Source organism: Odocoileus virginianus, chromosome 22 (assembly GCF_023699985.2).
Source record: "Odocoileus virginianus isolate 20LAN1187 ecotype Illinois chromosome 22, Ovbor_1.2, whole genome shotgun sequence".
Taxonomy (NCBI): Eukaryota; Metazoa; Chordata; class Mammalia; order Artiodactyla; family Cervidae; genus Odocoileus; species Odocoileus virginianus.
Genome location: NC_069695.1, coordinates 33,090,806 through 33,212,245, shown reverse-complemented (window position 1 = coordinate 33,212,245; position 121,440 = coordinate 33,090,806). Strand labels below are relative to the sequence as shown.

At 40.4% G+C, this 121,440-nt stretch overlaps 1 protein-coding gene and 1 non-coding gene across 2 annotated transcripts; one reads left to right on the top strand and one right to left on the bottom strand.

Moving 5' to 3' along the window:
* The first annotated feature begins 9,996 nt into the window (after window positions 1–9,996).
* On the top strand, window positions 9,997–119,335 carry KLHL14 (kelch like family member 14). Its single transcript, XM_070452796.1, has 9 exons — window positions 9,997–10,085; window positions 10,365–11,348; window positions 41,234–41,355; window positions 94,981–95,070; window positions 101,736–101,814; window positions 111,299–111,489; window positions 111,570–111,728; window positions 114,848–115,005; window positions 117,216–119,335. The coding sequence occupies exons 2-9, from the start codon at window positions 10,408–10,410 to the stop codon at window positions 117,354–117,356; spliced, it is 1,881 nt and encodes a 626-aa protein (XP_070308897.1). The 5' UTR covers window positions 9,997–10,085; window positions 10,365–10,407; the 3' UTR covers window positions 117,357–119,335.
* On the bottom strand, window positions 71,410–71,481 carry TRNAC-GCA (transfer RNA cysteine (anticodon GCA)). Its single transcript has one exon. It is a non-coding gene; the product is annotated as a tRNA-Cys (tRNA).
* Window positions 119,336–121,440: the final 2,105 nt, after the last annotated feature.

Here is a 121,440-nt window from a genome sequence, read left to right as displayed (position 1 = left end):
GGAGAAGGAAATGGCAGCCCACTCCAGTGTCCTTGCCTGGAGAATCCCAGGGACGGGAGCCTGGTGGGCTGCCGTCTATGGGGTCACACAGAGTCGGACACGACTGAAGTGACTTAGCAGCAGCAGCAGGAGGGGCTCACGGAGAAGGCAATGGCACCCCACTCCAGTACTCTTGCCTGGAAAATCCCATGGATGGAGGAGCCTGGTAGGCTGCGGTCTATGGGGTCGCTAAGAGTCGGACATGACTGAGCAGCTTCACTTTCACTTACATGCATTGGAGAAGGAAATGGCAACCCACTCCAGTGTTCTTGCCTGGAGAATCCCAGGGACGGGAGCCTGGTGGGCTGCCGTCTATGGGGTCACACAGAGTCGGACACGACTGAAGCGACTTAGCAGCAGCAGCAGTACCTAATATGATTTCTAATGATACACTCAAAATACGTTCAATTTTTGACTTCTTGTTTTCATCTGACTACTTCTACAAAGATGATTGAGTAAATGCCTCTGACCCCAGGCCTTTGGGTAATTTTGAGGGGGTGAAGAATTTTTTTCTACTCCTATTATCTAAATCTTATTTCACAAGTCACTAGGAACATTCCCTATTGTTCTTTGGGGACCATTCACTCTAGTTATTTCCCCTCACTACAAACCTACACAGTAATTAAATACAGGAAATGCTATCTCTCTCCAAATATGAGAAAACTTAGACCTGGAGAAGAAAAGTGATTTGTCCAGAGTCACAGGTAACATCAAACACAGAAGCTGAAGTGCAGTAACATCCTCTCTCATCTCAGTCACTGGCATAAAAACCTATCACCAAAAAGCTACCTTTCAGAATCAGAAATATATTCTGCCACCAATCATAAATAGTGGAGGACAGAAGAGCTTGGCATGCAGCAGTCCATGGGGTCACAAAGAGCTGGACATACCTTAGTGACTGAACAAATAAAATTAGTGAATATCCTTAGTTTTTTAGAATCTCAATTACTCAAAACATGTATATGAAATGACAAACGTCCCCAAAGATAAAAGAATGATGACTTTGAAAACTATAGGTAAACTGTTACATAAAATATCTAAAATGAAAAGTCAAAAATAGTAGTTCTGTCATGAAAGCTTCTTGAATAGCATCATGAATCATTGCAATCATTGCCTGAGAAAAGTTGATCTTTTTCTACTCCTTCCTCCATCCAGTATTTGTGGAACACTAGACATACTATGCAGAAGAGAAAACATAAAAAAGAAAAATAAAGGAATAAAATTAAAAAGTCTGTAGCTACATATGTTGATTTTTTATTTAACAAACATTCACATGACACTATGTGTCTAAGTGAGCATTTTTACAAATATTTACAAAAAGTTAAGCATCATAAAACCCTAGAAGGGAAGTGCTACATAGATTATCCCCATTTTCAAGATAAGAAAACTGGGCAGAGGGAGGTTATTTGCCCAAAGTTGCACACATGGTAAGAGACAGAGCTAGGGTTCAAACGCAGGTGATTTGCTTCCAGAAACTAGGCTTAGGAAAATGGCATTTTCTTACAGGTAGGTGTTTTCCTACCTATATTTGCTGTACTGTGCCACGCTTAGTCACTCAGTCATGTCCGACTCTTTGTAACCCTATGGACTGTAGTCCACCAGGCTCCTTTGTCCATAGGGATTCTCCAGGCCAGAATTCTGGAGTGGGTAGCCTATCCCTTCTCCAGGGGATCTTCCTGATCCAGAAGTCGAACCAGGATCTGCCGCATTGCAGGCAGATTCTTTACTAGCTGAGTTACCAGGGCAGTCCCTACCTATGTCTAGTAGTTAGATATTTTCATGCAAGTAATGACTCTCTTCAAGTATTTAGAGCAATTTGTTGAGTGATGGTTGCCACAGGTGAAGGATTTGAGAGAAGCACTCACTAAGGTCACATCAAGCGCTTATCTGTGTGCTGAGAAAATTGTTTATTTCACAATATTATAAATATTCTATTAATATTTAGATAACAGATCAGTATAATCAAGAGATTGAGAGGCACCATTTCAGTTAAACGCTCAACACAGTCTTTAATTATGAAATACCTCCTTATTCTTTCTTCTGTTACCCTGATAAGTTTGAAAATTTACCTTTCATAGTCCATCAATATATTTATTGAATAACGACTATGGGCAAGATATAGAGCCATGCACCATGAGAGATTTTATCAGGCACTAGGCTATTTCTACCCTAGAAACTTATAATCTAGCTGAGATCATAAAATATGTTTTCCTAAATTAGCAACTAAGAATAAAAAGAAGTAAATAATAAATGTCAAAAGAATATTACAGATAACATGTATTATAAGGAAGTTGGGAGCCTGCTCCTTTCTGGTCCAGTAGTTCATTACACATACCCTTATTAGAGCAATTATCACATTGTAATTATTCACTTGCTATGAGTAATTTACCTGCCTATCTCCTCCATTAGATCATCAGCCCCTTGAGGGCAAGAATTCAGTTTTATTCATCATTGTATCTTCAATGTTTACCACATTGTCTGGTGTCTAATAAATACTTAACATATTGATGAATGAATGAATGCACGTAGGTCACAAGATGCAGGCACTTCTTTTGTGGCCAGGGGTTGCATAGAGTCGGATACGACTGACCGACTAACAAACTGGGCAACTGAGGGTAGCAGGTTGGTTCATCTCTGGAGTCAGATTGTGGGGTCTGAACTGTAGCACAACCTTTGAAATGTTCTGTGAGCCTGAAAACTTCACTGGATTTCTCTGCAATTCATTTTTTCATTGGTAAAATTGTGGTAATAGAACCTTTCTTTATCAGCTAATTTTGCTATGGAGTATATCACCCCCAAAACTAATGGCTTGAACAGCAGTCATTCATTAGCTCAGCGTTGTGTGGGTCAGTGATTCAGGTTATGTTAGTTCTTCCGTCTCAGCTGAGTTGGGTCATCAGGTCAGCTGGGAGTGGCTCCATCCATGTGGTATCTCATCAGCCATGGGCTAACCTGGGCTTTTGCACATGGCAGCTGCCAGGGTCCAGAGAGGGAGAGTTGAAATATACAAGGTCTCTAAATGGTACAGATGAACCTATTTACAGGGCAAATCGAGATGCAGATGTAGAGAATGGACTTGTTGACGTTGGGGGAAATGGGAGGGTGGGATGAACTGGGAGAGTAGCGTTGACATCTACTTAGTACCATGAGTGAAATAGATAGCTAATGGAAAGTTGCTGTGTCACAGGGAATTCAGCTCGGTGCTCTGTGATGACCTAGAAGGGTGGATGGGGGGTGGTGAGAGGGAGACTCAAGAGGGGTGCGATACATCTATACAGATGGCCGATTCACTTTGCTCTTCAGCAGAAACTAACACCAACACTGTAAAGCAATTATTCTCCAATTTTATATATATACACAAGGCCTCTTGAGGCTCAGATTTGCAGCTGGCACAAAGTCATTTCTGGCAGATTCTATTGGTTGAAGCAAGTCACAGGACCAGCTCACATTCAAAGGGTGGGGAAATAGACTCCACTCTTGATGGGAAGATCAGCCAAGCCACATTATTACAGGGTGTTTATACAGGGAAGGATGGAGATTGGGGCCAATCTTATAATCCACCATACTCTCCTAGGATTACCAAGAGAAGAAAACAAAACATCTAAAGGACTTAGACTAGACTAGTGTCCACCACACACAAGTAATAAGCTCAATGTGTGCATTTCTGCTTAGTCACTAAGTCGTGTTCGACTCTTTGCACCCCTTTGGACTCTAGCCTGCCAGGCTCCTCTGTCCATGGGATTTCCCAGGCAAGAATACTGGAGTGGGTTGCCATTTCCTCCTCCAGGGCATCTTCTTGACTCAGGGATCAAACCTGCATCTCCTGCACTGGCAGGCGGATTCTTTACCACTGAGCCACCAGGGAAGCCCCTAATAAGCTCAGTAAGTATTAGCTATTATTATTCTGATTGAGGTTGCCAAGAAAAGTTCCGCCTCAGACAGAAATCTGAGTTTAATCTTGAGAACTAGGCAGAATTTCTGTATGTAGAGAACCAAGGGCCTCCCAGGTGGACATGGGCTCAATCCCTGGGTCAGGAAGAGCCCCTGGAGAAGGAAATAGCAACCTACTCCAGTATTCTTGCCTGGAGAATCCCATGGACAGAGGAGACTGGAGGGCTTCAGTCCATAGGGTCACAGAGTTGGACACGACTGAAGCAACTTAGCATGCAAGGTCTCTTTTAAGGATACAACCTATGCATGGGCACTGTGGCTGAAAGAGGGTCATGTTCAGAAAACAGCTAATAGCAGGCTTCCCAGCAGTGCTAGAACTAGATTCTGGAGCTCAGGATGCTGGCCAAGGAGCCGGGTTTGACCTTGGGGTCATAGTAAACCATTGGCTTTTGACTAAGTGCTAGTCCCTAGCACTATTTCTTGTCTTTTATTGTTATTTCAGTTCTTGTTTTTCAATAAGCTTCTTGATGCTGATGGTTCTGTGACATCTCTGGCCACACCTACCAGAGATGTAAAACAAAACATGAGAAACCTAAGAGTTTTGTCTGGGTTTTGCCACTCCTTGACTTTGGGGAATCAAGAGGTCCTTCCCTCCTCAGTTTTATTACAAAATGGAATAGTATCTCTACTTGTCTTCCCATGGTGGCAGTCTGAAAGGTCAGGTCACAGGAAGGAGTATTGACTAACTGAAAAATACACCAGAGAGGCCAGACTTTGGTGTTTAAATAATTGGAAGATGACTCATACATCTTAAGCAAAAATGTCAAGAAGGAGAGCAAGTTTCAATGTGGACATCCCCTCCTGTTAGGCAGCAAAACCCTTCTTGATCTGCTCTGAAGAGAAACTTGAGTTCACCCAGTGAGGTGAAATGGCCCTAAGCAATATGAACCACAGAGTCACCGGGCTCCCTGCTACCCTAAAGGCTGACCAGCCTGCTCAGAGCTGGTAGTAGCTCTGGTTAGACTGCTCAGTGCCAGCAGGCTCAGCAGCTTTCCACTGTACATAGTTTAAATGCAGATTCACTGATGAATAAATTTGACAATTCTGTTGAAGTACGAAGACTGCTTGAATTAGATGACTACATGATCATATTTAATTTTTTTTGTAAGACAATTCTGGCTCCTCTTAAGCCATGTGGAATCCATCCCGCTGAGTGCTCTTGACTAGTCACGTCCTTCCTGCCATTTTAAAAACAATAGTGGCAGAGATGCAAGCTGCTGGTAGTGCTCAGCAGGACAGATCAAACACACAGATGCAATTTCTGTATGTTGAACAGTGAAGTAGGATAAAATTCAAATACTTACAATCGCTTAGTAGCTAGCATCTGATTGCTGCAAATTGAATCTCTCATAACGGGATTTATTGTAAATAGTGTCATATCATTTGTGAGTTCTGCAATAATTTCAGTCAAAGCCAGGGCAAGATATTGGATGTGTGTAATGTACACGATAGAAACATTAGTTTATATACAGATTGTGAACGGATTTTTTTATTATCAATATTCTTTTTTTAATTGCTTACAAAAGAGCCATAATTGTAATTTTTCTCTGAATTTAAAACATTCTCAAATAGTGTAACTTCAAAATCCAGAAGAAAGCAGCCTAACCACTTCAACAGCTGTTTAAGAATTGCAATCCCTAACCACCCCCTTTCCCTTCTACCCAAGTTGTTAAATAAGCATTGAAATTATAGGTAGTTAAAATTTTTGAAATGTGACTTTTCTATTGTTTGGAAATGGCAGAAGTCCTGGTAATCATAATTAGTGATCAATAATATATCCCACCAATAAATATATATATATACACATATATGTAGAAATTCAAAATTAAGATACTGCAAGGTCTAGAAAACATACCTTAATTTCTAATTCCCTTATGATAAAATGGAAAGATGCCAATAATTTAAGTGATCAATACTCTTAATTTGCCTTTGGGTTTAGTTCCAAATATGTCATTGGAAGCTCATAAAAGATCAACATCAAAACATAAAAATTGTACTTTTAGTGTCTGAGAGTTGGGTGACACTTCACACATTTGATAACTTTAATTGCTAATGAAACAGAACCCCCCAAAGGCACTAAATTACAGTTACACAGTCTTCCTATTCAAGATCTACTAAATAAGAGAAATTTTTAAAAAAAAGTAAGGCCAGAAGATTTGGATAATCTGTTCTCTTTTCTTTCCCTGCTCTAATAAAAAAAAAAAATCCTTTTCTATTATCTTATCATGTATTTGGGCTTTTTTTTATTATAAATATGACTATGAGAACACAGCATCTCAGCAAGATTGAATAAAGTAGTCTTGCTCTCAAACAACCTAGGATATTGATAAAGAAAGACCATTGTGAGGGATAAACGCTTGGGTTGGATCCTGCCTAGTCTATTTAAGAGTAAATATCCCATATGCATATTAATGTTGATCATTGTAAGTGGGAAACTCCTGATTTCTGAACCAAAGAATTTTCAGGTTTTCCCCTCCCTTAAGCAGGTGTCTTTCATCTTTTACCAATCAAAGGGGAAGGTTAAAAGGCAGGATTTCAGTAGTACCCTGATGTGTATTTTAATATGTTTACTAATCAGAGCACATATCAGTTAGAATGAATCATGTTCATATACTTAATAGCCAGCAAAACTCAATTTAACTCAGATCCAGCTTTCTTCCATGTTCATTTTCTTCAAGGGCATACCTACCTTCCTTTTCCGGCTTCTTCTTTTTTTTTTCCTTCCTTTCTTGGACACCTCCAGCCCCCATTGACAACCAAAATGCAGGGCTATAAATGTAAGGGCGCAATACATCATGAGATAAGTCTAAGAGAACACGTCCTCTACCAAAATGCACATGAATCTCTGGTACAGCTAAAATTCCAGAGTCATGCTGGGGTTCATTTTGCATGCTAAGCAGGGTCAAAAATGTGAGCTCTCTGTGATCGACCTTATATATCAGATGAGCTCCAAAGTTTAAAGGTTACATTTGTGAAATTGCAGCTGGCTCTCCTAGCACTTGATTCTAGCTCCTGCAAATCAAAGACTCCTAATTGAAAGGCAAATCTGACAATAGGATAATTTTCCAATTAAAAAAATAAAGTGACTTTTGAACCCTTCCTGCTGAAGAGCTGACAGAGAAGTTCCGAGATGGTTGTATAACCCGACAAAATGATGGAGAAAATATGTTTTCCAACAAGATCATAAAGCTTGAATAATGCAGGGAAGCAAATGTAAAGCGAAGAGCTGTCCTCTATTCTGTCTACGTCCCCCCACCCCCGCTGTACACTCAGCCACTCAGTTCTTAGGCAAGGACTCCTGACTTCCAAGTCAGACCCAAACCCCAAACACCAAGACACTATAAAGTGGCATCTTGGCAGACTTTGAGATCAGACGGTTTCTGCATTTCCCAGTGTAGGGGGGTGGGGGGTGCAGAGTGAAAGGGAAAAGCAGCAATGTAGAGAAATCTGGAAACAACAGCACATCTACAGACACAAAAAGTTTGCATATTGCACAGAGCGCTTGAAGATCATAAATCTATGCATGAGAAAGATGTAGTGGAAATTTTGGGGGGGATTAGAGTTTATTTTTGTCATCTCTGTGAGACAGCTACTCATTCATCCAGATCACAGCTAAGAAAAAAGCTGGTCACAGAAATTAGCAGTTTCAGCTCAGCAGCGAAGTCGCCAGCCTGTGAAGGCAGAGAGAAATTGACTAATTAGCAATGTGCAGTAAAACTTGACGGTTCTTTATAGAGAGAGAGAAGAGAGAGGGAGAAAGAGGGAGCCGGAGGGAGGGGGGCTCGCTTTTTCCCCTTCTTTCTTCCAAAGATGTTTGAAATCGCAGTCATTTACGCTCGACAATTTTTACAATAGCCTTGAGCCATAATTTTGCGAGTCTCTCCAGCATCCATCCCCCTGTATGGTCTCTCTCTACTGGCCAAGCACGACCGTTTCTCTCCCCAACCGTGGATTTCCTATTACTCTCGTTACGACTCACTGAGCCCCAGGCCCAAGGATAATGATGTGTTGTTTCTTGGTAGCATAATTTGTCACACGTACATTTTTTCTTCTTCTTCTCTTGCAGAAAGCTCTGCTCCCTCTCTCACTCTCCCTCTCTCTCCCTCTCTCTCTCCCTCTCTCTTTCTCTCTTTTCTCCCTCTCCTACATTTTCTTGCTGTTGCTAATTCATGGTGATCAAATGATGTACGACAAAATAAATTGTAAAGAGTGACTGCCTGGAGTTGGGAACCAGAAGGTGTTTCCCACCCCCTCCCAAGGAGAGAGCAAACCTTTAAAAAGGAAGGACAATTGATTTTTGGGGGGGAGCTTAAGTGAGCCTTGACTTTGCAGCTGGTTGAAAGCAGGTAAGTTTCTGGCCTTGTGTCTGCCTTGCGTGTATTTTGTTCTGTCTTTTGGGTTGTTGGCGAGGGGGAGGGCCGGGGAGGGAGTCTTTCAGAGGGGTGGGAGGGTGGCTGTGTGGCAAACGCTCATAAAGAATAAAACTCCAATTGCAAGAAATAAGCAGATGAGGGGGAAAGGCAAAGGAGGAGAGCAAGAAGGAAGGGAACAGGAAAAGATGGGGTGTGGGGGGGAGAGACAACGAAGCGGGGAGAGCGAGAAGGAGGTATGATCGGGTCCACTTCAAGGGAGAGACTCTGGGAGGTGTTTCAGAGAGCCTGCGCTTTGGGGGGCGCATCGTTGCTGGGGGGGGGGGGTGCTTCTGGGGGAGGGAGCTTGCGGGAGGTTAGGGTCCACCTGGAACGGGATGATAAAGTGAGTGGAGAGGAGCCCAGTCCGGTGGAAATAGGAAGCCGGCGATCCAGGACTGGCGCCAGGCAGGGCAGAGTGAGCCGCAGTGGAAGGGGCCGGTCCGGCGGGATCCCTCGGAGCCGGGCGGCGGCGGCGGCGGCAGCGGCGGGTCTCCCGGTCGCGCGGGCGGGATGTGGGCAGAGAGGGGCCCTTTCTGCTCAGCCCTAGAAGGTGCAATTACAGGTTAAGGACCCGGCGTATCGACTTCGCCTCGCCTCCCCCACCTCCTGCCCTCCTCCGCCGAGATGCGGGCGGCTCAGACTTTTTACAGAAGTAGTTTCAGGGCCGGGTGGGGGGGGGGGGGGCGGGGAGTGGGGGTGCCCGAGTGGGGGGCCGCCGGGGGCTGCACCCAGGGACTCAGAAGGAAGCGGCGGCTTCGGGCGGCGATGCTGGGTGGGAGGCAGAGACCCCGCCCCCCCCACCATCGGACAGCCCCCACCCCCTCCCCCAACACCTGCCAGTACACTTGAACTTCTCATAGTTCCAGGAGTTAAAGCCACTGCGCCTCGTGCCCGGGAGCGAGAACTGTCCACGCGAATCCCACCGGGCCTGCGGGCTCTGGCTCTTAATCCATCCCAGTGGTCCCACTTCCTCCCTTCTCATCTTCCTCGGGGCCGCCCAGCCGGAGAAGGGGGAGACACATGCCCGAACTTGCGCGCTTAAAAATGCGAGGGGGGTGGGGGGCAGATCTCGGGGGTGGGGGGCTGGAGGGATTCTCCTGACAGGTTTAAAGGCGTCTCTGAAAAATTAGCAAAACTGAGTGGGTGACGGGGAAAGCCAACAGTTTGCGAAAGCAGGGAAGCAGGCAGGGCCGGGGTGAGGGAAATGAGCTAGAATTGATAAGGACAGCTCCCGCCTCTGCCGAGTCCACTGAGCTGGTCCTCACCGCGCTCCGCTGCACTTTCCCGGGAGAAGAAAGGGCTTTATCTGCTTCCGCAGACGATTAGCCCGGGAGTTTCTCGGGGCAGCGCGGATAATCTAAGGGGTTCCCAGCGTTTGGAGGGCTAAGGATCGCCCCCCTTCCCGCACGCTTGTCGGGCCCCCTTGCCCACCCAGCCACCCCCAAAACTGGACCAACTGCGAATCGCGTAGCTGCGGGCGCCGAGGTGACCTGGAAGCTCCGTCGACGGTCGCCTCTGAGCTCTTGGGGGGCCTCCCCTGGGCTCCCCACGCCCCGGCCTCTCCCCGCCCCGGCCCGGCATGGACACGAGCCCACGAGGTGTCTCGGCCTCAGCCGCCACTTTGCCGTCGCTGCTGCCATCGCTGTCGCCGCCGAGAGCCGAGCCCGGGTGGTTTTAGGAAAAGTGAGGGACCAAGTGTCGGGGTCACGGAGAGAGGAGTAGCGGGGAGCCGAGCGGGCGCCCGGACGCCCAGACAGGGCCCCGGGGGGCGGGGGGGCGCTCACGGATCCAGCACCTTCAGACCTGCCTCTTAGGGTCGGGTCCGTCCGGAGACCTGAGCTGAGCACTGACCGTGGTTTTTTGCCCTCCCCTCCCCTCCACACCCTGCCCCACCCCGACCACACCCCACCCCCCTCCACCCCCCTGCTCACCTCCCTCCCATCCCCCACCCCTGTCTGCCAGGTCGGAGGCGGGTTTAAAGCCAGGTGCGCCGAGGCAGCTCGCCATGTCCAGATCCGGGGACCGGACCTCCACCTTCGACCCCAGCCACAGCGACAACCTGCTGCACGGCCTCAACCTGCTGTGGAGGAAGCAGCTGTTTTGCGACGTGACCCTGACGGCCCAGGGCCAGCAGTTCCACTGCCACAAGGCCGTGCTGGCCTCCTGTTCGCAGTACTTCCGATCGCTCTTCTCCAGTCACCCCCCTCTCGGGGGAGGGGTCGGCGGCCAGGACGGCCTGGGGGCCCCCAAGGACCCACCGCAGCAGCCGCCGCAGCAGCAGCCGCCGCCGCCGCCAGCGCAGGAGGAGCCCGGCACTCCATCCTCCTCCCCCGACGACAAGCTGCTGACCAGTCCCCGGGCCATCAACAACCTGGTGCTCCAGGGCTGCTCGTCCATCGGGCTGCGCCTGGTGCTGGAGTACCTCTACACGGCCAACGTGACCCTCTCCCTGGACACGGTGGAGGAGGTGCTGTCGGTCAGCAAGATTTTGCACATCCCCCAGGTCACCAAGCTTTGTGTGCAGTTCCTCAACGACCAGATCTCGGTGCAGAACTACAAGCAGGTGTGCAAGATCGCCGCGCTGCACGGCCTGGAGGAGACCAAGAAGCTGGCCAACAAGTACCTGGTGGAGGATGTGCTGCTGCTCAACTTCGAGGAGATGCGCGCCCTGCTGGATTCGCTGCCGCCCCCCGTGGAGTCGGAGCTGGCGCTCTTCCAGATGTCCGTGCTCTGGCTGGAGCACGACCGCGAGACCCGCATGCAGTACGCGCCCGACCTCATGAAGCGCCTCCGCTTCGCGCTCATCCCGGCCCCCGAGCTGGTGGAGCGGGTCCAGTCGGTGGATTTCATGCGCACCGACCCGGTCTGCCAGAAGCTGCTGCTGGACGCCATGAACTACCACCTGATGCCCTTCAGGCAGCACTGCAGGCAGAGCCTGGCCAGCAGGTATGAGACAACAAAGGTGGGGGGTGGGGGGGGTGCGATGGGGGTGGGGGGAGCCCGGGAGGCCGGAGGGAGGGGAGGGGGCAGAGAGGAGGAGGGAGAGGGGTGTGCTGAACAGGAGGCTCCTGCAGGCTGAAAACAACTGAAAACAAACAATTCAGACTGTGTGTGTTGGGGGGGGGGGGGGGGGTTTGATTTCAGAGTCCCTGAAAGGTCAACGGGAAACTGGCCTCCGTGCATCCCAGAAAGTCCACGTTCTCAGTATCCGCAGAGAGGAAGATGGACTCCTGGGCTGAAATTGACAGGCAGGTGGGACCAAAGGTCCGGGCCGTTGGAAGTACAGCTTGGGAAGTCTTCCTACCCAGTCCTCCCTCTACGTCTCAAAATAGGCTTGGCTTAAGGAAAAGGATCCTGTGATAAGTACCCCCGCCCACTCCACCCCTTTCCTGCTTCGGGCGAGCAGAAGTGCCAGGGGATAACTCCAGAAGAAAAGCTTTTCATTCATTCCAACAACTCAAGTTATTTTGTTTGTTTGTTTGGGGGTTGCTCCCCTTGGAGGTTAGAGGTCTAAAAGGCTTTGTCTTTTAGGGTCAGTGTTGGAAAGTCTGGCATCACCCAGACAAACTTTTCAGTCTTGGAAAAAGGGAGACCTTATCCTTTTCACTTTTAAAGGAGAGCCAAGCAAGAGGTTTCAGGGAGGCAGGGTGAATCCTGCCTAAGTAGCTCCAGTGTCAAAGGGGAGCACAGTTGCAAACTGAGGAGTGGTTCATCTAGCTGCAGTTAGGTCTGTGCGCCTGCTCTGAAGTCACAAAGGAGTTGGAGAATTGTTGTTGTTTTTGCTATTTGGAATGTGTCCCTGTGGTACTCAAAGTAGGATTTCCTGTCCAAGGGGAGAGAGAAAAACAATGCCTTTTTAAAATGCTGCTGAGATTAAAAAAAAAAAAAAGACTATAGGAATTGATAATTCTGTTTTATTGGCTCCAATTTTAAAACCCTTTTTAATGAGCCCTCGCAGAGGGTTGCTTTCTCTTTTTAGAAAAGAAGTAGTGTCTTCTTCTCAGTTTCTCAGGATAAAACATCACGAATCCAGATGCTAGGTATCCCAGTCTCATCCACCAAGTGTTGTGTTAGAAAGTACATGGTTTAACTCAGAAGGATGTCTGGAAAATGGGGTCCGCTTTCTGCACCCTGATAGAATTAAAGGTTTCTTTTTTCCATCATGATGTTTCTACCAGACCTGGGTAACTGAAGTTTAGGAAAGTGGAAGACATTCTCTACAGTTGTTTAGGGAGCACTGGTGGCCATGTGAGGCCCATGGGAGGCATGGGAAATCTTGAACTTAGAAATCTTGTAAGTTGATTTTTCTACTGTTGGTAAGAAATGAATTAATAACTTGTAGCTTTGCAAGATAACACTAGCAAGACAATAACACAAGAATCCAAACTCTTATGCTTGAATAGTGAATACAGAAGTCCAAATGACAACTAGGACTTGAAATGTATTTTTATTTTGTAAGAGTTCCCATTTGTCTAAAGATCAGGTTGGTAAATTTAATGTGATGGGCAAATGTCACCATACCAAGGAACATTGGTGATCAATATTCTGTTATTTAACTTTTATGACTTTTAAACAACTTACAGGTATATATAATTTAGCATATATCTTACATATTCAGTTATAGTCCTGAACACACATGTATTCATATGTTTTAAAATGTACTATCTAGTGTAAACTCAGAAACCCAGAAGGAAAATAAAATTAAGATTTAACCTGTCCTAAGAGTAACGGGGCGAAATGAGAATTATACATTTGATCCAATAAATAAGCCTAAAGTCCTCAATGCACTTTCACCTGATAAATATGTCCTAGGTTTCAATGTTAGAAGAGTTGACTTTCAAAATGAAAAATACATTTCTCACCTTAGTCTGGATTCAGCACGCCAGCTGGGGCCTTCTGGCTCTGTCGTGGTGGATGGCTGAGATACCAGGCTGCCTGGCTCCGTGACCACACGGTCCAGCTTCACTGGGCCATATCATTTGAAGGCTATGTAGTGCCGTCTGACCACTGAATGCTTACAAGTGTCACGGATGCTGCAAGAATCTGATACTTCCGCAGTAGGAAGGAGACTGTATTTTCCTTAAAAAGCAGATCTGGAAAACAGTTCATGTGAACCTATTGTTGATCTCAAAGTAATATAATTTTAGACTTTGTTCCATTATTAGTAACCATAGCATTTTAATTTGGGCGACTAATTACGTTATTCTGATTTTAATTCACAGAAAGAATGCAAGAATAATCACCAAGACTTAGCTTTAATGTAGACAAAAATGCTGTAAGTTGCAACCAATAGTATGATATGAGCCCATTTATTATAGTGTCAGCATAATATAAAAATGTTCTCTCAGCTTTACATGTAGTTTAACAGAGGGATAGATGTGTTAAACAATTATTTTTGAAATTGCATCTGTTTTATTGAAGACAATGGGATGGAAGGGCATTGTATTTATTACTTTTTATCCACCTGTAGTTTCTAAAGTCTAAATATGAAAGAGCTCCTCAAATTCAGAGGAGTTGAAAAATTAAAACTGGCCAGTCTATTGGAATAAGTTCAAAATTCAAGCAAATAGAATAACTTCAAAGGAATTTACTTGTTTAAGAGTACATGTTTTCTATAGAATGCAGGAATATTAATATAATAATTATATATTTTAAAAAAAATTTTAAATTGAGTAATTTGGAATTTTTTAAGTCTAAAAAATAAAGCAGGCCAAGCATAGAGACTTTATAAATACGCAAATTAATTTAATTTTGTCTTAGTTGTTAGTTTTTCTTATTATGCCATTTATACTTAGATTCTATCTTATTTTAGCAAACTGAGCACTGAGGATATTAAAAAATAAGAGACTTATTATCTTATATCCAAATATATACATAACTAATTTAAAATCGCAGGACATGATTGGACAAAAATTAAAATATTTTGAAATCTTACTCCTTAGTTTTTTTAATTTTGCTTTAATGAAAGAAATGGGACACAGAAGTTTTTGGAAAAGTTTCTAGAATAGCTATTATTAAAGGCTTCTAAAGCACAAAAATTTAATAAAGTGGCATAACTTGCAACATTTAGTGCATTAAAAAGTAAATATCAAAAACTTAGAGTGCAAGTTCAATGCGAGAAACCCCAAAAAGTTTTTTATTTGTATTTTTTAAGTTGTTATGCATAATTTAGTAATTGTTCCAAGTAAATCAAATTGGACTGGATCTCTTACATTTTCATTGCACCTCCCACAGTGTAACAGTTAAATAAACATTTACTGAAAGTTGAAGGAATGGAAATTATAAAATAAGAAAGCCTCAGTATTACATTTTCTCAATATGTTCTTTAATCTTGACTCCTATTGCATATAGCAAAAATTAATTGAACTTTCTCCAGGAAAACACCTGTAACAGAAAAGCATTTATAAAAATAATTATATTTTTGAATATTTAATTACAAGTTATTGCAGTCACATATATAGTCCTGTATTGAAGTATAGTTTTCAAGAGATTATATTTTATAGAAGATAAAAGGTTACTTTATAAAAAATTCACTTCAGTCTTTTCAAAGATTTCACATAAATTGATATAAAAATCTATTTAAACATCAGGAGTACTAATTATCTATTTGCTAAAATGACTTGCAATGATTAAAAAGCCATTAGAATTCCTTAAGGCATAGTTTTGACTCCTGGTTTTGGTGCTTAGAAAGTGTTTCTTTAAATGTAGGATACTATTTTCCCTAAGACCTGAATAAAACCTCAACAAAGCAAACTCATCTTGTATCCATGAATGCTTTAAGTCATTGCTTCCCTTTATGTCAATTTGGTACCCTCAGATAAGAACTTGTCAGGTAGTTAGAGTTTCATATCAGAAGTCACTCGCCATTCAGAATACAGTTTGTTTATTATCTCAAACAGGACCATTGATTACAGAACCATGTCACAGGTATGGGAGACAAATAGTTATATCCTACAATCAAAAGGCAGTTAGAGTATATATTAGTGCATTGCACTGGCTCAGAGTACTTACTGACCACAGTGGACATGTTCAAATTTCAACACACCTTTGTCTTTTTCCCCATTTTGAACACATTGGGCTCGCTCGTTACCTTAGCTAATTGCTAAGTTATCTCAACTTTCTACCTTAAAAAGTCAGTGAAAAATATGTTACAGTAGTTACTTCATACCAGATGATGTTCTAAGTGTTTTGCAAACACAAACTTATTCAATGCTCATAATAGCCCTAAGGGATGGATACCATCGTTTGCCTCATTTTATAGGTGGAAAAACTGGGGCACAGGGCGGTGAAGCATTTTGCCCATGGCGACACAGCTAGTAAGTGGCAGAGCCAATGTTTGAGCCAAGCACAGTGGCTCTTGAGTCTGTGTTCTCATCACTGCTGTTTCAACTTATTACTGTGAGCCTCTCTATCCTGTCATATAATCTGCTGGTTGGCCTTAGAGTTATATGTAAAGTTAAGACTTCTCTTTTGGAAAGATATTTGTGAGGATTAAATTTTTTTTTAACTTTTTATTTTACATTGGAGTACAGTTGATTTATAATGTGTTAGTTTCAGATGTACAACAAAGTGATCCAGTTATATGTATACACGTACCTCTTCTTTTTCGAGTTCTTTTTTCAATTAGGTTGTTCCAGAATATTGAGCAGAGTTCCCTGTGCTATATAGTAAGGGTTAAATTTTAATGTATCTGATTTTAAAAGAAGTTAAGGAGGGATATTACTCTGGACTAGAGGTCAGCTTTTTTTTTTTTTTCCTGTTAAAGGTCAAATAGTAATTATACTTGGCTTCAGGGTCATATTAATTCTGTTGCAACTATGTCACTCTTCCTTGGTAGCACAGAAACAACCATGGTAACACAGAAATAACACACAAATGAATGAGCATGGCTGTGTTACAATACAACATTTGTGAGCATCAATATTTTGTGTGATTTTGGCATGTTATAAAATATTATTCTTCTTTTGATTCTTTTCAACCCTTTTAAAATGTAACAACCATTCTAGGGGTGGCAGGGAGGACTATTGTAAAAACAAGAGGCAAGCTGGGTTTGCTCTGTGAGTCATAGTTTGCCAAAACCCATTTTAGGCACTTGGGCTATATCAGTGAACAGGGACACAACCCTTAACCCTTATTCTAGTAGAAAGAATCCCACTGGTCTTCTTGCTTCTGTTTGGAAAGAGTTCACATCTAAATAATTCTACCCTGCCAAGTTAAAATTTCAACTTTCCATAGTAAGACTTAAGAATTTAAACAGTGATCCCAGGAAGGTAAATGGTGATTAATTAAAACAGTGAATGAGCTGCTCATTTTCACAAACATACTGGATATAGACCCAACTAACATAGACTGGTCATTATTCAGGATAGGCTTTAATATCATTGATATGGTATTTTAATGATTTCCGGTAGGAAATTAGAGGAGCCAGGTACATTTAATGCACTGCTTTCTGAGATTGACATGCACATATTGAATAAACTAATCTAGGCATATAAATGAACACATGAACAACTACTTTTCCAAATGCCAAACTATATCTCCAGCTTCTGTGATCAAAGGGCATTGTTGTCAGGACTTCTGATTTCTAAGTGAATCAGCTGGATTGAGTATATCTGTAGAACCTCTTTGCCTTCTCCACAGTGGGTAACCCCTAGCTGAGCGCGTGTACTGTATGTTGTAGGTTTGGCTTATGTATTTATCTCCCAACTAGATCAAGTGCCTAGCCTTGACCCCAAAATGTGAGTTCAGTATGAATTGGTATTGGTCTTAAACATAATTGTGGTAGACACTTAGGATTTGTTTCAGTTTTATATGAATTGACAAAGCCAACAGAAGATAAAAGTGGAGATGATTTTAAAGATGCTTGCACACACACACCTGCACACAACTGCTGTTTACCAATAATAATGGTAGATATCACTAGTTGAGCACTGACTAGTTGAGCATGAATGTGCTTAATATATTACTTACATTCTTTCTAGTCCTTTCAGTCTTTTAAAACATTAGACAATTGAGGCTCAGAGAAAATAAGTAAGTTGTCCAATTATCTGAATAATGGTGAGTTGAATCAGTTGTCATCCTTTGAAGTGTAGCCTCTTGTTATGAGTGAATATTGTAAATATGACTTCTAGGAAAAACAAACTCCAATCGACGCCTCCACATCTTTGTTTTACCACAGCACAGTAGTGATTGAAACTTCCAATTTTCTAACTCGTCTTCAAACCACCAAGTGAGAAGAGAGTAGAAAGCTCAGATTCTTTCCTGCTGGTCTGCATACTCTATTAACTAATTCTGAGACTAAGGGGCTAAATAATGAGATTGCTGAGATTTAGTGCTATGATTATTGACTCTAAAAGTAAGGTGAGCTGATATATTTTAAATAAACTGATAAAAGTGATTTCCCTGAGGGTCCGATAGTTAAGAGTTCTTCTTCCAAGGCAAGGGAAGCAGGTTCGATCCCTGGTCAGGGAGCGAAGATCCCACATGGCTTATGGCCAAGAAACCAAACCATAAAAAAACAGGAGCAATATTTAACAAATTGAATAAAGACTCTAAAATGATCCACATCCAAAAAAATCTTAAAAAAAAACAAAACAACTAAGAACTTTACAGTTTAATTGTGAAAACTAATTGTGAAAATAAAACAAACCAAAACAAAGCCTTGAAGTTTGAATTGGAACCAAGAGATTTTCCTCCTCTAGATTTGTGTGCACTGGAGTCCTGGAGAATATCAGCTTTGTTTCTGAGAAAACAATAGAAAGCTCATGTTGATAATATTTATAGTTGATAAATACAACAGGTAGAAGCCAGAATTATAAAAATGCCTGTATGTTTCATTAACAGAAAATAAGATTACTCTAATTGAGATTTTATTCTATTTACATTTTGTTTCAAGTAAAGCAATTATCCTTCAACAACAACAAAAAATACATTAAAAATAAAACAAAAAAGTCCTTGACAATTAAAAGAAAATCATCTTAAGAATTGCTACACCATAGTGTTTGTGCCTTCTCTCATTCATGTAGAATTCCAGAAAATATATTCAGTGCTGTGTCCTTTCCATTAACATCCAAGATAATTTATGATGCATGTATTAGTAATGATGATTTATCTTAAAAAAAAAAAACAACAAATAAGCACTATTTTGATATGGACAGGAGAGTAAGTTAACCAGGGGAAGGACTCTCAGTTGTAGCGTCTCTTTTACTGTAAATATCAAAAGGGCTTGTTTATTCACAAATGTGAATGACAATCATGTTAGAACTATTTGCAACATTAGTAGTAAGGCAGAAAGGTACTAGAGAAAACCTACAGTAGTTGAGGAATGAAAATAGCAAATATTTGAGGTAGAAAGAAAAGAAATCATAGGGAAGTAAAAAAAAAAAAAGAACAGCAGTAACAGAAGTACACAGAAATATAGTAAATCAAAAAAAGTATTAATAAATAAACCATCTTAAAAAGAAACAAAAAGAGAACTAGTAGTTAAGGGAGGATAAGCAAAAAAATTCTAAAGTTTGGAGAATAGACACACTCAATATGTGTTGGACTCATAAGCACAAATTAAGAAGCATTTAAGTCACTACATAGTGAACATATAATTTACAGAGTTACAATGTTCCACTAAAAGGGAAAAAAACCTGATTCCTCAAAAGAAAGAAAAATCAGCAAAAGAAAATGGTCAGTCATGGAACCTTCACTCCTGTAACTTGATCCAGTTCAATAATTATACATTTGTAATCAGCTAAAATGTTTATAAATAACTCTTTGTTCTCGTGCTAGATAGTGTAGTAGTTTTAGAAGTGTGGGTTTCAAGATTATGCCAACAGGAGAAGAAGAAAATATGACTGTGTTCTTTGTGAATCTTAATTCCCAGTATAATTGGTGCTGGCAGCAGACCTGAGAAGCAAGGGGCTTCCACGACCTTGGGTAGCTTTTCTAAACTAGGCCAATGACCGTGCCACGCCCACAATGGGAATTCGGGGTGATGCGTCGAATTTACTGCTGACAAGAACCCAAACTTGTGTCAGACAGGTATAATGCACCAAAGTCTGCTATGCTCTGAGATATAGGGTGAAGAACATAGACACAGTCATGACTTCATGTAGTGTACATATAAGAAAAGAGTAAATAGTTACACAAATTAATCACGCTGATAATACATGCTATAGACTAGCAAAGTGCCCTGTTCTGAGAGCTGGTCTAACAAGGTGCTGTAACCTTGTCACAGTGGCCGAAGAATTCTTCCTCTGCAGAAGAAGTTTAAGATGAGCCTATTTCCTGAGTAGGACTAGAGATGCGGATGTGGAGAATGGATATGTGGACGCAGGGAGGGAAGGGGAGGCTAGGATGAACCGGGAGAGTAGCGGTGACATATATACACTATCACGTGTAAGATGGAGAGGGAAATGGCAGCCCACTCCAGTATTCTTGCCCGCGAAATCCCATGGATAGAGGAGCCTGACAGGCTACCGTCCACGAGTTCACAAGAGTGGAACACGACGGAGCAACTATACCACTGCCTCCGCGTGTGTAGAAGAGGTAGCTGGTGGGAAGCTGCTCTATAGGACACGGAGCTCAGCGTGGCTCCGTGATGACCTAGGGGGTGGGACGGGAGATCGGAAAGGAGGGGATACGTGTACACATGGGGCTGATGCACTTCATTGTACAGTTGAAACAACACAATATTGTAAAGAAATTATATTCCAAAAAACAAAAAGAAAGATGAGCTTTGAGAGCTGAGATGCCCAGAGTAACGGGTCTGGGGGAAGGCAGCATCTGTAAGCAGGGAGGCACAAGCTAAGAGAATACTAGGCAGCAAAGAGTTGGTAACTTCCAGGAGCTGAAAAATCGAATGATGGCTAGAGACTGTGGAAGAGGTGTTGTCAAAATCATAGAGGAAGTTGTCAGCCCTGCTAAGGATTAAACACTACGTGGATGAATCCCATATGGAAAAATCAGCAGGCTTTTATACTTGAACTGACTAAACAAACAGCACTATACTGGAAACACTGCCACCTTTGAATTCATAAACCTAAATGTGTATCTTGGCTCCACTTTAGCTGAGTAAAATGGGTTAAGAATTATATAGTTCAGCTTCCCGGGGTTTTGGTAAAGATCAGCTGAGAACATGAGAAAAAAAAAAAAAAAAAGAAAACAACTTACGAACAAAAAGTGCTATTTGTAATTGATTAAATTTTAATTTTAAAAGATACACTAAGCAGATTTACCTGAATACATTTTTGCCCATCAAGAACAGTCTTGAACAGATTTGTGATTTCCCTGATAGCACAGAAATAGACTTGTAAGGACCTAAGAGCGAAGTTGGAGGGATCTGAAGGTGAACACAAGGGCATCAGAAGAAAATGGGGAAATCAGAATTTCTGATTGCTCCCAGCAATTCATGATTAATTCCTCAAAGGGAAAATGATGGCCTTTTTAGATACTACAAGTGTCTCCTATTCTTCCTTTCACAGAGGAGAAGCCCTCTTCTTTTTCATCTTATACATTTGATGTAAGGCTTGGTTTCCTGCGGCTCGCAGGGCCTCTGGTGTCCCTGTCTGGCTCCCTTCTCCCAGGGCGCCTGCCAGCGGGCTGGTGGTTGCACCTGCGCTGAGACCCAGGCTTCCTCCGAGCTCAGCTGGGCCGCCGTATGGAGACTGGCTCACTGGAGGCTGCAGGGAAGTGAACTGAAGAATTACAGTCAGTTTCACTTCCCTGCCTTATGTGCCTTCAGGTGCCTCTGAAGACAGGCGAGGCCAGTGAAATGGAGAGGAGAAGGAAGAGAGAAAGACCCACGTTAGAGAAGAAAAGAGTCCTTGAAAATGTAGGGGCATTGTTGAAAAATGCAGATGGTTGGATGCGTGTGGATGTCTTGTGTGCATAGCCCCCCGACACAGTGTACTCCATGGGCTGCCAACTTGAAATTTTCTGTACAGTGGCTTCTGAGAGGTGTTTTGTTTGTTTGTTTGTTTGTTTAATTTTTTAATCAGTTAAAGGTCTTGCGTGTAGGTTTGGGGCAGGGACAAACATTCAGAGTCTGACACTGAGTGAAGAATTACTGGGTTGGGAGTCTGCCTTTTTCACCAAAAAAGAAAGTAGTCATATTTGTAACTCCTGCTTAGAACAAAGCTGTGGATCCTGACTGGCCCTGATTTTTCACACCCCTCAGAACCAACGTCCCTGGAACATCCTGAGTAAATGGAAAGGATTAGAAGACAGAATGGAAAATGTTTTGAGTCAGAGAGGGAAACAGAAGAAAGAACTTTAATGCTTTAAGCTGCACACCAGGACCTCAGCACTTTCTACCCCGTATGCATGGACAGAGGGTCATTGATACTGTGAGCGAGTTCAGCCAGTATTGGTGCCTTATAGACGCAGAAGTGTGCGGCTCCTTGCAGGGACCAGTTTGGTGGATTGGTTACTATGACAACAGTATCGCTACTGTCAGTGGCAATTCCTATGAACTCCCTGTCTTAAGGTTTTCACAAGGGTTCACTCCAAAATGACATCCGGAGACATGGACTAGAGGGTAAAGCTAGGAGATACATGTATGGAGAGAAAGAGAACATAACATAATAGGAGATACAGATAAAAATGTTATGCATATAGTGCAAATATCTTAAACAGTTCTATTGCATAGTAATTAAGACCTAAAAGTCAGACAGATTCAGGTTAAATCCCACCTTGACCACATATAAGCTGGCTCTCCTCAGGGAGTTTACTTAACTTGTTTTCAGATTGCTTATCTATGACATGTCGATAATGATGCCCACCTCCTCAGGGCAATCCTGAATGTTGTGTGAAAATATGTACTGCGCTTGACATAGTGCCTGACAGTAAATGCATAGTCGTTGATAGCTTTTACTTTTATAGAAATAGTTCTGTTTATATCAATTTGCCCTTCTGTTCACTTGTTAGGACTCCTAATTCCACACAGGATGTTTATTTTAGAACTGGATTCTCACAGCCTGAGTTTCAAGTGCTGCTCCCACAGTGATGAGGTTTAGCTTGACAGTGTTTGTTTTATCCACCTCTGAGTACACTGCAGAGCTGAGGCCAGTCCTGAGTCTGGTCCATCCTTCTGATATATCCATGTTAGCAACTGAAAAAAAGTTAGAAAAGCCTTTCTGGATTCAGGTTGAACAGCTTTTCTGAGATGTAATTTACATCCAGCACAATTCACCCATTTAAAAAAGTGTACAATCCAATGATTTTTAGTATATTTGTGGTGTTGGCAGCCATCACCACAATTAATTTTATCTTTTATTTATTTATTTTTGTGTGTCCTGGATTCCCCAAGACCACCTTCACTTCTCAGACTAACTGCAAGTTCAGGGGTACTAAGGTTAAGAACAAAGACAAGCCTTTCACCTAGAACATTTTTTATCTCTCCCTCCCAGAAGACCCCATGAAAGTGAAAGTGAAAGTCACTCAGTCATGTCTGACTCTTTGCAACCCCATGGACTATACAGTCCATGGAATTCTCCAGGCCAGAGTACTGGAGTGGATAGCCTTTTCCTTCTCTAGGGGCTCTTCCCAACCCAGGGGCTGAACCTAGGTCTCCCACATTGCAGGCAGATTCTTTACCAGCTGAGCCACCAAGGGAAGCCCTAAAGACCTATTAGCAATCAGTACCCACTTGGCCCTGCCTTTTGCAGCCCTAGGCAACCAGTAATCTACTCTCTCCATAAATCCATAGATTTTCTTATTCTGAACATTTCAAACAAATGGAATCATGCAATATGTGGTCTTTGAGGCTGGCTTCTCTCATGTAGCATGTCTTCATCTATGCTATAGTATGTAACAATACTTCATTCCTTTTTATGGTTAAATAGTATTCCACTGTATAGATAAACCACACTTTATCCATTAGTGGGTGGACATTTGATTTGTTTCCATTTTTTGCTATCGTGAATAATGCTGCTGTGAGCATTTATGTGTAAGTTTTTGTGTGGACATATGTTCTCATTGGAGAAGGCAATGGCAACCCACTCCAGTACTCTTGCCTGGAAAATCCCATTGATGGTGGAGCCTGGTAGGCTGCAGTCCATGGGGTCGCTAGGAATCAGACACGACTGAGCGACTTCACTTTCACTTTTCACTTTCCTGCATTGGAGAAGGAAATGGCAACCCACTCCAGTGTTCTTGCCTGGAGAATCCCAGGGATGGAGGAGCCTGGTGGGCTGCCGTCTATGGGGTCACACAGAGTCAGACACAAGTGAAGCGACTTAGCAGCAGCAGCAGCATGTTCTCATTTCTCTTAGATATATATACCTAGGAGTGGAATTGCAGGGTCATATTGTATCAGGTTAACACTGAACAAGAGGAAGCATCAGGTTGTTTTCCAAACCAGCTGCACTATTTTTCATTACAGTTCCAATGTCTCCACTTCCCCACCTGCACTTAACATCCGTCTTTTTTTTTTTTTTAACACCCGTCTTTTTGACTGTAGCCATCCTGATCGATGTGAAGTGCTATCTCACTGTGATTTGCATATCCTTAGTGGCTAATGGGGAGAAGGAAATGGCAACCCACTCCAGTATTCTTGCCTAGAGAATCCTGTGGACAGAGGAGCCTGGCGGTCTGCTGTCCATAGGGTCACACTGAGTCGGACACGACTGAAACAACTTAGCATGCATGCATGCACTGGAGAAGGAAATGGCAACCCACTCCAGTGTTCTTGCCTGGAGAATCCCAGGGACAGGGAGCCTGGTGGGCTACTGTCTGTGGGGTCGCACAGAGTCGGACACGACTGAAGCGACTTAGCAGCAGCAGCAGCAGCGGCTAATGATGTTGAGCGTCTTTTCATGTGCTTATAGGCCACTTGAATATTTTTTGGAAAAAAAGTTTTATCAACTCCTTTGGCCACTTTTTAGTTGGGCTATTTTCCTTTTCTTCCTAAGTTGAGGAAGTCTTTTTGACCTTTTTAGGAGGGCTTCTTATGGTTCCTAGGTCAAGCTGGGGCCACCTTCTGCAGGAATTGGGTGTCCTATTTGACACAAATAACTACAAATGCATATAGATGTACAGTGGAAATTTCTACGAGTACCTTTATATAGCACATATGTCTATTGTGTAAAATTCTGGGAGTTAAGTGTGGCAGAGGACAGTATCTGCAGTTGACTTTGATGCTGTTTGTTTTCTTCTTCATGTGATTATTTTGGCTTTGTGTTGATTCAGGCATTATATTCCTCAAGTGTAGGAAGATTCCTTGGTGTAGCAAATCTTTTATTCAAAGAAAAAATGTTTATTACTCTAGTATTAATTTACATTATCTTAAAGGCAGATCAGAATTTTTATTCAAACTATGTTTGTACGATAAGTATTTTAGGGAAATGAGGTAAAATTCTTCAACTGCCAAGACAGTGATAATTCATTAGAACCGCTGCAGAAGGAGAAATTTAAAAAAAAAACTTTGAAAAACAGATGCTCTCATTTGAAAGGGGATTCAGAAGTGTTCCTTGTGGGGATCAGCAGGAAACAGCACAGTCCAGAATCTTCAGTCATGGCTGACATGCACCTTCGGGCTTCCCTCCTCATATCACCAAGGCAATTTCTGACATGGAAAAGCTAAGTTTATCAGGAGAATAACTTGTCCAGTTTTATCTTCCTTTGCTACAGTGTCCTTGCAATTTTCCTTAGGAACAAAAAATATCTACAGCTCTTGATAAGAAATTACTTTTGCTACTCTTAGTAGTAGCAGGTTAGGTTGCTTCACTCTTTAAAAAAAAAAAATCATTCATTTATTTTTGGCCATGCCTGGAGACATGTGGGATCTTAGTCCCCTGATCAGGGATCAAACCCAGGCCCACAGCAGTGGAAGCGTGGAGCCCTAACCACTGGATCACCAGGCAATTCTCATAGGTTTCTTCACTAACTCTTGCTTTGAGTGTATGGGTATGGCAGAATGTTCAGCAAATCGTTTCCTAAGCTTCGTGTTTATGCTTCTGGATGGAACAGTTTCTATTTTGATTATCAGTTTCTTTGAGCAATCAACTTCTTGCTTTCTGTTAAAAGATTTACATGTCTACTACACAACAAAGAAGACTCCTGACCACCATCATAGATCTGAGTGCAAAGCAGTAGAAATTTTAACATGGATTTCTTATCTGGTTATTCAAAAGGACAATGTGCTATCAAAGTTAAAACTTTATAGTTTTTAGTAGCACTACCAACAGATCTCAGGAAAGCAGAGCATCACCTAAATTAGTCACTTTGTCAAGAAGGCAGACACCGCCTTTCCTCGGCAGAAGTATAGAATAGATACCTAATTCAAAGGAGTCACTTCAGAACCCTGAGTGGTGGGTGCTTTAGTTGCTAGGTCATGCATGTCCAACTCTTGAGACCCCATGGACTATTGCCCATCAGGCTCCTCTGTCCATGGGATTTCTGAAGCAAGAATACTGGAGTGGGTTGCCATTTCCTTCTCCAGGGAGTCTTTCCAACCTAGGGATTGAGCCCAGGTCTTCTGCATTCAGGTGGATTCTCTACTGACTAAGCCATCAGGGAAGCCCTTCAGAATCCCAAGAAGCCTGGCAAATTTCAGCTGTCACCCAGACATTCTTATACTCAAAATTTTGGAAAGAGAAAGCAAAACGGAAATAAACAGCACTTTGTTGCACTCAAATAAACTGAAGATTTGTGATTGCTCCAGGGTTAGGAAGCAGCCAACAAAACCAGCAGCAAGTAAAAACCCATTCCAAGAAAGGGGCACCCCCTGTATAGGAAGGAGCCCCTCAAGCTTTGCAGCAGCCTCGTCAAACTGAGAGCCCAGGTTCCAGACACAATAGTCTTTTTGACCTAGAAAGAGTGATCTCACCTGAGAAAGATTTTTCTGGAGAATGCTTCCCATTTTTTTTTTTTCTTTACGGCAAGGAAACTTTAGAATCTGAGAGCATGAGAAACATTTAAAATTTCTGAAAGCACAAAGAAATTTTTTTAATGGCTTTATAGACATTAGAGAGCCACAAATGCTGATGGGAATCATGGCTCTCTGCTCTCTGTATCTGTTCTTATCCCTCCTGGCTGTTCTTCTTCATTGGAACATGGTTAACATTAATATGTACAGCATGGGCTTCCCAGGTGGCGCTGCTAGTAAAGAACCCGCCTGACAATGCAGAAGAATTAAGAGACATGGGTTTGATCCCTGGGTTGGGAGGATCCCCTGGAGGAGGGCATGGCAACCCACTCCAGTATTCTTGCCTGGAAAATCCCATGGAGAGAGGAGCCTGGCAGGCTACGGTCCATATGGTCAGACATGACTGAAGCATCTTAGCACGCATGCATGTTAGTAGCCGAGCACCAAGCAGAGGAGGAGATAAGGAGTGTTATGTCATATTCCAAATTCCCCACAGGGTGTACGGGCCGTAGGCCGCTACAAAGTATAGCTCTTGTGTGGTGGGACTCGGAACACCCTTCCTCCAAGCAGTTGTGTTAATGAGGAATGCATTGGTCCGCTTGAGCTGCCAGAGCAGAATAACAGGGACTAAGGAACAACTGAAATTTGTTTTCTCACAGTTCTAGAGGCTGAAAGTCCAAGATCGAGGTCCGGCAGGGCCAGCTTCAGGTGAAGGCTCTCCTCGTGGTGTACAGACGGCTGCTTTCCCAGCGTGCCCCCACACACACTCCTGTGTGTGTAGAGCTGGGGGGTGGGAGAAGGAGAGGGGGAGCGGAAGCTCTGGGGTCTTTTCCTCTTCTTCCCCATGGACCGTAACCTGCCAGGCTCCTCTCTCCATGGAATTTTCCAGGCAAGAATACTGGAGCGGGTTGCCATTTCGTCTTCTAGGGGATCTTCCCCACTCAGGGATCGAACCTGCATCTCCTGTGTCTCCTGCATTAGCAGGCAGAGACTTTACCAACTGCACCACCTGGGATGCTCTCTCATAAGACACCAGTTCTATTAGACAAGGGCCCTACCCTTATGACCTCGTTTACCTATAACTACCTCCTAAAAGCCTTATCACCAAACACGGTCATGCTGAGAGTTAGGGCTTCAACATATAAATTTGGAGACAACGCCATTCAGTCCATAACAAGGGCCAAGAATAGGACAGAAGGAATTATAAAACAGGTTCAAGAAATTAATTGAAATGTTACTTTTCAACTAGATCTGTACAGGCAAAATTATCTAGGCAGCTGAGCAATTATCCAAGTCAGCAATATATATATAACTCTTTCAATAATACAAACCTAGAAGAGAAAAAAAAAATGTAGGCCTGCTTTCCTCCACCCCAAAAAATCATGCCTAAATCAGTAGTTCTTTGAAGAACCAACCACAGAGCTTTTTTCTAACACAGGTCTTCCCCAGTCCTACTCTGGAGATTCTAAATAGATTGATCTGTAGTGTGGACTGAGGAATCTGCATTTTCAGCAACATCCCAGGCTGTTTTGCTATCAGTGGTTGTCTTCCCAGCTGGCGCTAGCATAAAGAACCTGCCTGCCAATGCAGGAGACCTAAGAGACACGGGTTTGATTCCCAGATCGGGAAGATCCCCTGGAGGAAGCCATGGCAACCCACTCCAGTATTCTTGCCTGAAGAATTTCCAAGGACAGAGGAGCCTGGCAGGCTATAGTCCATGGGGTATCAAAGAGTTAGACACGAGTGAAGCAACTTAGCATGAATTCATGTGAAAATCAGGCGACTAAACAGATGCTTCTGTTTTCCTGTTTGCTCCATATCCATAGATGATGGAAGAAAATAGGGTCGTGATTTACTGGAAGATAAGTTTAAGGAAAATTTGTTGCATTAAAAGAAATCTGATTCACTGACATGAGTAAAAAAGATGTAAGTCATAGGGCAAGTTATTGGAATGACCAGACTCTAGGGGATTTGTTTCCTGGTGATAAAATTTGAGTACTTGCTGCTCTAGAGAATTTTCAGGGTAATTCAAAGCCACACATTATCGAGTCCACGGTGCAGCTTCAGAGATGTGGTGAATTTTCCCAGAATAATTTGTTTCTGCCAGTCAGAGATCTGATGATTGAGAAGGATATTGTGGGGGACTGGCTGATCCCGGGTCTCAGAGGCTTCTGCCAATGCCCTTTCCTCTGGGGACTTTGGAGGACCTCCTAGACCCCGCCAGCCCTCAAGCTAGGGTTTTCTTTAGCATTTAGCCCCTCCAGGCGCGGTGAAGCAGCGAAGAACAGAAAGAACTGGCTCCCTACAGAGAGGGGGAGGAAAAGAAGAGAAGGATAAGAAATTCCTATTTCACCCACCGCAGCGGGGTGTCCCTAAACTGGCTCCCACAAGCCACACCTCATTGTCTGCACAGCACACAGCCCCCAGGCCCGCCTCAGTCCCTGGCAGCTTATCTGCCCCAAAGTAAGGAAAACCTTCTTCATTTCTCTTAACCCCTGGATGATTTCATAACGTTATTGTTCCTCTAAAAATAAATTCTGGGCCCTGTGAAAGGTGTCAGCTGCCAATCTCTTTTCTCCAAGAGGGACACCTCTTTGTTGCCATGAATATTCTGAGAGAAGCCTCTAGTAATATATTCAGTTACTAACTAACTTTTCTCCCCGTATGGCCACTCCTGCAGTGACTTTCCAACCAGAAACAGCCTGCCTAGCAGGAGGCTGGCTCCTGTTCTCAGAAACGAGCCTCCTACTTTCCCCACGAGAAGTCTCTCCCTGGAGTCAGAGGAATGGATAAAATCAGTCTCTAGACCCTTGATGCAGGATCAGGTCTTTGTCCTCTTATCCTGAATGACTGAACTTCTGTTTGGAGAAACGTGATTTTGTTAAAATATTCATCTTTACTGTTAGGTCTTGGACCGTCAGATACAAATGACTTCAGCGGGAGATACGTAACATCCTGAGCTTTTGTTTTCAACGTCATTCTCTGATTTGGGGTCTTTCTGTACGTTTTTCTTGGAAGAACATTCCTCCAGGTCAGGAAGTCATTCTTTTCTCTTCAAATGGCGACCAGATGGGAAGGAGAGGGAGAGGTCTCAATAATGAGATTGGCACTCAAGAGGCAGCATAGTCTAATCATTGGCCTTTATCAGGGGTTTGCGTGTTAAGTCCCTTCAATCATGTCCTACCCCTTGAACAGTAGCCTGCCAGGCTCCACTGTCCATAGAATTCTCCAGTAAGACTACTGGAGTGAGTTCTTGCGCCCTCCTCCAGGGGATCTTCCCAACCCAGGGATCGAACTATCATCTCTTATGTCTAACCTACACTGGCAGGTGGATTCTTTACCATTAGTGCCACCTGGGAAGCCCCATTAGAGGTTTAGACATAGGCATTACTTACGTGTCTGTCCCTGGCATGAGAAGGATGCTTTATCTGCCTTTGTCACTAAGAGCTTGAATCTCTCCTTGGCGACAGGTTGCACAGAACCACATCTCTCTTGAGCAAGAAGAAGAGTTTTCTCCTGTTACACAAACATTGGTGTCCCTCCGAGCGTGTTGGTGGCATCTGTGATCGTGAGCCGGGAGACCCCCACCTCTCACTTGGAGGCAGACAGATTAGTCTAAGAGGTCATACTTGCCACGGAAACTTCCGCCCAGGAATGGGGAGGATTAATGAGGTGCTATTCCCATTGCAATTCATGCTCTTTAGAAGAAAGTCACTAAGTACTCAGTACTAGAAATAGGGATTATATAGGTAGTCAAGCAAAGAAGATATTCAACTGTTTCTAGTTACTAAAGGAAACTTTAATCTGGGAGTGGGCAGGGGGAAGGGGGGAAAACGCTGAGTATTAAATGTGAAGTTGGGTGAAAGCCAATGTCCCTCATGATGCCAATGTCCAGGAGTACAGTGTGAAATGCTGTGTGTGATATAAAGATAGACCCATCTGGCTTATGAACTAAGCCTTGGGGAGACTTAACATTTCATGGATTCAGATGAAGACCATAAGACACTTTTGTCATACCTGCCTCTGCCATCATGAACCAGTCTACAGCTTTAGTATCTGGAGAAATGTGGCAAAAACATTAGCAAACTACCCCACCCTGACTGTCAGAGGATGCGGTTCTGGTTTCTTCTGTTTATTATAGTGTGTCCTCAGCTATCATTTACCTGCCTCTGGTAGGATGTGAAATATTTCAGATGGTACAAAAGAAACCATTTTTAAATTTATTTTAATCGTTAGATAAAATAACGGTGACATTCTGAGATCATTATGTGTCAGTGAAGATTTGAGGAAGATTTCACCAGTGTGCTATAGGGGCAGGAGTGAGAAGTGAATGGATAGGAAGATGGTTCATTACAATTGTAACATGCAAAACTCCAGTCATTCAATATTTCGAGCTTCTTATGGTCAAACACATAAGAAGTAGCTGCATTGGAATGTGACTAGTTTTTCAGAAGTTCAGATTTTAAAGTCCTAATTTCTTCTGTTTATTATGGTCTGTTCTCAACTATAGTTTGCCTACCCCTGGTAGTATGTGAGACATTTCAGAGGGCACATGAGAAATCATTTTTTAATTTATTTTAATCATTAGGTATTACTGTATCTTAACATGTATTAGAGAAAAGCAACCCATGAAGCCCATGATTCATAAATATAATTGCTTAGAACCATGATTCTCAATACTGGTTGCATATTAGAATCATACAGAATGCTTAAGATTTTTAAAAAACACCAATGCTGGGTGCCACAGTGGATCATGAAATTAGAATCTCTGAGAGGTGCTCCCACCCTAAATATTTCATGAAAGCTCTCCCAGGTGATTGTAAAGAGCGGCCATCATTGGGAACAGCTTGAATAGACTAGAATTAAGCATTTCAAAGTGATTAGTTTTAAACAAAATATTAAGTAAATAATATACAGATATGGCAGAGATTGTGTACAATACAGATATTGTGCTAATAACTGGAGTTCAATAACTTATCTCTGTCATGGGTAGCTCTCATTCTGGGAGGCAACCCTGATCCTAGGTAGCACGTTAGATTTGGGGGCTAATCAATAAGACTGTCTGTTTTCCAATATGTCACCCTCTGCCTCTTCCATGTTTTGGTTCAGAAATGTAACTTTTCTTCTTTCCCTTTTGCCTTTTGGCACCCCCATCAACACACCCACTTTATTGGACCTGAAAACAGATGAGGGGAAAAAGGATGATAAGAACCTATAATGACATGTTACTAGATAATGGGATTGCAAGTAACTTTGACTCCTTTCACCAGTTCATTCTTTTCTTCATCATTTCTTCACTCCTACAACAAGTTTTTGAGTACCTACTGTATAGTACTAAGTCCTTTGTGTGTTTAAGTAAACTTAGAACGTTTCTCAGTGAGCATGTGTTATCTTAATGATACGATCAAACAAATCTTAAAGTCACATTCCATTTTAGGAAAACTAAGGGAAAGATTGAGGGCAAGAGGAGAAGGGAGTGTTAGAGGATGAGATGGTTAGATAACATCACTGACTCAATGGACTTGAGTTTGAGTGAACTCCAGGAGATGGTGAAGGACAGGGAAGCCTGGTGTCCATGGGGTTGCAAAAAAGTCAGACACAACTTAACAACTGAACAATGACAACAAATACTGTATAGTCTTCCCAGGTAGCTAGTGGTAAAGAATCTTGCCTGCTAATGCGGAGACACAAGAATCGCAGGTTCCCTCCCTGCATCGAGAAGATCTCCTGGAGTAGGAAATGGCAACCCACTCCAGTGTCCTTACCTGAAAGATTCCATGGACGGAGGAGCCTGGCAGGCTACATCCATACACAGGGCATCAAAGAGTCAGACATGACTGAACGACTAAGCACAAAGCGTACTGTACATGGCTGACATTCTCCATTCACCATGTAGCTGGTGGAAGAAAGGGGTGACATAGTGTCAGAAGTTGAGAAGTGAAGGCATTTTCAGCCATACCTGAAAATCACAGAAGGGTTGTGTGAGAAAGCCCTAGAGATATTTCCTCTGTGAAATGAAGGAAATAAAACCCATCCTGAGGCACTGGAAAAGGTGTCCAAGCCCCTTTCCCTCTCTTCTTTCATCTGTTAAATGGGGATAATGGCACTCTGTGTTTTCCTACCTCAGAGAGGCATTAGCAGGTCTATTTAAAGGCTCTTCTAAGGAAAGCTGCTGTGTAATTACCAAGAACAGCTATGATAAAGAAACCTAAATACAACATGAAATCAGCTGGAACACGTTCTCCGGAGAGTTTCCTTCTCTGGAAAAATTTAAGAAAAGGTAGCAGCTCTCCTCTGGGGACTTTTGGGTACCCTTCTAGCTGGAAGTTCAGGGAAGGCTAGCTGATTTGCAAAAAGTCTCCTTCTGGCCATTGATACAGGATCTTCTTCTGTTTACTTTTCCCCATAGTCTAAGCAGTTTCCTCCTTAAATATGTGTTTCATGTTTTTTCAGATCTTAACTCATAAACACTTTTATTCCTGAGAAGACTCTCAAGCAAGGCACTTACCTATGAGAAAAAGAGAGAGACAAAGAAAGAAAAAGGAAGATTATAACGTGGAGGATATGTGTATTTTACAGAGGATAAGTGATGGGGAATTCCTTGATAATTTATAAAAAAAAAAAAGAGGACTGACGTAATTGATCATTAATGTCAGGCTTTGCTGAAATTCATTTGACAAAGCATGTAGGTTAGATTAGAGGGGAGCATGTGCTCGCAAAGCAAGGACATCACAGTTAAAATAATTCCAGAGAAAACCAACCCAGCTGAAGGAGGTTACTGGCAGTTTGGTTGAAATGAAGAGACAAATATTTTTATGTTGGTTGATTAACAATGTTGTGTTAGTTTCATGTGTACAACAAAGTGATTCAGTTATACATAAACATGTATCTATTATTTTTCAAATTCTTTTCCTAATTAGGTTGCTACAGAATTTTTTTTTTTTTTTGGTTGCTACAGAATATTGAGCAGAGTTCTCCGTGCCCTACCGTGGTCCTCATTGGTTATTCATTGTAAATATAGTGATGTATACGTGTTACATCTCCAGAATCCATAGAGCATTGGGCTTGATAGAACATTGACTATAGCAGGAAAATGAGAGAAGAGTCAAGATTACCGTAAAGTCTGGTGACTTGGATATCATAAGGTTTGGAGACTTCCTTAACAAGGAGCTGGCAGCCAGGAGTGAGTGGGTTGAATTTATGAATGAGATCTAGTCTAATATTGTTGCAGGAAGCCCAATGGTTTTACATTTTTGTTAAACTTGCTTATGCAGTAAATATTATGACTGTTTATAAACAATGCACCTATGGTACCTGAAAAGGCTTCTAAGCAATAAAAGAAAATGCCAAAATTGCAAAGATGCATTTTCAAATGAGTGCTTTATAAGGTTAATAAATTATGCATAATAATAGTTGCCATTAATCGATTGATTACTATGTGTTCAGTTCTCAGTCACTCATTCGTGTCCTATTCTTTGCGGCCTCATGGACTGTAGCCCGCCAGGCTCCTCTGTTTATGGAATTTTCCAGATAAGAGTACTGGAGTGGGGTCATTTCCTACTCCAGGGAATCTTCCTGACCCAGGGATCGAACCCATGTCTCCTGAGTCTCCTGCATTGACAGGAGTATTCTTTACCACTAGCAGTACCTGGGAAACCCTGATTACTGTGGGACTATAGAAATATTTTCAATATGCAACTCAGATGTCATCTGGTGGCTTTTCAGATCTGCTAAAGATCTGGTAAATTTGTTACAAACCCCTCCAATCCCATGGCCTGTGGAAATTCAAAACCTGTGTGTTTCTGTGAATCCTGGGCAGGGAGATCGGGGGCAGAGGTGGTGTTTACATCTTCCCAGTTTTTCCTGCCTCCCAGGTCACTACCATACATCACTACTGTATCACTAGATATGAAATGCCCCTTGACTCAATGCTTGTATAAAATACTAAGCCATTCTAGGGTTAGCAAGTTCACTGAAGTTGGAAAGTCATGGGAACAGTTAAAATGTCTTCCTGTCTTCTCCAGCCTCTCTCTACTGGATTATGTTGGGAGCATCAATTTTGTCCCCCCTCACTGTGCAGAGGCATTCATCTTTAAAGGCAAGAGCAGCACAAAATGCCTTTCCTTTGCTGAAGAGACTGGCTGTGGAAGGTGATTCCATTTATGAGTCACAGCCATTTCTTTTCAACCATTACACTTAGATGACTTTGACACTCAAAACATTCCCACTTTACAGATGAGGCAACTGAGGCTTCAAGGTGTTGAATACCAGCCTAAGGATAGAAAATATATGAAGTGGTAAAAAAGAGAACTTAAATCCAGAACTGGCTGACTGTTAAAATTAACTCAGCCTGGGGCTTCCTTGGTGGTCTAGTGGTTGGGAATCTGCCTGCCAATTCCAGGGGCACAGGTACGATATTTGGGAGGATCCCACAGGTCGGGGCAACTAAGCCCTCAAGCCACAACTATTGAGCCTGCCCACATAGAGCCCATGCTCCACAACAAGAGAAGCCATCACATTGAGAAGCCCACTCATTGCAACTAGAGAGTAGCCTGGTGCAGCAACGAAGACTCAATGCAGCCAAAAATAAATCTTAAAATATTAAAATTGGCTTTTGAAGGATGGAATAATTATTATCTACAGGTGGCTCAGGTAATATTTATCTACAGGTAAAGAATCCGCCTGCCAAAGCTAGAGACGCAGGAGACACAGGTTGTCTTGCTTGGAGAATCATGATGTTTCTGATAGATGTCCCCACTAGGATGGAAGTAACTACCATGAGGAATAGGGAATTTATTCCTCTTGTTCACACTATCATCTTTAGTGTTTAAAACACAGTAGAAACTGGAACATCTTAGAAACTCAGTAATTGTTAAATGACAGATGAAACAAAGTCTCAATCAATAGAGGATATGCAAGCACTTAAAAAGAGGCATGCATTGATGTTTAAAAATACTTAACTAAAAGAAATACAGGATAGGGAAAAAACTGACTTGAATACCTGGCTTGTCTTGCTTAAAAAAAAAAAATCTGTGTTTAGAGTCAGCTGAAAGCTGCACAGGAACCAACACTGCCATGCCAGCTGAAAGACCATTGTCATTTTGGAAAGCCTTTAAAAAAGTATGTCCATCACACATTGTATTTGTTATATGTGTGCAGTTCTGACCTTCACATTTTTGAAAGGGACAATGATTGTCTGGAATACACTCAAGAAGGTGAACAGCATAGTAAAGAAAATTAAAACTTTTTTAGAAAGAAAGGGAAATTTTCAACATGGAAAAGAGAAGACACATAGCAACTATCTTCCAATGTTGGAGAGGTGCCGTGACAAAGAGCCAGGCACTTGTTCTTTTTTTCTGAAAGACTTATCAGCTCAGCATCAAGAGAAGAAAAAATAGATCTAACACAACTGTCCAATAGCTTTCCACAATAGAGTGCATTTGAAAAACTGAGATCCATTTCCTTATAAATTTCCAAGTTAATAAGAATGTTTTCTTATTAAAAAAATAAAACTATTGAAAGGATTTCTACATTATATAGAGAACTGCACCAAATGAGTGGCCTGAAGTCTGGCTGTGTGTCAGAATCAACCAGAAAACTGTAACATTATTGATTTTTAAGACCTTATCCCACTGAAACATAATCTCTGGAAACTGAGACCTAAGAATTTATCTCAAGAATCTGAGTTTTTTAATCCCCTCAGTTGATACTGATGACTTTTCAGGCTTGGGAATTCCTGAAGAAGATGAATTTAAACTTCTCTTTTAATTCTCTGACTTAATGATTCTTCAGAATACTGCAGAACATTTTCTTTAATAAATAGTTGAGAATGATTTGTTATCTGTAAAAAGAACTTAGCCTAAATGTAGGTGGATGGCTCTAAAGTGCCAGCAGACCAACTGACTTCTTAAATTGGTTAAAACTCTTCTTGCAACCTAGTTAATAAAAACTTTTTATATGTATCCTGTGAAGGAAAACTCTACCTGGCCTGTTTCCCAATTATTAAAGTTCCAAATCACTGAAATATAAATAAATGAGACTTTAGCATACTTAGAACACCAGTATGATGAAAAATTTGTTTATACCAGGAGATTTTAGGTTATTCTTCAATCATTCATCCCCGGAACCAAAGTACCTATGCGCGCGAGCACACACGCATACATACGCACACACACGCACAAATGTGACACATGGTAAATGTTGGGTGATTACTGAGCTGGAACAAAGGAGACCTTCAAATTCCATTGCCTTTTTAACCTTATATTTTCTAAGCAGGAATCTAAGAACCCAAAGGCATCCAAATTATATTATTAATCATGACATTCTCAGCTCTTTAAGTTTCTCTAATTACTTCCCTTTTAAATGTATTACTTTGGTCTAAGAAGTGCAAAGATGAGGAGCAAAAATAAATATTTTTAAAATATTAACAGACTTAAAGAGAACAGATTAAGTTTGGCTAAATTACTTTCCTATATAAAGATCTTCTAAAAAGTATACTATGTTGCCTTATAAAGGAACTCTATTGCAATATTATAGATTTTGTCTAATCTAAAATTCAACGTGTAAAGCTCTACTGGAATTGTTTAGAAGAGAATAATTGAAAGCCCCCTCAGCAAGTTAATTCAGATCCTTCTAATTTTACTTTTCTAGTTCACAAGGTATCTTTTTTCATGGTGTTTTCAAATTGAAGTTCACACACATCAAATAAATGGCATGGTAATCAGAGGTTTCAATTTCTGATATGCATTCATTATTATCTGTCATTATTGTGATTGTCACTATTATAATTGCACACTGTAAAAGAATGGGAGCTTTTCCACAGGAATTATTCACGTGTATTAGTTTCTAGGAGTAATTGAATAGTTGACATTGCATTTATATCAAAGTAAAATATGTGTTGGTTTTTCTCATTTGTTTTATTCTTAAGAAATAAGAAATGTAGAGTAATCTCTATTAGGTCTCTTTATTTGTCTCTTTATTTAAAGGTTCACAGTTTTATGTCATGTCCAAAGTATATTTTCTTATAACAAGGCTCAAAGACAGCCATTATAATTTAATTGATAATTTTCTAAGGACATACAATTATATGATAACAGCTAGGTAGTGAAATCCTCTTAATTAGCTTGTATTTATATATATGAACTCAACAAGAATCTCAGTGAAAAATACCACTTTTCTTTTTTAACTAATCAGGTTTGGCATAATGAAATAAAGCCCACATTGCACTGTCAACACCAAAGATTGATTTAATAATCATTTGCCTTAGAGTTTACATAGAACATTTCACTTCATTGTCTCATATAATCCTCATGCAGATCAGATATTACTCCTCTATTTAAAGATAAAAAAACATAGGCTCCAAGAAGCCAAGTAATTTATACAAAGTCACTCTGCTAAATCACAAAATTAGCCCTACAATCCAGGTCACCTGGGTCTTAACCAGAATTTATGTTAAAATAAAAATTTTTAAAGTGATTTGAATTTTAAAAAGATCAGTGGCTTGGTAGTTAGAAGACCTAAGTCTGAACATTGTTTCTGCCACTTTATTTGACTCTAAGAAATTTCTTATGCCCCTGTTGAGTGAACTATACCTGAGACAGTGCCGTTTTGAGAATTGATGGAGAAAATGCCAAGAAAACCACTCAAGTGCATTTTGTTGCTTTATGTGTTCTTTCTTCTGTGCTGTGCTACTTCTCACGTGTTTTATCCCATTTTTGCTTTCTGTGTGATTCACTTTCACAAGATAGAGTGTTAAACTTTATTTAGAATTAAATAGTATTAATATCAGGTTGGATCATGGAGTAACATAAGCTTTAGGGACAAAATACTCCAAGTAAGAATGCCATAAAAATGAATGAAGGATGATGTAAATGTAACAATGCAAAAGCTTTAGAATGTGTCTTCACTCACCAGGGAGGTCATAGTAATAAACTCAGAGCACTGTTCTCTTACAGAAAACACGCAGCCAATGAGGAATTTCCTTTCCTTCCATGTAATTCTTCAGGAGTCCTGGGAGGTTCAGAGACATGTCCTAGTTGATGCAGAGTCTCTCCTAGCTGCTTTGCCAGCTAACGCTTTGAGTCGTGTCTTTGCTGCCAGAATGGCAGTTGTTACCATTTGCCAGCTGATCAGTGGCTTATGTATTGATAATCCCAGTCCAGTTCATAGGGGACAGAAAGGACAAAGACTCTCCATCTTCTTTGGGCATCTTCTTTGGCTCTTTGGGCAGTAATGACAAAGACCCTTGATCTTCTCCTCATCTGGAGAGATGGTCCATCTCAGGAGGTATTGAAAATCACCAGTGGGACTGGTCCAGGGAAACTGGCCCTATCAGTGAATGAAATACCCTTACCTGAGCATCATTTGAGCCATACATTTATCTCCCTTTCTCACTCCTGAAACACATTTTTTAAAGCTGTACAATTATTTAAATATTTAAACAGAGACCGAATTACCATTTGGTAATGGACTTTGGTCATACCATTCCAATGAATCCTTGCCTCTATGTCTAATGGGTAGATATTGGTCCATCTGCCCCCACTTTTGGGCTTCTCCGCAGACTTAGGTGGTGAAGAATCCGCCTGCACTGCGGGAGACCTAGGTTTGATCCCTAGGTTTGATCCCTAGGTTGGGAAGATCCCCTGGAGGAGGGCACGGCAACCCACTTCAGTATTCTCGCCTGGAGAATCCTCCTGGACAGCAAAGCCTGATAGTCTACAGTCCGTGGAGTCTCAAAGAGTCGGCCATGACTCAACAGCAAGGCACAAGCACCCCTACTTTCAGTCTAGAGCATGTCCATGTGTCAAATCACGACAGCCACGAATCGTGACTTCTGGTTGAACAGATCTGTCCACACATGGAAACTGACAGCAGTCTAAAAATACAGTTGCTGTCATCTTGTACTCAGAGAGTGGTTGATTATTTGGGCTAAAACTACAGAACAACCAAAATAAGTAGTCTTATATTAGTTCTGTAACCAGACATTTTGGAGATGATATGGCACGTGAATTATGTATTATTTGCAAGTAAAAGAGAGTTATGTACTGCACTGAGTTTCCTTAACCTTTCTCAACAAACCTCCCTAATGACTGAAATCCTCAAAATATGGAGCTTTTCACTATTAGTATTGTTTTTGTTTTCCAACTACTGATCTATATGATCACCTTCATATAGGTATACCCTGTATGATGGGCTTCCCTTGTGGCTCAGCTGGTAAAGAATCTGCCTGCATTGTGGGAGGCCTGGGTTCGATCCCTGGGTTGGGAAGATCCCCTGGGGAAGGGAACAGCTACCCACTCCAGTGTTCTGGTCTGGAGAATTCCATGGACTGTATAGTACATGGGGTTGCAGAGTCAGACACAACTGAATGACTTTCACTTTCACTACCGATCTATAAGATATGTGAGTATAGCTCCAAAGTACTTCAAAATAGTTGAGTTTATTTTTGTTTGTGGCAAAATTAATGTCATAAGCTGATATCACATTAAATATTCTACAAACACAGCTGCCTGCATGCATGAGTCCCTGATACGAGTTTCTCCAGAAAGTGTTTTTTCCTGATGAGCCATACATGAATCATTCAATGGCACTAGAGTTTCATTAAAGGAATTCTCTTGTTCCCTTCCTTCCCATGGAAATGTCATTAACTGTATTAAGTTAACTCTCTGAATGTTAGGTTCTTAACCAACAAACAGCGCTTCTCCACAAGGGCATACTTCACCAAGCATCCTTCAATCAGAACAACCATGATGAACATGTAAGCATAGACTCGGAGCCACACAGTGGGTGGTGATCATATTTAAGAGGAACCCTTTTACGTTTATTGACTTTTCCCCTCCATGATGGTTGTTGCATTTCTTCCACCACCACCTTCAGCCTTTCAGGTAAATGAGAAGTTCAATTATATGTAAAGCGACCGTTAAATCAGCAGGGCCCTTGTGGGGGTCTGGGCCTCCCCTTCTCCCTCCAATCGCAAGTGAGCTCAATCCATTACTGTTCCCAGGATCGTGCATCCATCAGGTCAAGTGTGCAGGGCAGGGTGCATCTTATAGCTTTTACTGCATATGAGACATTGCAGGCCTGTTCTCAGGAACTGCCAGGCAGCCTGGGAATCACAGTCACGGTTAATAGCAGCGAATTGCCAGCTCTTGATGGGTGGGTAGTCACTCCTTTCAGTGGTTGCCCCCTGGGGGGAGAAGGTAGAAAAACAGAGGGAGGGAATTAGAGTGACTTTGCACAGTTGAGCAAGTTCATGCCGCTGGATCAGTGGCAAGCATTGGCAGGGCTCCGCTCTGGGGAGGCTCAGAACAACCTCGCAGCCTCATTTTTACCAATTGGTGCTGCTGTGTTGCCAGTGGTGCTCGGGGATTGGGGGAGGGGGAGGAGGAGCTGGGAAGAGCATGAAGGCAGAAGTCTCAGCTAAATTAAACAAAAAGTCCTGTTGGCACTGGTGAACCCACCCTAGTTAGCCCCTATGCTACTAATTGTAGCAAACTGGTATTTGAAGTTCGCCGGGTGATTAAAGAGTTGGCTCACAAACTCTCTGCATAACCTTAATTTTTTCAAGGTTCTTTGAGTGGAGAATGGTTTATAATAATGATTTTGACTAATACGATTTTTGACATGCAACTTTAATGCTTAACCTTAGTACAACTCCAGAGCATTTCATGTGTACTCAGCTGTAAAGAGTGATGATTTAAAGGGATAATATAAGAAAAAGGTCGTTCTAGAATGAACCTCTAACAAATTGCATAAAAGGAGCTTATTATTCCTTGAGTATGGGGATATGCCGTGCTTCTGATCTGCTTGGTTCAAAAAAAAAAAATTGTTGAGAATGAATGGGAAAAGAAACAGGGAAAAAATGAAATAGAAATCTGCAAGCAGAGAACATTCTTTTGATGGTTATGATTTTGTTGCCACTAAAAAGGCTCTACAATAATGTGGTTATTCATCTCCTCTTTTGTTTTGGGTGAAGAATTCGCTCTAACAAGAAAATGCTGTTATTGGTCGGCGGATTGCCTCCTGGGCCGGACCGGCTCCCCAGCAATCTGGTTCAGTACTACGATGATGAAAAGAAGACCTGGAAAATCCTCACAAGTGAGTGCCTTTCTTTCTTTCTTTACCCACCTATTTATTTCAATGTAGAGCTATCTCAATGAATTCAAAAACATGGTTAATCAAATTAGACATTTTATTGATTTGTTACCCTTTGGAAGTCTGTGTATGTATCACAAGAGGTCTAGAGTGGAAGACTAAATTAACATTGCAGTGGTGGCCAACTGGGTAATGGGAAGAGGCTTAAAGGAAAAACTGGCCTAAGATCACTGCACCAAGTTGGTGTGTCTGCTTGTGTTTCTTTCAAGAGAAATTCTTCAGTTATGTTTTTGCTCTTTGAAAAGGGAAAGCTTGCTGAATAGCAGTCAGCTAGTAAATTTCCTCAGGTCCAAATGGTTACTGAGTTCATTGTCTCTGTAATTAACATTCGGTTTGCTTTGAGGCATCTTTGCTCATTAACCTTTAGGCTGTGGTCCCCAGTCTTTAGAAAACCACCCCCTTCCCAGGCTTCCCTGCCCCCATGTCCACTGTTCGAATGGTCGGAGATACCCCAGTCCTAGCCCTACTGCATTAAATTGTGCTTGCAGACTTCCACCCAAGATTCTTCTCCTCCCTTCCTTAAAGGGTGATTGTGTTTTACAGCAAACCTCTTGCCTCGGGCATGGAGATTTGGAACTTATTGTTACATCGGTTATGATTCCCAATCTGACTCAGTCATGGAATCAAAAATCATCGTTTCTTGAGTGCAGCAGGCTGTGCGCACCAGTCCCCTTGTGGGCACAGTGGCTGCACTGGTCAATAAAACTAAATTTTAACTGTCAAAATTGCCCAGAGCTGTATAGATAAAATAATAAATGAGCAATTTTGATCCATAAATCAAAGCCATACATTTGAAACCCGCCAAAGTGAAAGTTAGATTTCCTTGTTGCCTGTGTCTTTTGAAGCAGTTATATATTTTAGCAGATTTTTTAAAAAGTCGTTTACCCTTCTGTTACGGAAAACTCTTTAAAATAATAGAAACAGGACAACAGTTTGGCCATAAATGCAGGAGAGGAGTAGAGGCATGTGAGGTGGTGCTTGAAATAATACATTTTCACAGCTGGCTTATTCCAGCAAACCTACAGACCTGCAGTAGCATTGTCCAGAAACTGCAATGCGAAGGCTCCCTGGACACCTACCATCTCTGTTTGTAGTAATAAAGTAGTGGAGGGTAGCTGCCAGATTAGGAAGGAAAAGGCAAAAGTAAGTTAGAGATACCCTCAAATGATATTCATTCTCTTTTTGACAAAATATTGTTCATAGTAGTTTAAACATCTGAATGAGTGACCCTGATGCTGGGAAAGATTGAGGGCAGGAGGAGAAGGGGGTGACCAGGGATGGTTGAATGGCATTATCAACTCAATGGACATGAGTTTGAGCAGACTTAAGAGATAGTGAAGGACAGGGAAGCTTGGCGTGCTGCCGTTCATGGGGTCGCAAAGAGTTGGACATGACTTGAACAACCACAATGAGTGACCAAGCTGTGTTTTTCAGGATGCATCGGAAACTCAAGCTAAAGTAAAACCAAAGAATCAATTTTCTGACACTTGATCAATAGAGAAGGTCCACACAGAATGAGATGTGGATACCCAGAGGAGGTGAGAGGGAAGAGGAAGGACAAGAAATTCTTAGTGAAAGAGCACAAAAAAAGAGGCCTGGGGACAGGGGGTTATTAGACCCAAACAATAAATGATACTCACTCACAAATACATTTCTTTTCCCAGGTACATCAGGCAGGGTCCAATTATCTAATGGTTTGAAGGCCTTCATTAAAGGCAAAAAGATCAATTAAAGCACTCTGAATAACTTATGAAAAGTCTTATGTTCGTTTCAAGCCTTGTTCAGAGAGTGCTCATCCAATTTATTGTTCAACCTGGGAAGCTTTAGAGTCTGAAATGGGGATCTGTTAACTCTTCTGGCACAACAGGTAGGACCAGAACATAGGGTCACCCTACTTCAGTTCTTCATATTGCCTGATTAACTCTTTACTTAGTGAGGCGCAGTAAGAAAGCATGAACTTGAGTTGGTCAGACCTAGGTTTGAACCCATGTCTGTGACCTTGAGCAAGTCATGTAAATGTCTTGAATCATGGCTTATTCATTCTGTCAGCATCCTTTGAGTATTTTTTTTTCCTTTGAGTATTTTTAAAATAAAATTGTGTTGGTAAATCATCAAGCACACAGCAGGAACTCAAAAAATTGCGAATGTTATTGCTATTGTTGTAACTCTACAACCAATATTGGCACGAGGACTGTGTGTACCTTTATATACCTTTATACTTTCGAGGTATCTGTCAACTCAAGCTCTCCAAGTAGAGGAGAGACAAATTACATTGTAACAGACCCAGTACTAAACCCACCATTTTGGAATAGGGAGACCCTTTACTCTAGTTTTCATGCATTGGACATAGATGTATTCAGACTAAGAAGTAAAGACAAATGGGTTCTGTTGACTCCATCAGATTTGAAATTGGAAGGAAATAAAGACATTAATGTATAGAAAAGTTCTAATAGAAACATGTTCAAAACTCTTGGATCTTTTTTCCTATACTCAGGAAGGTGCATGACTTTGAAATAAATGTCTACTCTACTGATAGTAGACAATGATACTCTTCATTTTACTGGGCTTGCACTTTAAAAAATCAAGTTTATTAACTTCTGGGCTGTGACTACATGGTCCCATGTGAAAGCATATTTTTCAGGTTTATGGGAGAAATATAGACAGTCTATCTGTATGATTTCTGCTGCTGGTTTGTATTTTTTTAATTAAGGCATCTTATTTGGCTAAATTGAATAGATATGTCAGTTAACTGATCAATTTCCACACTGTTGGGGCCATCTAAACCCATGGGACTGTAGCCTTCCAGGCTCTCATTTCATGGACTTCTCCAGGTAAGAATACTGGAGTGGGTTGCCATTTCCTCCTCCAGGGGATCTTCCCGATCCAGGGATCAAACCTGCGTTTCCTGCATTGCAGGCAGATTCTTTACTGCTGAACCACCAGGGAGGCCCCAGTAATAAGTGAAAAAGTGTTTCTTACTGGATAAGAAGGTATCCAAATTCTCCCCAAATCTAATGAAACATAAAGGACTGCAGAACTGCTCGTGGTCATTTTTTTTTCCTCCAAAGAACTGCTAAGCCAGTTGGCAGGAGTTGAAGACGACAATTAATGCTTGCAGACAGTTCCTGGTGTGGAGTCTGCTTATGTATTGAATGATTCTCTTCATAAGAACTAACAAATAAGTTAACCAGCGAAAACCTAAAATCTGGGATTACCTAGAGCCTTTGAATCGTAGAATCCTTTGCCCACTTGGCTTGAGCATTTCTAGCCTGTCTCACAGACATGTTTTTTTTTAGAAGGATGTCATCCCCAGGTGGGCACACAGGTGCCCACTTAAGGGAGTCATATGCCTTATATATGTATAATAATAAGAAAAAGAAGAATTAAGGGGAAAGTCAGTCACAACTTTCTTTACCTTTTATTCTGTTGCATTATTTATGTTTTAGAAACACTATCTTAAGGGGTCCACAAATAACAATAAATTGAATATGGTGGAGGTCAGTGGAAGTTAAGAGTGGTTCTATCTAACATAAAGAAAACAAAATTCAACAGTCTAGCTAGCCAGTGGCTTGGTCTGCCCAAACAGCAAAGGGAACACTTATTCTCCCTGAAAAGATTGTTTTGGTAACGTGCTAACACAGCCTTCATTTTTATCTTTCTCTTTGGGAAAAAAAAATCACTTATATAACATTATAAAATCAACATTACAAATTGTAACAGGGCTCCCCAGCCTCTATCAGCAACATACTAAGAAATACCCTGCAAAAATGAAGGTTAAGTCCTTTTGTAAGTGTGAAATGTTAAGTATTAACAAGAAAATTGGCATTGTTGTTTCTCTTGACTGTTAATAATGAGAGGGAAGTTGAAATGCACTTTTGTTCATTTTTATTTTACAGTACTGCTTTTCTTGCATTTCTCACTCCTGCACGCAGTCTCCCGTTTCATTCTTAACTTATTAGGAAGCGGCACAGGAGACATGAATACTAAAATGGCCAATGCAAAAAGCGTGCCTCTTGCACTTTACGGCCCTTAAATCCTTCCTGTAAAGATCAAGGAAAATGGTCCCTGTGGCTGCTGTGAACCACTGTAATGTATGACTGACATATCAAAAGTTTTCACCAAGTCCTCGTGTGCAAGCGGCTTACCTTCCTTCTCACGAGATGGTCCTGAGGGGCTGTCGATTCTTCGGGTTCCCCGCTGACCATTGTCTTTGCTGGTGGGTGAAGTGTTTCCCTGAAATTGACCTTGTTTTGCTGACATTTCAGATAAGAGATTCTACTTATTCGGGGCTTCTTATTGTTTTCCTTGAGCAATTCCAGGAAAAGGGATTTCAACATATAGATTTCTCTCTCCACGTGCTGATAATGATTTCCCTTTAGTAAGGTTAGAATAAAATTTAGAAGAGCTGAGTTAGAAAGGTGTGTTCCTTCTTTTGGCCGCTTTCAGTTCCCTCTGATAGCAGGAGGGGCAGCTGCCTTTGTTCCTCTTCCTTTAAATTTACAACTTTGTCCTCTACTTGGCAGTGAAAGGATTTGGGAACTTGTATTTTTTCAGTCATAGAAAATAAAGGAAACCATTGTACAGAGGTTTCCTGGGCTTCCTGTCTGGTTTGTGGAGGACTTTGAACTTGATCCTACCCTTGCAGGAATAGTTTTGGGACTGAATGTCATCAATTTCTTTTACGAGAGTCGCAGAGATGAGAGGCTGGTGGACGCTTGATTTTTTTTAAAAAAAACATATTTTCCATAAATGTTGAAGAAAGAATACTAAAAAACACATCTTGTGTCAGACATTGAACTTCAATTCCAAAAGATAAATGTAGATTTGATATTTCGCCAATATTTGAGCAATGGAGAATGGTTTAATTGCTGGTTATTCAGGGAATAATAAACCTGCACATTGACAGTTTAATTGGACTCCTTTCTTGGGCTTCTGTTTCTTGATTTCAGTTCATTTCTGTTCTTTGAGGATATATTGGAGAGGTGGAGATGGCAAGTTAGTGGAAAATAATCACTTCTTATGATGATTTGCTTTGAAAGAAATAAAAAGTAAATTTAATTGAGGGTTCTATACCTTTATGTTTCCTTTATTCATGTTATCTTTATTACCCATAACCAAAACCCACAACTTGTTTAGCTTAATTTCTAGACAGGCAGGTAGAGTCTGTGGATAGTGCATTTTGCATTGCAGGAGAACCTCAGAAAACAACTAGATGCTTCCAGAATGACTCAAAATGCCTGGGAAGCATTTAAACTTAACTGCAGACCTTATTCCTTTATGAAGCAAGCAATTATTGAATACCCACTCTGTGCTAGGTGGCAAGGTAAAAGGTGATCAAATCTCCTCTCAAGAACCCAAGGAGGCAATGAAAGCAAGATTGTGCTGAGGAATAAACAGGAGAAGCTGGGCTTACATGGGAGCCCAGAAAGTACCCTTCATCTAAACATGGGAGGTTAGGAAGGCTTCTGTAAAAGTGACCCTCTGTAAAACTGAGAAAAATGCGTAGGTATTATTGCTGCAAAGAGGTAGATGATCAGGACTTCCCTGGTGGTCCGGTGGCTAAGACTCAGCTCTCCCAATGCAGAAGGCTCAGGTTCAATCCCAGGTCAGGAAACTAGACCCCATATGTGGCAACTAAAAAGATCCTGCATGCTGTGACTAAAGACTCCCCAGTACTGCACTAAGACCAAATAAATAAATGAATAAACAAATATTTTTAACAAGAGATGAATGATAAAGTATTTTAATAAGAGGGCCCCATACTGGGAGTGCCAAAAAGCAAGAGAGAGTTGGTACCTTCTAGAAACTGAAATGAATTTGTATATCTATGGGACAGCCTGAAGTCGAGGAAGTGTGTGGTGGGACTGGAGAGTTAAGCAAGAACCATATTATACAGAACCATTTCTGGGAATTGTTAAAATAGGCTCAAGAATAAGAACCAAGAGGAGAGATACGCCTCTCATTTTTGTTTTTGTTGTTAGTGAAAACACAGTGATCTAAAGACTTTTAAAAAGTAGCATGGCAGTTTTTCTCTATTAGCTTGTAATTTTGAATTTCAGTTCATGGAGTAATGGTTTCCAGGACTTTGGACAAAGAAAAAGGAGAGATAATTCTGTTTGGACTTTTAAAATATGTTAGCATCTAATTTTATCTTCAATGAGCTCAATTCTAATTTGGGATCCATGGCTGCACATTGCTATATATCTTGAATTATTTGCTACTGTGTATTCATGCACCAGTGCATTAGTGGATTTTTCATAGATTTTTTAAAAAAAAATATGTGTCGTGGTCACTCCAAATACTGTATTCAAGTAAGTTGGGTGCCTAGAAAAACCAGCTGACTTTACTTCTGGCTTATATATACCTCCCTTGAATATAGCAGTCGCTTTTTCTCCAGAGGACAGAATGGGTACCAATAATTCTGATGATGTCTTCTTTACACACCAGCTGCGGTATTTGCTACTGAATCTGGTGTGAAGGAGGTATGAGTGATATAGGCTGCTCAGATTTGCTCTGTGTCAATCGTAGACAAATTGCGGACAAAGTCTAGCAAACCACTGAACGTGAGCCCTGAAAAATTAAATGATCTTCTCACTCAACCCTCTCATTTTGCACATTAATTTCATGCATTCTGCAAATATAGTTGATACCTTCTATGCAGCAGGCATTGTTCTAGATGCAGAAAAAGCAATGCTGAGTCAAAGCAAATAGCATCATGTCTTCACCAAACCTAGAGTTTACTGGAGGAATCAGCATTAATAAATAATCCCATTAGGGTGCTGGAGATCAACAGGTACACACTGCTATATTTAAAATGGATAACCAGCAAGGACCTACTGTGTAGCACAGGGAACTCTGCTCAATGTCATGTGGCAGCCTGGCTGGGAGGGGGGTTTGGAGGAGAATGGATACATGTATACCTATGGCTGAGTCATTTTGCTGTCTACCTGAAACTATCACAACATTGTCAGTCGGCTATGCTCCAATATAAAACAAAAAGCAAAATAGATAAATAATTCCAGATAGCAGTATATAATAACAAAATGTGACGGTGCTCTGAAGGAAGGGTATAAAATATATAAGGTCATGGAATGGAGAGATCAGATCTAGTGTAGGAGTCATGAATGATATCACCAAAGAAGGTGACATATGAGCTGAGAACAGAAGGATGAGACAAAGGTAGGCAGCTGCCCAGGTAAAGATGTGAGAGACGATTCCCCCAGGTTAGTTAAGAAAATCTCATCGACAGAGGAGCCTGGCAGGGTATATATAGTCCATGGGATCGCAAAGAGTCAGACACAAGTTAGCCACTAAAATCCTTAAGACCTTGCAGAAAGAAGGTGCTTGGCTAAACTCAAAGAGTGAGGGAAAGAAACACGGCGTGTGGCTAAAGAGATTAGCAGAAACCAGATCCTATAGGCACTTTCTACAGTTCACTACATTGGCTTTCACTTTAAGTGACTGACGGAGCAGAGGTGTTGTACGCAGAGTCACACGATGATTTAGTGGTAGGATGAGGAACAGAACACTGGTCTCCATTTTCATCAGATGGGGCCGCCCCAGGCCCACACAGATCTATCTCACCAACAGGTGCTATTAGTCAAGACTCCGAGCAGATGAACGGGATTTAATCTGTGCTGACCCATCGCACCCATGAAAGTCTAAACGGATCCAAGGCACTGGGATTAGTTCCATGTTCAGAGAATAGAACTACTGCAGGTTAATTGAATGAATCCCCTACTCCTAGAGGTCAAGAATATAATCTTGGTTTGTGGACTAATCTGCAAATTAGGAGGTGCAAGTGATGAAATTTGCATGTAAAATTACTGACAAGCCATAATTCTATGAAGATTTCTTGACAGCTTAAATCTGTCTTGGTTGCAGTGTCAAAAATGAAACCACACACACACACACACACGCACACGCACGCACGCACGCGCACAGAGCCACATCTTCCAGGACAGACAGATCTAAGTTGAAATATACCCCTTGCTTCATCTCTGATCCTTTTCACACACAATGTGGATATAATTACACTCACTTCTTAGATTTATTGTGAGAGTTAAATAAAAATAATATAATAAGCTCTGGGCTCAGTATCTGGAATATAGTTGTTTTCTGATACATTTTTATTCTGTTTGACTCTATTTGTTTTACAACCAGACAGAAGTGAATCTTTTCTTCTGCTCTTATCACCCAAGATTTGAGAAAGAAGACATGTTTTTTTCTTTTTGTAACAGTTATACATTTTATTTTATTTTTTAATCTAATTACATATCCTTCTTAATTTTTTTGAAGTATAGTTTATTTACAATGTTAATTTCTGCTGTATATCAAGTAACTTTGTTTTAAATATATTATATATATATATAACATATATGTATATTATTTTCCATTATGGTTTATTATGGGATACTGAATATAGTTCCCTGGGCTATACACTAGGACTTTGCTTTTCAGCCATCCTATTTATAATAGTTTGTATCTGCTAACTGCAAAGTCCCAATCCCACCCCTTCACCCACCACTCTCCTCCCTCTTAGCAGCCACAAGTCAGTTCTCTACTTTCTCTAGTTTTGTTGAGTCTGATTTCTGTTTGGTAGATCTGTTCATTTGTGTCATATTTTAGATTCCACATATAAGTGATATCATATGGTATTTGCTTTCTCTTTCTGACTTACTTCGCTTAGTATAAGTTCTAGGTCCACCCATATTTCTGCTGCTGCTGCTAAGTCGCTTCAGTTGTGTCCGACTCTGCGCGACCCCATAGACGGCAGCCCACCAGGCTCCTCCATCCCTGGGATTCTCCAGGCAAGAACACTGGAGCGGGTTGCCATTTCCTTCTCCAATGCATGAAAGTGAAAAGTGAAAGTGAAGTCGCTCAGTCAAGTCCAACTCTTAGCGACCCCATGTACTGCAGCCCACCAGGCTCCTCCATCCATGGGATTTTCCAGGCAAGAGTACTGGAGTGGATTGCCATTGCCTTCTCCACTTCTTCAGATGACCAACAGACATATGGAAAGATGTCAAAAAACCACTAATTATTACAGAGATGCAAATCAAAACTACATCACACCAGTCAGAATGGCCATGATTAAAACGTCTACAAAGAATAAATGCTGGGGAGAACATGAAGAAAAGAGAAACTTCCTAAACTGTTGGTGAGAATGTAGGTTGCTGCAGCCACTATGGAAAAAAGCATGGAGGCTCCTAAAAACTAAAAGTGGAGTTGCCATATGATTCAGCAATCCCACTCTGAACATATACCCAGAAAAAAACTACAATTAGAAAAGATATGTGCCTCTATGTTCACATCAGCACTATTTACAACACCCAAGACATGAAAACAACCTAAATGTCCATCAAAGATGAATGAATAAAGATGTGGTGTATACACAATGGAATATTACTTAGCCAGTAAAAGGAATGAAATAATGTCATTTGCAGTAATATGGGTGGAGAAGGAAATGACAACCCACTCCAGTATTCTTGCCTAGAGAACTCCGTCAACAGAGGAGCCTGGTGGGCTGCTGTCCATGGGGTCGCACAGAGTCGGACACGACTGAAGCGACTTAGCAGCAGCAGCATCTGAAGAAGACACACTTTTGATTCAGCATGATATTTCTATTTCTAGTCTGAAAATCTGTGTGTCAATCAGGACAGGCTAGATTATGCTGTGGTAACAAACAACCCTAAAATCTTAAATCAGCAAAAGCCTTGTTTCTCATGCACACTACATGCCAGCACATGTTGGCAGAGGGCATCATTCAGGGATCCAGGCTTACAGGGCTCCGTCTTAACATGTAACAGCATCAGTGCAGCAGGGGCAAGAATGAGCTGTAAGCGTTTTGCACTGGCAATTAAAAATGACATTTGTCATTTCAGCTCAGCCACAGGGTTTATTTGAGACACCTCCTGATCTTCCCTGGTGGCTCAGATGGTAAAGAATCTGCCTGCAAAGCAGGAGAGCCAGGTTCAATATCCCTAGGTTGGAAAGATTCCCTGGAGAAGGGAACGGAAACCCATGCCGCTATTCTTGTCTGGAGAATCCCATGAACAGAGGAGCCTGACAGCTTACAGCCCATGGGAGCACCAAGAGTCGGACATGACTGAGCAACTAACACTTTCACACTTTCACTTGATCTGGAAACCAAATAAAGAGACAGATTTTCTGGCTCCCCCACACATAATGCACAGTGATGGATTAGGCACAAGTTGAGCCTGAGAGACTCTTTAATTTAGAAAGATCATAGCACTTTGGCAACCCCACCAAATAGTCATTTGGAAAGGTGACTATCCAAAGGTATGTTCCTTGATGAGAGTCCTCCCTAATTCTGCTCATCATCCTTTGTTCTCCACGGCCATGGTTTCACCGTATGGGAGATTCTTCCGTACCTGAGGTCAGCCTGAGGGTTGTGCACTTCCTAGGAGTGGAAGAGTTTTCTAAGTACATTTCATGTCTAGGAGATGTGGCAGATGATGGTTATTTTAAGTTGCTAATGATCATAGCCTCTTGTAGTCCAAACTTGTGAGTCTTTGGGTAATTCATCCTCTAAATAAACTCAGCTGTCTCTTGTACTTATATTTCCATCTACTTCATGGCCAATGACCATGTGGACTTTTCTGATATACTTCTTATATTGCTTTTTCCTTTTTTTCCTTATCACCATTTCTCTCTCTCATCTCTCTCTTTCTTTTCTCTTCCTAATACTCTCTATATTTGGATATCTACTTGGCTTTACTGAGGAAGTTCCCTTTTTACTCTTTTCCCTGAGTTAGAAGAGTTTACTGAATGTCTTACCCTTCATTGAAACTTTCTTCTAAGATTCTCTAAAGTAGCAAAATTACAGTTAAAGCCACACATTTTTTTTTTTAGTTTAGAGCAGAGGGGAAGGTTTACGGCAAGGCCAAGCAAAGAAAATGGGTCGCTTGGGCTCAGAAATCCTGAACTCTAAAGCCATGCTTTTAATTTTTTTGTCACTAACTGAGCTTTTTAAAATTGTTATTGGAGTATAGTTGGTCTATTGGAGAAGGAAATGGCAACCCACTCCAGTATTCTTGCCTGAAGAATCCCAGGGACAGGGAAGCCTGGTGGGCTGCCGTCTATGGGGTCGCACAGAGTCGGACACGACTGAAGTGACTTCACAGCAGCAGCAGCATAGTTGGTCTACAATATTGTGTAACTTTCAGGGTACAGTAAAGTATATCAGTTATACATATACCTACATCCACTCTTTTTTAGATTCTTTTCCCTTGGAGGCCATTGCAAAGTTCCCCATGCTCTACTGTAGGTTCTTTTTAGTTAACTATTTTATATCATTTATATGTGGAACCTAAAAAATGGGTACAATTGAACTTATCTACAAAATAGAAATAGAGTTACAGATATAGAAAACAAACTCGTGTTTACCGGAAGGGAAGGGGAGGAGGTACAAACTGACAGATTGATACATACACATAGTTTTCTATATCTGTAACTCTATTTCTATTTTGTAGATAAGTTCGTTTGTACCCATGTTTTAGATTCCACATGTAAATGATATCATATGATATTTGTTTTTCTCTGTCTGACTTATATGTCTCAGTATGGCAATCTCTAGATCCATCCAGTTGCTGCAAATGGCATTATTTTGTTCTTTTTTTTTATGGCTGAGTGATACTCTGTTGTGTATATGTAACCACATCTTCCTTATCCATTCCTCTACTGACAGACAGAAGCTGAGTTTGAATTTATGTCTTTTGCTCAAAATTCTTTTCAATTTCACCTTCTCCCAGATGGGTCTGAAAATCATTGCTTCTTCTAATGTTGCACACTCCTGATTTTCGAGACTATTTCTTTCAATGCTACTTATAAATATGCAGACTTTTTTTGTGAGATCATCTCTTCTTTGTAGATCTAGCCAAGTGCAGCCAACAGCAACCAGTACACACTATCAACATTTTTTATATCTCTCGTATCTATTTTTTAACCTCTTCTCTTGGAGATGGATGTTTGTTAAATAACATATTTGCCACCCAAATAAAAACAAGAATTTTTTTGATATGTTATATTTTTATTAAATTTTTTAAAATTTATTTATTTATTTTAATTAGAGAATGATTACAATATTGAGGTGGGTTTTGCCATATATTGACATGAATCAGCCACAGGTGCACTTGTATCCCCTCATCCTGAAACCCCACCCACCTCCCTCCCCACCCCATCCCTCTGGGTTGTCCCAGAGCACTGGGTTTGAGTGCCCACAAAGTGGTTTTCCATACCATAATGTGCATTTCCATCTTTCCACCTTCCAGGGTCAGTTTCCTGGTTATCAGCTACTGGTCCTCTTAGTACCAATGCCTGTATCTTTTAGAGGCTAGGCTAGTTAGACAGTAACAACGATCCCTGTATCCTAGTAGCTTATATAAGTAAAGATTTATTTCTTTTCATATCACATGTCTATGATAAGTTACCTAGGTGCCTGTTCCATTTCTTCTCATTCCAGTACTCATATTGATGGAAATTCCAGTACTATTTGGCTTCTTATGGTTGCCAAGGCAGGGGAAAGAAAAATTTCACACTGAGTCTTTAAGCTTCTTAGGTCACACTGACTCTTTAAGAGTTAGCACATTTTATTGGCAAAAACAAACCACCTGGCCACACCTAACTTCAAAGTAGGTAGAGAAATGAAGTCCTCCCAAGCTCTCAAATAAAGAATAACCAAAAATTTGTTTAATAACCTAAATGGTTACAACAGTGCACCCTTATGTGCAACAAATATTTGGTTCAGTCTTCTTCAAGCAAAGCATTCTCGTTTCTTCTACGAGCGGTTATTTGTCCCAAGTCACAGCTGTTCCATTGCATCTTTCTAACTCTTGGTGCATCAGTGTGACTTTTATTGTTGGGACAGATCTTTATTCATAGATTACAAACCTGTATACTGAAGGAAAAAATTTAAAGTACACTCAAAATATTAGTATAAGGCATTTGAAAGGGAATTTTTCTAATTTTGACTTCCCACAAATAGTTTAAGTATGTCTGAGTTTATGTAATTTTTACTATTTCTTCTGTTTATTATATGCCAACTAGTACACATCTATATAGTTTATACAAAACAGATATAAATTCAAGTCATAGAGATACACATAATTCCCATAGAACAGAATGGTTTTTATCATCAATAGAGATGATAAAAGGGAATTGAAATGACCTTCAAACTTACAACAAAACAATGAAAAGAAAGCTGGGGGGAGTGTTATTATATCCAAGTAACTCTGTCAGAATAAATGAGTAACTAAGGAAAGTGCAAATAAGCACACTGTTTCTTTTCAGAATCATGACGCAACCCTGGTGGCATCAAGGAGCTAAATCTGTATTTGTGAATATCTGGTCAGTTAGAATTTTTGGTTTTGTGTAGCATACATAAAATAACTCCATTACAGGGGAATGATCACTCTGTGATCATGCCTTAATACTTATTAGTGAGATTGCTTTTGATGAAGCAAACAGTTGTGCTTCACAGAAGATATCTTAAAGGCCTGACCATATTTAGCTGGCATTAAAGATGGCTTTGTAAAAGAGGAATATTGAGCAGATACTTTCTGATCTCTGTGTCTGGATGTCAAGGCAAACTACTACTCCTTTCAGTGTGTGCTAACTATTAATCCTACTGACAGGCTGTATTTTGGTCATTAAGTCTTAATTTCTTTAAAGAAAAGATTTTAAGATTGAATTCCAGTTATTAGCTAGAACAATAATCATTGTGAGTTTCAAAGACAGAAATCTTGCCACATTTTTATGTTGAGAACTGCAAAGCACTTTCAGAAAATCCTACTGCTAAGGCAATGATGTATCACTTTCACTTTCATTATATGTTTTTAATCAGAGCGTGACTTCACACTAGACAAAGCAATGCTTTATGCATGGTCTCACTTGTTTTTGCTAAAATCTTTTGACATGATTAATTTTACTTTAATGCTTTTGTCTTGTTGTAATGGTAAGGATGATGGGTATAAACCAGGCAAAAATACATGCTTTTCTATTATAACGCCTCTGAGCATTAAAAATATCTTAGATGAAAGGGAAAAAAAAAGATCACAGGAGACTGGTTGGACTGGAATTAAATTTCTTGCTACCTGAACACGAAGTACATGAGATTTAAAAAAAATGATTCAGTCATTGTTTTTAGTTTTATTTTTGGTATTTTTATAGCAATTTATTCATCTGTATGATTAGATCTGAAGAGGAGGAGAGAGATTGTGTAGCTCACGTGTTTCTTGATCTCATTTGTCACTTTGTAGCATTTACCTCCTTCACAGTATTGAGGGACCAAAAAATTAACCAATTATGTGTGAGGTGTATCTCAACCAGATGCAGGTAAAGTAAGCCATACTCTTCTATAGTGATGTTTGGCATTGGATATAGGCTAGTTTTCTATGGTACTAATTTTCAGTTTACAAAAATTGAATAAAATATCCTTTTTCCAAATTACAGAAAAGCAGAGATGTAGGTGACTTTAAAAGGAAAACAATAGACCATTCAACAAGAGAGATTTCCTGTGAGCAGCTGTCCGAGTACCCATTCTACTATCTTCACATTTCCTTTTGTCCTTCATCAATGATGGGGTTGCCTACCTCTATTACAAGAGTATGGCACTTTCCTTTTTCTACACAACCTGTCTGCTTGTTTTATTTGCCTTCTAAATAAATCCTATTACAATGCCAATGTCATCTAGTGCTGTGTAATGCAACTTTATGCTGTGATGGAAATGTTCTGTAACTGCACAATCCAATATGGCAGCCAGGAGCCCTGTGTGGCTATGGGGCATGGTAACTGTGGCTCATGCAACTGAGAAACTGAATTTCTAATTTTATTCCATTTTGGTGAATTTGAATTTAGATATCCCTTTGTGGCGAATGGCTTCTGTATCAATAGCACAGCTCTAGATAGAGTCGTATGATGTGGTCCCAGTCACTTAGGAGAGCTGTCGGCCGCCCCAGCTACTGGCCCGAAGCTGTTCCAGTCTAAGCAAGGTTAAAGAGTGGCGACTCCATGAAATAACTAAATTCAAAGAACGCCCAGTGAGCCACCTGTGGCTTCTCTTCTAGGTGCCGTGACTTCACCTCACTCTCTCCTACAAGTCTCTACTTTTTCATAGAGGTTACCCGCTGTATTCATTTCCTGGGGCTGCCGCAACAAAGTACCCAAAACCAGATGGCCTAAAATAATAAACACATATTCTCTCACAGGTCTGGAGACAAGAAGTCCAAAATCTAAGTGTCCAAACGTGCCAGGGGGAAATGCTTCCTCGCGTTTTCCCAGTTGCTGGTGGCTCCTGGCAGTCCTTGGTTTGCTTTGGTTTGCAGCTTCATCACTTGAGTCTGTGCTCGGTCTTTACCTGGCCTTCTCCCCGGTGCCGCTGCTCCATGTCTGTATCTAAATCTTCCTCTCCTTTCTCTTATAAAGACATCTGTCACTGGCTTTAGGGTTCACCCTAACCTGGTATGACCTCATCTTAACTTGATTACATCTGCCAAAACTCTATTTCCAAATAAGGGTAGAATTTAAGCATATCTTTTGGGGAGACCCAGTTCAGCTCACTGTGGTTGACAAGTGACACGTATCAGGAGAACACGTAAGAAAACAAAGAACTGTGAAACACGTGTTGTGTGCAAGGCACACATTCTAGGCACTTCACTTGCATTATTTGTTTGAGTCTCACAACAGCACTTTATGGTTTTAGGCGCTGTGGTTATTTCTACTTCAGAAGAAGAAATGGAAGTACAGAGACATTAAGCCATTTGCTCAAGGTCACGCAGATGGTAAATGGCAGAGCCAAAATGTGTACCCAAATAAAGCTCCAGAGCCTGTACCCTCTTCTGTTTCTCATTATAGTAGTAATGGCCAAGCACAAATTGTAAAAAGAGTTAAATGTGAAGCAAGACTAGACTTGCCTTTTATGTAGAATAAAATGGAATATTCTCTGCCCAAGCAGAATATATTCATATCCTAAATATGTATGTTTGTTTCTTGAGATTGCCACTGTCCCCTTTGTTGTTAATTGAAGATTGAAGAAAGAATATGATACATATTGGGTTATTTCTAGCTGAGAATTATTTTAGAAAGAGGTGATTTATACTTCCTGGGGTCTTGTAATTCCTTCACTTACAAAAATTATAAGGCCTGTGTGTCAAAATACAGTTTCCTAAAGAGGGAAAGGCTGTGCATTTTGCTCTCAGTGTGGTCTGATTTATTTTGTACTAATGATGCTGAGGTATTCCTCAGCCTGGTTGCATTGGTAAATCTCAGATCTTTGTTTCCTGTTCACTCATAAATTTGCTTGAAGTTTTTCACTACCAAAATCATTAACTTTACCAAATATCAGTAGCTGTTCTTGTGTGTGCATAAAATTTCCTAGGATTAAATTACTTCTTCCATGTTACAGCTTGCATTTAAAAAAAAATGATAAAGCATCCTTTTTTGTCTTTATTATTGTCAAAAACCCAAATCATTTCCCCCACCTGAATGATAACCAAAAGGTACATGTGCAGATGAATTAAGGAGAAGTGTAATGGTTATTTGCTTTCAATCTTATTAGTCAATTTGCAAGGTTTGATATCCTATATTGTGTTTGTTACAAATACATATAAATAGGTTTCTTGATCTAATTCAGAAAGTAATCAACACTAGTTCTCATAATTTATATGTATCTTTAACATCCAGTTCACTTGCTAATCTCAGCATTGGGCATTCATCTTCTATGCCATGTTCCAGCTGGTTTCAGCCCTGAACTGAAAAGCTTGAGTGGATGTGGGTACAAGATGAAGCCAGGTAAAAAAAAAAAAAAGATGAAGCCAGAAGTGTGGCACTATCCAGCACTTTGACTAGAGGGAATAACCTTTCTTAACCTCTGGAAAAATTTAAACTTTTCCACACTCTGTTTTATTATTTTATTTTTTAACTGAAACTTTTTATTTTGCCTTTTTCCCCATGGAATTAACTACATTACCTTTTCTGAGATCAACATCCTTTTAAACATGCAACATTTGTTAGTGATTTCTGTTCCCTAGGAGAAATGTCTTCATCTGTTTTTTAAATTTTTATTAAAATATGTGAGGAGCCGACTCATTGGAAAAGACCCTGATGCTGGGAAAGATTGAGGGCAGGAGGAGAAGGTGTCTATAGAGGATGAGATGGTTGGGTAGCATCATCAACTCAATGGACGTGAGTTTGAGCAAGCTCCAGGAGATGGTGAAGGACAGGGAAGCCTGATGTGCTGCAGTCCACGGGGTCACAGAGTCAGACATGACTTAGTGACTGAACAACAGCATAGTGGATTAATAATGCTGTGTTAGTTTCAAGTGCACAGCGAAGAGATTCAGTTATATGTTTTTAGATGATTTTCCACTATAGGTTATTACAAGATATTGAGTATAGTAGTACCCTGAGCTATACAGTATTTCCTTCTTAGTAATCTATTTTATATATAGTAGTCTGTATATTCTAATCCGAAACTCCTAATTTATCCCTTCCCCTTGCCCCCTTTGATAGTCATAAGTTTGTTTGCTATGTCTGTGTGTCTATTTCTATTTTGTAAATAAGTTCATTTGGATTGTTTTTTTTTAGATTCCACATATAAGCAACAGCATATGATATTTGTCTTCGACTGGCTTACTTCATTCAGAGTGATACTCTCCAGGTCCATCCATATTGCTGCAAATGAGATTATTTCCTTCTTTTTTATGGCTAAGCAATATTCCATTATGGATATATACCACATCCTCTTTATCCGTTCATCTGTCAGCGATCTTTTAGGTTGCTTCCATGTCTTGGCTACTGTAAATAGTGCTGCTATGAACACTGGGGGTACATGTATCTTTTTGAATTAGAGTTTTCTCTGGATATATGCCCAGGAGTGGGATTGCTGGATTATACAGTAACTATACTTTTAGTTTTTTAAAGAACCTCCATACTGTTCTCCATGGTGGCTGCACCAATTTATATTCCCACCAACAGTGGAGGGGGTTCCTTTTTCTCCACATCCTCTCCAGCATTTATTATATGTTGACATACTCTTTTTTGTTTAAAAAAAAAGAAGAAGGAATAGAAACATGAAATACATATCTTTTTTTTTTGAAGAAGCAACTTTGTGCCTTTTACCAAATAAAGTTCAGTTATTTACAGAAATGATAGCCACTGCCTGATTCTATCATGGTCTGAGAAAAGTCAAGGATGAGAGAGAGTTCAATTCCCTAATTGCAGCTGGAAGCGTGAACACTCATTAACATTACTGGAAAATAACAGGATATTTATTCTGCTGAAAGTAGGTTAGTAGCATCACCTCATGCACGTTGTTTCCTTAAGCAGAACTGGTGGGGGCAGGGAGAGCAGAAAGCAGTACCTTCCAAGGTCTTCTGAGCTGCACTTGTTTGCAGTGTATAATATGTCACTTGACAGAGTGCAGAGGCGTGAATATAAACATATTTCCCCAGAATAAATAATTTCTATGCCAGCTTTTCCCTTTGAGAAGAATATGTTAGTAGTAGCTGTCTATCCAGGAGTCAGCAAAATTTTTCCATCAAGAGCCAGAGAGTAAATATTCAGGGCCTCTAGCCATAAGATCTCCATCACAGGTATACTCAGCTACCAACGTAGCATGGAAGCAGCCATAGAGAGTAAGTAAATGAATAATTGCAACTCTGTTCCAATAAAATTTTATTTATAAAAATAAGTGGAGAGGGACTTCCCTGGTCATCCAATGGTTAAGTCTCCATCCTCTCGATGAAGGGGGCCTGGGTTCAATCCCTGGTCAGGAAACTAGGTGCCACATGGAAGACCCAAGATCCCGCATGCTGCACTAAGACCAGCAGAGCCAAACAAATAATTTTTCACTTGGTTTCCAATGAGGTTAGGTTTACGGGGGGAAAAAAAAGTGGAGGGGTGGATATGACCTGCAAGTCATAGTTTGCTAGCTCTTGCACTCTAATCTAAGGACATTTCAATTTTATTCACAAACAACACCACTTTGTCATAAAATAATACTTACCTTGGGAAGCATAACTAACATTTATTGTCCTAAGACATTTATACATGTATTAGCTCATTTAGTCCTCTCAACAATCAATCAATGTTGCAAGTTCTACTATGAACTCCTATTTTATAGAGGAGGAACCATGGAATAAACAGGTAAAATAACTTGTCCAACACCATGAATAAAAATCAAAGCCAAAGTTCGAACAGAGATCATACTCTTAAGTCGCAAGCCGTATACTCCCAAAGGGAATATTTTGTGACCTTCACTTTTAACTTCAAGACAGATTCTGTTCTGAAAATAAATGAAATACTTTCTCAGGCAACAGCATGGAGGCAGATATTATATTTACCCTGTTAATCACTTCTACTCCCCTGCCTGGGTCACAGCTACACCCCACAGACACTGGGCAAATGCTGAATCGGGATTAACTCTCATTTTCCAGGGCCACAGGCAAGTACCAAAAGTGGCTAAACATTGTCTCATTACTGGAGTGGGTAGCCATTCCCTTCTCCAGGATGTCATATACTGCTGAGCCAAGACATCAGCCTTTCAAAGATATGTCCAGCCCTTAAATATGTGTCGTTAGGATTCTCTATCTTTGAACTTGCAAATACTTATTGTGTAAACCAGCCTCTTTGCAGACTATTCATCCAAAAGAATTAAGAGCTAAAAAGACAAGGAGGAGGGGTTTTGATTTTAGCAACACCAAAATAGTAATGACAGTTTTAATTGAATATTTATTATGTATCCAACATTGTGTTAAGCACATTGTGTGTGTAAGTCACTCAGTCATGTCTGACTCTTTGCAGTCCCGTGGACTGTGGCCTGACAGACTACTTCATCCATGGAATTCTCCAGGCAAGAATACTGGAGTGGGTAGCCATTCTCTTCTCCAGAGGAATCTTCCCAACCCAGGGATTGAGCCCGAGTCTCCTTCTTTGTGGGCAGATTCTTCACTGTCTGAGCCACCAGTTAGGCACATTACATACCTATTATTTGGTGTTCACCAGGTTCCATTTTAAGGCAGATATATTTAGCCTGTTGAATATATATATATAAACCTAGAGTTCAGAAAGACTAAATAACTTGTTCAAACTTACAGTTAATAAATATATGAGATAATATTCCAAAACATGAAGTTTTGACTCCAGAAGCTGGATACTGCACCTTGTCTCATCCTGTCTTTACTGAGGGACTCTCTCTCCATCTCGAGGCTGAAGCCAGTATAGATGAAGAACTTCTCTGTGGGAGACACTGTACTCCATGCTCTCACGATGATCCATTCAATACTTGCAGTAGCAATGTGAGGCTGAGATCATTACCATCCCATTTTATTGATGATACAACCAAGTTGAGGAGTATGTCCAAGCTTATTCATGGTGCGGTCAAATTCGTGACCAAACAGTTAGCTTCAGAACCTGCCTCTTAAACTGGACAGTGCTTTTATCTTGTCACTGTCATTTTAAGGGTAAAAATGGACAGGTATTGTGGACTTTCTAGGATAATGAAACTTTACATGTTTCTTTATTGGATAAATTTTATCCTCAGAAATGTTCTGGGTTATATCCCTATCTAATCCTCACAATTGGAAATCATTTTCACATCTGTCATTCATCAGATCCCCCACAATAACCCTGTGAGATAAACAGGACAGGCATTATTATCACTGGTTGATATATGAGAAAACTAAAGTTCAGAGCAGTTAAGTTACTTGTCAAGGTCATGCAATAATTGATGAATCTGTGACTCAGACCTGTGGCTTCTGACCTAATTTATTTAGTGCTCTTTCTATTAAGCCATGTTCCATGAAACCTTATTAGGAGTTCTTTGACCTGTAACTGACATTATTCGAACTCTTTTTAACATGGTATTTTTTTTTCAACTGGATTATTTAGAAAAGTACATGTCAGAAGCTTTTCATTCACTCAAGCCATTTTGGATGTAAAATAATGAATTCCTTGTTTGCAAATAATGCAGAGGTAAGAACTCACAGGTGCCATATTAAAGCTAAAGCATATTTGGTGAATACCAGGAAACAGAAGATGTATAATTATGAGAGCTACATAGAGAGATGTAGGCAAGGGCTAAGAACATCTCAAGGAGTTGTGTACCCCATTTCCTTGCTTGCCAGTGCTAAGACAGTGGGACACTGACACCAGCCTTAGGGGCTGAAAGGCAAAGGCAGGGAGAAGTTTCCAGAACCAGAGACAGAGGGCTATTTTGAAATGACCTCAGTAGAAGCTTCGTTCCAACAAGGAAGGCAGCCCACACTGGCCCAGAAGAAGGAAGCTAGGGGAAGAAATGCCCTGACCTTTCTCTCCTCCCTCCCTCAGTCTTCTGAAACCAAATCCAGTCAGAAGCCAGAGGAAAGGTGGCCCCGAGATGTGGCCAGGGGCATCAGCACCTGAAAGAACCAAGAGGGTCCCCAGACGTGGAGAGTGGTTCTGCAGGGCGGTCAGAAGATGCTTGGCATTCCCTATTCATGAGGCCACCTTTTATTACACACCAAGCTCTTCAACTGACAGTGTCAAAATACAGATACATTTTTTCAGTTCTTTGTAACTGTAATACCTAGTCTGGCTTACCAGAGTTCCTTAAAACCTGAGCCATATTATATTTTCTTCTGAGTCAAACTGGCCCACTATCAAGTAAACAAACTGAAGTGGAGGCTGGTAGCAAGGAGACAGTGACAAGATGCCCCCCAAACCTGCCCACCAGGTACAGGCCAACCCTGAAGCCAATATCATCCTAAGTCCATCCTCCATAGTAAGAATGACAGTGAGGATTTGTTTAACTTTTTGAAGGTGGATGTCTTGTCTGCCCTGTGATTCTGTTGGCCATGTTGAAGACCGTCTCCATGGTACAGTCTTGTGCTTTGCACACATTATGTGACAAAGTGAAAATTCATGGTTTGGCTCACCATTGGCAGAAAGCACAAGTGTGTGAGATGAGAACTGAGACCACTGCCTTCAATGGCGTAGATCCCTGTCGGGCCCTGTGAGCTTCTACGCATTTACTGTACGGCTCCTCCCCCTTTTCCCAAGTTCCTTTTAGTTACATTTCTCTCTCTTTTTCATCTTTGTTGTCCATGTTGCATTAGACTTGAGGCTCATTGTTGATAAAGAAAAGGTGCTGCATATCTGAGGGATGACACTGGTTTGAGCTGGGGCCTCTGATGGGCACTAAATGATAAAAGAAAATGCCTTGCCAGAAGTGTCCCGTGTGAGAGTGACACTGTATGTTTTTCAAGGTCAGATGGGTATTTGCAGATTTAATATGGGTGAATCAGGTGAGTGGGTTCACAGCTTTTGAGATCTGAAGGCAGAAAGGGATTTCTGGAGAAGGTGTCCCCAAACTTGTATCCACTGGGGCATTAGGTGTTTGAACGTTATTATCACACAGAGATGTTCAGGTTGGGAACTGAGGAAGACCAGTCATGTGAAAAAGCAGAGTTTGATTAATAATTCATATAAAACAAACGTGCCAGGGTAGAAGAGGAGCCCTTATTGAACTGAATTATTGTTCAGTCGCTAAGGCACATCTGACTCTCTGTGACCCCATGGATTGCAGCATGCCAGGCTTCCCTGTCCTTCACCATCCCCCAGAATTTGCTCTAACTCATTTCCACTGAATCGGTGATGCCATCCAATCATTTCATCTTCTGTCATTCCCTTCTCCTCCTGTCTTCAACCTTTCCCAGCATCAGGGTCTTTTCTAATAAGTCTGCTCTTCGCATCAGGTGGCCAAGAGCCAACTAATTGAAAAGCAGGTAAAATTGTAAATTTTGTGGACATCAAGCCCTAACTGATGTTCAGGGAATGTAGATGTCAATAACACATCACTTTTAATGAGTATTATTAACTCCAATATAAATCTAGCTTGAAAGCCATTTTCCCCCTCTCTTTTATCCCTTAAATGCATGGCTTGCTTCTGACCTCTTACCTCTGCAGGTTCTTATGATCTGTGGTAACAGGGCATCAGGGTTCGCGGACACTTTTGCCTCTCGAAAACTTCCCAAGTGGAGTGTTACTCTGCACACTTACAGTTGATCCTTGAACAATGTGGGTTCAAACTGCACAGAAACACTTATACACAGATATTTTTCAGTAGTAAATACTAATATTACCTTGGTATTTGGTTGAACTGTATGTGGAGGAATCTCGATACAAAGGGCTGACTGTAAATTACTCTTGGATTAACACTCTGAGTTGCTCAGGGGAAAGCTATACTAAGAAATGCCCAGGTTTCCTCTTGGCAGGGTCATTTTTTTAATTTAATTTTTTTGTTTAATTTAAAAATTAATTTCATTTTTAATATAATTTTTAACCCAATTAAAAATTGCTATACAGTGTTGTATTAGTTTCTGCTGTACAGAAAAGTGAATCAGCTATATGTATACATACGTATCCCATCCCTCCTGGCCTCCCTCTCACCCACCCCTCATCCCACTCCTCTAAGTCACCACAGAGCACCAAGCTGGACTCCTTGCTCCATACAGTGGCTTCCTGCCAGCTATCTGTTTTATGCATGGTGGTATATATAGTGGGGATGGTTCACTAAGTCATGTTCAACTCTTGTGACCGCACGGACTGTAGCCTGCCAGGGTCCTCTTTCCCTGGGATTCTCCAGAAAAGACTACTAGAGTGGGTTGCCATTTCCTTCTCCAGGGGATCTTCCCAATCTAGGAATCGAACCCAGGTCTACTGCATTGCAGGCAGATCCTCTACTGACTGAGCTACAAGGGAAGCCCATGGTGATGTATGTAAGTCAACTTCAAATGTGTCTTTTCTACTTTGGTTGTCCCCTGCCTCCCCATGTCATCTAAGTGTCCAGAGCTATGGAATGGAGGGTGTCGTTGTTAGAGTGACTTAGAAATTGCCAGCCTCAGAGAACCAACACACTTGGCCCGCACAGGAGTAAAGAGCCTTCTCTGCAGAGAACATGCTTTGTTCTCCACAAGTGCATTTCTCCTCTTGCCACTTTTCCATCTCACCATTCTCCCAGGTTTCCATTCAGTAAGACTAATGTGAAGGGGATAGTCTTTAAATACATGTGCTTGCAAGCCAGGAGAAGAGGAAGAACTTGAGGAAGAGAAGAGTCATGACCATTATTAACATTGTCCATACATGAGGAAGCTTGGTGGGCATGGTCTTGAAATCATGGGGAATTCAGAGTGTTTATTTCTTAATGACTTCTGGTCCAGAGAGCATCCATTCTGTACTTCTAGTACTTCATTTTGTATTATTGCTTGGGTATAACTGCTTGACAATGGTGTGTTCGTTTCTGCTATACAACAAAGTGAATCAGCTATGTGTGTCCATGTATCCCCTCTCTCTTTGACCTCCCTGCCGTTCCCCCATCCCACCCCTCTAGGGCATCACTGAGCCCTGAGCTGAGCACTCTGCGCTGGACAGCAGCATCCCACCAGCTATCTAGTTAATGCATCGTAGTATATTATGTGTCAGTGCCAACCTCCCGATTCACCCCCCTGTCCCCCTCCCCTCTGCGTCCACATGTCAGCTCTCTATGTCTTCGTCCCTCTCCCCGCCCTGCAAATAGGTTCATCGGTATCATTTTTCTAGTGTCTCTAATATGTCCTTCATCTCAAATGAAAACTGTATCCATCTGGTTAAGTCATCTCCTGACTCCAAAAATATAACTTTGCAAAAAATGTGCTTTCTCAGGTAATCATAAATGCCACTTTTTCCAGTTACTCTGTAAGCACTTGTGTTGGCCAGACTATCATCCTGAGCCCTCTTCTTATCCTGAACACTTTTCCTGCAGCATGGCATCCGTAACAGCTCATGGTGGACCATTAACCCTGACCTTGACCCTATCCCTAACCCTAATCTGCATTTCCTTCCCAGACTTCTCTATTGCAACTGATTACTGTATTTCCAAGTGCTCTCTGAACATCTCCACTTAGCCTTAAAATTGTTATCTTGCCTTCACACCCATTGTCTTCTTGTTCTCTGTCGCAGTGAATGACATCCGCATCTCCGCATCTCCCCAACCTGAGAACCTAAGTGTCATCCCTGACATGTCCCTCTCATCCAATCCCTTTTTCATCTTATCAGCGTGTTGTCACTTTTATCTTCTGCATCCACTTTAATCCTTTTCTTAATCTCCATTCACATTGTGGATACCTAGCACAAAACCTTCAGCAAATTCCCAAAACAGGATTCCCCGAAGGTGAGCTTCAACCCAGCACGGCTTCTGAAGCCTGCCTCCTTGGATTCACTATGTGCTCATTCTCCCATCCCTCTCCTTTCCTCCAACTTCTCCAAACTACACTCAGATCCCTGAGATGCAGCCATTCTGACCCTGGGCCATTGCAGATACTCTTTCTCCTGCACAGAATGCTCTTGGTTCTAATTCCATGTAAGTTATGCAACACTTGGGCTTCCCTTGTGGCTCAGCTAGTAAAGAATCTGCCTGCAATGTGAGAGACCTTGATTTGATCCCTGGGTTAAATCAACCCAACCCAATCCCTGGGTTGGGAAGATGCCCTGGAGAAGGGAAAAGCTACCCACTCCAGTATTCTGGCCTGGAGAATTTCATGGACTGTATAGCCCATGGGGTTGCAAAGAGTCAGACACGACTGAGCGACTTACACTTTCACTTCACTTTATGCAACACTTGCTCTGTTTCGAGCTTTGTGCTTAGAATTTAGGATACAAATAGGACATCGCCCTTATTAAGGTCATCACAGTTTTCACAGGAAACATACAGGAATCAGTTCTATATAATGTGCTAGGTCAAGATAAAATTAGGTAATACTTTGGTCACCTGATGTGAAGAGACAACTCACTGGAAAAGACCATGAGGGCAAGAGGGGAAGGGGGCGACAGAGGATGAGATGGTTGGATGGCATCATTGTCTCAATGGACATGAGTTTGAGCAAGCTTGAGGAAATGGTGCAGGATGGGGAATCCTGGCGTGCTGCAGTTCATGGAGTCACAAAGAGTCAGACATGACTGAGCAACTAAAGAACAAAGATTACTACAAGAGCACATAGTGTTACACCCACATGGCCATAAATGTCCTTCTGACCAAGTGCCAAGGTAACTCTTGACCCCCCTCTAACAAGTAATTGGTTTCTCTTCTGTGTTGTCACAGTTCACTGCCCAAACCTACCTTCCGAAAGCTTTTTGTTTGTTTGTGTTATAATTGCTTAAATGTCTGCTTTCTGAAGTGGGGGGGTTAAATTAGGAGTTTAGGATAACATATACACACTACTACATATATAGAAAATAGATGATCAACAAAGACCTGCTGTACTGTACAGAAAACTCCTCAATATTCTATAATAACCTAAATGAGAAATGAATTTTAAAAAGAATAGACATATATACATGTATAAATGTACACTTTGCTGTATATCTGAAACTAATATAACATTGTAAATCAACGATATACTCCAATATAAAATAAAATAAACTTTGAAAAAAAGAAGAGAAAATCCAGTCATGAGACTAAGCTATAGGGGTGTGTGTATGTGTGTATTTCCTGTTTTCTAACATTTTCCAAATATACTTATTTTAATGTGAAGTTCCTTCTAAAAGCAGCAAAGTCAATAATATCTATAAAAGTAAAATATATTGCACTTTTTAAAGAATTATTTGTATTAACGTATTTTATACAAAGTGAAAAGGTACAATTATGAAACCAAAATAAATAAATACCTAGTCTAGTCTATCTTCCTAGACTGAAAGCATCTGTCCCTTATGTATCTTTATAGCCACTGTGTCAAGTACATGTAATAATTATTGAAGAAATGACTGAGTGGTACCTAAACTACACTAGCAGCTTAAGGAACCCTGGAAATCAATACACGGACAGTCAGCAAAGCCAGTTTACCTTTACATCTTATTCCTACAGTGATCAATTTGAATAGAAGTCACTTCAGGCTGTTTGAGGTATACATAAAATGTTATACGGTAAGGCTTCTAGGTGCTTATCATTGGTAATGATGAGAGAAATTCCAATTCATTCAGGTCTTTGAATAGTGGACTTCTGGGTTAGACTCATATCTTATAGTTCATATGCGAAAATTGTGGCAAGCTTTTAAAGTGTATTCTTTTGTATGGACTGCTCATTAAGGGACTACCATAGTGGCACAAAATAGGTACTTTCTCAGTCATGTCTGACTCTGCAACCCCATCAGATTAGCACAGTATGTTAAACATTTTGATGAAACTAGCAGGTGCTATTTTTACAAAATGTTCGTGAAAGCTAGGGTGTATCAATCTTGTGAGTTTATTTATATCACTATAAAGATACACAAAGAATGAAAATAGGATAGAGCTTTACCATAGTGACTATAAAATTATAGTTGAAATTGTTTTTAAACTCTGTCAGAGTATAATAAATCCAAAGATATATGGAATTTAAGAATTGACTTTCTGGGACTTCCTTGGTGGTCCAGTGGATAAGAATCTACCTGCTGTTGCAGGGGACGTGGGTTCGATCCCTGGTCCAAGAAGATTTTACACGCCCTGGAGCACAACTAAGACCCAAAGCAGCCAAAGGAAGAAAGGAAGAACTGGCTTTCTGTGTAAACGAAGCTCTTAGATAAAAATATATGACACCAAATACCAAGGGCAACCTAGGTCTCAAATTCATTTTATTCAGTAAAAGTGCTGCATCTCAATATAGTTTGTTTTTTGGTGCTTGATCCCCTTGATGTTTAGTATCTGGGATCTCTTGCTAATCATGAGGTCCTCATCAAATTATTTACATCTTCAGAGCCCCAGCTCTTTTGGTTTTAGTTCTGGGACATGATCCTGCCTACCTAATGGAAGGTGCTTGGGGAAAAATCCCTTGTAAACTGGAAAATGACACACAAATATGATGAGTTATTATACCAGGCAGAGAGAGGACAGCAGGATAAAAGCAGAATGTAACAAAAATTTTAAACTTAGGAAATTGCAAAGAGTTGGGAACTGCTGAAAAGTGGATTGAGAGCCAGCATAAAGGGTCAGGTGAAAACCATTTAGATCTTATTCTGTAGTCAGTGGGGAGTCACCAAAAATCTTTGAGCAGGGAAATAACATAATTAAGTCTGTGTTTTAAAAGTTAATTTAGGGTGAATTAGAAAAGGAGAGACTGGAGACAGGGTAACCATTTATTACATAACCCAGGCAGGGGATAATTAGAGCCTGATTTACTGCAACAGCTATGAAAACAATGAAAGAATGGAAAAATTAAAACTCATTTCATAAGTAGAATTTAAACTTCATCTGTCGTGCTGGACAGTAGGAGGCAAGAGACAGTCTGGCTTGATTGGCTAAACTGAACTAATGCCTTTTTGCTCAAAAGAAGAAGCTAAGAAGAGCAAGCTTAGAGAAGGAGGGGATAAGTTTAGTCTTAAACATTGAGTTGTAGTGTCTATATTCATCATATTCAGCTTTGTGCCTGGCATATTGTAGGTGCTCAGTGAATATTTGGTGAATGTATCAATGAAAGAAGGAAGAAATAAAGACTAGGAGAGACTTAAGGGAAGTTATCCAGAAAGGACTGGAAAATATTGGTCTATATGACAGAGGAGAAATGGCTAGAAGTACAAATTCTAAAGTCAGCTTGTAAGCAAATTGAGATCCGAAAGGAAGAAGAAGGTGAAAAAAGTGGAAGTGTTAGCGGCTCAGTCGTGTCTGACTCTTTGGGACCCCATGGACTGTAACCCACCAGGTTCTTCTATCCATGGGATTCTCCAGGCAAGAATACTGGAGTAGGTAACCTTTCCCTTCTCGAGTGGATCTTCCTGACCTGAGGATCAAACTCATGTCCCCTGTATTGCAGACAGATTCTTTACCATCTGAACCACCAGGGAAGCAAGTGATGGAATGAAAAGAGAACTAGTGAGAACTCGACTCTCTCAAAATAGGATTGTGTATGTCCAATGCCTGGCATAGAATCAATCAATCAATATTTATTGAGTACATGAGTGAAGGTATGAATGAATGAATACCAACTTTTCAAGAGGAGATAAAGGAAGAACATCTGGGAGTCTTGTAGTAGCCCTTTGTTTTGTCTGAAGTGTTTTATCTGAATCATGGACTAATTCTACCGTTCTTCCTCTGGCTCCCATCAGGAAATGTGAATTCTATAGCCTCAATTTCAGGCAACCATGAGGAATTTCTTCTACTTGTCCTTGTCACTTCCATACTTTTTCTTTCCAGTTCAATTTATGACTTAAATCTATCATCAAGCTGTTGTTGTACCATTAAATAAAAAATACCAATAAAAATACCATTATTTTTTCCTTAAGACTTCCTATAATACAACAATATGGGAACCGATAATACTTTTTATATACTAAAAGTGGGCCGAATAGAAACAAAATATTTAGTGCCTTCACTTCATTTACTGTGACCCATGTGTACAACATGTTTCCTGAGAGGTTTTGGAGCTGCTAGTCTAACACACTGACCATCATTCATTAGGAAAGTCAGCGTGGTGAGAGAGGGCCCTTCATTTCAATCCGAGTTGGCCTTGCTCTTACAGGCCCAGCCTAGACTCGCAAATGAGCACAGAAGCGTGAATAAGAAGATGTACATAAAAAGAAATTAAGCCTAAAGCTTTTAGGAGTCTTTGTGTAAAAGGTTCATATCTACAAAAGCAATATCTAAAAAATATTAAAAATATAAACTAGATACAAAATACAATGGACTGCGGTGACCTAGATGGGAAAGGATTCAAAAAGAGAGGGGCTATATGTCTACATATAGCTGAGTCACTGTGCTGTCTAGCAGAAATGAACAACATTGTAAAGCAACTATACTCCAATAAAAATTAATTTTAAAAAATACAATGTAAAAGCAAAAAACAATTTCTAAATATCAATTGTATGAGTGAAAGTGAAGTCACTCATCATGTCCAACTCTTTGTGACACCATGGACTGTAGCCTACCAGGCTTCTCTGTCCATGGGATTTTCCAGTCAGGAATATTGGAGTGGGCTGCCATTTCCTTCTCCAAGGTATCTTCCTGACCCAGGGATCGAACCTGGGTCTCCTGCATTGCAGGCAGACACTTTACCATCTGAGCCACCCAGGAAGTTTAAATTGTATGAGTAAAGGGATAAACTTGATTGTTAGAATTCAAGCAAACTACATACCTGACAGTTTATAAAATTTTAACCTTATCATCCCGTTCCCTTACCTCACAAACACACATACATGCACACAAATCAGTTTTTTTCATAACTGATACATGATCAATTTACTTGCATTTACCACTGTCCTTTGGCTTCACCTACTCCCTAAAGAATTAAATAACCAAAGAGCAGGATTAAAGGAGGTAACAGAAGAAATCATAATACTAAAATAATATATGAACCAGATCACTGAGTAATCAAGAGTTGACTGTATTTTTAAAATAGAGTCATCATTTATCATTAGAGCCCAAGAATACTTGTTTCTCAGTTAATAAAAAACATTTATGTTAAAATTGCTTCTAAATGTCAAGTGAATGTAATTCAAAAAATGAGAATATAAAATTAGATCTGTTTTTAGAAGCACCATTAAAGCCTTGTAATTTCACTGACTTTTTAGATTTTCAACTGAAGTTCCACCTATGGACATTTTTTCACCTCATTATTGGGTAGTGGACATGAGCTTGGAGCAGTTTTTGTCACATTATTGGGTAGTGTACATGAACTTGGAGCATTTTTTTTCATCTCAGAGGCCTCAGTTGGTTTGAATTGTATTTCCCCGCAAAGGATGGTAATATTGATTTGCTACAGGCATCTTTGACTACTAAGGATTCAGAAAGCTAAGTTCCACTTGAGATGAGGAGAGACCCTATGATTCACGGGACCCAGGTTAATATGACAAGAAAGAGTACAAGATATGTTGAAATTACTTAATCCATAAAGGGTCATCCAAGAGACACAGATATAGAGAACAAACATATGGATTCCAAGGGGAAGTGGGGATAGGATGAACTGGAAGACTGGGCTTAACATATATACACTGCTATTAATGTGTATAAAATAGATTACTAATGAGAACCTACTGTATAGCACAGGGAATTCTACTCAATGCTCTTTGGTGACCTAAATCGGAAGGAAATCCAAAAAAGAGAGGAGATAAATATATGTTTAGCTGATTCATTTTGCTGTACAGCAGAAAGTAACACAGCATTGTAGAGAAACTGTACTCCAATAAAAATTTTTTACAAATGATCATCCATAGTTTAAATGCATGTGTTATTTACAAAATCTGGGGGGATACTTTAAGGTAAGACTTTTTTATTCCATCAACTTCTTCACTAAAATGTTTGCTTTCTTAACTGAAGGCAACTTACTGTATTTAAGATGAATTCATTGCTTCCCAGGTGGCTTAGTGGTAAAGAATCTGCCTGCCAGTGAAAGAGATGCAGGAGATTTGAGTTCAGTCCCTGGGTTGGGTAGATTCTTTGGAGAAGGAAATGGCCACCCAATCCAGGTTTCTTGCCTGGAAGATCCCATGAACAGAGAAGCTATGGGGTCGCAAAGACTCAGACACGGCTGAGCAAACGAGCACATGCATAGTGTACAGTAGAGTTGGGATCCCAACCCACAGCTCAAAGACCACTCAAGATGAGTTCCCTAAAGAATAAAAGATAAATTGAAGCTACTAAAAAAAATCATCAATAGTTAATGCCTATGTATTTGTGCAAGCCTGACAGAAATTTAAGGAAGAGGATTCTATTTATTCTCTCAGCTTCTTTAAAATGTTCACTTCTTAAAGCAATTTACCAATTAAAAATGTTTGCATCTTGTATGGAATTATTCCCTAAAAAACAAAGGAAGCCAAATCATTTTTCCAGTTGTGTGTATACTATAAATAGAAATGCAAGTTATATTGATGCATGGGTCAAATTTTCCTATAGACAAATGAACAGTCGTAAACTCTAGTTTATTACATCTCTGCCACATAAACACCACAGGACTTACCTGTAGATCTTTTAAGTTACTGAAAAATCTGGTCTATGTAAAAAATCTGTCTTTGGTAATAACAGCATAGGATGTCTCTGCTAAGTGTTGGTCCATATGAGTTTCTAAAAGAGGAAATAAACTATTTAGATTGCCTTCAGCACTGAAGTATGAAGTTCAAAAGGTTTCCACAAATAGCTAGAGAATCAGAGATAGATTTTGTCCAGTTCAGATATTTGGAATTACTTAGGAGAAATGAAGTAAAGAAAATAACACTGATATTATTCTCTAACTCAGCATGGCCTGCATTGGGGGGGCGGGGGGGGCGGCAACAAAAAAGGACACCGGAGTTTTAAAGACATCCCCCAAATCTTGTTGTGCTGATGATGTTGGTTTTCCTCTTTGTTTTTATTGGCTTTACTTAGAGCCCCATATTCGAGCAGAGTTCTTGATGCTTTTCCTGGGGGGCCAGCAGAGAACAGTGTACGCCATCTAGTGGTTGAGTTCAAAACTGCAGCAGCGCAAGAAGCGTTTGAGCAGAGTGCGGCAGTGGGCGTTTGCCGCCGTGGCAGTCCCCAGACTTACTCCTTCCACGTTTCTTCAGATGCCTGCGGAGTGCTAAAGCGATTGCCATGAATTCCAGAGGGAAACCCTCACAGCACATAAAAAGATTCGATCGAGGAAGTTAACTTAAACAGCCCTCAGTTAAAATCCTACTTTATTCTGACTACGTATGTGTAATTACTCTGCTTTAATGAGAACTCTTTTTACTTGCCTGCTTAGTACCAGAATTAATATTCCTACTGTAACAGTTTGTTATGTCAAGAAGTGAGCAACTTGGATGGGAGAGGAGATGGGTTCCATTTATGATCATATGCTAAGAGAATTGCTTCTCTAAATCACTAACCAAAGCTGGGTTTGCCAGTCTATGAACTCCTAGGGAGCCACGGAGCTACCAAAAGGACCTTGAATCCACAGCCACAGGCACATTTTCTAGAAATCAAATATATAACGTCTTCTACATGCACTGGATTCACAACTGCAATTCAAATGTAGTCAGTGAAAGAACATTATTAAATCATCCACAGTTTGTTGGGTTGTTTTCATCACTATATCTTAGTACATCATGCTCATCTAGAAATCCAGAAAATGTATTTCTTTATTTTTATACAGTTATATATAAATTACAAAAAGATAAACTTTAAAGAAACAGAATGGTCCTGACTTCAGCAACGCCACTTCTAAGATTTGTTCTGAGAAAATAATCATTCACATATCACAGTCAAAGATATTCACATCAGTGTTGTTTATAAGAGCAATTAATAAGAACCAAACTCACGTGTTTGACAATTAGGGGATGTTGAGTGAGTTTTAGTTTATCCATACTGAAACATATATATATATATATACCCACTATTAAAAACTACTAAGGAAAAATCTACATTTTTCTTAATGAAAATATCATACATTTAAGGTGACAGGAGAAGATTAGAAAAGCAGATATATCATATGCATACCATTTTTATGTGTTTGTAAGAGAAGGCAGAGAAAAAGTCTAAAAGGATACCTTTTATCCCTTGAGAAATGAATAATTTATTTTTACCAAGCATATTACAAGAGAAAGAAAAGCATCAAGAATGCCTCTGAAGTTTTTGTCCTGAGCAAGTAGAAAGATAGAATTGACACTGATTTAGATGGAAACATTTGGAGCGGAAAGTCGGGGATTTATTTGGAGGCATGTTAAGTTTGAGAGCACATTTGGTACCCATTTATTCACATTATTGGTGTGAATAAAATCATGTGGCTAAAAGATCACTAAGACAGTGAGGTGGATGTGGCTGAAAGATCACCAAGACAGTGAGGTGGGTGGACGTGAGAAGAGATTTCAGGGTCATGCTCTTGGGGCATGTCAACGTTAACAGATTGAGTTGATGAGCAGCAACCAGCCATGAGTCAGACTATGGTCGAAGGAGGATCCAGAAAGAATGGTTTCTCAGAAGGACACGTGTATAGGAGAGTGGTTGATGTAAAGTGATGCGGCTAGATCTCATGAGATGAGCAATGGGAAATGACATTTCACTGATCAACATGGACTTTAACAACAGCTGCTTCAGTGAAATGATGAAGCTATTCATAAAAGCCTCATTGAAAAAGCTCAAGTGAAGATGGAAGGGGAAAAATTGGAAACCTTGAGTAAAGGCAACTCTTTCAAGAATCATTTATATAAAGGAAAACAGAGAAATTTGATAAGGAGGAAGACAAGGATATTGATCCAAGACTGTTTTTTAAGGTGGCAAAGCAGCACTTGTTTCTCTGCTGGTAGGAGAGATCTGATAAAGAGCCAGGGATGGGAGTCAGGGGTGGAGGGAGGGCAATGAAAGACACAAGACATGATAAAATTTCTCAGAAAATATCTTTGAATAGTTGAGAGCGAATGGGACGCCAATGCAGGGCTTAACTTTAGAAATGAGTGTGGATGGTCCATCCATCCTTAATAACAAAAGGAAGCAAAAGGAAAGGTAGGGTATAGATAATACTGATGCAGGTAATTTGGTAGGTAAGATGCTGGAAGCCTGTGGGAGTTCTTTTCTAAATGTTTCCATTTTCTCAGTGAAATAGAAAGCAATGTTATCAGCTAGAAGTAAATCAGGGAGCAGATGTTAGAGAGTTGAGAGAGAACAAGCTACAAAATAATCCTTTAGGACAAAGGTCAGAAAAGTTTTTCTTTAAAGGGCAAGGTTATAAATATTTCATCCTTTGCAGGCCATTAGGTATCTGTTGCAGTTCTTTAACTCTACCGTAGTAACAAGAAAGCAGCAACAGACAATATGTTAACTGATGGCTATGGCTGTGTTTCAGTAAAACTTTATTTACCAAAACTGGTGATGGGCCCAGTTTGGTCCCTAGACCTTAGTTTGATAATAAATGGTGTAGGGGGACACAGTAGGACCTTCAGGCAACAATAACATGAATTTTAAATGATGGCATAAATATATCTCCAGCTACATGCTGGAGTTGTGTGGGGCTGGATATAACCAAGACTTGGTTTTTCTACACAAGTATGAAGACTGGAGAAAGGAACAAGAGAGTTGAGTATGTGTGTTACAGGAAATTATTAAAAGGCAAGTATTGGTATCTAAGCTGAGTCAGGAGGGAAGCAAGGACTTGACAACTGGGGGTAGTGGAAAAGATAAAGGCTTAATGGCCGTAGGCCTCACCACTAACCTTAGATGCTCAGATGCTTTTTCTGAGGGATGATGACGATTCATTAGCTATTTTACTAGAAAGTAAAAACTAAATTGTGGTTCATACTTTGTAGAGTGATGATGCTTCTAGTTATCATTCTGCCAAAGAGTTATAATGCCGCTCCCCATTTTATCAACTTGAAGTAAAGTAGAAGCCACATTGAACTGGACGTTTGAAGGATAGTCTTATTTACAGTAATAACTAATTTTTTAGTTATGAGAACTACTCTTTCTCTTTTCTTCTCCTATGTTATTATAAAAAGTGTTCTTGCCTATTCCCTGTCCACAAATAATACTTATACCCATGATCATGTTTCAGTTAACAGTCTTTTTTTCCCTCCCTTGATATCTCCCTTTTTCTTGGTCTTCAACTCTTAGCCTTTACACATGGTTATGTTTTACCTTTTCTGGGTTGAGACTTGAAGATGCTTATACTCTTCTCTTTTTTTCTCCCTCTAAACCTTTATCTCTTCTGTTGCATTTATGATCTTTAAGATGATGGCTATTTTTTTTTAATTACAGTAAGTCCACTACATACGAACAAGTTCTGTACCAAGAGCGCATTCATAAGGTGGGTACCTATTAGCCCAAGTACCCAACTAACACAGTTGTCTGTATAGTACTGTACTGTAATAAGTTTATAATACTTACCTTTCACACAAATGATACATAAAAAACAAATCCCCAAAGTAAAGAAAACATTTTTAACCTTACACTGCAGTGCCTTGAAAAGTACAATAGTACAACAGTACAACAGCTGGAGTATGGAGGCTGGCATTGAGTCAACAGGCAAAAAGAGTTACTGATGAGAGCAATTAGAGGAGGTAGGGGATGGTAGAGCTGAAAGATTATCAGCAATAAGAGATGGAGACAAGCTGCAATGTCACTCATGCCTGATGTTGGTGGCACAACATCAACATCTGGTTCCTTGCTGGAACCAGATACACATTTGCATCTTTGAGAGCTCTCAACTTGAAGGTTCAAGCATAAGGGACTTACTGTTATTTTAGCAGGAACATGCCCAGTGATGAAAGAATGTTAACGTGATCTAAGAACCAGATCCCTTCCCTGTTCACTTGGTTAAGGCTTTACTTCCTTCCTGAAATCTTCACAGCCTCTCTACTGAGAGTAGTTGACTCTCTGGTATTCAGGCACCTCCATGACCTTGTCTCACTCTACTTTCCCAGCTTGACATCCCATTGCTTCTCAGACCTTGCTTTACACTCTAACCCAACCAAGCTCCCTAACAGTTCCCCCAGCCACCATGCCTTTCTGCACACAGATGGCATTGACTGGAATTCCCTGAGCTCCTCAGCATCACTCCATTTCCCATCCTTCCTTCAAAGACCCATCACAAATCTCCTTTTAGCTCTTAGTTTACAAGACAACTTAAAAAAAATTATTCTTCATTTGCCTCATCCTTCTCGGTACTTTGGACTTATGTCATTACCTATACTCTACTTTGCATTATATTTTCATGTGACATAAATTTTTCCTCCATTGGACATAAGCCACTGCATTCTTCTCTGTTTTATACATAGCATGCAGTAGGTATCTGATATATGTTGTTGTTGTTCAGTCATTGAGTCTTGTCCAACTCTTTGCACCCTCATGGACTGCAGCACGCCAGGCTTTCCTGTCCTTTACTATCTTCCAGAGTTTGCTCAAACTCATGGCCATTTGTCGATGATGCCATCCAACCATCTCATCCTTGGTCGCCCCCTCCTCCTCCTACCTTCAATCTTTCCCAGCATCAGGGTTTTTTCCAGTGAGTTGGCTCTTCACATCAGGTGGCCAAATTATGGAGCTTTAGCTTCAGCATCAGTCCTTCCAATGAATATTCAGGGTTGATCTCCTTTCAGATTGACTGGTTTGATCTCCTTGCTGTCCAGAGGACTCTCAAGAGTCTTCTCCAGCACCACAGTTTTAAAGCATCAGTTCTTCAGTGCTCAGCTCAGATCCTTATGTGACTACTGGAAAAACCATAGCTCTGACTATATGAACCTTTGTCAACAAAGTGATGTCTCTGCTTTTTAATATACTGTCTAGTTTAGTCATAGCTTTTCTTCCAAGGAGCAAACCTCTTTTAATTTCATGGCTGCAGTCACCATCCACAGTGATTTTGGAGCCCAAGAAAATAAAATCTGTTACTGTTTCAACTTTTTTCCCATCTATTTGCCATGAAGTGATGGGACTGAAAGTCATGATCTTAGTTTACAAATATTGAGTTTTAAGCCAGGTTTTTTCACTCTCCTTTTTCACCCTCATCAAGAGGCTCTATAGTTCCTCTTCCCTGACTGCCATCAGAGTGGTATCATCTACAGATTGAGGTTGTTGATATTTCTCCTGGCTACCTTTATTCCAGCTTGTGATTCATCCAGCCCAGCATTTCACATGATGTACTTTGTATATAAGTTAAGTAAACAGGGTGGCAATATACAGCCTTGATGTACTCTTTTGTCAGTTTTGAACCAGTTCGTTTTTCCATGTCTACTTCTAACTGTTGCTTCTTTATCTGCATACAGGTTTTTCAGGAGACAGGCAAGGTGGTCTAGTATCCCCATCTGTTTAAGAATTCTCCACAGTTTGTTGTGATCCACATAGTCAAAAGCTTTAACATGGTCAATGAATCAGAAATAGATGTTTTTCTGGAATTCCCTTGCTTTTTCTATGATGTTGGCAATTTATCTCTGGTTCCTCTGCCTTTTCTAAATCCAGCTTATACATGTGAAAGTTCTCGGTCATGTACTGCTGAAGCCTAGCTTGAAGGGTTTTGAGTATTACCTTGCTAGCATGTGAAATGAGCACAACTGTATGGTAGTTTGAACCTTCTTTGGCATTGCCTTTCTTTGGGAATGGAATGAAAACAGATCTTTTCCAGTCCTGTGGCCACTACTGAGCTTTCCAAATTTGCTGGCATGTTGAGTGCAACACTTTCATAGCATCATCTTTTAGGATTTGAAATAGTTCACCTGGAAATCCATCACCTCCACTAGCTTTGCTCTTAGGAATGCTTCCTAAGGCCCACTTGACTTCTCACTCTAGGATGTCTGTCTCTAGGTGAGTGACCACACCATCGTGGTTATCTGGGTCATTAAGAACTTTTTTGTACAGTTCTTCTGTGTATTCTTGCCATCTCTTCTGCTTCTGTTAGGATCTTGCCATTTCTGCCCTTTATTGTGTCCATCTTTGCATGAAATGTTCCCTAGGGAGCTCTGATCTTCTTGAAGAGATCTTTAGTCTTTCCCATTCTATTATTTTCTTCTATTTCTTTGCATAGTGCACTTAAAAAGGCTTTCTTATCTCTCCTTGCTCTTCTCTGGAACTCTGCATTCAGTTAGGTATGTCTTTCCCTTTCTCCTTTGACTTTCACTTCTCTTCTTTCTCAGCTATTTGTAAGGCCTCCTCAGACAACCACTTTGCCTTTTTGCATTTCTTTTTTGGGGGGATAGTTTTGGTCACTGCCTCTTGTACAATGTTAGAAATCTCCATCCATAGTTCTTCAGGCACTCTGTCTATCAGATCTAATCCCTTGAATCTATTGTCACCTCTACTGTATAATCATAAGAGATTTGATTTAGGTCATATCTGAATGGCCTAGTGGTTTTCCCTACTTTCTTCAATTTAAGTCTGAATTTGGCAATAAGGATCTGATGATCTGAGCCACAGTCAGCTCCTGGTCTTGTTTTTGCTGATTGTATAGAGCTTCTCCATCCTTGGCTGCAAAGAATATAATCAATCTGATTTCAGTATTGACCATCTGGTGATGTCCATGTGCAATATATGTTAGGTAAAAACTAAATGAAATCTCTTATTCTCACGGAACACATGTTAAGCTAGTTTAAACCACATAAGGATCATCAGCATACCTCTTGATAATATGGGGACCTGTGTCACTTCATCCTAGTCACAGTCCAGTGTAAATATTTTGGGGACCATACATTTCTACCCCCAATAAACCAAAACTGTGTTTTAAAGTCCATTTCTATCAAGTTCATGCTTTAACAGTTTCATGCTTTTGTCAACTAGTTATCACAAGTGAAGGAATTTTGCTTGTTTGGAGTTTTTTGTCCTTCATAAAATTAAATAATGTAAGAATATTTGAAGGAAGAACTAAGGAAAGGGGACAATAAAAGAACTAACTTTTATAGTTTGTCTGTAATGAGCCTGGTGCATTCTGTAAGTTATCCAATTTAATTGAATTCTTACAATAGCCCTATAAGGTAGATATTATAATTCACATCTTACTGATGAAGAAAATCACGACTTCTAAACTCACACAGTTAAATGATATCAAACCTAGATCTGTATGACAATTTACTGCTTTCCATTTTAAAAGGCAGATTGCACATAAGTCTCCAAGATTAAACCTAGGAGCTAAAGTCACATGCTTATTGCATCGTTAGTCTACCTTAACTAAATTGCTTTACTTTCTTCATCTGAAATTTAAAAGTATTGGTTGCAAGTTACAGAAATCCAATTCTATATAACTTAATGATTTGTCATCAAGTTAACAAATGTTTATCAGGTGTTTTTTATATGCAAGACATTTTTTCAAGGTACTAGGGATTCAGTGGTGAGCAAGACATTCATGCAGCCAGGAGCCTAACATTTTAGTATGTTGCCTGCCTATGCAGCTAACATACTTAGTATGGAAATGCTTTATAAACAAAAGATCTGTCTAATGATAAGCACTTCCAAGTGCTATTAAGAATACTACAAGAAGGTAAAAGAGTGATGAATGACAGGGAAGGTCTCCCTTTCCAGTGACACTGAACGAAGTGAAGGAGTGAGCCATGGGAATACATGAAGGAAAAACATGTAAGGCAGAGAAAATAGCAAGAGCAAAGTCCTCAACCAGGAATGTGTTGGTGGCATAGGGGAAATTCCCAAGGAGATCAGTATGGCTGGAGCACCACTGGGGAAGGAGACAGTGGTAGAAAAGTTGGTTGGGAAGGTAGCCAACAGCCTGGCTGTATGGTCCTTGTAGGCCATTTCAAAAACTTCGAAGTTCATTCAGAGGTCAATGGCAAGTAAGGAAAAGACTGATCAGAAATAAATGTCATCATCTGACTTGGGTTTTTGAAGGATCATTCTGAGAGCCCTGTGAAGGTTAAACCAAAAGGGGTAAAGGAGACTGTAAGAAGGCTTTTTAAAAGGCCACTTGGGAGAGGGATTTATAGACCACCTAAACAGGAGAGGAGGGCAGCTCTGATCTTATGGATAGCTCAGAAACAAATGTCAAAGTTTGGTCTCATTTTTCCCCACTCCTGTTCTCCTCTCATTTCTCCTTACTCAGGTTTGCTTCTCCATTTTCACAAGCAACTCCAGGATCTGTGGCCAGAAGGGAAAGATTTCTTCTTGTCAGAGCCAGGGTGAAATCCCCGCTGAGGGGCCTGGCTGGATCACGGGGCCGTCTTGAGACTGACCAGTCACTCACTGTGTCCACCTCTGTGTTCACGGCCCAGGGGATGGGGTGCTCTAAGGATACCTGGAAGGAGCAGCAGAATAAAGAAGGATCCATTTTCTGTCGCTTTTTTTTTTTAAGATAAGGCAAAGCACCCTGTGAACACAGCAGAAGGATGGAATGGCTAGGGAGAGATTAAAGATGATGCATCACTACCTGATGGAGGCAGGCCCCAGTGACTTCTCCCTTCTCTGCATTTCTCTGCCACAAAGCTCCTGAACCACTGTGTACTCCTTACAGATGGTCTCCTATGTGTCTGTATTAGTGTTTCAAATAATATAGCGATTGCAAACTTCCCAAGAAAATAAAGAGGGCCATAATGTAAAATGCTCTGATAAATCTAGTACCTAAATGAGACTGTGCTGGGTTTGCACGTTGATTCTGACCATACTTCCCCAGAGCCCAGAAGCAGTCCTGTCATACAAACCTAGATCCACAGTTTATTGAGAGAACTTCACATATGGGGCTCACCAAAAACAACTTTTTTTCCCAACCACTGATTTTTTTAAAACCTCTGTATTGGATGTTTCATCTCTCCCTGTAGCTACAGGAAAAGTTCTTAAAGCAACCCCAGGTGTCTTGGGATAGTCAATCAAAACCTTGTTCTCTAAATACACTTGAAGTTTTTCTGTCTCCTCTGGGCCCTCAAGTTCAGTGATTTATTGGGAGGGCTAACAGAATCAGCATATAGTCATACTCACAGCTATGAGTTATTACAGGGGCAGAATCAGCAATAAGAAAGGATGCATGGGGCAAAGTCCAGAGGAAACCAGGCTTTTCGCAATGGAGACACACGGGTTGTACCCATTCTTTCCAACATACAATCATGACAACACCTGTGAAACGTCTACTGGAGAAGCTCATTAGAGGCTGAGTGCCCAAAGCTTTTACTGGGGGGTGGTCAGGTAGACATGTGCCTAGCACATACCAAAATTCCATACTCCCAGAAGAAAAACAGCATAAATCTCATTGTTTGTACAATTTGGGCATAGACAGCCACTCTTAGCTAAGGTAGTGAACTGCCCTTGAAATCTAAGTTTCCTAACATTAGGAAAGAAAGTCCAAGCTTTCTAAGAAAGGCCAGACTTTTCCAAGGATAGCGGTTTCAGGCCTGCTGTGTTAAATCTTTTCTGCACACTGAGGTTGAAGGTGAGAAAGACTGACTCACCCTTGGATGGAAATCAACCGTGCAAGTAGTCTGGTTCAACCAGAGATAGAGCCAGAGGTGGGGGAAGACAGAGGAAAGCTCTTATTTGTCTGGTGTTTTTAAAACCTGACTTTCAAGAGGTAACTGCTGCAAAACTGAGCTTGTTTTCTCATGAGCTATCTTTATAAACACTGTGTGTACCTCTTTCTTGTTTTTTAATTTTTTTAATTTAAAAAACTTCTATTTGTTCTTCTTTTATTATGATTATTATTACTTTCTGACTGTGCCATGCAGCATGCATGATCTTATTTCCCTGACCAGGGATGGAAGCCATCCCCCTATGTTGGAGGTGCAGGAGTCTTAACCAGTGGACCTCCAGGGAAGTCCCGGTTGTGAACCTGTTGAAGGCATCCCATTTCCACCTCATGGCTTCTGTTAGGGTCACCTTGAACCAGCAATTAATCTTCTTGGTTGGGAAACCTTTCATGGCAGTTCTAGCCAAGCAGGCCCACAGTGCAGCTCACAGGGAGGTACTTGGTGCTATTTTTTCCACCAAATCCAGAAATACAGGCTACTCCTGCCCCCACTGTCTTCCTCAACACTCCGAGCACTGACAGCTTCTGCCAGCTTTGTATCTTCAGACTTCTCCTGGTCCCCAGAAATCCCTAGGAGACACAGAAACACCTGGCCCAAAGTACTTCCACCAGCCTTTGCTTTGTCTTTGGGGAGCTGGATAGGAGAATTCTGTTCTTCTGTGGATGGAAAATGCCCAGTGGTTCCACAACCACTCTGTTTAAAAAAATCCCTACTCACTAATAGTCTTCCATGTCATTGTGTATATATCGGCAAAATGTATGTATATGCACAAAATCATACCACCACCAGGACCCAGCTTTAGGAACCGCTTTTAGAAACTCTTGCATCAATGGCCTGAGATAGGTCTTTTATTTGTTTAACACAAAGCTGTCATTTATCGAACAACTGTCTGCCAGACACTGACCTACAAAGTGCTGCTTTGCACAGAAAGGGAAGGAAATAATTTACCCAAACAGCCTTGGTTTTATGATTTATCTCAAGTCTCACTTTCTCCCTGAGGTCATGGTTATTTCCATCCCGCTTCTTCCATTGCTCTTCTCCTAGAACACGGTGTATCTTACTTCTCTATTTACACATTCTCTTTTTCTCTGCACTGTGAGCTCTGAAATACAGGAATGGCATCCCAGAGTGTAGCACAATAGCTAATTCCTCAATACGTATTTTTGAATGAAATAAGTGAATGAATGAGCTGCTGTCTCCTAGGTTTTATAGTGAACCACCAGATTTCACTTTCCAATAATGAGTGTGTGTGATCCACATCAGAAAATACTTCCTTACAAATTCTCATTATAGGTACCGTATCCATTTCCTTCCTCTTGCCATCAATAACTTGGGACAACAATAGAGCCATCACCCAAGAGAATTTAAGCTGTTGCACAATCATTTTTGCTGTCCTGTTGCCATATCATCCACATTAAATAGCCCTGGCTCCTTTGACCTTTGTCAAGTATTTGCACAAGTTTAAATATAAGATGCTCTATGGCTTTAATTCATTTATAGAGTTGACTGTATTTTAATGAGTCTTTTTGGGTGTAGACCAATGAAAAGTGCAATTTCTCAGTCCTCCAGAAAGACAAAATCAGGAAGACACTTATTGACACTTAGGAAAAGGGAAACATCAAAGCACTAGCATGTTTCATCAGCATGCCTCTGAAAACACACTTCAGAAATACAGGGGGGAGGAAACTAACATTTTGAAGATATTGCAGTGCTCATTCCCAGGTCTTTGCAGGTGGCTCAATGGTAAAGGGTAGGCCTGCCAATGCAGAAGACATAGGAGACTCGGGTTTGATCCCTGGGTCGGGAAGATCCCCTGGAGGAGGAAATGGCAACCAAATCCAGTATTCTTGCCTGGGAAATCCCATGGATAGAGGACCCTGGCGGGCTATAGTCCATGGGCTTGCAAAGAGTCAAACAAGTGAGTGGCTGCACACACATGCACACAGAGTTCATCCCCAAAGATGTTTTACTTTCCAAAAGTGAAAATAAAACTATTCTAAATTCTAACTAACATATCAAGAACTATTCAAAATACAGTAGCTAATATTGTAATGATAGAGTCATAATTTGAAAAGTAAGTTTTGGTTGAATAGCTAAGAGAAGCCTGATTTTTTTCAGACTCCTCAGTCTCGCTGGTTATTAGCACTTCCCTCCATTTAAGCACTCAGAACTAAAACTGTAAATCAACAAAGATTTATTGAAAAACCTTTGACCTTGGCACAATTAAGCTTATGATAGTTCCTAAAGAAATATGTCACAGTCTTTGAAGAACTTACAAACTTCCTTTGTTTAACATGTGTATTGGGTGTAGGGCGACAACGTAAAATCCTAGACAACGTAAAATCCTGATCTAAGACATGTATCTTTCTCCTTTTCTTCCTTTTAATTCTTTCACTTCCTCCCTCCTTCACATCTTCTGGCATTCATACATTTTTTTTACAGCTGCCAAAGAAGTAATTGCCACATTCTCTCATAGTATTCACATATTTGTGCTACTAACATTTATTCATTCACTAATATTTCTAATTTCTGCAATAGGCATAAAAGCTCTAGCAATGCTTGAGGCTGTATTATCCCATGTACTAGACACTGGGGTGGCCATAAAGCTATAGAGATGACACAGTCTAGCTTCAAGGAGCTCACAGATCTGAGTGACACACAAAAGACATTTTTTTTAAATTATTTTATTCTTTTAAATTAATTTGTATTGGAGTATAGTTGCCTTACAGTGTTGTGTTAGTTCCTACTGTACAGTGAAGTGAACTGGCTCTGTGTATACATATATTCCCTCTTTTTTGGATTTCCTCCCCATCAGTCACCACAGGCATTGAGTAGAGCTCCCTGTATGGTACAGTAGGTTCTCGTTAGTGATCTATTTTATCTGTAATATCAGTGGTGCATATGTCAACCCCAGTCTCCCAATTCCCAATCTCTCAGCCTCCCTTTCCCCTCTTTGTGTCCATACCTTCATTCTCCACATTTGTTTCTCTTTCTGTTTTGCAAATAAGTTCATCTGTTTCATTTTTTAGATTCCACATATATGTGTTAATATATGATTTTTTTTTCTCTTTCTGACTTCACTGTCTAACAGACTCTGGGTCCATCCATGTCTCTGATACACTATTTCATGACTCGGCAAGTGTCGGATAAAATCATGCATTCAGAACAGTGGCACAGAGGAGAGGGTCACAAAGTAATACTCAGGGAAATTCTCCCTTAGATACATTTTTGAATTATGAAAGAGAAACAGACTCTCTTGGTTCTCGCATAGTCTCCAAGGTCTAAGGCTTGGGCCCTTATTTTCAGATTTGTATATCTCGAACTCACATCAACAAGTTTGTCTCCAGTGAGACGATGGGAAGCCGACTCTGTGTGTGCAGAGCAGATTGGGAGTGAGAGAGAAAGTGTTGGCCACCTTTGGTTTAATTCAAAACCTCCACCAACTCATCACAGGATTCAGCCCATGTCAATTTCCTAAAGGATTTAATTTTCCAGACAGACCATCCATAACTAAATCATCCCTCAATACACAAAATATGTCCATTTATTGGTAGTTTTTAGGGCTCAGTGGTAAAGATTCCACCTGCCAATGAAGGAGACGTGGGTTCGATCCCTGGATCAGGAAGACCTCCTGGAGAAGGAAATGGCAAACCGCACCAGTATTCTTGCTTGGGAAATCCCCTGGACAGAGGAGCTTAGCGGGCTGCAGTCCATGGGGTGGCAAAGAATCAGACACGACTTAGAGACTAAACAATAAAGCAAGGATAATACAGTCCAAGTACAACAGAAAAAAGTAACAGAGCCTTTTCCATGTGTTATTTATTCAATAAAATGCATCAAGCATGTGCTCCATGTAAGTAAGATATTTGACTGTGTTTCTGATTCTGTCTCCAGCAACTTAGCCAGATCTTTGCAGAAAGACAGGATGGTAGGATTAAAGTAGTAAATTTTAAAACATTTATGTTTCTTAACTATACTTACTATAAAAATGAAGAAAATGTAAAAAAAAAATTTCTACAATCCTATGGCAAGAAATACTCATTCAATATCATTAAAATGAGGCATGTTTCTTTCAGGTTATATTTGTTTTATAACAGCATGCAACTGCCCTGTGAATTTGCTTCAAGGAGTAAATATTGCACAAATATATATTCTTCCAACACCATGCTTCCAAAATATCATTTATTTTGCCAATTTAGATATTTCCATAGAATAGAACATTTCAAGAATAGAAAACACATATTTAGAGGCAACTTATGATATCAAGAAATCAAAAACCAACAGAGAAATGTATAAAATACAAATGGATTTGAAATATATGGAAAATGCTCTTTCATATTTAAACAAATGGAAATTTGAATTTTAACTAGACAGCAATTGTTCACCTACCATGTTGGCAAAGGTACAGATGTTAAAAGGAGTACCATATAATGACATCCATCAACAGGTAAGACACCCATCCTTTGGCTCAGAAATTTCACTTGGAAGAATTAATCCTACAGATAAACCCTGTGTATACGTGCTGTGTACCCACATGGACACTCAGCAGAGAACTGCTTGTGATAATAGCGGCAAACTTCACCACGCCCCTACTCTCCAGCCCACTCACCCCTCCCTCATCCAGCCTCCATCTTCTCTCACCTGGACCACAGAAGAAGCATCCTGCCTCATCTTCTTTTCCTTTGTTCACTCCCACAACATCATAAGAGCCAGACCAATGTTTTTAAAACATAGATAGAGTCCTGCTGCTGCTAAAACCTCTCCAGTGACTTTCCATCATGCTAAAGATAAAATCAACACCACTTATCTGGCTTGTAAAGACCCACCTACCCCGCCTCTGCCTGCCCCTGACATCTCCCAAGCCTCTCTGGCCCTCACCCTTGGTGTTTTTAGACACGGAGGCTTTCTCAAGGTTACTCAGGCACATCCAGCTCTTTCATGCTCTAAAATCTCTGCCTGGACCCCTTCCCCTTAGATTTCTCACAATGACCCCTTCTCACCCTTCAAAATTCACTTTCAGTGACAGTCCCCAGAGTGGCTTCCCTGATGACCCCAGGTAGAGCCACGGCCAGGCACTCACCTTCTAACACTTGGTCCCTTTAGCTTTCCTCTTACATCATCCATCCTCACCTGGCTGTGTTCCTGTGCGTCCCATCATGTATTTGTGTAGATTCTTCTGTCCCTGTCAGAGAAGAGGAGGACACTGTCAGCTTCAGAGAGCGGGGACATTGTCAGCTTCATGCGTTGCTATATTATCAGCAACCAGAGAAGAACCTGCACATAATAAGTGTTTAGTAAATATTCGTTGAGTGAGTGAATCAGAAGGGGATGGAACGCATCCCAGGATGCTCCTCAGATGGAGCACGGTGTGGCTCTTGAAAAGAATGGGATGGTAGGCCATCCAGGGGTTATCCTCTGACCGAGGCCGCCCCGCTGCACAGATCTGGCCTCGGTCTCCCTCCCAGACCTTTTCTCAGATCCTCTGTCCTTGGTCTTCATGCTATGCTTCTGTACTCCATGCCTGTGCCTCCAAGGGCCCTGGTGTTCGTTATTCCTGCATCTACACCTGCACCCACTCCATGTGGCTGCCTTGTGCATTCTGTCAGGCCTCTGCTCAGAAGTCAGCTGCTCAGAAAGAGCCCCCCTGACCACTATCAAAATTCCTCACTCTCTCCCTTTCTCTCCTCGGACCGCTTTATTTTTCTTCATTATTGTTGTTGTTTAGTCGCTAGGTCCTGTCTGACTCTTTTGCAGCCCCATGGACTGTAGCCCACCAGGCTCCTCTGTCCGTAGGATTTCCCAGGCAAGAACACTGGAGTGGGTTGCCATTTCCTCCTCCAGGGGATCTTCCCAACCCAGGAAGAGAACCCTTGTCTCCTGTGTTTGCAGCAGATTATTTACCATCTGAGCCTCCAGGGAAACCCACTTTTATTCAATGCACTTGTCTTTTGAAATTAAAGTGCCTGTTTATTTGTGTCCATCTTTGTTACATGCTTTCCCTCACTACAATATTCCTTGATACTGTTTGTCATGACTTCCTCGACAAGTAAAGCATTGCCTGGCATAGGGTAGCAGCCAAACAGATATTTGATTGGTGGAGAATGAATAAATGAATGTATTCTTAAGTGCAAAAAAACCAAAGTACTGAATAGTATGCCCATAGAATGCTACACCAATTGTATTAAAGAAAATAACCCATATATATATAACTTCTCTGGAAGAAAAATTCAGGAAAACAACAGGGCTGGCCTCTGCAGTAGGGAACTGAAAGGTTGAGAGGGATTTGAGAAAAACTTATTCTTCCTGCAGATCATTATTTTTTACAAGAATATACTTTTGCAAAACATGGGCAGTAATTACTTTTTCCAAAAATTCTGTCACATTTGACGGTTTTGCAAGTTTTTGTATTTGAGGCCAAAAGGAAATCAAAGTGCTCATGTTACTTGAAATGATAATCATTCAATAACCACGTCTTTAGTCATCCTATAAACTTGGCATAGCCCTTTGCAGTCTTTTGTTTGGATATTCATGCAAATCTGTGGTTGCAAAGGATACCTACTGTTGGAAGAGGTATATTTTCCTTAGATATAAAATATGAGAGGAAACAGAGATGTGGATCTCTAGCAGATTAAGATCTTCATAAAGGCAACAAGACCCCTGTACATTTTATATGCCAGGAAAAGGGCCTCTGGGCCCAAGGTACTTTGAATCTGCTTGCAAGGTTGAAATATGCCCTTCTTGTTCAAAAGATAAAAACCCTCTGCCAATAGACTCTCTCCATCCTTGCCTGGCTGATTCGGTCAGTGTTTTTCTGGCTCCATCAAATACATGTATCTTACTTTCAGAAAAATCCACTCTGAATATCTGGATTTATAGGGAAAAAATGTAAAGGAGTGTCAACTTGCTTTAATTAAGGATCCTTTTAAATACGAAAAGAATAAATATTTAAAATACGATTCAATACCAAAAAATTATACAGAACTTTCAGGAACACCATCATTGAACACACAGGTACTCGGTAATTACTTGCTGGTTGGATGAACATACCTATTGAAAATCAGTAGAGTGAAATGGATGAGAGCGTGGGTTGGGATCCAGATAGCCCTGTGTTTGGATTCTATCTCTGCCATTCATTAGCTGAGTCTGACCTTCAACAAGTGACTTAACCTCTCAAGGCCTCAGTATTTCTTACAGAAATAAAGTGAATCACTAATGCTACCCTTGTAGTTAGCTGTATTAAATGAAAGCTATGGGCAAATAAAATATATATTTTATCATGTCATATTTTATCATGTATTATAATATGTTTATTTCCTTCATGTAATTTCTACCTGAATAGGAGCCAGTAATAACAAAACATAAGTTTTGTTATGTTTTCAGAAATATAATATAGGTAACTATATATAAATATTGACTTCCCCAGTGGCTTAGTGGTAAAGAATCTGCTTGTCAATGCAGGAGATGCGGGTTCAATCCCTGGGTTGGGAAGTTCCCCAGAGGAGGAAATGGCAACCCACTACAGTAATCTTGCCAGAAAAATCCTGTGGGCAGAGGAGTCTGGTGGCCTACAGTCCATGGGGTTGCGGAGTCGGACACGACTGAGCACAGACACACACAAATATATAAATATAATTATATTTACATATACGTATAGAGAACCTGCACAATGCCTGGCACATAGCAAATGTTTGGTTAATGGTGGTTCCTGCTGTGAAAAGTAACTCAAAATACTCTTGAGAGTTTGACTCTTCATTTTCACATCCACAAAGACTAATTCTGTGAATAACATCCCAGGACGTTTCATTGCACTGTACAGAAAAGAGTAAAAGAATTTGTGTTACTGAGATTTTTATGGCCTTAAAATTATGAGAAAACAATTAACAGGTATGTAAGTGAATTGCGGCAAGGATTCAACTTGTAACAATGACTAACATCTATTCAGTGTATGATGATCAGTCATTCTGCAGAGTAAATAGTCTGACTTAATATTCTCTCCAAGTTTATTTTATAGAATCATCTGCTTCCTACTTTCTTAATTAAAAATATTAAATTCAAATGGTTTATAAAATTTCCCAGACTAGAATAGAATAGCAGGGGTTTGGACTGAGAAAGCAAAAATGACACAAACTGCTTCACATTTAGAGACTGAATGAACCCCTCAGATGACCAGAGGTTTCTTCTTTTTCAGTTTTCTGGCTGTTTTTCTCTTTCCTTCTAGCATTTTGAGTTTGTTTAATGAAGTTGAGACTTCTCACAAAGGGCCTTATAAACACGTGTTATTAGATTTTAAATCTGATTTTGAAAGTGCCTCTCTCCTACTCCCTGTGAGTAAAGTGACCTTTTTAAATGGAGGGAAGTGGGTTTAGATGACAGTAATGATAAATGCGGTCATGTTCACTCAATAAAATAAGGCCCAGTGCATTTGAGGATAAATCAGTGAAATGTACAGCCCCACCTGTCTGTCTCCATCATTCATTTCCACTGTCACTTTCACAGTGGCTGATGGATCACAGTCGCTGTAAAATTAGACAGCCTTTAATCTCATTTCATCCTGATTAGCTTCTCTTTACCCTTTCCCTCTAACTCACTGACTGACACGCTAAAAACTCACACCGGGCTATATATGAACAGGGAGTACAAACTTCTCTTATGATACCTGCTTGGCAGGGCGAGGCCAGTGTCCACCCCTAGAGAAATGTGGAAGGAAGTGGGCACGTCTTTCTTGTTATTTAAGATAATCAATAATTGCCATACCCGATGTCATTTTAAACAGATGTTTTGTCTTGCTCACTGCTTTCTTTATTTTGCTTTCCTTCAGGCTTAATCAGAAGTCAAAGCAATGAGATCTTCTGCAAAACTCAAACATTGATTTCATAGCAACATTTTTCTAATAGATTTGGAGTGTTTTACGTTCATAATCATCTCAAAGGATTTTCTGTATGTATGTATAGTTTCTTGATTCACAACAATAATTCAGGATGAAGATGCTGAAAGAGCCAAGAAATATAGCATGCAAGGTTTTAAAACATGGGTAGATAAATGAGAATATCTTCAAGTGGCCTTTATATGAGCATTTCAAAGACCTTGTCCTCTCTTATTTTGAAGGTTTCAATAGTTTAGTGCAATAATTTCATTTGTTTGCACAAAGCTTAACAATAGGGGCAATCAAATGAGAAAGAAGCTTAAGAATCAATCATGTATTATTTCCTTCACTTAATTTCTGCCTGAATGGGAGCAAGTAAATGACAAGAACAAAACACAACTATTGTTCTATTTTCAGAGTCTGTGCTTTATTATTAATATAAAGCTGGACTTCCAGTTAAAAAGAAGATAACACAATTTTTATTATTTATAAAATGTGGGCATTGAATTGACCAAAAATTTAAAATAAATATTGGAAGAGTGGTAGTCATAAAGTAAATTGGTTATAGTCAGTTTTTTTTTTTTTTTTCCCCTTGGCTGCTCAGGGTCTTAGTTGCAACATGCAACCATACGGGATCTAGTTCCCTAACCAGAGATCAAACCCAGATCCCCTGCATTGGGGGTGCGAAGTCTTAATCACTGAACCACCAGTGGCCTCTCTTCTTACTTTGAGGTTTCATATGAATAGATGCATCCAGGTGAAACAATCTGTGCTGAGTTTGCTCTGACCAGATGACATTATGATAAACCAGAGTAGTACCAGCTTGTTCACAATACCCACAGTATACATAATATATGAGTAGCACAGTTTTGTGCTTGGTATTTTGGAACCAGCATCATAATGCAAACAATGATGAATTAATTTAAGAAAAGAAAAAAAGGTGTTCAGTGTATAATCAGTCACCCAACTGTAGTTGCTCCACAAACTCAACATATACTTTGCCCCAGTGGACTCTGAGAAGTGAAACCTGCAGGAGCTGTGTGGTTGAAAGCGTTTTCCAAAGAGATAACTGAAGGTTGAGAGGCACAAGGACATTCCCTAGACAACTCCCTAAATCACTTGACTTAATTCACGGGCCACGAAAATCCAGAGCACACCCAATTTTCCCAATTTTCACTCGATCCCAGAAATGCAGGATTTCCATACCAATGCCATCTCCCTTGTGGCTGTTAGTGCAGAGACAGTGAATATTCACAGTAAAAGTGAACACCTAATAAAAATAATGAAAAACTCCTAAAATCCTTTAATGAGAGGCTTAAGCTATCTGATTTGCTCTTTCTGGAGATGTGTTATAAGGATTCAAAGCTCTGCCAGTTTCTTCTTATTTTTGTTTACATATCTTAGCCAGCATAAGTACATTCTAAGAAAAATAGAAGATATTAAAAACAAAGTAAAATGAGAGATATGTATCATCTCAGATAAATTGAGTTATAAGATAGGCTCATTCTCTGTCTCTCTCTGTGTGTCTCCCTATCTATCTCCCTCCGTCTCTCTCTCTCTCTGTCTTTCTCTCTGTGTGTCTCCCTATCTCTCTCTGTCTGTCTCCCTTTCTCTCTCTTTTTCTCTGTCTCCCACCCCCCCCCCACCCCCGTCTGTCTCCCTATCTTTCTCTCACCACTGGCAGAAGAGTACAGAGCACGAGCTGGCCCTGACTCATATTGATTTCCCACTGCACTGGTTTCTTAAGTGCTCTGTTGATCCGTGTCAAGCAATAAGTTCCCTGGCTGAACATGCATATCACCTCCCCATTTGTCCTCACCTAGATTTAAGGTGCCCATATGATGAGCTGAACAAGGACATCATTTTTCCTACTGGTGTCACTGGGCCCAAACCACACTGCCCGCGGTGTGACAGCTAATGCCGTGTACGTTTACATTCACCATGAGATATAATAATAGCAGAGACGAACACGGCACTGCACATACGGGCTAACAGGGGTGTCCTATTCTGGTCGTGTGTGTCTCCCCAACGAACGTGTGCATGAGAACAGATCCAGGGCCACCTGGCTTTGGTGGGTTTTCTGAATCACATCCCCCTCTTCACAGGCACCGCATTAGGGGCAGAGCAGGGCGAGACGAGGGGAATGGATATTTGTGATGTTCCTGACAGTTTTTATCTTTGTTCCAGAAGAGCTCTTAAGCAGATAGATAGAAAATGTGTGATTGTGCTGCTAATGACATTGTACAGGAAATTAAGCGTATACATTTGGAGAAGGCATTAAATCAGCAGGACCTTAATTTAAAAACTTAAAACTGTATGGAAATTCAGCTTGCTCATTGCTGTGGAATAGAAAACAGCCAAGCACCCTGAGTCTGTTTGTGGAAAGATTGCCAGCAAGCCAAGTTTGGGCAGAGCAGCTTAATGGCTCCGGGTGGATGCCGGGGGATTTCTTCCAAGACGGAACCCCCAGCCCTGACCGTTTGGGAGTGTCATTCATGGTTTTAGACTGCGATCCCCGTCATCAGGCAGGCGAGGAGAACTTAAGAATCGAAAGCAGCCCGACACGTTGTTCTTGACTGATCTGCGGAATAATGTTATGTAAAATTCATCCAAAGGGGTGGGGTTGGCAATTGCTGGAAACACACTGCTGAGCCCTGTGGACTGGGGGGTGCCCCGCTCTGCTGTCTGTCTGCGCTTCTTCCTTCTGACTTAGTCTCCTGTTGTGTGCATTTTGGTGAAAGCACATAACTTGTGAACCAGGGTGTCAAGTCCTAAGATGAAAATTTTCATATGTCCTTTGTTTTTCCTTCTCAATTCTAGTCATGCCCTACAACAGTGCCCATCACTGCGTCGTGGAGGTGGAAAACTTCCTGTTTGTGTTGGGCGGAGAGGACCAATGGAACCCGAATGGTAACTATTGAACCACTCAGTAGTAGACGCTCAACAGGCACGTGATGAGAGGCACTGGTGGAAATCCATCTTGTAATTACCGTGGAAAACATATTTCTGTGCAGCAGGGACAAATGAAGTAGTCGGTGATGGGGGCTGACAATTGGAGGGAGGGTCAACCGTTGAGCTGGCAGAGGACAGTACGCAGCAGTGCGTTCACTCATGGACTGTCTGGGGATTTGGCTTCACCGTGATGCCCAGCCCCTCTCCTTACCCATCCCCTGAGGGCTGCCCCCAGCATAAGCTCAGACTCCCTGGAGGCAGGTAGCAAGCAGCAGCCATGAAGAATTCTCACCACCTTCTCCACCACTTTTCTCCCATTTTATCAGGATAATACACACAGTTTCAATAAGTACACATCATCTGCCGTCGTCGTGCTGTAGGTAACCTTAGCTGAAGTTCCTCTGCAGGCTTTATTACTTAAAGCCTATTTGGACTATAGCATCTTTGGCAAGGGCTTCATCCTCAATTATCCACCATCTTCCCTGTTGATGCAATTACTTTGTGATTGTGTCAAAAAGAGAAACTAAACATTCGAATACCCTTCCCAAGCCCAATAGGGGGAGAACACTGTGCCTTGCTGTGCCTTGCAGAACATGCAAAAGTATCAAGATATTTTTGGAAACCTTGCATGTGAAGGAGGGGTTGCCGTTGTAGCCTTCTCTGTAACAGAGATCATTATGACTGAGAAACCATAAAACAGCTTGCAGGTACACATTTTTATTTTAAAGCCCCAGAACAGCCAGCTGAAATTACATATACTGCATATATTTTATGGTGAATGTTCTCTTCCAGCATCTGCACCAAGGCAAATTATAGAAAATTGTTACATCTGTTCATTCTAGAAAACCTTAAAGGAAAACAGCCCAGGCTACCCTCCAGGAATATTTCTTTGAAGAGAAAGGGACAGTCTTTCTCAAGATCGGCCTTGTTGGCTTATATCTTTCAGTGTTAGAAAGACAGTTTTTGGGCTTTGGGGAGAAACAGATTTGGATCAGGAACAAAAATGTTATTTATTATGTCTTCGCTAACTTCTCTTTGCAATGAGGGATTCCATATGTTACCAAAAACTAACAAACAAACAAACCCTGGTAGATATACAATCCACTGTGAACTCTCCTGTTTAACCTCTTCTTCCCTGGAAGTGATTTGAACAGAGTGGAACGTTTGTAAGAGGAAAGAGTGCACAGCCAGCAGGTTTAGCTAAGAAAGAATGTACAGAATTGTTTTTTGAAAGCCAGATGAACGTTAACACATGACAAGAGAAGACTGGAAAGTCTTGTTACTAATGACATTAGTGATAAACTGCTTTGTTATATTCTAACATAAATGCCTATATTCTGTCATGCCCCAACTTACAGAGAACCAATTTACATTTGTCACTTACTGATATTAACTCCCCCAGAAAAACTGCCCATGGGAGATTTCCTTTCCTTTCTCCTTCCTTCCCCTCTACCACTGGCTAAAAACTGCCACTCCTTGCCCCACTTTATCTATAGCTCAAGTGATAGACAACAATCATGTCCGGTAATCAGACATCATAAGAAAAAAAGAGAGAGAGAAGTGGAAGAGTTACAAGAAAATGGAAAAGATGAGAAGAAACTAAAGAAGTGAAGAGTAATCCAGAATTCCATTGCCTGTGGCCACCCCCTCAGGCATCTAAATAGGGTCAGCGAAAGGCACAAGGAGGAAATAACTGTCTTCATTTTATCTCACTTTCCTCACTCTACCTCACTCAGTCCTTCTGAGATTTATTATCCCCTCTGCACATCCTTGCCAACTTCAGAACATCTTTCTTCTTTTTATCTCCTCATCCTCCATCCTAGCCTCTTTTCCATACCACCGGCTTTGCCTCTGAAAACTCTTTCTTCAGTTCCCATCAAAATCACACGAGTGGTTAGCTTAGCCTTTTCTCTGAGTGACAGTCGCTACCATTACCACCAATAAGCAAAGGCGATTGCCGATTTCTACCACCAGTGCTCAGCGTGTGCAGGCACTACGCCCCATTGCTGAAAGGAGGCACATGTCTTCCTCCAAATGGAAATTCTAAACCAAGCGTCACAGAGAAACATTCTTATTCATGGTGGGTGTATTCTACATTCCTCTTAAAAACATTCATCTTTGGATATATTGGGGAATTAATCTTAGAACATGACTATCAAGAATGACATTTTCTACAGGGAAATGATTGTAAATTCTACAAAAACTTGATTATAAACCAACTCCAGACATAATCCTTCCTTGAGTTGGAGCCTCCCTTTGTGAAATCCAAGTCTTTGGGGTCATACTTACTTCTGGCACTCAGCTCTTTCTGTAATCCCCAACTCTTTTTGTAATTCCCAAGTAAAACTTGATTTACCACCCAACCAGGCGATCCAAACCCTCCCATGCAATCCTTGGAACTCATGATTGCACATGAACAATATCCCTATAATCCTTAAACTCTCCTCTAAATGTCCCTTCAACTTCTTTTCTAATCAAAGTCTGACTATTCTCTGAGAGGACTGTTGTCCCAGCCACTCTCTCCAATGGGGACTGTGTTCTGTTCCCTACCTTTGCCCCTATACTTCATAGTATTGGAGGCAGCTAGCTTTTCTACTTCTTTATTCACTCTTGCATGCTTTAAACTCACCACTTTAAAGGGTGTCTTCAGATTTTACTTCCTGCTGCCCTTGTATGTAGCAGCTCCCCACTATTATCATGGAAATGCCTCCTCCTTCACTCTCGTCTACTACTTTTTCATTGCCAATCATCCCTTCATGCCCACTCCTGCTAAATCACTTCAGTCATGTCCAACTCTTTGCGACCCCATGGACTGTAGCCCGCCAGGTTCCTCTGTCCATGGAATTCTCCAAGCAAGAATACTGGAGTGGGTAGCCATTCCCTTCTCCAGGGGATCTTCCTGACCTAGGGATCGAACCCAGGTCTCCAGCATTGCAGGCAGATTCTTTACCATCTTGAGCCACCAGGGAAACTCCTCATGCCCTTACTTCCCTCCTCACTGAGCTTGTATGCCCATCCTGATAGTCACATTAGTGCACAAACCTGCAGCCCTTGTGTCCATCTCTCCTATTATTCTTGCCTGGTAAAGCCCTGGCCCTGGTTCAACCCAACTCTTTCCATCTCTCTTCTCCCCTTGAGCAACTAAATGGAGACATAGAAAATCATACAGCCATGCTGGCTACTAGCCAACACTACTAAATTTCCCTGGTCAATACGCTCTTCCACCCTCTGAGTTAATTATTTCATACCTTCTCTTTCCTCGGATACTTCTTTCTCCAAAAACTCCCTCCTCACTCTCAGCTGATAGTCTTGCTCCATAGTCCAATGAGAACAAGAAGCAATCAAACAGTAAAATCTTCATCTTGCTACTACCAAGTCCATTGCTACCCGGATTTTTTTTTTTAAGATATTTGGATGTCAGTTCAGTTCAGTTCATTTCAATCGCTCAGTCATGTCCGACTCTTTGCGACCCCATGAACCACAGCACACCAGGTCTCCCTGTCCATTACCAACTCCCGGAATCCACCCAAACCCATGTCCTTTGTGTTGGTGAACTATCTCAAAAGGCTTTATTGGATTTGTTACAATACTACTTCTGTTTTATGTTTTGGTTCTTTGTCCTTGAGTCATGTGGGGTCCCAGCTCCCTGACCAGGGATTGACCCCCCACCCCCTGCACTGGAAGGCGAGTCTTAACCATCAGACCACAAGAGAAGTCCTGCTACCCATATATTTTAGATAAATACGTCCCTCTTATTGGGCTTCCCCTGTGGCTCAGACGGTAAAGAATCAGCCTGCAATGTGGGAGACCTGGGTTCGATCCCTGGATTGGGAAGATCCCCTGGAGAAGGAAAGGGCAACCCACTCCAGTATTCTTGCTTGGATAACACCATGGACAGAGGAGCTTGGTAACCATGAAGTTGCAAAGAGTCGGACACGACTTAGCACAGCACAGCAGCTGCAATCCCTTTATTATTATTTCTGCTCAACCTAAAGTCTATTCCTCATTCCCTTTTGCCTTCTCAAGGACTTTGGAGTACTTCTGAATTTAAAAACATAACCAACAACCAAATGAAAATTTCTCTTAATGCTGCATCTTCCAGCTATAATCTTCATCATCTTTTTATGCCAAAAGCCCTAAAAGCTTTGCCTATCCTCTTTCCTCTGCTTTCTTACATCTTAGTCTCTGCTGAGGAATCCCCACTCAGGCTTTCCCCCTCCTGTCTGCTGTGTAAACAAGGTTTGTCCTGGTCACCGCATGTTTCCAAATCCTGTGGTCAGTTGTCCATTGCTCACTCCTCTATCTGATGTGGCTTCCAAACTCCCACCCCACTTTCCTTCCTACTTCTGACAGTTCCTTTCCTTTGCTGATTTTTCTTCTTCTCCCCCAGAGCTCATTTCCAGGACTCTTTAGCTTCCATTTCCATACCCACTCACTAAAGATTTTCATCCTGTTCTATGCTTTTAAACAATTACTCATTCTCATTTAGACAGTAGCCTATGAGCCACTTTCACTTTGAGATCCCATAGGATTCTGCAGATTAAGTCCAAAACAAAATTCATGGCTTCTCTCCCTAACCCTCAACTATTCCTGCCTGATCTTCCCCACCTCAGCAAACTGCATGACCTTCCAACCAGTTGTTGTTGTTATTGTTGATGTTTTAGTTGCTAAGTCACGTCCAGCTCTTTTGCAAACCCATGGGCTACAGCCCCCCAGGCTCTTCTGTCCATGGGATTTCCCAGGCAAGAGTACTGGCGTTGGTTACCATTTCCTTCCCCAAGGGATAGTCCCAGGTCAGTGATAGAACCCACATCTCCTGCATCGGCAGGCAGATTCTTTACCACTGAGCCACCAGAGAAGCCCCTCTGACCAGTTATGATGGCTAAAATTCTGGCAGTCATCTTTAATTATTCACTTTTTCTTACACCAATGCTCAGTCTATCAGTAAATTGTATTGACTGTGCCCAAACAGTAGATCCCAAACATGGCCATATCTTGCCTCCACCTTCATTCAAGCCAGCTCTTGCCTTGACTGTTGTGATGGCATCCTGACAGGTCCCCCACTTCCAGAGCAGCCCTTCTATAGTCTGTCTGTTACACAGCAGCCAGAGTGGTGACGGTAAGAGAGAAGTGAGGCTGTGTTCCTCATTGGCTCAAAACCTTCCAGTGACTTCCTAATGTTCTTAGCAGAAAATCAAAATCAGTGTCAGTCCACAAGGCACACTGTGGGCAGACCTTCATATCCTTCGGACTCCCTTTCAAGCAGCACTTCTGTCCAAGCAGCCCCAGCAGTCTTGCTGGTTTCAAACCCATGGCCAGCCCAGGGAGAGGTTGCGCTCACCTTCCCTACTGTCTGAGACTCTAATTCTGCAGATACTTGCATGACTTTCAGAATGTATCTGTGAACAAGTGCCCCTAGTACTGAAACTGTGTTTCCCTTTATCAATCCCCGCTTCATTTTTCTTTATAACATTCATCTTCACTTGATGAATTTACAAGTTTACAAGTTTGTATTTATTTCCTTGTAAGGACTGGAACTTTGTCTTTTTTGTTTACCAATATGGTCCCAGGACCTAGAATGCATAAGACACATACTGGGTGCTCAGTGTATATCTGTGCAATTAATAATTGTGTGGTATATACATGCCTGTGTGAGTGCAGATACACACACACACACGCACACACACACGCACACACACACTCCTACCTGTTTACTCCTGCAGTGAATTTTAGTACCTTTATTTCAATGATTAGTTCCACATATATTAACAAAAAACAGACTTTTAGAGTTAAGACCTCAGGTGTTTTAGATGATTATCATCTCAAATGGTACAAAGAAACTGTAACACACTCTTTTGCTTGTATTTCTTGCTTTGGTATCAATCTGTATGTACAATAAGGTTCATTTTGACACATTGGAGACATTACTATGCTTCTTAGGCTCAGTAGAGGAAATAACCTGGTTATTAAATAACCAGCTCTGAGAACTCATGTTTCACATTTCAGCAAATGTACCTGCTACAGCAACTCTGCGCTCCCCAAATGCAAAAGCAGAACTTACTTGATAGACATAAGCTACAACTGATTTCGTATGCAAACCCTTATTATAGTGATTGCTATCATTTCCATGGAGACAGAGTGGTCTCTACCACTGCTAGAATTCTTGAATCACTTAAAAAAATCAAAAAGACTTTAACCAGAGATATCACTCAAGGTAGTCTCTGGAACTGATTATGATTAGATAATAACTTCATGTTTTTAAAACGTAAATACAGAAACACAGAAATTTTACCCTAACTTTGGGATAAAACTAGTTTGATAAACATATCTGCTTTTATTATTATGGTTGACTTATGTTTATTACTGCTTTCACTTCACTATTTTTATTCTAACTCATCCCCCCCCCAAAAAAAAAGTAGAGGAGAAAAGAAGAAAAGGAGAAAAATATTTAAAGTGGCACATAGATTTTTGTTCTGACTCCTCATTCTCATACCATGTTAGATAGTCCCTCTGCTCTCATCTGTTTGTTAAACCAGAGAACAGGGGCATCTTATAAAACACTATTCAATGTGCAAAACAACAAAGGAATCTAAGTTTTAAGTGTCTCAAATATATCTTTACAGGAAAACACAGTACAAATTTTGTCAGCCGATATGACCCCCGATTTAATAGCTGGATACAACTTCCACCCATGCAAGAACGGTAAGTGTTTATCTCTTGTGTCTGAAACATTTGTGGCTACTTTACCTGAAGGAAGGATACTGAATGATTTTCCATGATAAGGTATGCTAAACAAAGCCAATGAATGACCCTGGAGGCAAAATACAAAACCTGGCCTGGCCAACTTTGATTAACTGCCTCATTAACTCGATGGAGAAAAATAATAGGTCAAGTATTTGTTTCAATGTAGGAAGAAAGCATTTATATAACTTGTCTTCCTTGGTTTTTTTTCACATTAAAGTTTACTTTTTTATTGAAGTATAGTTGTTGTGTAATATTATATAAGTGTACAATATAAAAAGTCACAATTTTTAAAGGTTACGCTCCATTTGTAGTTTTAAAATATTGGCTATGTTCCCTGTGTTGTATAATAGATCTTTGTAACTTATTTTATACTTAATAATTTGTAATTCTTAATACTCTATCCCTATTTTGCCCCTCCCCACTTCCCTCTGCCAATTGGTAACCGCTAGTGTGTTCTCTATATCTGTGAGTCTGCTGCTTTTTTTGTTATATTTACTAGTCTGTTGCATTTTTTGGATTCCACACATATGTGATATCATATGGTATTTATCTTTGTCTGACTTATTCTACTTAGTATAATGCCCATCCATGGCTTGTCTTCCTTTTCCATGTTGTACTAGTTTTTTTGACAAGCTGAGCTACAATCTCATGGCTATTCCACTCTTCTCAGTTGTAATTTATTCAAATCTTATCACTGAAATATAGAACACCATTCTCACAATGTATGTATTTAGATGCAGATATTTCACTATTAAAGTTTCCAAGTCTCACTACCTCAAATTCCTTATGTTTACTTCCTCAAGCATCTCCCTATCAGATGTTTAAAAATAGGTGATTTGCTATCTAATAAAAAGTCATTTTTCCAAGGTGTCCTCTGATTTGTAATGTACGTAGTGTTTATCGCACCAAAATTTTCTAACATCAAAGGACAATAAGGCAACTGTGTTTTTACACATTCAGTTCTCCTGACTATTACTTAGGCAGGAGGCCATGTCTTAATATATACATGCAAATTCACATACTAAATCTTGAACACTTGGTTCTTCTCAAATAATATCTCAACATCCTCATGAGCAAATTCTCTGATATAATAGTAACAATAAGCTGCAACCTATTTTCTCTTCTCAATTGAACTAAGAAATAATTTTTGTTCTTATTCCTTCATGACCTTAACATCTCCTTTTATAAACATTCAATCAGATTTCACTGCTGTTCTGTCACTAAGTCACGTTCAACTCTTTGCAACCCTGTGGACTGGAGCACACCTGGTTCTTCTGTCTTTCACTATCTCCACTATCTTTGAATTTTCTCAAATTCATGCCCACTGAGTCGATGATGCTGTCTAACCATCTCATCCTCTGCCACCCGCTTCTCCTTTTGCCTTCAGTCTTTCCTAGAATCAGAGTCTTTTTCAGTGAGTCAGCTGTTTGCATCAGGTGGACAAAGTATTGGAGTTTCAGCTTCAGCATCAGTGCTTCCAATGAAATCAGGACTGATTCCCTTTAGGATGGACTGGCTTGATCTCCTTGCAGTCCAAGGGACTCTCAGGAGTCTTCTCCAGCACCACAGATTACACTGAGATCAAGTTAAGTCCTTAATCATGAATTCCAAGTAAAAAAATTTTCAGATCATGCCATTCACTCAAAAAGGTACGTTACTGCCAAAAGAGAGTAAGAATCTCTGCTATAAATGTAGTATCTAATGTCCCTTTCCATATAAGGATATTGAAACTCTCTTTCAAGGGACTAAATGTTATACACTGAAAATGACATTTTAGTCATTTTCAAGGCACAATATAGTCTAAGGACCACAGAGAGGAATGTATAATTCGAAGGTACCTCAAGGAATTATTCTGGCTCAGTTAATATCTTGATGAATTTCTCAATCCCCCTGTTGTGTATACGTGTATATATAAAAGCTTCCTCAGGTCTTTCTCCAACATACGTTATTTCTCCCCTTTTGGGGTTATTTTCTGGTTGCTGTTATTGTTAGCTGTATCACTTTACCCTTTGATCCAAACTATTCCAAAAGTTTTATTTAAAAAAAAATTAAATATACATCAAAACATGTTTGAGATGTCAGCATCTCATCACCATGGTCTCCTTTGCTGGGGGCTGTTCACCACAATAATTAACCTTCACGCCTTGGGTTTGGGAGGCATAACTCACGTCGCGGTCAATTATCTCACTGTAGAGCCCCTAAGGATGAGAAGTATTGCTGCAAAACCTAATTAGTAATTTTTTTAAATGTGTATTGTTTACTTGATATTCTATAATGACTTCCTCGGAGGCACTATAGCCTATCAGGGCAGGGTCCTACTTAGACAATTTTTAGCAGCTCATTGACCTGATGAAAAGACCTGCCATGGTCTGTCGGCGCCCGGCAGCCACCGTTGACAGGATGGACTGTTTAACGTTTCTTTCCAAGTCATTATGGTATATCATGTCAGGTCCCTAGTAAAAGAAGTTTTTTTTTAGATTTCGAACAATCAACTCGATAGACCAAATAAAGAGCTCCTTCCAGAGCTGAATGGGAAAAGGCAGATCTCACAAATGCCCAGTCAATCTTCTAGCATCATATCTCCTATGGGTTGGTTGACCTGGGCAGCAATCCATAACTTAAAATGAAATTCTTCTGTCATTGCCAAGCTTCCCATTCACCCGAGCAAGTACAGTTAGCTACCAGTGTGGTTTAATTGGTGATTAAACAAAGAAGGAAAATATATATATATATATATATATGAGATACTCTTCAGATTAGAAAAGAGATTTCTTGCGATATTTAATTGAGTTAGTTCTGCATGGTATAGATCATGAATCAGACTCACCGGACGTTCCCCACTGTCCTCCTTCCCTTGTGCTCATGTGCTTGGTCCTTTGAGTCCTGTCCGGCTCTTTGTGGCCCCATGGATTGTAGCCCGCCAGGCTCCTCTGTCCATGAGATTTTCCTGGCAAGAATACTGAAGTGCGCTGCCAAGCTCTCCAGGAAATCTTCCCGACCCAGGGGTTGAACCTGTGAGCTGATCCTGTATCTCCTACCTTGCAGGCAGGTTCTTTACTGCTGAGCCGCCTGGGAATCCCCCTCATCCCCTCAGCTGCTGACAAACTGCTGAGAAGTTATTACTATGCTGAGAAGTTACCAAACCGATTAAGAATAATAGAAACACATTGAAAGTCACCCCTAGGGTCACCCACTCTTACAGAGCTGGCTGGGCAAATTCCTTGGATATCTTGCCTAATCAGAGCTTCCGAACGAGTATAATGCAAGTGCAGAACACCCTCCCAGTTCTTCAAGGAAATGGGCACATGATCTCCAGGCTTACTCAGCCAAAGGTCAACTCATGAATTGTATGCTTGCTGCCTATGACGTTGCTGACAGAAGGGGTTAGACAGAAGTACCAAGATGAATGTAAAGCTCAAGAGTTGTTTTGGTCTCAGATTTAGGATTTGATTCTTCAGTAAGAAGAGGGCAAAAATGAACGATTGGATCAATAAAAATGCTTCGATGAATTCAATTTTGTTTTCAAAAAAAGTAGACATTTTAGGTGTTATTCTTGTGGAAATATTACCTGCCAGCTAGTCTAGGAAACAAAAAAGAAAAAGAAAAGAGAGAGGGCGGGGAGGGAAGGAAGGATAGAGGGAGGGAGGGAGGAAAACCACTTGGGAAGCACCAGTAACAAAACTTAAGTTTCACAGAGTAAGTGAAAAGCAAGAAACATGTACACCAAAGAAGTTCCCAAATTTAAATATTTTGTTTCTAGCAGCCTTACAAGAAACAATGAGAAGCAATATTCTGCTTGGCAAAATCTGTTATTTTTAACCTGATGGTAAAAGTCAAAAGTTGAAACAGAGATAGTGAAAGTGTTAGTGGCTCAGTCATGTGGGACTCTTGAGAACCCATGGACTAAAGCCTGCCAGGCTCCTCTGTCCATGGGATTCTCAGATAAAAATACTGGAGCGGGTTGCCAGAGCCTCTTCCAGGGGACCTCCCCGACTGAGGGATGAAACCCACATCTCCTGCAAATGGATTCTTTACCCAGTGAGCCATCAGGGAAGCCTTCTCAGTATGACTCTTGAGGATATGAACTGACCACCTTAAGCTTCAGAAAGGGCTTGTAAAAATCTGTACTATACACAGGTTCCAAGTGCATTTGTAGAGGGCATCGGCAGTCATTTGAAACTTATCTCAATTCATTGAATACCATCTCTGTGGTTGGGACAGGAGTTGGAGGGGTGGAGGAGGGAGAGAAAAACAACTTGAAATACAGATAGTGTCATTCCATTAAAAAATCTTCAATAAGCTTCCTTTTGCCCCCAAATAAAATAGCCTAATCAGGTGTGCTCTTCATGTGGGGAGGAGGGGCAGGAAGCATTCCCAGGAGAGACCCGGTATGGTAAAATTTTAGCCTCAAGCAAATGTTCACAGTAGCTGACAGACCATTAACTATCCAGTGCTTCTATGATACTCTTCATGAATTCTCACTTTGGGCATGCAAGGGAGTAAGTCAGAGACTCAGAACCTTCGCTATTAAAATTTCTGCATAAAAATGCACTTTTCATCAGGAAGTGAAACCTACTGATATTTTTTCCCCCCATTCAGAACCTAACAGTGACACTGTGTGGATAAAGCTAGGAGTACACATGGAACATCACATTAGGAATGTCGGGGATAGAAAGACAGTTCTGACAGTTCCCTCGGGTGAAGAGAGGAAGGAAGGAGCAAGATCAGAAAGAGGGAGAAAATTAAACTGTAGACAAGATAAAAGGAGTTCACACTGCCAGAAGATCTTTCTCTGATTCTCCACTACCTAAACTTAATTTAATAGAGAGTCTTGTGCTTCTTATGACTAGCATTTTTTCTCTTCTAGACCAGAATATACTACATATAATACACAAAAGAACTTAGAATATAGTATATTACAACTAACATGGTCCAAATTATGGAATTGGCCCACTAAAGTTGGTTTATTAGTAAAATTAGTAACTTAATTATTTCAGAGGCTCCAAAACTTGTAATAGAATCATATAGAAGAGGGATATTGACCTACCCTGTGTCAATGATGCAAAGAAATATCTGTTACTTTCATACAAATTTTCATAGACATGTCAGTGTTTTCCATGAAATATTTTAACTTGAGAAGGTAAAAGCACTAGTAAAGCAACCTTGACCCATCATATTCAATAAGAGAGCAATTGAAATGTGGCTAGAGAAATGGAAAGAACTAGGGTCTACCTATATGCACTTAATTTTGCTATTGTTTTTCAACCTAATTTTATGTTTAGATGAGTTTTTATGTCCTTATACCAAGAAATTTCAAAATTTTAGGTTTTCAATTCCCTTAATAATCTGATTAAAAATTCTCCTCAAAATCTTTTTCTCCAAACATATGCCTCCAAAAAATGCACATTCACAACACACATATACACATATTTATAATTTATTGGAAAGGGAAATGGCAACCCACTCCAGTGTGGTTGCCTGTGAAATCCCATGGACAGAAGAGACTGGTGGGCTACATATAGTCCATGGGGTCACAAAGAGTCAGACATGACTTACAACTAAACAACAGCATTATATGTGTGTGTGTGCATATTCACTATATGTGTGTGTGTGTGTGTGTGTGTGTGTGTATATATATATATATGTATATATATATATATATATATATAACTTTATTTAAAAGATTTTTTTACAATTTCAGAGCTTCACATACCCCTCAGAAGACATGGGCCCAGGTTAGCAGCAAATTTTATTTAGTGAAATCTGTCTCACCTGTTCATGCTCCTTCATAACATTCTCTCTTTTTCCATTATAGTTCTCTTCATCATCTTTCTGAGTTTTCTACAGCACATATTTCTGTCAAAACCATCAAGAAAATATAGGGGAAAAAAGAGCCAAAATACTACTCTGAAATAAACAATGATGCTAACAAGTCCAGGACTATCCAGAAACACTGAACTTTATATTCCAGCAATCCCATTTTTGCATATACAGTGTATCCAAAGGAGCCAAAACCAAGATCTTAAAGAGATGTCTGCACTACCGTGGTCATGGCAGCATTACTCACAAATGCCAAGATGTGGAAACAAACTGTTGACAGATAAATAAAGAAAATGTGGTGTATATATAAATATGCAGTTATGTGCTCATTGCTCAGTCATGACCAATTCTTTGAGACCCCATGGACTATAGCCCTCCAAGCTCCTCTGTCCATGGAATTTTCCTGGCAAGAATACCGAAGTGGGTTGCCATTTCCTCCTTCAGGGGATCTTCCCAACCTAGGGATCAAACCCATATTTCTTGCATCTCCTGCATTGGCAGGCAGATTCTTTACCATTGTGCTACCTGGGAAACCTACACACACACACACACACACACACACACACATACTGGAATATTATTCAGCCACAGAAAAGAAGGAAATTCTGCCATTTACATGACAAACATAGATGAGACTGAAGGTGATTACACTAAGTGCAATAAGCCAGACTGAGAAAGACAAATACTGTATATCACTTATATGTGGAATCATATTTTAAAAGTCAAACTTAAAGAAATAGAGGTTAAAATGGTGGCTGCCAGGGGATAAGGGTGAGGGAAATAGGGAGAGACTGATGAAAGCATGCAAACTTTCAATTGCAAGATGAGTAAGTTTTGAGGATCTAATTATAGCATGATAACTATAGTTAATAATACTTATTGTTTACTTGAAATTTGGTAAGAGAGTAGATCTTAAGTGTTCTCACTAAACAAAAATAGAGGTTAATATGTGAGCTGATGAAGTGTTAATTAATTTGATTGTGAAAGTCATTTTACAGTGTATGCATGTACCAAATCATCACACTGTACCCTTGATGTTTATTTTACTTTTGTCAATTATACCTCAATAAAACTGGAAAAAAGCTGAATACATCACCATCTATAACATATGCCATATGTATATGGGCTTCCCCGGTGGCTCAGTGGTAAAGAATCCTCCTGCAATGCAGGGGACACAGGAGATGTGAATTTGATCCCTGAGTTAGAAGTTCCCCTGGAGAAGGCAATGGCAACCCACTTCAGTATTCTTGCCAGAAAACAGAGAAGCCTGGCAGGCTACAGTTCATAGGGTGGCAAAGAGTTGGACATGAACGACTAAGCGTGCATGTATATGGTACTAAATTGTGTTTAAAAATTAAAAAATTTAGTCATCACTGAAAATGCCATTAGGAGAATTCATATGCAAACATCACAATGGCTGCTTTTTTTTTTTTTCAGTATACAAGATGATACATCACTTTAATTGTATGATTTATCAGAACAACAACTATTAACATACAAAGTACCATTCAGCTCAACTGCAGGTATAGGCAGTGACAAGTATCTAATTCTTCGAAGAATCACTTAACTCCCACAGTCTGTCCAGACATATTAACCTAAGGACACATTTATAAATAGCAAACATGACTTTCACATTGTAGCTTTTTCAAGCACATATACAGGTGTGGAGTCTTGTTGATGAGTTGTTTCCATAAGCTCTATTCTTGATGTATTGATTCTCCTGACATTAGTAGAAACAGTTTTTTTTCTGCAGAGCAGATTTTTTTCGTCCTTATCCGTCTTTTTTTTTTAATGACAATGGCTGCTTTTCAAAAAATTTTTATCCAGATAATGTCAACTGACAGTTCATGAGAGTGAACAATATGTTGACACTATGACAAGCACTTTACAATATGTCATATGGCCAGGCAATCTGATTCCAGAGTCCTAACTGTTCATCAAGATGCTATATACTGCTTCTCAGAGGTCTTGACACTTTATAAACACAGCTTGGAAAATCTTCAAACAATATAGGTTTACCTGATTCAAACCTCTAGGACTCTTTATTTTGCTATTGACTTTGCCCAAGAGTCTGAGCATCAATTTTTATAGAATTTTATAAAGACCATTAATTCATCAAACATAAGTTATGTTCTCTGAGGGGCTTGTGCATGCATGCTGAGTGGTGTCCAACTCTTTGGGAGCCCATGCATAACCTTGCAGGCTCCTCTGTTCATGAGACTTCCCAGGCAAGAATACTGGAGCAGGTTGCCATTTCCTCCCCCAGGAGATCTTCCCGACCCAGAGATCAAACCTGCATCTCCTGAGTCTCCTGTATTGGTAGGCAGATTCTTTACCACTGAGCCACCTGGGAAACCTCTGAAGATCTTGGCACCTCACAATTATTCTTTTCCAGTATTGACCCACATGTTTTTCCTTATGAAGTATTTTATTCCAGTAGCATCAATGAGAAAAAAAGAAGCTAAATTTTAAAGTCTTGCTTAAGATTTCAACCTTGTCATTCTAACTCCAACTTTTTGAGTACTCTTCTAACTTCTTTTCTCCCTCAGCTCTTATTTATTATTAGTTGCTAAACTTTACATCTTCCTTTAATATATCTTGCATCACCACTTTCCATGTCTTCTACTAGAACTCTATATCAGGTCCTCAATCTCTCACTCCTAGATTGTATTCTCCCTCAGAAAGGCCTTCCTGTCTCCAATCCTTTCAATACAACTTGCATGTCTTTTGCCTTTGAAGGAAGGTGGGGTAATTTAATAAATAGTCTTTCTTGAAAAGAGATTTAAAAATATCCTATGGCTTTGTAAGATCACCAAGAGTTACACAGATGAAATTCCTAAGAGCAAACTTTCAACACTATATTCAGTCCGAAAAGTTTCTATACTTGCAGTCACACTGGGGGAAAAAAGAAAAAAAAAAAAAGATAATTGAAGAAAAATTTTGATGATGTAGTTCTCTTATAAATTGGGAACAATGACCCTTGAAGGACCATAAAGAAAGTGAATGTCAAGATAATTTATTATTGTTACATTATCTACCTCATTTTTCACTTTGTCTTACTGAGCTGTGATATCTTTACAAGGTACCAAATATCCCAAACATTAGTGAACACTTGAATAGTGTATAAAAGCAAGATAAAAAGAGCTGAAACAAAGAGTTGTAAATTTCTCCTCTACTGTGATTTTAGTGTCAATAATGTTAACCAGGATGGGCATTATGGATGATTACTTTTCAAGGTCTCTGATTTAGCAAGGAGTCATATGTGTAATGTCCAAAGATCTGTACCCCTTTCTGGGGTTTCCCTGATGGCTCAGCATGTAATGAATCTGCCTGCAATGCAGGAGACACATGAGATGCGGGTTCGATCCCTGAGTCAGAGAGATCCCCTGGAGATCATCATGGCAACCCACTCCAGTATTCTTACCTGGAGAATCCTATGGACAGAGGAGCCTGGTGGGCTACAGTCCAGAGCGTCGCAAAGAGTCAGACATGACTGAGTGAATGAACCCACAGCACCCCTTCCTGAAGCAGGATGCCCCCGCTTTCCCTGACTGATTGGGCTACTTTGTGATTTACAGAGGGGTGTTTTTTTGTTGTTGTTGTTGTTGTTTTTTCATTGTAGAAGAGCCAGTTTCTACGCATGCCGGTTGGACAAACATTTATATGTGATTGGTGGACGGAATGAAACTGGTTACTTGTCCAGCGTGGAGTGCTATAACCTGGAAACAAATGAATGGCGTTACGTGTCTTCTCTGCCACAGCCTCTGGCAGCTCATGCAGGAGCAGTGCACAATGGGAAAATATACATTTCAGGCAAGTCATTCCTCCACTTTCTGCTACAAAGTTCAGTTCCGAGGCACTTCTTGACTTGTGTGTCTATGTTTAATTCACAGGGGGTGTACACAATGGAGAGTATGTCCCGTGGCTATATTGCTATGACCCCGTCATGGATGTCTGGGCTCGAAAACAAGATATGAACACAAAACGCGCCATCCACACTTTGGCTGTAATGAATGATCGCTTATATGCAATTGGAGGAAATCATTTGAAAGGTCCTCTTTTTTTAAAATCACAATAACATTTGCATCTCATGTTTCTTGCTAAGGGGGTTTCTTGTTAGATAATCATAGTTAACCAAGTATAAAACATGTTGACCAAATAAAATCTACTCTTTGCAAATTAGCAGTACCCTTGGGCAAGCACTTATTTTGGCTCTCCTGCAGATAGGATTATTTTGAAGTTACCACACACATTAAAGAAATGAATAATTATGTCTACAGAAAATAAAAAACAAGAGCATTAATAACTGAAAAGCACAAACAATTGGTTGTAACAATGAATTCAGTAAAATAAATTATCCCTTATCACCAAGATATAGTAATGGATTTTTTCCAGAAAATTGTTTTTGTAATCATCATAAAGAACCTTTTTTTTTTAAATTTAGAGCTGCACAAAGAAATGAATGTGATTTTTCTTAAAGAAAACAGAATTTCATGTCTAAATTTAGAATTCTTTGAAGAGTTGAATATCAAACCATCTATGATTCTCAAATTCTTTCCATTTGCTTATTTAATAAGTAACATTGTATTCTTAGAACCATATGTGGCTCTTTTCCCTCCTTATTATGTATATGGCAGCAAGTTTTTTGTAGTTTGTGTGCATTCGTGTAGCACTAAATTTTACAGGAAAGCATAGAGAGCTGTGATACTGAGAACATTGTGGAACCACTTTGAGCTTCAGTTTTCTAATCTGTAAATGAAGAAGCTGGTCAAGTTGGTCTCTAAAATCTCCTCCAGCTCTGACCTTCCATGATCCTTGAAACTGAATGAAATGAAATACAGGCCATCTGGGCATGGCACATAAGGCCATTCTATACATTTATTTTCCAATCATATACCCATATATGGGATTTTCTGGTGGCTCAGATGGTAAAGAGTCTGCCTGCAATGCGGGAGACCTGAGTTTGATCCCCGGGCCAGAAAGATACCCTGGAGATAGGAATGGCAACCCACTCCAGTATTCTTGCCTGGAAAATCCCATGGATGGAGGAGCCTGGTGGGCTACAGTCCAAAGGGTCACAACGAGTTGGACATAACTGAGCAATTTCACCTTTGTTCATGCATTTATTTTCCAATCATATACCCATCTTAAACCACAGGTTAGATATGGATATTTCTTCTGTTATTTTGTAATACATATCTACCCCTAAATGTAATAAGTATTGGATAAGTGTCATTTTTAAGTATTTACAAGTTTATAATAGTTAAAGCACATCATCACAGGTGTTTATATAATCAGACTGTTAAAAAAAAAAGTAAAAGATTTTGAGAGAATTGAATATTCACTTAAGAAAAGCAGTTAAGTTTTGTCTGTAAAAGTGAGTCTTTTGAAGCCTATTCGTTTGGTTTCAAATCTCAGCCTAGCTACAGGCTGTGTGACTTATTTAGGTTAAAATTCCATCTGTTCCTCAGTTTCTCATCTATAAAATGAATATAATGTAGAAATATCTATAGGGTGGTTGAGGGAATTAAATGAGTTCCTTCATATAAAACACTTAGAAAAGAACCAGATTATTATAAGCAGTCTATAAAATGCTTGCTTTAGCTATTACTATTTCAAAGCTTTTTCAGTTCAGTTCAGTTCATTTCAGTCACTCGGTTGTGTCTGACTCTTTGCGACCCCATGAACCACAGCACACCCGGCCTCCATGTCCATCACCAACTCCTGGAGTTCACCCAAACCCACATCCATTGAGTCGGTGATGCTATCCAACCATCTCATCCTCTGTCGTCCCTTTCTCCTGCCCTCAATCTTTCCCAGCATCAGGGTCTTTTCAAATGAGTCAGCTGTTCGCATCAGGTGGCCAAAGTATTGGAGTTTCATCTTCAGCATCAGTCCTTCCAATGAATATTCAGGACTGATTTCCTTTAGGATGGACTGGGTGGATCTCCTTGCAGTCCAAGGGGCTCTTAAGAGTCTTCTCTAACACCATAGTTCAAAAGCATCAATTCTTTGGTGCTCAGTTTTCTTTATAGTACAACTCTCACATCCATACATGAACACTGGAAAAACCATAGCCTTGACTAGACGGACCTTTGTTGGCAAAGTAATGTCTCTGCTTTTCAATATGCCGTCTAAGTTGATTATAACTTTCCTTCCAAGGAGTAAGCGTCTTTTAATTTCATGGCTGCAATCACCATCTGCAGTGATTTTGGAGCCCAGAAAAATAAAGTCAGCCACTGTTTCCACTGTTTCCCCATCTATTTCCCATGAAGTGATGGAACCAGATGCCATGATCTTAGTTTTCTGAATGTTAAGCTTTAAGCCAACTTTTTCACTCTCCTCTTTCACCTTCATCAAGAGGCTCTTTAGTTCTTCCCTTTCTGCCATAAGGGTGGTGTCATCTGCATATCTGAGGTTATTGATATTTCTCCTGGCAATCTTGATTCCAGTCTGTGCTTCCTCCAGCCCAGCATTTCTCATGATGTACTCTGCATATAAGTTAAATAAGCAGGGTGACAATATACAGCCTTGACGTACTCCTTTTCCTATTTGGCACCAGTCTGTTTTTCCATGTCCAGTTCTAACTGTTGCTTCCTGACCTGCATACAGGTTTCTCAAGATGCAGGTCAAGTGGTCTGGTATTCCCACCTCTTGAAGAATTTTCCACAGTTTATTGTGATCCACACAGTCAAAGGCTTTGGCATAGTCAATAAAGCAGAAATAGACGTTTTTCTGGAACTCTCTTGCTTTTTCAATGATCCAGCGGATGTTGGCAATTTGATTTCTGGTTCCTCTGCCTTTTCTAAAAGCAGCTTGAACATCTGGAATTTCACAGTTCACGTATTGCTAAAGCTTTTTAATAAGATTTAAGCAAATCTTTACTGATACTCCAAGGTATATCAACCTTTGCCAATGACATCTAGGCAGGCATTTTTGCTTTAAATTAATCCAAAACATCAAGTGTTGGGGTTTGGGAGGATTTTTTATTCATTTGCTTGTTAGGTCTTTCTGACATCTCCCTATTTCACCCTTAAATTTATACATACATCTGCAAAGGTATAGCTGTCTGTTTCTTGGCTCTGGTCATTTATTTTAAAAGAAGCCCTACCCTTAAATTGAAACCCCGAGAGTTTATTCTTTGTTAATTCCACTTTGCTATGTCACTTAGGTTTCTCCCATCTCGATGTAATGCTGGTGGAATGCTATGACCCAAAAGGCGACCAGTGGAATATTCTCCAGACACCCATTTTAGAGGGTCGCAGTGGTCCTGGCTGTGCAGTGCTTGATGACAGCATTTACCTGGTGGGAGGCTACAGCTGGAGCATGGTACGTGTCTACATTTACCTTCTCGTCCTCCTTTTTGCTGTGCTTACTTTTCATTTCCCTCCAAATGTGTTACCACGCACACAAATACCTTTTAAGAGTATCACGTTTATATGCACACAATAAATTACTTTAAGCAGTAAAATGGAATCAGTGTGGTTGGTGTAGAGCTGGCTTGCCATCTGGTCAATTGTATCACAAAATGCGGTAGGTCTCAGCTTCTCTCCCATCCTCATGCTTTCCAGTTAAAAGTCGAGCTGAAGTGCTTTTACAGATGTCTGTTGAATCTGTTTAGGAGAGTCTGAAAAGTTTCTGACAGGCAAAGCATAGTAAATGGAAAATAATGGTTCAGTTATCCACAAATTCTATTTAGGATTATGTAATTTGCCGTTGCTTTCCACTTTGCCCCACTCTTTACCACGAAAATTTCCAAACATACACAAAAACTGAGAGCTGAGTGGGCCCTCATTAGTGTACCATCCAATTTCGACAACCTATCAGTGCTTTGCAATACTTCCTTTATCTCTCCTCCTTCTAAAAATATTTGGTTTAAGCAATTTGAAGCAAATTCTAGACATATTATTTCAACCTAAATGCTCCAGTATTTCTTTGTAAAAAAAAAATCACTTGTTTATATAAGCACACTATCATTATTACACCCAATAAAATCAACAGTAATTCCTTTATATCCTATCCTTTTTCAAGTTTATCCCATTTATCTGGAAAAAAAAATCTGCTTTTCAAATTGACATGTTCAAATTAGGATTCAAAAGGCCTCACTTACATTTTGCTACTGTATCTCATACATCCCCCACAGTCTGGAGAATTATGCCTGCCCCTCGTTCTGTCCCATACCGTTAACTTGTTGAAACAGCAAAGTCAGTTATCTTATAGAATATCCAACATTCTGGTATTGGCTAATGATTTCCTTGTGTTGACATTTAAAAATAGTCTTCTGTCTCCATAGTTCCTATAGACTGTTATTGGTAAGGACCTGAGTTCAGCTTTAAAAAACATTTTTTTAATTTATTTATTTTATTAATACCAAGAACATACAGGAGGGGGGCTATGTAATTCAGATGACATATCAGAAGACACATAAGTCTAAAGGTCTACACAGCAACTTTTGAAATGATGACTGTATTTTCCTATATGTATGTGTTGGTTTTGTAAGATTAATTTGGGGTTTTAATAATATTAATTAACCTCATTTATTTTGCATCCAACAAGATTGTTATTTAAAGTTTTAAAGAGCCTTTAAAAGTTACAGTCTTGTGGAAGTAAACTGTATTGACATATATCACTAGATATTAATCTACGTCCTTATTTGCTGGTGTACATTGCTAGCTGCAAAAGTGTGTATGTTTGGAACCAGAAGATGATTATGTTGGTTGGGATTTTGGTTTTTTTTCCTTGCCTATGGTAAAAAACAAGGCTACTTTGGTTAAGAAAGGGAAATATACAAGCACTGGCCCCTGAGGTTAACAAAGGAAACAATATCAAAGACATTTTTTATTCCTCACATGGCCCCTGGAAAACAAATAGATCAACATGTGAAGAAGTTGACAAACCTTCATTTCCAGTTTTTTTTTTCCATTTATTTTTTATTAGTTGGAGGCTAATTACTTTACATCATTGCAGTGGTTTTTGTCATACATTGAAATGAATTAGCCATGGATTTACATGTATTCCCCATCCCGGTCCAGTTTATTTTAAACTGGTTTTGAACCCTCTGTCTCTGATTCTCTATAGTAGTAAGATAAAAAATGGAAAAGTGAGGTGATAATCTAAAATCCAGTTTATTTCAATTATTTGAATGTTTAAGATAATTATTTCTTTTTTAAAACTTAAACAAGGGATAATTTCCAACTTGGGGTAAGTTATCATAGAATATTTAAGATACATTTTGCTTTTTTAAAACTTAAACAAGAAGGATAATTTCCAATGTGGGCTAAGTTATCATAAAGGATTTGTAAACCATCTGGGGCATTATTGTTGCTTGACTTTTACTATCAGCCACATATACACCCAAAACCTTGCTGGCCTCAAATTCTCCCTTAGAATACAATAATTTAAAATTCACCGCTTTTATTTGGAATTTTTTAGCAAGAGCAGAGAGACAAGACTGTCTTCCCAATGTAGATGTGATAAATAAGGTTGCCATGGCACTTCTCTGAACAGCATTCCCTAAGGCTCTCTGCTCTCCATTCCAGGGAGCCTACAAGTCATCCACAATTTGCTATTGTCCAGAAAAAGGCAGCTGGACAGAACTCGAAGGAGATGTGGCAGAACCGCTGGCAGGGCCAGCCTGTGCAACAGTTATCCTGCCCGCCTGCGTACCTTACAACAAATAACAGCAGGAAACCCCGGAACGACGCATTCTAGGAAGCAGTGACAAGTGACATCCCTATTGTAGCCAGAACAATGCATTCTAATGGTACATCTGCCGAAACCCACTTTAGTGTCTGATGATTTACAAGAAGCTTCAAAAGGAAAAGACCTGTTCTTGAACGGAAACTCTGTCTGTAACTCAGATCACATCAAACTTCCTGTGCTGACAGACTCTTCCATTTCAAACTGGTTTTAACTTGTCCCAGCTTTATGAAATCCCCTCATATGGATCTCGACTTTCAACAGGAGAAAGAAAATACAGAAGAGTGCCCCCCCGAGAGACCTGAGATCAGTATTGTGCATTGTAGTTTACCTGCATGTGATCTATGTTGAAGTTTTGGGGATATTGTGTTCATGAATGATTCCAAATTTGACCCACCAAAACACTCATACTACATTACAGAAATGGCTACTGATTCTATATTCCTAACCTGTGGCAGCTTCACAGATTCTGTAGGCAACACAGTTATAGAAACTCATATAAGACTGAAGAGAACTGTTTTTGTTTCATAGAACTTCATTTTATATACCTTCTGCCCCTCACAGCACCTCGTGGGAACAGAGAAGAAAAAGATATTGGGTCTTGTAGCAACTTCTTTCTGCCCTGTCAGTTCCAGGCTAACCAGAGTCATAAATTCTGTGTCCTCAGTTTTATCCAAAAAATTAAAACAAAATGCACTGTTCAGTTAATAGAGGCTCAGGCTTTCTAACTTGGGGTAGCATATAAGTAGTGAACAGGGCCTCCCAGGTGGTGCTAGTGGTAAAGAACTTGCCTGCCAATGCAGGAGACTTAAGAGACAAATGTTCAATCCCTGGATTGGGGCGATCCCCTGGAGGAGGGTATGGCAACCCACTCCAATATTCTTGCCTGGGGAATCCCAAGGACAGAGGAGCCTGGTGGGCTACAGTCCCTGGGGTCACAAAGAGCCTAAGGAGCAACCTGTAGCTCCTCAAACAATAGCTCTCCCTCTTCCACACCTTTGGCTCTAGAAAAGACCCTAGATGTGGCTCTAGAAAAGCACCTGATGAACCCTCCTTCCCCTCAACTCATTACATTTCTTTGTTGTCACCAGAGATGCCTGAGCTCAGCGAAGCGAGCCATCACTAGCTGTCTTGAGAAGCATGAGGAATTTAGGAGCAGAAGGTCAGAAAAGGATGAGACAGTATCAGTGTGACCTACAATACAGAAAAACTAGCAGCAATGTGGATTTGATCTTCAAGCTCTTCAGAGCTGCCACAGCAACAATTAGGAATAAATCAAAGCCTAAAATATTTTGTGAATCACCCAGAGATGTTTTCAAATCCCTCAACAAGTATGTCATTCAAAAATAACCATATAGGGAAGCCAACGATTAAAATTGCCCTGGTGACAGTGTTTCACTGTGGAGCATGTCAAGATGGATGGGTGTACTGGAATCCAATGCCATTTCTACAGTAAAGTGCAATCCTTGTTGTTTTTGTATTTATTTGTATGTTCAGATCCAAAGGATCCGTTGTAAAAATATATATATATAAATATATATATCCAGTGGAATCAACTTTTCATTTCTTTTTCCTTGATCGCATATGAATACATAGAAAGAAAGGTTACAGTACTTTGTGATAAAATTCCCAGCCGATGTCATGAAGAATACAAGGTCTCCTTCAAAACCTTTTATTGTCAACAGTCCCCATCTCTTCCCAAAGTCACAGTTTATACAAGGGTATTTGCTTTCCTTGGACTTGTTCTTCATTTATTTTTTATTTCTAGCCAAAATAAATAAAAGCATTTATGAGAACTATAAGTAAAGCTTTCTGTCTTTCAGAAAGGCGTAAACTATTAGAAAGTGAAGAATGAATAAATAAATAAGTCACAGAGAATGTAAATTTTGTACAGTATTAGAATGTGTAAATGAAGCTTGCTTGGAAGGGGAAAACTTTAAATAAAAACTTTATGTACTAATTCAACTGTCTCTCATATTCTGACTTATAAAGCATGTGTATAAATCTACACACTAAGTTGAGGCTTTGTAATTTGTAAATGCATAAATATTTTTATTCTGCAGATACACTTTATCAATTTATTTAGCTTCCTGCCCCTACATACATGTATGTAGTATTAATCCTAAAAATTACAGAATGTTTCAGAAAAAGTGTTGTGAGTTATAAATCATGAACTGAATCTGGTTTTTCCATTGTAAAAATGTTACAATGAGACATACTTATCCAAGATCTAATAGCAGAGTACTTATAGAAATTATTAGAAGCACCTTATGCATGAAACAATACTTGCACACTTTCTAAAGGGTACCCCTTTAGAAACCCTAACACTAAACCCTAACCCTAACCCTAAATGAATCACACATTTAATTAAGTCAACTCTCTAAATATACAGTGTTTCATTTTATTTTTAGAAATCTGAGGGAAAAAGAATTTGTTCAGGGCAAGGAAAGGATGGGGCTGTGGAAGACAGTAGGAGAAACTGAGGCATGTGGTTGCAGGTTTGGGCAAACTTCCAGGCAAAAAGCCTGCAAACTAGAAAGTATTTAATCCTTCCCTGGCAAATCTTCCATTATTGATGACTAAACTGGTAATTAAAGGGCCATTTGACTCTCCCCAGTATTCCACAGAAGCAAGAGTAATGGCGTTTCTTTTACCCACTGAATCTTCGGCTCACCATGCTAGTGTAGCGTAGCAGAAAAGGCCCTCTTCTCTATAGTAGCCTCCTTTTCTCCGGAGCCAATGGCCAGTTGTTGCAGAACTTCTTTCTAGCACTCTGAAGCCTCAAAAGCTCTAGTGCTGGCCAGTTATCATGATCAGTTAAGCAATTATACTTGGCTTTCTCCTAACCCCAGGGTCCACCTACTTTAAATCCATATGCATGTGTGTTCAGTCATATCGAACTCTTCGCAACCCCATGGACTGTAGTCCACCAGGCTCCTCTGCCCATGGAATTTTCCGGTAAGAATACTAGAGTGGGTTGCCATTTCCTTCTCCTTAAGTCCATGACTAGACTAAAACTGGAAGAGAAAACATAAGAACAAGATTTTTTTTTAATTAATTAGGCTGTGTCTGTGGTCTTAAAATTTGTATCTGTGTTTGTTCTCCCCTGTGAGGGCCAAATTTCTCGTTTCCCAACTGCTTGACATATCACTTAACCAACTCATCACTATCAACATTGTAAGTACCAAGTATTTATTGAGCATATCCTCAAAGGCATCACTGTAAATTCCAGGCTTCTGATTAAACTTGGTTCTCTAGGTCAAAATATTTTTAAATGAACAAGAAAGCCAGCTAAAACTGGATTGGTAAAGCATAGCAGAGCCAATTAATACACACCGTGAGTATCTTAATAGACTGAGTTCCCGTGGATGAGGCAGAAGGAAGACCATGACTGATCAAGCCTGACTTCCCTAGAAGCACCTGACCTAGAGAATGTTGAAATTTTGGTGGAAAATAAAATGGCAGTGAAAAAAAAGAAGAAAGGTCAATGCAAGGAGAAAATATCCAAATTCTTAGTATGTTTGTTACAATGGTAGAGTGCTACACTGCCTTGTGCATTAAATACGGGCCTTATATTGGGCTATGTGTGCCTGTGAAGTCACTCAGTTGTGTCCAACTCTCTGTGATGCTATGGACTGTAGCCCGCCAGGCTCCTCTGTCCGTGGGATTCTCCAGGCAAGAATACTGGAGTGGATTGCCATTTCCTTCTCCTGGGGTTCGAAGCCACATCCCTTATGTCTCCTGCATGGGCAGGCAGATTCTTTACCACTAGCACCACTTGAGAAGTCATATATTGGGTTGGGTTTCTTAATAAAGTTTTCCTACATTGGTTGACTCTCAGGTTTGGTGCATAAACAAAATGTTCAGTTCTATCTAGAGATGCAGATTGAGAATGTGTGTCAAGAATACAACACAGTGGGGCAGGACTAAAGAAAAAGTCTTCTACAAATTGAAGCTTGAGTGGCCTGTTCTGTTCTAAGCTGTTGCCTAGCATATATTAAAGACTCAGTAATTGTCAATTCTTAACATTTGCAGGAGTAGCATTACCTTAATGTTTTTAGCTCA

Coding starts and splice junctions, on each gene's coding strand:
- KLHL14 (XM_070452796.1), top strand. CDS start 10,408: ATGTCCAGATCCGGGGACCGGACCTCCACCTTCGACCCCAGCCACAGC. Junction 95,071..101,735: donor GGACCAATGGAACCCGAATG/GTAACTATTGAA, acceptor ATATCTTTACAG/GAAAACACAGTACAAATTTT. Junction 115,006..117,215: donor GAGGCTACAGCTGGAGCATG/GTACGTGTCTAC, acceptor TCTCCATTCCAG/GGAGCCTACAAGTCATCCAC.